The 144,179-nt window shown below is 47.2% G+C and overlaps 1 protein-coding gene and 2 long non-coding RNA genes across 5 annotated transcripts; 1 reads left to right on the top strand and 2 right to left on the bottom strand.

The window, feature by feature from the left end:
- Positions 1 to 64,090: 64,090 nt before the first annotated feature.
- Positions 64,091 to 82,996, bottom strand: LOC138915312 (uncharacterized). The gene is made up of 2 exons (XR_011421114.1): positions 82,856 to 82,996; positions 64,091 to 66,258 (listed from the first exon to the last, which is right to left on the bottom strand). It is a non-coding gene; the product is annotated as an uncharacterized lncRNA (long non-coding RNA).
- Positions 82,997 to 103,777: 20,781 nt separating this feature from the next.
- TBX3 (T-box transcription factor 3) lies at positions 103,778 to 117,162 on the bottom strand. 2 transcript variants are annotated; one of them, XM_023647101.2, is made up of 8 exons: positions 116,246 to 117,162; positions 114,338 to 114,605; positions 113,347 to 113,406; positions 112,942 to 113,088; positions 110,890 to 110,966; positions 109,613 to 109,770; positions 107,564 to 108,240; positions 103,778 to 105,867 (listed from the first exon to the last, which is right to left on the bottom strand). In XM_023647101.2, the coding sequence occupies exons 1-8, from the start codon at positions 116,632 to 116,634 to the stop codon at positions 105,406 to 105,408; spliced, it is 2,238 nt and encodes a 745-aa protein (XP_023502869.1). In that variant the 5' UTR covers positions 116,635 to 117,162; the 3' UTR covers positions 103,778 to 105,405. The 2 variants fall into 2 exon arrangements, with proteins under 2 accessions (XP_023502869.1, XP_023502870.1); XM_023647102.2 differs by lacking the exon at positions 113,347 to 113,406.
- Positions 117,163 to 117,257: 95 nt separating this feature from the next.
- On the top strand, positions 117,258 to 142,556 carry LOC111774643 (uncharacterized). 2 transcript variants are annotated; one of them, XR_011441364.1, is made up of 4 exons: positions 117,258 to 117,392; positions 132,466 to 132,653; positions 139,567 to 139,803; positions 141,007 to 142,556. It is a non-coding gene; the product is annotated as an uncharacterized lncRNA (long non-coding RNA). The 2 variants fall into 2 exon arrangements; XR_002809715.2 differs by lacking the exon at positions 141,007 to 142,556 and having other exon boundaries at positions 139,567 to 139,970.
- The last annotated feature ends 1,623 nt before the right edge of the window (positions 142,557 to 144,179 follow it).

Raw genomic sequence — 144,179 nt, 5'->3', positions numbered from 1 at the left:
AGATCTGAGTTGGAAAGATTCAAATGGCTGGAGGTGACTTGATGGCTAGGGTTGGAATCTTCTGGAAGCTCCTTTACTCATATATCTGGTGCCCGGATTGGGACATCTTGGAGGCTGGCTGCAGCTGGGACTGTCAACAGGGCACCTTCTTGGCCCCTTCATGACTTCCTCCCAACGTGGTGGCCTCAGAGATCCAAGCAGAAGGGTTCCAGGCACCAGAGCTGAGGCTGTGTCATCTTTTATGTCCCAGTCTTGGAAGTCAAACAGCATCATTTCTGCCCCATGTCATTGGTAGAGACAGTTACAAGCCTGCCCAGATTCAAGAGAAGAGAAACGAGACTCTTGACAGAGAGTGCAAGGTCACACTGGAGAAGAAGTTGGAGGATGGAAGAAATTGTTGTGGCAGCCTTTGGAAAGTAGAATCTGTCACACAGTAAAACCTGGTAGTGATACATCTTGTTCTGCTCAACAAATGCTTCTGAGGGGTGATGAATAAGCATGCGGATGAATAAGACCCAGTCCTTGAACTTGAGGAATTCCCAAGGCAAATGTGGGAGATGGATATGTAAATAAAAACCATACTGTACAGACTTCTACAACATGCATCACATTAGGCTATAAAGTCCCCAGGAAGCAATCCATATTGCCTGGGAGGTGGATGGGGGCTGGGGCTCTGGGGGATGTGCAGGAGTTCACCAATTAGGCAAGGACAGAAAGAGCATTAGAAGGAAGAAGATGATCAAACAGTGGATGTTCAGACAGGAGAGGAGATTGAAGATGAGTTTGGAGAGGCAGGCTGAGCCTGGGGAAAGGGTTCTAAATGAAGGCGGGGCAGTTTGACTCAACTGTATGGGTAACGGGAAACCACTGGGGGATTAAGTGCGGCGATCAGATACATGTTATGGAAGGAACACTTGGAGGGCTACCGTGGTGGATGGATTGACAGTCGGCAGGGATATACTAAAAGCCTAGAAGCTAGTAGGGAGGTGTATATGGGAGTCCAAGTGGGAGGTGATCAGCATGCAGATTGGGGCCAAGGATGGAGAGAATGGGGGACGGAGTTAAGAATGTCTGGGTAATATGTTCAACAGCCATCCCCAAGAACGGGGAGGAACTAAGGGGAAAGAGAATGTTCCATGCCTGGGCAGCTGAGTACCCCTGAGAGTCAGCTCTCAACCCTGACTGTGCGCTCAAGTCCTCTGGGGGAGCTTTTCCCAGATGGAATGGCTTGAGCTTCACACCAAATCAGCCCAACCAAAACCTTCGGATTGGGCACCCGGCACTGACGCTTTTTAAAGGCTCCCCAGCAGATTCTCACGTGCAGTTGAGGTCAGACACCACTGGAATAAATGACACATTTTGAGAGTACAGGTTTGGGCACAGCAAAGAAAGAGAGAGAGGATTTTGGTTTGGGACGTGTTGGGTTCCTGAGAACAAGAGTTTGAATCCTTGTCCAGGAGCCATAAGAAAGTTTAATAAAAGTTGGTTCATCCATAAAAAATGATTAAATCGCTTCTCCCATAGCTGTGTTACAAAGGGAATGCACTGTGCTTGAAAGCCACAGAGAATATTTATTATAGTCCTAACCATCCAGGCACAGTGCTGTGAGCTTTATCGCATTCCCCACCATGGCTGTTAATATCATGCCCATTTCACAGAGGAGGAAACTGAGGCTCAGAAAGACTAAGTCACTAGCCCCAGGTTACACAGGGAGCAGGTAAGTGGCGGAGCCCAGAGTCCAACGCAGGCAGTCTGATGTCACAGGTAGAGCACCGGGTCCCTGCGCAAAGAACTCGCCTTTAGCAAGTTTTCATGCTTGCATATCATTAGCGCTGTTAAAATTACTGCCCACGTTAAACCCAGTCCTGTAATTTCCGTCCCCTCCACGTTGTCACGACTCCCACCACACACCCGCCCGACCACCACTTTTGTCTTTTCACTCACATGGTCCTCCAGGCCCAAAGGCCTCTGAGAATTGAACAGAGCGTCCATGGCATTCATAAAACAAAACCAAATGCTTCCCTCCGCCCTTTTCCCTGAGTATCTGTCAAAGCCAGCAGAGAAATAAAAACCAGAATCTCCAAACAATGCACTTCCCCACAGATAATAAATAAAATCTCCAAAGAGGGGGGAAAAAAGAGAAAGAAGGTTCTACAAAGGCGGGGGGGCTCGGGTGCACCGGCACACGGTGTGCATTGGGCTAAACAGCTACCAGCCCACGGCGAGTAAGGAATCAATTGAGATAAAAAATGGACGTCCGCATGACACATGCTGTGTGCATGGAAGTGTGTGGACACCGGCAGGGAATGCGATCCTCATCAGTCCTTCTTGCTCTTTTGCACACAAATAAATACACATGTTGCCTCGTGTGCAGCAGACGCTCAATAAATTCCTCAGCAATGCATCAAAGTGCCAATATTCACTTGTGAATTTTCCAAGTAAACATGTCTGTGGGCAATCATGGCTTCCCTCTCACACCCATGGAATCAGCATGAATTTTTAAAAAGCTTTTGTACGTATCGCACACATTCAGTTAAGCTTTCCTACGCATTGCATGTGGAGAAAGGGCAAGAAAATCATACCCAGGGTGGCAACCATGGACATCTCTGGAGAAAAGGAGGAGAAGGGGAGAGCGTTGACTTTCACTTTCTATTTCTTAGATTTGTATACTGAGCACATTCTGCTCACGGGCCTGTATCAATGTTTTTCATCGAAAGAAATTATTTTTCTAGTGATCCTTCAAGACTTTTATGAAATTAATCAAGTCATGGTGGGAAATGAAAAAGAATAAAAATACTTTGAAATGTGCTGTTGAACATCCAAGAGAAGGTGGGTTGGCTCCTCTCCGTGGTGACTGATCAAATATTTAAGTTTCCCTGCTGTCTGGTCCCCTCACAATCACGATTTTTGACGTCCTCAGAGTGTGGATGACCACTAAGAAGAGTTTCTCTGAACTCTGTGTATGAGCTTCATGACGGCTTCTGGCTGATGGAAGCTACAAACACATATCCAAATGTGTGGATGTACCATCAGCTTGGGTGAGAGGGGTCTGCGCTGACTACCAGTCCTTGGAGGGTGCCATCTGTCCCTTCTCCAGCCACACCCTTCTTATGGGTTGTGGAGACCTCTGGGCCATGGGGCTGGCCCCCCCATGACCACTGCCCTCTTCAAAGTTGGCACCTACTGAAGCCCACGTTGGGCACATACTTTCCTGGTCACGTGTCCTGAGTGGGGGATGCACATGTCGAATGTGCTATAAGATCTTCAAGATGAAATCTCCCTGAAACATCCCCTCTGCTCCTTCTACAGTTTGGGGATGAGGCTGGATTTTGTTTTCTGGTGAAGAGGGGTTTATAGGTGGTCATTTTCTGAACTGAGTTCTTTCTTCTTGAGTGACACAGTCCTGGAACTTGGCTCAGAGATGTGTGGGTTTGTGTATGCTCAGTGGTAGGTGGCTGGGGAGCAGCTTTTCCCCCGTGAATCTCAAGGGATCTAAGCCTCTCTGAGGTGTTGTGTGGTCACTGTGAAAGGTGGGAGTCAAGATCCCAGGAACGAGGACCATTCCACAAGCTGAGCCTCAAGACCCCAGACCTGCCTTGCCAGAGGCCTCCTGGGTATCTCCATGTGGTCCACACTCAGTTATCTCAAATTCAACACATTCCAAATTGAACTGGTTTTCTTCTCTCCAAATACGGATTTCTCCTCGGCTCCTCATCTTAGCAGATGGCTGCTCCATTCACGGAATCTTCCAGACCAGAAGCGGGACGTCAAGTCCCTTCCTTCACCACCAGACCCATAACAACCACAGAAGCATGGAACCACCATTGGCTGAGCACCTGCTTTGCGTTTCACATAGAGTATCACCTGCACTTCTCATATATCCGTGAGGTCAGAGTGACTATCATCCTAACCGTACAGATAAGGAATCGGGCTCAGAGAGATGGCGGAGCTTTCTGAGGACACACTCTGACAAAACTTAGTTTCCAACCTGGTCTATCAAACTTTTCCCTTCTATCCTGGAGGCCCTTCCTTCCCAGCAAAGCTCTTCAAAGGCATCCACTCGGTGTTCAGAAAAGACGGGTTGGATTGAACTGAACTGACCTTCTGGAGCACATCCTGCACTGCGTCTCCACCCCGTCCGGTTGGAAACTGTTGCGGACACGAGGTCCTCCTTGGAAAGGAAGGGGAGCCGGCTGAGAGTGGGGAGAGAATGGATGAAGAGACTTCAAAGGGAAGGCAAACGATTACTGGGAAATCTGTTTATAAAGCCTGTGAGTGATGGTGAGGGGGCGGCTCTGAAGAGCTCTGGGAGGATGGGGGGACGGGGTCCAAGAATCCATCACCAATCCTTTCTCATCAGCTGGCCAAATCCTGTGCCCTTTGAAAGTCGCCTCATCCCCTCAGCTGGGCAGCCAGCACCTGACCGCTGCCCAGTCCCCAGCAGGGCTGACCATCGTATGGCTTGAAGGTCGCCTGGGTCTGCCTCCCAGAGGTCTGAGAATCATAGTGTGCAGGCGTAATTAGAAGGAGTATCAACGGACACTTTTGTAGAGCTTACGACGTGCCAGGCACAATTCTGAGTTCTGTAGAATTTTTTAATTCTTGTGACAACCTCATGAGGAAGTTACTCTGATTAGCTCCGTTTTATAGGTGAAGAAACTGAGGCACAGAGGGGCGAGCTTGTCTAAGGCCCTATAGCTAGGAAGAGGGAGAGCTGGGACTTTAACTCGGGAGTGTGGCTCCAGAGGCAACCCTCTGAACACCTACGCTCTATGCCTCCCTAGCAGAGAAGTTCTGGGTCATGAGTTCAAGCCCCGGTGCCCCGGCACCCCGCAACGGGGTGACTTCTGCAAGCCACTCCCTCTCTGAGGGATGCAGACAGCGATCCTGACCGCTTCAAAGAGCTGCCATGACGTTTCTGAGGTATCCACACAAAGGCAAGGAGAACTTCAGGTTAGCTATGTGATTCTCTCTCCCAAACAGTGGGAACCTCTTTCCCCGCGTCCAAAATTCCAGACAGGGTTGGAAGGGCTGGGAGGGGAAGCTGATGCTTCCCTGCTTGTCTGCCACAGGGTTTCATGAGCAGCAAAGAACATGGTGTACGTATGTAGCAGCATTTTTTATTTGCATCTTGAAATATTTCAGGCACACAAAAGGGGAGAGAATACTATAATAAACAGCTGTGTATTCAACACCCAGCTTAAGAAATAAAATCTTTCAGATACTGTTTCTCCTAAGAAACTCCCCCTCATTGCATTCCTTCCCCTCCCCCTCCAAGGATAACTACCATCCTGATTTTATCATTCATATCTGTGTCTTCACACTTTTACTATGTATGTCTATATGTGTCCTAAAATGATATACGGTATTATGTAACATATGAAAATGTTCCACATATTTTAAAACTTCACATGAATAGTATCAGACTGTCCACATCCTTGTGCAAATTTTGCCCAACATTATGTTTTCGAGGTTGATCTGTACTGATACGCGCATTTCTAGTTGGTTATTTTTAACTACTGTAGAGCATTCCACGGAATGAATGCCCCTCAGCTTACTCGTTCATTCTCCTGTGGTGGAGCATGTTGGTAGTTTCCAGGTTTTTAACATCGCAAACAATGCTGCAATGAATACTCTCATGCATGGCTCGCTGTGCACATGTGTGAGAGTTTCTCCGGAGACCACAGCAGGTGCTGGATTGCTGGGTTGAAATGTGCGTGCATCTCAGAGCCAGTTGGCTAATGCTCTTTTGCTCTCCAAAACAGTTGTACCACTTTATCCTGCCGTAAACAGTGGCTGGGTGGTCTCATGGCTCCACAGCCTTGTCAACCCTTGGTTTTTTCATATGGCAACAATTACAATCGAGAAGCATTATTATTAGGAACGCCGTTTGATCTCTTTGGATGGCCAAGGCGTTCTGTGTGTTGACAGCTGAGCCCGACAGGTGGTCTGAAGTCTTTCCCAAAAGCAAGTCTACCAGAAGCCCAATCTTCTCTTCTCTTCCAGGAAGCCTTCCATGATCCCTCAAAATCTGGACCAGGAGCCCTTTCACTGCTCTGCCACAGAGCACCACATGGTGTACCCAGGGCAAAACGGAAATTGCCTGTTCATTTTTTCTCCTGACTCAACCAACCATCATAAAATTAGGAACTGTCATTCACATTTTAGACCTGGAGCCAAACCCAGAACCTGCACATGGGAGGTGCTCACTGGATTTTATTGAACCGTTAGCTGAATCAATGTTCAGCCTTGTCATCTAGTGCCTGATGCATAGTAGGGGGTCCCTGCATTTTGCTGAATGAATGAATGAACAGGCAAAACAGCCAAATTAAATAGGAGAGAAAATACCTCTAGTTCTAAGGAAGAATTTTCTATTTAATCATTCATGTATTCATTTTTTTTTAGAAAGATTATCCCTGAGCTAATATCTGCTGCCAATCCTCCTATTTTTGCTGAGGAAGATTGGCCTTGAGCTAACATCTGTGCCCACCTTCTTCTATTTTTATATATGGGACGCCTGCCACAGCATGGCTTGATAAGTGATGTGTAGGTCCACACCTGGGATCTGAACCAGTGGACTTAATTGCTGTACCACCAGGTGGGCCCCTATGTATTCATTTTCTTAAAAAGCATTTATTGACTAGCTATTATGAGCCAGGCCCATAGTCCCCATCATTAAGCACCTCATGGTGTGTTATTCTTCAGTGTGACAGATGCTGTGACAGAGGTGAGCCCAGAGAAGGGAGATGGAACCCTGCTGGGAATGGGAGGCGTGAAGTCATCCCAGTGGAGGTGGTACACCCTGAGGGCCCCCCTTCCCTCCTCCTCTCCCACAGTCTCCTAAAAACTCCTCCCCACTATTCCCCCAAATGGCTAAGAGGTCAGATTCAGTTGCTAGATTCATGTCTCCTTTACCTTCAATTTTCCCCAAATCAAGTCAAAAGGTCAGCGTAGTTGAGGTGTGAGCTGAAGGGCTTTTGAATTTGGTCCAGGGAGGTCGATGAAGAGGTTCGCTTCTTTCTTTGTCTATTACTCAAGTGAAAAAAAGAAGGGGGGATTGGGGCTGGCCTTGCTGACAGCGAGGACAGGGGCTGGAAGCAGAAGGGGAGAAAATATCCTGAAAGAGACAAAAGCATGCTCCATGAGACCCTGGTTTTGGGATCCAGGGCACAGCATCTTAGAAGCTCACACCTAGGGATCTGCCAGGCAGGCCTGCAAACACACCTTCCAGCTCAGGCATGCCCATAAACCACTCAGCCAGCACTCGCCGGCTTTCCTGTGATGGCCCCATGATGTATTTACCCAAAGAGAAGAAGTGAAAGGTAGCTGTGGGCAAGAAGCCATAAATCCATCCCAATGTTCAGATGATGTCATCCCAAACTCTCTGCACAGTGCTCCATGGCTTATGAAGTCACCACACCAGCAGACGTCTCCTGGGCTGGTGGGGTGGGCAGCTCCAAAGTTACTTGACCTAATTCACTGAGGGCTTTGCCTTTCACTTTGGGGACAGGAGTTAGTAAGACTTCTCTTTTTTCCCTTGAAGGGAGTCTACCCACCTCCTTGACTCACCTTCTTCTGAGATTTCGGAAGTGAGAACAGCGGAGCTTTGCAAATAACAAGGAAAGTGGACCTGCTTGGAGAGCTAAGTGGCTGCTCCATGATCTCAATGAGCTGGATCCACGCTGGTCCATGTAGAGTTCAAAAAGCAGCCATTCTCTCAATATCGACGTTCTCCTTGGATCTTAAATATCCAGGGCGAAGATTTCTACCTGTTCTGTCCACCTGCTGTGTCCCCAGCACCTGACACATAGGATCCACTCAAGAAATATCTATTGAATGAATGAACCATTGGTTTCAGCTTTCGATGAACTTCACTGCTAACTGAAAATATTGACCAACTGAGATTTTTAAAATTTTGTTAAACTGAAGTAGTCATTCTTAAACCTGGAAGAGAGGAGCACAAATAGATCAACCTTTCCGGAGGGAAAATTCAAAACTTGCTTCAAAAAGCCTTGGACCCCAGTGACTCCACTGCTAGGAATTCATCCCAAAGAAATAACCAGAACTCGGCACTGATATTTAGGTGCAAGATGGTCACTGCAATGTTATTTATGATGGAAGGAAATTGGAAGTAACCCAAGCATTCAGCAATAGAAAACCGGTTGACTGGATTATGTCACCATATATAATGTTTTAGAAAACTATCACTAAGAGTGAATGTGCATAGTCTGTTTGTAAATAGGGTTGGGTGGGTTATAAAGCAGTATGCATTGTATGATCCCAATTTTGTTAGAAAAAAATATGTACATATATGGCTGTACACTAATAAGCTTACAGAGGCTATCTATGGTTGGTGGAATTAGATTATTTAAATTTCTTTCATTGTTTTATTTTATTCTGCAGTTTTCTACAATGAGCGTAACTCAATTGAACAATAAATGTCATGAAGAAATTTAGGGTGAGGGGCTGTAATACCTCGAAGGAAAGGTACGTGACCTGCATAGAAGGGGCACCTATAAAACACGTGTCTTGTTTTAAAGATACAGTCCCTTACCCCACAGCTCGCTCAATCATCCTCATCAAACGTAGATGTTGGTTACCTACCCACAGGTATTTCTATCTGCTACACTGAGCTGTCCCTTTCTGGACCTGAATTCCCTTCCATGGGGATCATGACATTTTAGAAGACCTCAAGCTTTTCCAAGTCAGTCTCTCAGTGAGTTACAGGGTGTAATAGTCAGCTGCTACTGCAAGAATGCTGCGTAACAAATGCTCCCAGAATTCAATGGCTTAAACAACAAACAGTTACCTCTTGCTCAAGACTCTGTGAGTTGACTGCAGTTCTGCTGACCCAGACTGGGTTCAGCTGGGAGGGCTCCAGGTGAAGACAGGGGTTGGTTGGGATCAAGTCTGGTTGATCATCTCTCTCATTCTTCGTGGGCTGGTGGCTACTCAGGACACATCCTTAACATGGCAAATGGAAGGCACATAGAGCCAAGCATTTACACTTCTATTCACATGACGTCCACTAACGTTTTATCGGCCAAAGTAAGTTACATGGTAAGACTAACGTAGTGGGGCAGGGAAAAATACTCCACCGCTTCCAGGGGGAAGTTCTGCAAACTCACATGGCAAAGGGTGTGGACATAGTGTAGCGAGGTTACGAAACACTACAAACAACAACGCAATCCATCACATGTGGGAAGGCCAGTGTCTGGCCACTGCCAACTCTCCCTTCTCCTTGTTTACGTCAAAGATCATAAAACTGTGGAGAAATCAGATTCCATTTTGGGTTGCACAGACTTGATTGTATGCACTCGATTGGGTTGTGCGCTGTTCCTGCGTGATGTCTCTTAATGGCTCATGTGTCTATTTCTTGCCTCTCCCGTGAGGTTGCAGATGAAAGACACAAATGGTACTTTACGTCTTTATAGACTCAGCATCATGCGGTAGGTCCCAGAGCTGACAAACTCACATTTGGACTGTGTGGTGGTTTGCAGAGCGCCAACCTGGTTAAGTTGGAACTATGTTTCCAAGAGTCCCCATAGTGTTTGGTCCAGATTATAATTGGCCCAAAGTGGGATTTGCGGCGAGAGCAGAAGGGCAAAATGAAGACTGGCCGTTGTCCTCAGAGGGTCATCTTGGTTAGATGTGGTGACAAAAGCAGAAGCGTCAGCACTCTCCTCTGTTCTGTTTCCAGTTCTGCTTCCCAGTTGCTGACCAGCAACGGTGCCAGGCTTCCCAGCAGGTGTTCAGAGCGGGACTCACAGAGGCCATGGCCCTACAGCCGCAGAGCCTCCCACAAACCCACCTCCCCACCACAGTCCACCCCCGCCCCCAAGCTTCCCTTTAATAGTCCCATGGCGGCGGCTGGGTGTGTGTGGTTTCTCAGATTGTCTGGTTGGCGATTCCTTCTAGGATCCTCTAGCTTCCCCCCACACCTCCTGTTCCTCAGCTCTGCCTACACTTACCTATTAACACACCCCTTATCCCAGACCTCACCGCAGTTCAGCTTCTCAGATTGGACCCCGACTGGTACAGACCATCTTAAGTGAGAGGCATTTCAGGTAGCAGCTAAAGGGGCATATTTGTTCTCTTATAAATTATGTGTGCCTCACTTTCCTTGTACGTACAAGGGGGCTCTCTAACTCATGGCATGGTTGCGAGAATGAAATGAATTAATCAATGTTAATGAATTGATATACACGGCTAGCACAGTTTACTGCTGGTCCTTATTTCCTACGCTGCCTCTCTAATACCTTTACAGAGAAGGCAAAAGGAATTTCTCCCTCTCCAGGGTGTATGTATGCCCTTCATTTTCAAGCTGCCCGGCTTCCAAAAGTCATTCTGGCTGGTATTCAACTTGTCAGACACCGTGAGTGAAAAGAAAGCTCGGTTGAAAAACAATGCACGTTATATTTCGACCTGTCCGTTGAGAGCTTCTAAAATAATTTTGCTTTCGTCATCACACTCAGTTTCCTGATTCATCCCAGGAGAGAGGAGGGTCAGGAATGGTGATGCCATTTCACAGATGAAGAAACTGATGTGACAGGTTCCAGGTGACAAGACTGCTTAATAACAGGAAGTAACTCCGCGAATTCTCAGGCCAGGTCCAGGGGTTTGTACGCTACACCAAAATGATATAATATCTTCAATGTTTGAGGCCAGGCTGTGTGCCAGTGACTGTGGTAAGGCTTTTCCTTTGTTCTTCCCAGGTGCCCTGCAAGTTAGACATTATCATCCATTTTTTAAATGAGGAAACGAAGGTATCGGGATGTTTAGTAACGGGCCCGATGTCATACACTTGTCTCCGAAGAGAGATTCTGTGGATACAAGTATCCACCACGAAGCTACGTGGTAACAATACTGGGAGAGGGATGGCTGACTGAAGCCCCAAGCCGGGCCAGATCTGAAGCCATCGATTGACTATAAGATCTGCAGACACAGCCACATCCGCACATCTCTTGTAAATCCAGCAGATTAAATTATTGGTCCCCATGTTTAAATGGTCCCCTGAGGTCGTACACACATCCACACCTTTGCTGAGGCCTCACAGTGGGTGGGGTGTGCTTGCTGTGGGGGCATGGCCATGTGACTTGTTTTTTGGGGTTTTTTTCTTTCCTTCTTTATTTTTTTGAGGAAGATTAGCCCTGAGCTAACTACTGCCAATCCTCCTCCTTTTTTTTTTTTTTTTCCTGAGGAAGACTGCCCCTGAGCTAACATCCATGCCCATCTTCCTCTACTTTATGTGTGGGATGCCTACCACAGCATGGCTTGCCAAGTGGTGCCATGTCCGCACCCAGGATTCCAACTGGCAAACCCCGGGCTTCCTAAGCAGAGCGTGCACACTGAACCGCTGTGCCACCAGGCCGGCCCCCGTGTGACTTGTTTTGACCAATGGGATGTTAGTAGATGGGATGCCTCCTATCCTATCCAAAGGCTTGAAATGCGCTTGCACAGTTGGCCTGCCTCGGTTGCACTCTTGTGCTCCACGGCGGAAAGAAGGTGCTCGAGGTAGCGAGCGCTCTTTCAGCCTTGGCTCCGGAATGAGACACGTGGAGTCGATCACATGTCCTGGATGGTCCGCGGAAACCAGGCCTGGACTCAACCTGGAGCCTGATGTCCTGCTTAACCCAGCTGAGTTGCAGCGGTCCCACCGACCTGTGAGCTTGAGAATGAATGGTGGTTGTCTTAAGCCCCTGAGTTTTGGGGTGGGTTTGCTATGCTGCATTATTGTGGCCAGAGCTGACTAACAGGCTAAGATGCCCTGACTGTGTCGGGGGGAAATTTGCTAAAGAACGTGCCTGAGAAGCTCCTGTCTCAGTACCGATGCACGTTGTGTGTGCTCCCGTGCACATGAGCCTGGAAGTCTATAGATCGCATGTTATCGGTGGCTTTCTGTGGGGAGGGGATTTCCAGGAACTTTCATTGTGTAAATTACACATAGTTGTAATGTTCTATTTTTTAAACCAAAAAACATATAGTACTTTCGTAATTACACAATAAAGATTGGGTTCCTTTATAAGACTTAATACATTCTGGTCAGGAATGGCTCTGTCAACAGGAAGTGACTTTCTCTTGAGTGAACAGACAAACATTTCCTTAGGAGGGCTGTTCCCTCCGCTACCCAGATTCCTCTGGCCATGTGACGGGAGCAAGTTCCCTGAAAGCACCGAGATGAAAGATGGGAAAAAACAAACAAGAGACGGTTTCTCCAGAACAGTGGGTCTCAACCGGGGATGGCTGTATTCCCCCCAGGGAATACTAAGCAATGTCTGGAGACATTTTTGGTTGTCCCCACTGGGGGAGGTGGTGGGAGGATGCTCCTGGCATCTAGTGGGGAGAGCCCAGGGATGCTGCTAAACTCCTACAGTGCACAGGCGAGCCCCCCAGTCCCCAAAAAGAATCATGCAGCCCCCAAATGTCAACAGTGCTCAGTGTTGAGAAATACTGATTTAAAGGCTGTCCGGGAAGCCCTCTCTGGTCCCAAATCTATGATAGGCACACCCGACAGGACCCCAGCTTGGTGCATCCGGGGTTAACCTGGAGCTTGTTCAATATGAATAATATGCAGAACCTGGGCATCCCAAACTTCGGGCCTGGAAAGTGAGCAAGGTGTGGGTGTAGGGAGCTAGACCAGGCTCCAGAAAGGGCTGGTGCCCAAGACAGAGCATGTGGTGGGTTCATGATGTGAGAACATCTGTGCCAAAATTGCTTCTAGGATAAAATTAGACCTCCAGTCACAGAGCAGTATGCATACTGTGAGCCGACTTTTGTGAAAATGAAAGAAATAAAATATTTTTCTCTTTTGTATATATACATATATGTGTGCGTGTATGTGTATGTATTTATATACACACATATACACATTATATACATACATATATACCATATATCATGTATATGTATAGTATATATCATATATATTTCTAGAAAAAGGTCTGGAAGTATATACACTATGCTATGAGTAAAGTAGTTGGGAAAAACAGGTATAGAAAACAGATAAATTTCAGTTTTTCACTTTGCATTTATCACTGTCTCAGATTTTTTTTTACGGCACCCATGCATTAGCATTATAATATTTTATAAAAAGAAAATAATAATTAAAAATGTGTAACAGAATAAGTATATTTAAACATATACTGTTGTTATAAACATAGAAATACCACTCACAATGGTGTAATGGGCAGTGGTTGAACTTTTATAAGTTTAAAAAAAAATTATATTCCATAAAATTTATGCATTTTAAGAGTACAATTCAATACTATTTTAGCAAATTTGCAGAGTTGTGCAAGCTTCGCTACAGTCCAATTTTAGAACGTTTTCATTGCTCCAAAAAGGGGCCCTTGAACTGATTTGCAGCCACTGGCCCTTCTGACCCCAGCCCCAGGACAACTCTAATCTGCTTTCCACTCTTACGCATTTGCCTTTGCTAGACGTGGCATATATATGGAGCCAAACACTATGGGGTCTTCTGCTGCTGGCTTCTTTCACTTAGCGTGAGGTTTTGGAGATTCATCCGTGTTGTAGCACGCATCGATGCCCTGGTCTTTTTTATTGCCAAGTGGGATTCCATTGTCTAAATATACCACATTTATGTATCCTTTCACCAGTTGATGGACATTTGGGTTGTTTTCACTTTGGGGCTCTAGTTTATGTTTTTTAATATGTTTTAAAAATATATTTATAATTACACCTCGAAAAACACCAGTATTTTCCTGTATACACATACAGCCCAAAATATAACAATTCCTTTAAATACGTAAATGCTGCGGATAATATTCTCTGTCTATCTATCTGATGTCCCCACATTCTCAGCAAAGTCTCAAGAGTTTAGAACTCTTTAATGTGGAAGCCATGAAGTTATTTTGTTAAAAGGACTAAAAGCAGAATACACTAGATACACGTGTGCTATATATTATAGTAGATAATATTCATTAAAAGCTTATCTTATGCTGAGAAACTATTAAAGTGCTTGATGAGTATTCGTTCCTTTTAGTCTCTTGACTGTCCTTCGAGGAGGATAATGTTATTACCCTTATTTTACAGATGAGGAAACTGAGGAGCAAGCAGGTAACATGATTAAGCCCCCAAGGGTACATAGTTAGGAAATAGAAGGATTTGAAGCCAGGAGTCTGGGTCTGACCCGCAGCCCCCTAACCACTATGCATGCACTGAATTTTTTCCATCAGTATAAATTACCTTGCTTATTACAGTCTGTATACTCCTTGGCTTTAAAGCATCCTCGCCGACATAATCCGAGCATTGCATTTCCCTGCTAATGTGCTACAGCTGGAGCTTTTTGATCGCCTACCCAGTATGAAGTCTGAGACCTCGGGCTTTGGGGTCCTGCCACTTAGTGGCGTGGTGCACCCTTGAGCAGGTGCTCAACCTCTCCAAGCCTTGGTCTTCTCATCTGTGAGACAGGGATAGCCCACCTCATAGGATTGCTCTAGTAGTAAATGAGATGAACATGGATGCCTCATGCACAAAAAGCATTGACTAGTGTAAACTGGTGTCATTTTTGCTCTGCTTGTGTCTTGCCTCTATTTACCACTCATGTTCACATCAGCTGTTAATATTGATACCTAGCACGCGTGGCTGCTTTTACACAAATCCACATTTATATTTACACATCGAGAGGCATTCGCTTGGAATCATGAAGTAAATAGGAGGGCAGCAGGGGCAGGCTCCGATCTGCACAATCTTTCGGAGGAGAACAGAGAAAACTCTTTGCTCAGGGCATGTACACGCAGACCCCAGATGCACAGGCCGCCTTTGCTCACCAGCCCCCCCAACCCCAGCATCCCGCCATCCCCCTCTCTTCCAGCATTCCAAACTGCAGAGCTGACCCTGTCTCTCTTGATGATTTAAGTTTTGGAGAAGGACCGAGAAGGATTTGTTTTGACATTTAAAGGCAATCCAGGTAATGAATGGCAGGGGCAGCGTCCACCTCCCGTCCATATATCTGCGCAACAGTATCTATTTTTGACGTAGCTGACACGCCATTTCCTTTGGCAGCGCAAGCGGGCCTCGTCTTTAAATTAAACTCGTCTCTGACCCCTCCGATCTGCAGCTCGTTCAGGGGCAGACGCTGGCGAGGGGAGCAAGAGACCCGGGGCAGACCTGTTGGCGGTCAGTGATGTATGGTGCAAGGGGCCCGTGCGCCGTGAGCTGGAACCGAGTGCCTCTCTAACGCATTAACTAATGACAGAGGATGTCCCCAAACCTTCTAATCACCTTTAATGCACACATTTAGAAGCCAACTTTAAAGCAGTCAAGATAAACAGGTCAGACAAACAGACAAAAGAAAACAAAATAAAATCATATCCTTGTCTCGAGGGGGCTGGTTTGGGGTTGGGAGGGGGCGATGCATTTGATGAATAATTAACTCCAGCAAAGAGACTGCCAGGCTTCCGTGAGCATCTTTGTCTCCATAACTAGCTGATCCCTGAACCCAGTGCCCAGAGGTTCCAGAATTCTGTCCCACAGGCTGACTTGGCAGAGCAGAGAGAAAGCCCGGCTTTGCCACGTTATTAGCCGGGGGACAAGTCTCTTTCCTTTTCCAAGGCTCAATTTGCTCATCTGTAAAAAGTCCTCCACGGCCTTTGAAAAGTTATTGTGGAGTCTAAATGCACAGAAAGAGACAGAAGGCTAGAAAGAGAGAGAGATGGAGAGACAGAGAGAAGAAGAAGAAGAAGGAGGGGGAGGAGGAGAGAGAGAATATATACGTGCAAGCGATTTATAAGCTGTTGCAATGTACTTTCCAAATGTTGCAGTTATTACATAATGATGAGGAGATATTCGAGGCCTATGATGGAAAAAATAATAACAGTAAAAGGAGGTCTTTAGCTGGCCTGCCTTCTAAGCCATCTGAACATTTCTCTCCATGCTCTGCCATCATTCTCTCCAATCCTTTTCCCCTGAGGTCTTGCATCTTTGATCTTTTACTTAAAAAAAAAATTTTAAAGACAGCCAGGGGTCTCAGAGCCTGTGTGATCCCTTCTGATTTAAACCTTAAATAAAACAAAGACCTCCTGGAGAATACCATTGCCAGGTTGCCTTCTCTGATATTTGGGCAAATTTTCTTTCTGTCAAAGCAAAGAAAAGTGGGGTGGGTGAGTGTGTTGTGGGGGCTGGAGGAGCCCACTCTCACACACATGCACACCCAGCCTTCATCCACTAGCCAAGAATTCTCCTGACATGGCGCTTGGGTGGAAAATGATTACAGTTTTCGCCAGGCCAGAGTCACCTTGGGGCCTGGCACTGGCTCCTGTGGGATGATGGAAGACGTGTGCCAAGAGCCAGAGAGAGAAATGATGAGGAACCTCTTTCCAGAAAGCTACTATCTACCCAAGGCTTTCTCTCCGGTGGCAGCTGCTATAACTGTGCCCCTGGGAGACGGAGTCTGGGAAAGAGTCTCCAAGCCTGACCTACTGCCAGCCAGAGTCCTGTGTCTCCGTGTCCTCAAACCCACTGTGATCAATGCCCCAGAAACACAGCATGTTTTGGTCCCTGCATAGAAAAAGACTAAGGGTCTGAAGTGGTCCATGCTCTGTTGGTGGATGACCCCCTTTCTCATGATGTCTCCTAATATCTCACGGAATTAGATATCCAGGAAACTTACTTTGGGAAAACACTATTTCCATGTCAAGCTTTGTCCTTGCCCCCTCTCTGCCCATCTTATTACTAATCATGACCTGGAAGATAGCCCTGTTTAGAGAGGACATCAAACTGGAAAGGATACCTCAAATTTGGATGGTCTTAATCTAAAATTCTAAATATTGCTAGACAAAACATTGAGCTTATTTTTATTTTTTAATCTGATGCCAAAATATAGGATAGAGAAGTGGCTTCACCACAGTTGATGTGACCGTGACTTGGGGGTTTGGGTTACTGAAACCCAGGAACGACAAATGATGTCAAAATAACTTGGGGGATACAATCCAAATGTCCGTTAGTTGATGAACAGATAAACTAAATCTGGTCTATCCGCAAACAGAATATTATTCAGCCATGAAAAGGAATGAAGTGCTGATACATGCTACAACAGGGATGAGAAACCAGTCATAAAAGACCACAAATTATATGATTCATTCATATAAAAGGTCCAGGACAGGGAAATCTATAGAGACGGAAAGTAGGTTAGTGGTTGATTAGGACTGGGAGGGGCCAAGGAGAGGGATGATAGCTAAGGAGTACAGTAGTTCTTTTTGAGATGATGAAAATATTAAAAAAAATTAACTGGGATGATAGCTGTATATAGCTGTAAATATACTAAAACCCACTGAATTGTACACTTTAAATAGACGAGTTGTATGGTATGTGAATTACACCTCAATAAAGCTGTTAAAAAAAGTGACACAGCAGTGCGCTAGGCTTCATTCACAGGACAGCAGCTGAGCCAAGGTCCCGTTTGATTGGAACCACCCCTCGGATTCGTGTCTGCGGCTCCACTGTTGCTGAAGGACGGGGAATACCAAGACAGAGGGGTTCTGGAGCTCAAGGCACACGGATGAAGTAGTCTGTGGCTGTCAGTCCTGGGACAGAAGACTGCAGCCCACAAATATGTAGAGAGTTGTGTTGTTGAAGAAAAAAAAAAAATCTCATTTTGTATAATTGATGAAGGTCCCCTGGGAATTGATGTGGGCGCATCTTGGTAGAGATTTTAAAGCTAGAGTTCTTTAAAATATATATATACATATAGGAGGGGCTGCCTGTGAGAGCGAGAGCACCCTGTCAAGGCACTATTCAAGAACCAAGTGGGGACATCTGTCTGGGTTGTTAAGAGGGATTCTTGTACTAAGAGGAGAATTGGGAATAGAAGCCTGCCAAGGACGTGTCCAATTCTTAAGCGCCTATGATTCCGGGAAGACTAGATCCCAGGTTCATTAGAATCCTGCTAAAGCAACGTCTGCTTTGGAAAAAAACTCAGGATGAGGTGGGCCAAGAAGCTTGACTTGAGGACCATTTTATAAGGCTTCTGGAGGTACCGTCCTTGGGTATCTGTGATGATTCTGAGGGCCATCCTCAGGAGACAATATCATATAGTGAATTTGAGCATAGCTTTGGAGTCAGAGAGACGCAAGTTCGAATCCTGACCCTGCTACTTATTTGCTGTAGAAGGTTGGGGCAAGTTACTTTGTTTCTCAGTTTTCTCATCTACAATATCAGAGTGATACATATACATCATAGGCTTATTAAAGCATTAAAATGACAGCTCTTGTTGACATCCTAAATTCTCTTATCTGCAAAGACAAAATCAACGTGGTAAAACCTTCATGTAAAACATAAACGTTAAAAACTAGAAGCAAACGGGGGGCTGGCCCCGTGGCCGAGTGGTTAAGTTCGCGCGCTCCACTGCAGGCGGCCCAGTGTTTCGTTGGTTCAAATCCTGGGCGCGGACATGGCACTGCTCATCAGACCACGCTGAGGCAGCGTCCCACATACCACAACTAGAAGAACCCACAACGAAGAATATACAACTATGTACCGGGGGGCTTTGGGGAGAAAAAGGAAATAATAAAAAAAAAAATCTTAAAAAAAAAAAAAAAACTAGAAGCAAACGTCCTAAAATCTCACCTCCCAGAGACACATGCTCCTTCCCCTTTATACTGTGATATATTTTCCATATTTGCTTCAATAAGAGTTTATTGTTTTTGTCAGGAAAAAAAGTACAGTAAACTTGAGACATTATTAAAGCTTGACCCTATCCTTACTGAATTCTGAGAGCTCTCTTACGAGGCACCTTCACCTCCAACATCCTTTGCTAAAACATAGGCTGTGGGGGCCAGCCCCGTGGCCAAGTGGTTGGGTTCACGTGCTCCCCTTCGGTGGCCCAGGATTTCACTGGTTCGGATCCTGAGCACGGACATAGCACTACTCATCAGGCCATGTTGAATCAGTGTCCCACATGCCACAGCTAGAAGTACCCACAACTAAAATATACAACTATGTACTGGAGGGATTTGGGGAGAAAAAAAAAAAAAAGAAGATTGGCAACAGTTGTTAGCTCAGGTGCCAATCTTTAAGAACAACAACAAAAAAAAACATAGACTGTAGTACTAAGACTTAGGTGCTAGGAAAACTCAGATTTGGGATCTAGTCTCCATCCTCCTGCAGCACCTGCATCCCCATCATTGTCATTACCACCATCATCATATCACCTCCACTATAACCTCTGTTACGCCGACCATGATCATACCCACTGTGACTAACACCACGATGCAATTATCATCACCACCACTAACAGCATCCTCGCCGTCGCCCCCCGTACCAATGCCACCATTGCCACCATAATTACCACATCCCACCATCAACATCACCACAACTACCGCTTCCACCGTTACCATCATCACCACTATCATCCTTGCTACCACCACCATTACTACCCCATCACCACCACCACCAAAATCACTGCTACTACCACTTCCACCATCACCACCACCATAATTGTCACCACCACCACCATCACCGCCGCCATGAGCAATTATGAAGTGCCCTCAGGCAAGTCCCGTCAGCTCTCTAGATTCTTTGCTTGCATCTTAGGCTTGTTTGCCTATTTTTAATTAGCCCTCTACTTGACCCCGTAAAGAGTTTTAACAGTCTTTCCTTATTTCATTCCTACCAAGGACCCAGTGGACTTATGGGCATTCAGTTCCGGGTGTCAGCAGCTGAATATGCACTAAATTTTTCATTTGTATTAAAATTCTCTGTAGTCCGTAACTTGGGAACTTCTCTGTTAAAAAGTTTTCCCTCTCAGGTTCTGAGTTTCTAAGACCAGTTTTCTTGGAAGATTGAACCACACAAATGCACTCAAGAAAGGATGGGAGAGAAGCCAGCACCACAAAGATGGTTTCCCGAGCCCAGCGCTTGGGCAGCTCAGTCTTATAAGCAAAGTCCTCCCCCAAAGAATCTGGGCCGGCTTTGATTTTTCTGGACTCCATCCTTGACCTGTTGCCTCATAGCGGAGCGTGTTTCTGAGAGACGCGATCAAGACATTCCACTGAGTTATACTACATCCAAATATCAGACGATGCCTTTGAACCCCTCCGACAAACCACAAACTTAGGAACCGACATTGACACGACACTCAGCGGATTGAAAACACTGGTCAGCGGAAGAAGGGGAGGGTGTGGGCAAAGGCTCTTTGATTAAATGTGTTTCTTTCTCTTTGTTCTCTAATGGGGTCTCAAGGTACCGCCTAGCAACTTCGAAGTTCACGGGCTTGCTTTCTGAAGAGAGTCTCTATCAGGGTCCCTCAGAAGTTTCCAGCCAAGAGCAATATGAGAGACGTGTTATTGGTTTGAATCACCAAGCGTTGCAATGGCTAAACAAACAAGAAAAGGAAGGCATAGAGGAGAAACGTCTCCTGAGAAAGAAAGGGACGTGAAGGCAATCTAAGGATTCGCAGTCAAAACATCTCGTGCTCCAAAGAATCGGCCTTATCTTTGCACAGACTCTCTTCGCAGGACTGACTGTCTAACTTCCATGCCACATTTTTAGTCCCTCCACACTGGTTTTAGTTTTTGCCAAGATGGATGTCGGGTCCGAATTAAAACCAGAGTCATTTATCTCTGCCAGAGCATTTTCTTCTTCTCCACGACGGAGAGTTATGAAGATAGGTGCCTTTTAATCGGAATGTGCCCCTTCCAAAGTTATCAGGCCCCTGTGGTTTGCTGATAACCAAAGAGACTCAACCTCAGAGGGGCAGAAGCCCCTTGAGGATAAATGAGGAGACCATTAAAAAGAAGACATATGGCTTTGCAGCCAAGGGGGAGAGAAGGAAGCGGTGTTCTGATGCAGCGTGATTCTGTTTGCTAGTAAAAGGGGCTTTCAAAAGGTTGCGCTCCCCAATTTTCCAAATCTTCGCTCAACCGCCTTTATTTGTACCTGTTCTTTAGGCCTAATCTTGGGGGAAAATATCAGAATTCCAGGTACCTTTTCAGTTAAGGAAAAAAAGCTAGAAGGAAACCCTGCCATTTGTAACAACGTGAATGGACCTTGAGGGCATTATGCTGAGTGAAATAAGTCAGACAGAGAAAGACGAATACTGTATGATCTCACTTATATGTGGAATCTAAAAAAAAATCCGGACTCACAGATACAGAGAACAGATTAGTGGTTGCCAGAGGTGGGAGTGGCGGGTGGGGGAAATGGGTGAAAGGAGTCAAAAGGGGAAACTTCCAGTCGCCAGATAAATAAATCCTGGGGCTGTCATGTACAGTAGGGTGACTAAGATTAACAATACTATATTGTATATTTGAAAGTTGCTAAGGGAGTAGATCTTAAAAGTTCTCATCACAGGAAAAGAACCCTGTTGACTATGCGAGGTGACAGATGTCAACTCAACTTAAAGTGGTGATCATTTTGCAATATATACATGTATCAAATCGTTATATTGTATGCCTAAAACTAACACCATGTTACACGTCCATTATATCTCAATTCAAAGGGAAATATATTACAAACTGGAAAAACAATATGTTAAAACAAAAGCTAGGAAGCAATTTCGAGCCTGTGACTAATTTCTTCCTCTCCCCTCTGCTCACAGAGGACATGGATTCTCTCTGAAGCCAGAGTCTGACTCTGAAACCTTGTCGGTAGGAGACCCAGCCTCTGCCCAGAGAGTCTACACTGATTGGAGGAATAGGATAAACAGCAGAGGATATTTCTGTCCTCTGAGGTGAAGCAAGGTGTGCATTTTATCGAGGGACACAGGACAAGGCTCTTATGAATGGCGATCAGCAAACCCACATGGTGGGGACCTAGAAAGGATCCGACTCATGGAATCCATTACTGTGCACCGCCCACCTCTCAGCTCCTAGGAGCCCTGGGATGTGTAGCTGCTTTTTGGAGTCCAAGACCCGGAGCATCATCTGGGTCTGCCTCATGTATGCTGCTTGCTGTTTCATATTAATTACTAATAATTACAGACTACTGCGGTTACAGGCGCTCTGATATTCGGCAACACGTTAGGGTGTCCATGTTATTAAATGCCTTCGACATGAGGGAAACAAAAGCCAAGGGGGCCTCATCAGAAGCCAAGTGAAGCAGAGTGAGGAAATCCATGAGTGGCATGTCACTCAGTGATGAATCTGACTCACCAGAAATGGAAAAATAATTAAGAACAAAAAAACACATTATTTTGAGCAAAGTTTGTCTTTTCCCGCCCTTATGCCCAGAGACTTTCTCTCATGGTTAAAGCTACTAGCTGTTTCACAGAATATTAAGGTTCTCAGGATTTGGAGGATGGAGAACCCGTCCCAGCAAGGATTCTGGAAGCTTCGGGCCACGGCCCTGGATGGAGACGAACCGACTCCGGTGGAGCTGGTACTGGCTGGACAGATGTATCGTTACTGCCCTCTAGTGGCCAAAGCTTGGCTGAACTTTAAAAGAGATTTTTCGCTCTGAGCTGGGTGTTGAGTGCTTTTGAAAAGCTATTTTGTAACTTGTCTGTTGCCTTGGTGCTGCGGGAATGGCTTTCCCCTCCACGACTCTGGTTCTTTCATTGTCCGCTGTTTCGGATCCTTTTGGGGGAGAGGCTGAGTGTGAGCTAAGTGACAATTTTTGAAAATGGCAAATTGCAATTTTTCTGAGAACATCTTTTCACCTCCAAAGTAGACCATTCTTCGCCTGCACAATTTCCTCTTGACTGCTTATATCCGAAAGCAACATCTTCATTTTATAAATGTCTTTTATTGCCCACGTTTCTTGGGCAAAATCACTTTTTGTCTTCATGCTAGTTGTGTGCCTTGCAAAGGCTCTAAAAATCAAGCAATTCCCTTTGATTTGGAAATTCCACTTCCGGAAATTTTAGGTAATCGCTATGGATCTGAGCAAGACTGAGGAGAAGCTATTTGTTGAAGGATTCTTCATAGCAAAGAGAAAAAACTTACAAACCCCCTACATGTCCGATGAGACAGAATTTGATAAATTATAGTTCAACCAACTGCTGAAGTGAGATGTTATGATTAAGAATGATAGGTTTGGGGCCGGCCCTGTGGCCGAGTGGTTAAGTTTGTGCCCTCAGCTTCGGCCACCCAGGGTTCGCTGGTTCGGATCCTGGGCACAGAGCTACACAGCACTCATCAAGCCACTCTGTGGTGGCGTCCCACATAGAAGAGCTAGAAGGACTTACAACTAGGATATACAACTATGTCCTGGGGCTTTGGGGAGAAACAAAAAAGAAGATTGGCAACAGATGTTAGGTCAGGGCCAATCTTCCTCACCAAAAAAAAAAAAGGAAAAGAATGACATATTATAGTTCAGAAGATCCTTTTTGCTAACAGATAGGGACACTAAGTTCTGGAGGAGGTGACTTTTTTTGCATCTCACACAAAACGTGGGTGATGGTTTTGTGGATGTTCACTTTGGGATGTCGTTGAGCTGCACGTTTTCTAAATGTCTGTAGATTGCGTAATTTTAAAAGATTTTTTTTTTTAAAGCAGACATCCTAACCCCTAATTTAACACTCTTTCTCCGACACTATTCTGCTCCCAGCAAGAAAGGTTGAAGTACGAAAGAGGAAGATGTGGAATCGTGGCCTCTTGTAACTCGATTTAAAAATTGCATTCAGAACATGATGAGAATAGATTTGCTTACAAATGACTTTCTCTTTGGTGAGTCGGAAGACAGCGTGAAACGCCCCTCAACAGAAATCCACAACTTGTTAGAGACGTGGAAACAATACATTTAAAATGCTTGGCTCCCTGGAGATCGGAGGGTCTCCGTGAATCTCACAAACTCATATTTCCTTATGGCCATAAGAACTGTGACTTGCCAGATCTTTTGCTTTAAAAAAAAAAAAAACCATAGAATATTTAGAGAAACACAGTTTGCCTAAATGTCAGAGGTAACTTACAACTCTTCTCCTCTCTATTTCCTTGTCGGAAGCAGAGAAAGGATGAGCCCGTTTTGAGTCACACTGAATAAGTATTTATTTTGTGTCCATCATCTTGAGACAATAGTGAAAAACAGCTCAGCCCCAGACATCAGGGTGCCCTGGATCTGGCCGGGAGGAAATTTTCCATCTATGAAAAAAAAAATAGAGACCAACATAAGACAAGTGAATGCACTGTGATACGTGAAACACAATCAAGTACGAGAAACTTTGTCAGACTGATATGGATATATGTCCATATCATATATAAAGACAAGTGAGTTGAATCTCTACAGCTTAGTTTCCCTCTCTATAAAATGGGAGCAATATTAGTACCTGCCAATGTAAAAAATTAAATAAGAAAATACAGGGGCCGGTCTCGTGGCTGAGTGGTTAAGTTCATGCAGCCCGGATTTCGCCGGTTCCGATCCTGGACACAGACCCAGCACTGCTCATCAGGCCATGCTGAGGCAGCGTCCCACACAGCACAACCAGAAGGACCTGCAACTAGAATACACACAACTATGTCCGGGGGGGCTTTGGGGAGAAGAAGAAGAAGGAAAAAGAAGACTGGCAACAGATGTTAGCACAGATACCCATCTTTAAAACAAAAAAAAAAAACAGTTTAAAAGAAAATGCACATTGCTAGAACGTTAAATGCTCAAATCTGTTCATAGAATACTAATTATTATCATTAGTGAATATCTTTGAGCCTGGCCAACCAGAGAGCTCGAGGGGAACTGCTCAATCTGTGCATCAGGTCAGGTGTGCCCGTGCTAACTTTGGGAAATGGCTTCTCCAGCTGAGAAATAACCAAGATGCCTGAGAAATCCTTTCCACAACCTTTGCCAGTTTCTCTCAGTAGATGGCGCCCTTGAGACCTTCGCCCACAGGGAGTCTTTTTTTTTTTTTTTTTTCCCATCCCTGGGGAAAAGAACTGGTTTTTGTGCCAAGTACAAGTTTGGAGGACAAGATATCCAATTCCTAAAGATCTTAATTTCCTAACCCTGTCAGCACAGAATGTATTGCTTAAGAAACGCGGCCACGAATAAGTGAGCGGGAGGCAGGAAGCTCTGCTCTGCCTTGTCAAATGTCAGGCCACTTGGGGGTCTTAGTCATCTTCTCTACTTCCCTTTGCAAGGCTGTGCAGTCTTGAAGAGGACACACAGGCCCTGGTGCCTGGAGATCTGGCTTTGAATCCTGGCTCTGACTCCAGCTTGCTGTGTGACCGCAGATCTCGCTTGCCCCCACGTATCAAACAGAGAGAGAACGCCAGAAAAGCTCAAACCTTGGATGGCGAAACGAAAGCTGCTGTTGAAGGACTTACGCTTTTCTCAGCACTTTATCTGTGTTATCACTTTTAATCTTACACAACCCTATGATACTATTAGTATTGTTAGCGACCTCAGGTCATAGATGAGGAAACTGAGGCACGGTGCAATTACTTGCCCGGGGTCACACTTCTAAATAAATGACAGAGCCAACCTTTGACCCAGGCAGTGTGGCTCCACAGCTCACGCTCCTAGCTGCTGTTCTGTTCCACCTTCCTATCTGTGAGATTGGAACATTCACCACTCTATCCCCAGCCTGGATCTAGGACCTGGTACAGAGTAGGTCAGTGAGAAGAATACAAAAACTTGGATATCCATCACTTAAGAGTGTGAGAAAATTAGATTTTCATCTAGATAACAGCATCTTAAAGAATATTGGGGCTGGTTGAATCTTTAGGAGTCAGTTTATCTAGATGCCTAATTTTCAAATGGGGAAATTGCCACCCTGTAGGGGTTTTAAAAAATAGCTATAGATTATTTGATACTAGCTCATAGAGAAATGGGGTCAGTGTTCCCTCCCCTTGCATCTGGGCTGACTTCAGTGACTTGCTTAAAACCCATGGAATATGGTGGAAGTGAGGCTGTGTGGTTTTTTTGAGGCTGGGTCATAAAAGTAGAAGCAGCTCCCACCTTATTTGCTGGAACATTCTTCCTTGGACCCTGAGCTGCCATATCAGAAGCACAGCTTCCCTAAGACTCCTGTGCTGGTCAGATCACGTGGAGATGCTCTGGTTGCAACCAGCTGGGCGGGTGACAGCCAGCCAGCCACGCGAGTGAGCCATTTTGGATGTCCAACCTAATTGTACCATCCCATGCCTGAGCTTTGATCAACGTCTGACTGCAACCACATGAGGGACCCCAAGCCAGAAGCACCCAAATGAGCCTTTCCTGTTTCCCAGCCCACAGAACCGAGAGCAACATAAAATGGTTTGCTTTAAGCCACGAAGTGCCAGGCTACTTTGTTACACACCAGTAGTAACTACAACACACCCAGGGAGGGGAGGGGACTAGCCCAAGACATCCTCGGAAGTGGCAAGACCAGGGCTAGAACCCAGCTCTCCTGACCCTCAGCCAGCGTTCTCCCATGCCAAGCTGAGCCTGTTTCCCAAGCCATCTGGAGATGCTTCCCCAGGAATTATTCCAATCAGGAGGGGAGGTGACAAACTCTCTAACAGACTTCTGTGCACGACGCCAGGGAACACAGAAGAAAAGTCACACGCCAGGGAGAAGAGACAAATGGCCCATGCAGAAGAATTCCAAATAACTTATGCAGATACTCTGCCGACAAGGCAGTGGAACAAAGCTCCCATCCCTTAGGTGTGGCCTGGGCAGAGTGACTTTCTTCCAAAGACGACAGTGTGGACGGGGGAACAAAGACTAACTTTACAGTGGAGAAACTGACAAATAGTACCTCGGCCCATGGGAGGTCACGCAGGGACCCTTGAGAGGAGGTGACGTCAGTGGTACTTCCTCTCTGTGGTCTTCCTCCCCAGAACCCATCACCCCAGTTAATCGTGAGAGAAACGTCAGCAAAATCTCGAAGGAGGCACCTGATCAGAACTCCTCAAAGCTGTCAAGGTCATCAAAAACAAGGAAAGTCTGAGAAGGTGTCACAGCCAAGAGGAGCCGAAGGAGACGTGACAACTAAATGTCTTGTGGTGTCCTGGATGGGATCTTGGGACCCAAAGGGACATTATGTAAAAGCTAAAGGAAGCTGAGTAAAGTCTGGCCTTTAGTCAAGAAGATTGGATCAGTATTGGTTCACTGGCTGTGGCAAATGTGCAGAGTCATGAAAGATCTTAACAGGAGAAGCAGGGTGTGGGGGATAAGGGAGCTCTCCGAGCTCTCCGCGACGTTTCTATATCTCAAAGTATTCTAGACACAAAGTTTATCAAAGAGAAATGCATGTGTCGGGCTGGCTCCTGGCTGTGTGAGGGGGCCCTCCTTACGTCTCCACAGGGCGCCCACCTCGTCCGCGTCTCCACAGGGCGCCCACCTCGTCCGCGTCTCCACAGGGCGCCCACCTCGTCCTCGTCTCTATAGGGTGCCCACCTCGTCTGCGTCTCCATAGGGTGACCACTTTGCTCATATCTATTTGGCTTACCCTTGTCCTTCCAAGCCCTCCACCATAGGGTGTGGCCCTTCTCTGCCAAGGCATGAGAGAGCACAAGATCACAGGGCACCCCAGCCCTGCCGCTTACTGGCTCTAAGCTCTTGGGTGCATCGCCCAGCCTCTCCTGGTCTGTAAAATGCAGAAACCTCTCTCCCACACTCAATTTATTGGTTTAAACAAACCAACGGGGTAAAGAATTTTGAAGAGCACCAAAGAACTTTGTTTCTATAACAAGGATGATTGACATAAAGCATTTTTAAATATGCAGTTTCCTAATGTGTACGCTCATTTAGGTAATTTGACATAAATTCGTGGTGCGGTCCTATACATACTTTGCATGCATGTGTGTATTTTGCCTTCTTTTCGTTTTTTATCCAGGAATCTGGCCAACTTGTACCCCATTACTGTGTGACCTTGAATAAGTTAATCAGGCTCTCTGAGCCTTATTTTCTCACCTGTGTGATGGAAATCTAAACGTCCATTGAAATACTTAATTCAAATCTACCTTGGTAATTGCCTCACTGGTTAATAAGATGATTAAATGAGGTGATCTATGCAATTTGCTAAGTACACAGTCTGATGGATGGCAAGCACTCAATAGATGGTTCTTGTGGTGATAAAAACAATACTACTACCAATAATAATTACCAATGTTTGGGGCAGTTACTGTGTATCAGGCACATTGTAAACGCTTCATCTTTATTAACTCACGTCATCTTCCCAATAAATCTGAGAGATGAGAAGTATTATGATCTCCATTTAACAGGTAAGGAAACAGGATCAGAGAGGTTAAGACACCTGCTTAAGGTCACACAGCCAGGAAGCAGCAGCAGTGATGTGAGTGCCTAGCCCAGTGCCTGGCACCTAGGTGCTCAACCACAGCCAGCCTCCTTCTCCTCCGTCGATTCTGTTCAAACCTCCCAGGCCCCTGCGTGCCTGGAGGTGGCCTTGGAGTTTACCTTTGAATGCCAACTCCTAGCTGTGTGGCCTTAGGCCAGTTACTGAACCTCTCTATGTCTGGAAAATGGGCAGTATACTGAAGTATAATGAAGCGTTTACAACGTGCCTGATACACAGTAACTGCCCCAAACATTGGTAATTATTATTAGTAGTAGTATTGTTAGTACCTACCTCAGAGAGTGTTACCAGATTTTAAAGAGTCACGGATGGAAGGGGAGGTCACTCAGCACAGTGCCTGGCACCCAGTTCGTTCTCCAAAATGTAAAGGATGACGATGACGATGACGACGGTGATGGTTTTATGCTGCTCACCTTCTCGGCCCATGGAAAGCCATCGACTCCAGCCGTCAGAGGGCCGCAGTAGTTTGTCTCAGAAATCAAAGCTCCTTCAACTGAAACACTTCATTTCAACGTTTGCCCACACCGACTGAAAACGCTGCTGACTGTCTTTTCACGTCCTGTTTAGTCTGTCCTGGGAAGCTGGATGGCCGCTCGGCTGGGGTGGCTTAGAAGGGAATCAAGAAATGGAGATGAGAGCTGCGTGTGTATAAACACACCCATTCACGTGTATACACACACACTCATGTGAATGCTCTCTCACACACAACAAATGGTACTGTCAACATTTGTCTAAAGTGTGAGTCTGCTTAAAAGAGCTTTTACGCCCTAGTTCAATGGTCTATCCATTTAACGTTCCTCACTAAAGTTTGAGATAGACATCAAAATTGGGGTGTTTTTCTTTTCTTTTAAAAATATATCTTTATTACATTTATTTCCTGATTAAAAGATTGACATGTGCTCATTTCAAAAAGTTATAACACACAGAAATACATCACGTAGAGAGAAGCGTGAGTGTCTCAAAACCCCCGACTTCGCCAGCCCACCCCCTCAAAATCCCCACAGCGGGCAGTCTGTGGCATGTTCCAGAGAAGATGTGTGTAACGGCAGACAGAAGATGGGGGAGATTTAGACCAGACGGATGTGAATGAGGTAAAATGTTGAGACTGAATATCAGGGCCTCTTCTGTGCAATTTCAGAAAAAATTGATCCCTGCCAACATGGAGCTTATGTTCTAGTAAGAGAGAGAGCGACATTAAATAAAGAATTCTGTATATATATAAATATATAAAAATTACACATACAGTTATATATAATATGTAACATATATAATATATGTATTATATATAACTATATGTATAACATATATTATTTTTATTTTTGAAGAAGGTTAGCCCTGAGCTAACTGCTGCCAGTCCTCCTCTTTTTGCTGAGGAAGACTGGCCCTGAGCTAACATCCATGCCCATCTTCCTCTGCTTTATATGTGGGACGCCTACCACACCATGGCGTGCCAAGCAGTGCCATGTCTGCACCCGGGATCCAAGAAGCGGAACGTGCGAACTTAACTGCTGTGCCACCGGGCCAGCCCCCTATGTATTATATTTGACAATATGTATAATATAGAACAATAAAAACGTATATACACACAGTAGGTCGCAATCCAGGCTGTTTGCCTCCAGGGGACCATCAGCAATGTCTGGAGACCTTTTGATTGTCGCAGCTGAAGGGAGAGGGAGGTCGTCCTGGCATCTAGTGAGGAGAGGCCAGCGATGCTGCACAGCATCTTAAATGCTCAGGACAGTCCTCACCTCAAAGAATTATCCAGCCCAAAGTGTCAGATAGTCCCAGGTACACAGAGCTAGGAGACTATGTCACTGAAAGCTGTGTTTCTTATGAGGACACTTTCGAAAAGATAAAGCCACAAATCTTAGTGGTTGACTCAACAGAGACTATTTCTTGCTCATATGAATTCCGATAATTAATTCATTGACGAGTTAATCCTCTGATGAATTATTAAGAGCAGATCTCACAGAAGAGGGATTGGAACCTCTCGGCTTTGCCCTCCACCCCAAGATTAAGCAGTGGTGTAAACTCCAATGGTTAGGTTTGAGGCCCCGGAACGGGAACAAACACAGGCATTGAGATCGCCTTGGTTCATGTCCCCAAACTGAGGTGGCTCCTTTTTTTTTTTTTTTTGCTTGGGAAGATTCGCCCTGAGATAACATCTTTTCCCAATCTTCCTCTCTTTTTTTTTTTCCTCCCCAAAGTCCCAGTACATAGTTGTGTGCAGTTATAAGTCCTTCTAGTTCTTCTTTGTGAGCCACCGCCACTGCATGGCTACTGACAGACGAGTGGTGTGGTTCTGTGCTGAGGATCTGAACCCTGGCTGCCGATGCCAAGCCTGTCGAACTTTAAGCGCTGGGCCCTCAGAGCTGGTTCAGGAGGTGGCTTTTCCTAATCAATGCCGCACATCGGAACCACCCAGGGAGCAATTTCAAATGCATGGGTCTGGGATCCCACCCAAGATTCTCTGAGGAGGAAGCCCCTATGAATGCGCTGTCTCAGTCTGGGTTTCTTGGAAAGTGCAGGCTGAAACAAAGATGCAGTAGACCCTGCAGCAAAGGTAGGTTGGCTGGTTATCTCAGCAAGCAAATGAGGGAGTGGGCGAGCAAAACGGAGAAGGGAGAAAAGTCAACAAAAAGTGTGTCAATAAGCTACTCACCCAGGGGGCACTGTTGACTCGATCCCTCTGGGGGCCTTGGGGAATTGTGGAGAATTTTCCTCCTGGAGGACAGGAAACCTGGGCGGTGTGTACCTACTCCCGTCCTCCACTGGGTGAGGCTTGTCCTCCTGGCGTTCACTTCCTGCGGCTCCTGGCTTCTTGGAGAAAGCAAAGCAGAAAACACGGCAGTGCGCGCTTGAGATGGGAAACGGACGAGAGCTGTTCCCACAGCCAGGCTTCAATCGGATGAACTAAGGGGTGGCCGAGCCCTACACGCATTTCCTTTGGAAATTAACAGCCTCTCAAGCTCTTAGCTTCTTCCCGTGCCCGTCAGAAGGGCCGTCTCACTGTAGACGGTGGTGCTTGAAGACTCCCGGATTCAAAGACAATCAGATCTGGAGCCGGCCACTTCCTTAACTTTCTCACTTACAAGATAAGGACCAGAATAGCACCCACCTTGTAGGGCTATTGGGAGAATCAAATGGGATACTGCATCTGAAGTGCCCAGTACTGTGCCTGGCACAGAGTGGGAACCCAATAAGAGGTGGCCATTGTCATCGATATAGTACTATGTATTACAATTGTTATTATAATAGAGTCGCAGGTCCAATGCTGTACTGATGGGGACAAGCCTCCTAAAAGTGGCTGAACTTGTAGTCTCTGGTGTCTCCTGATTTAAGCTGAAGGAATTTCAATTTTCAAAATAAAGTGTTGGATTATCATTTGGATAAATTTTTTATTCTGGAATAATTTCAGATGTGCTAGAACAGTTGCAAAGATCGTATAGAGTTCTGGCCTGCTCTTCACCCGGTTTCTCCTAAGGTTAGCATCGTCCATTACTGCAGAACGTTTATCGAAACTAAGAAAGGAACAGCGGTCCGGTCCTGGTAATTACACTACAGACTTTATTCCCATTTCACCAGTCGTCATGCTAACGCCCTTTTTCTGTTCCAAGATCCAAACCAGGATATCATGTGGCATTTAAGGATTCCTTAAATATTTTGACATCTCTTGGTAGAGCTTACAAGTTCGCAGTTATACCAAGCATCTGACAAATCCTCATTTCTGCTCCACCAAAGATGGTGAAACAAGAGGCATTGTTTATAAGAGTGAACAACTGGAAACAATATAATGATTCAACAGTGAACGACTCGGTTTGTAAATACAGTCCCTCCACATTATGGCATATTACACAGTCGTTTAAAATGGTGTTGAGAAAGCATGTTCATTGATATGGAAAGAATTAATAATATATTATTGTATGGATAAAAGAGATTACAAGACAGCGTTACAGCATGATTTCAGGTTTTTTGTTCTTTTTTACAAATGTGCGTAAAAAAGTGGGGCAGGAAATTTACCAAAACTTTAACTGTGTCACACTTGCTATTACAAAGTTACAAGTGATTTTATTTTGTGCTCTTTTCTTGGCTCTTTTTTTAAAATATATATATCCATGGCATAAACACCCTGCCTACTGTTTTAAACTTTAAAGAGAGAAGTGAAATTGCACAGCAAGCTGGAGATGATATGAAGATGATAAGGGCTGTGGCCCGGGTCTCTCTGTGTAAGATCAGCTCGTTGTTCCCAAGCAGTTACGTTACAAGCTATATAAAAAGCTTCCATTAAAAAACATTCTTTAAAAAAGATGTAAGAAACTGTTTAAAATGGAAGCAGAATCTCCAAGCTCTTGACTATTCAACAATTGCTTTCAAATCTGCCTTCTGGGAGGTTTGAAGGGAGAGCAAGGGGGAGGTGAGAGACAAAGGGGATTGTCCAGACACAGAGCTGAGACGTGCTGAGGAAATGGGGTGGAATCTGAGAGACGCTCAAGGAGAGAATGCTGAGCAGAACTCCTGCCTTGGGGAAAAATATCTGTCTCCCCAACAACACCCCATCTAAACCATAATTCATGTCCCAAAAGGCAGTTCTAATGGTTCGCTCCCCTTTCCTGTCTAGTATCGTAGGTCCCACTGTTTGCACAATCAAATGCTGAACCTTCATTCAGAGAGTTTACCAAACACTCGGGATGGCAACTTAAGAGGAGCCGAGACATAAATGCTTAATGGGGTTTTCTTTTTATTATTTATAACTTGCTCAGTAGTTCTCTGAAGTGATTAACAAGAAGTCCTGGCATCTATCTATGAAGATAAAATGTCTTTATATTTCTGCATCCAAAATAAACAGCAGTCTTTTCTCTCACTGGGAAGGCAAGAAATGAAAGGCATTTCTGTCTTTAAAAAATCACCTTTTCTTTGAGGAATGGGATATGGGAATTGAGGGGAAGGAGAATTGGGCAATAGAAAGAAAGAAGGAAAACTAAAGATAAGTTTTTCTTGCAGAGATAACCAAAGATGTTTTCTTTATAGCTCTAAAAGACCTGGGACTCCTGATTCTTCTCCAGGAAGAAATTCTCTCTCTGTCTCGCTGTCTCTGTTTCTGTCTCTGTCTCTCTGTTAGTTCTCTCCAGAGGCAGATAAAGTTATGCCTTGAAGGATCACGGGATTTTCTGTGCTATTAAGTGGGAACAGCTATATGAATTTCAATATATGAATTACATTTCTCTATGCTCCAACCAGGGTCTAAGAATCTTCCAATAACACTCTTATATTTTTGAATGGTTGTCAAAATTTCTTTCAAAGCTGAGGAAATCTTTCTTTGAATGAAATTTCTCAAACAAGACCAATATGTGTCATTGTTAAAACAAGAGCTGTTGACATACTAGGCAGCAATGAAAAAGAGCAAGCTATCACTATACCAAACAACCTAGATGGAGCTCAAGGGAATTATGCTGAGTGAAAAAGCTAATCTCCAAAGTTTACATAGTGCATGATTCCGTTTCTGTAACATTCTGAAATGACGAAATTATGGAGATTCGTGGTTGCTGGGGATTAGGGAGGGAGGGGCGGGGTGGCTGTAGCTGTTACAGGGTAGCCCGAGGGGTCCTGGGGATGAATATTCTGTCTCTTGACTGTGGTGGTCACAGAAATCTACACGTGACAAAATTGCTAGAAACAAATACACACAGTCCTACAAATGGGTGCATGTGAAAGTGGTGACTTTTGGTTAATGTCAGTGCATTACATCAAAGTCAATCTCTTGGTCATGATATGGTACTCTGGTTGTGTAAGATGTTATCATTGGGGGAAACTGGGTGAAGGGTGTATGGGATTTCTCTGTATTTTCTTGCAATTATGTGTAAATTACAATGACCTCAAAACATGTTTATAAAAACAGAAGTGCTTTAGGATTTGGATGGAGAGCCCTGCCTCACCACCCCCTTTCCTCCTGGAGTGGGCGCCACAGAGCAATGAAAACAACTCAGGTCAACTCCAAGGCCTGCATTTGGCAATGATGAGCTCACGTCAGGAGATGGTACGTGACTTGCTCATGGACATACAGTAAGTGAGTAGCTGCCTCACCCCACACCTCCAGATTTTCGACCTAAGGCTCTTTCTCCTAAATCCAAGAGATTTGGCTCTCACTAAGTATTTGCCAAGAAGATCAACTTAGCTAAATGTATAGAAGCACTTAAAGTCATTAATACTATTGGCTAATGAAGTCTTATAAAACCCGGTGGGGAAGATAATACCATTATCCCCATTTACTGGGACATGAGGAAACTAGGACACAGAGAGGTTAAGTAATCTGCCCGTGGGTATCACCAGTAAGCTTCTCTCCTGGCACTGGAACCCACATCAGCTGGCCCAGGAAGGTCCCCAAGCGTGGCCTGAGCCCAATTCCCACAAGGCTCTGTATGTGTGCTTGTGTGTGTTGTGTGTGTATGTACACATGTTTGTGTGTCTTTCAGAAGTCAAGCCCACATGTTTGCTAAGGCCATGGAAACAATGACATTTGGCTTTAAAACTCAGCAACTGTCCCAACGCTGAGTGTTTCTCCTTCCCCCCTCCATTGGAAGAATTTAATTTGCTCAGGAATCTCCTCTTTTGCCCCTGGGGAAGCACAGAGTGACAGAACCTTGGCAGCTCTTACTGAAGGCTCCAGTTACTTGGCCCAGCTCAGCTTGACACCGCAAAGTGGGGGGCAGAGAAACCCCACAAGTCAGGTAGCTCAGACTTCCAGTGCTGGCCTCATGCAAACACCTCGGTGACGATGCTCCTGGCCCTGCCATTTATTCCTGTTCCTGCTTATGCCTTTTAGAGATGCTTAATTAGCTTTTCATTCCATCTCCATTTAGCCATCCATCAATGTTTCTGTCACTTTTACTGCCTTTCCTTGTGCTTAGAATTTTTACTTAACTGTCCATCCTGAATGCACCCATGCCTCCCCATCAGAATCAGTTATTTCATAATTACATAATCCACATCCATCAAAGGACTTCCTACTGTTCTTAACGCGGCGGCTTTTTGAGGACTTTAAGAAGACCTTGAATTTTCTATTGTCTCATGAAGGTCTTGCTTGGGTTAGGATTACAAGAATCAGAGGTCAGGAGAAAAAAAGCATGCCACACACGTATTCCCACATGTAGTGTATGTTTTTCCAAAAATAAAATCATGTATTTTTATAGACTGGCGTTTTCATTTAATAAATTGTGGGTATTTTTCAACAGCATTTTGATGGCTACTGTACTGAGTGGAATAGTGTTCTCCAAAGACTCATGTCCACCCAGAACCTGAATGTCACATTATTCGGAAATAAGGTCTTTGCAGCTGTAATCAAGTTACAATGGGGTCGTATTGAATTAGGGCGGAGCCCCACACCAATACCTGATGTTCTTATAAGAAAGACCTTTGCACGCAGAGACACAGAGACATTGAGGGAAGAAAGCCTTGTGAAGACAGAGGAAGAGCTGAGTAATACACCTCCACAGCTGCCACAGCTGGAGAGATTATTACAAGTCAAGTGTAACTTTAAGTAAGTGAAGCTATCAATCAATTGTGATTGTAGATAGGATTAGCTACACACTGCTCCTGTGCCAAATTTCTTAAGGATTCTTGTGGGTTCCTGACCAGCCCAGAAAAACCGGTTAAAAGAGTGATCTTGATGCAAGCATAGAAGCAGAGATTGCCACATCAGCTCATGTCATTCGACAGGCAATGGGCAGAGGCAAATTCATACAGTCATGATTGCCTTGCAAATGTCTGAACTGATACAGACGAGTGTGCAAACCTGCCACGGCGTCCAATAACCAAGTGAAAAGATGGTCGCCATCACTAACCATCAGGGAAATGCAAATCAAAATCAAAATGGGATAGCCCCTCACACCTGCTAGAAGGGCCATCATCCAAAAGACAAGAAATAGCCAGTGTTGGTGAGGATGTGGGGAAAAAGGAGTGACATCTGTGAAAGGTAAAGAGGAGAGACAGTACTGGGCAGGACAAGGCTTCCCCTGTGATGTGGATCTGACATCCACGAAGGGAAGGATGAGAGGAAGCAAAAGCAGGAGGAGAGCCTCAGAGACAGCAATGCAGATCCCATGAGGCCTTGGCCAACCCAGTGGGGAGCTCCAGAACAAAGAATGCCCATTAGAGAATGCTTGCAGTGGGCAGAAACGACCGGGCCCTAGGACCCCCACCACGCTCCTTCACTGGCGGAGGGCTCCCTGGCTAGAGTGTGTCCTCAGCTCAAAAGTTCTTGCAGACCCCAGGGGGGAGCAGGTGGAGACTGTCAGCTAACCGCATTCCTTGCACATGAGCAGCTAGTTCTTTCGGGAAAGTCAAGAACCCCCATGGTTACTCCATGTTTGTTGGGTATTTGTCCTCATTAGATTAGAATTAGAATACCATCTAATTCTTAAGACAGGCCTGCAAGGCAAGTTAAGAAACTGAGGCACAGGAGAATGAATTTGTTAGTTGTCTTGCCCAAGATGGGACAGCCAGTGGCAAAGCCAGAATTCAGGCCCGGCCATGAGCCCAGTCCAACTCCGGTACCTGACTCTTCATCTCCACACTACGCTGATCTATGGTCTATGGATTGTTATCCGCATAGACAATCCAGAGAAACAGCCACCAAACTCTGATGGTGGCATCTCAGGGTAGAGGTGAGGATACATTCCATGTGACAGATTTCGATCGAATTTATATGTTGTATGACAAGAGTTATTAATTTTGTAATAATAAAACAAATGATAAAGTGGTTTTTGAAAAGACTGAGAAGTCGGAGCTTGGAAACCTGCCTGTGGGGGCGGGGGCGGAGGGGGGGCCGGTGCTGTCAGGTGGGACGGGGAGAGGGAAGAGAACCGTTTGTCATTTGTTGAGACCACTGTGGGTTCTTGGGGACCAAGGTCGATGGAAGGTGAGCAGGTAAGACAGTTATCATCCACTTTCTATTCCATTTCTGCCACTAAGTGCTTTGAGCAAAGTTGGGGTTATGGACGGAATTGTGTCCCCTCCCCAAATTCATATGTTCACGTCCTAACCCCCAGTAACTCAGAATGTGACTGTATTTGGAGACAGAATCTTTAAACAGGTAATTAAGTTAAAATGAGGTCACTTGGGTGGGCCCTAATCTGACCGGTATCCTTATAAGAAGAAAAGTATAAGACACAAACCCACAGAGAGAAGACGCTGTGTATGGGGAAAACACTGTTTTCCCTTTTTCTCACTCTACTAGCATACTCACAACACTGCTGGCACCAGATGTGTGGGTTTTGATCCCCACGCTAAGCAACTCTCGGCAACACCACCTGGGTGTCCTACAATTCAATTCAATTCTGGCACTAACTAGACTCAGGGCAGACCCCTCAGGTTAAGGGCTCAGTCCCACAAGACGCCCCGTCACCCCACTTCAGATGTCAATTGCAAGTAGTCGGTCCCAGGTTACTCACAACTTCTGTCCCACTTGGCTACAAATCAGAGGTTTTCATAAATGCCTGCTTGGACTCCATCATCTGCTAGGACAACTTATTGACCTCAGGAAAACATTTACTTACGTATACCAGTTTATTATATAATAAAGGATGTGGTAAAGGATACAGATGAACAGCCAGATGAAGAGAGGCATAGGACGAGGTCTGGAAGCGTCCTAAGCATAGAAGTTTCTTTCCCTGTGGAGTTGAAGCGTGCCACCTCACCAAACGTGAGCAGAACCACTCAGATGAGACTAGCTGAATGACAGATCTATGAGAATAAAGGATTGTTGTATTTACCTCTCAGGGGGAGCAGAGTATGCCACCCCACAGTGTGCCACTTGGGCATGTTGATGGTTTTGAATTCGAGTTACTTGAGAAACAGCCAGTGCAAGAAGGATGCTCTGACGCTCCTTTGTCCCCATGAAGGCAGGAAATAAATCTCCCCTGGGGAGGCTACCCTCCATGTACCAAGAGCGTAGGAGGCACCATTAGCACCAGAAATAGAGAATTTAAGGTCAAGAAGGCCGTACAGATAAACCTTGTTACTTCTACACTAATTTACTACCCCAAGCTCAAACTTCTTTGTCTTATCAATTCTTCATAAACTTATTGTTTCTTCATCTAAAAGGTATAAAAGCTGTCTGCTTTGATCACCTCTGAGCCTTACATCTTTTGGGGCTCCCGTATATACAAAGTTAAATATGTTTTTCTCCTGTTAATGTATCTTATGTCAGTTTAATGATTAGACCAGCCAAAGGACCTAGAAGGAAAGAAGGGAAAAGTTTCCAACCCCTAGAGTTTTGGTGCCCAGCACAGGCCTCTTCCCTGGCTGGACATTCCTGCTCCAGGACTGCGGCAGCTGAGAGATCCCGGGGCCTCTGATGGAGCTGGCAGCAGGTAAGGATTCTTACTGCATCCATCTCGCAGATCTCCGCCTGTGGGATCTGGTGGAAGCGAGAGCGGCGAGAGTCCTTTTCTTTTTCTAAACTTAGATTAGCAGGAGAAAGCATCTGTGTGAACTAGCTGTTTAGGTATAATGAGTCTGGTAAAGATTTGTTATGAGCACTCCTGTTTTCTGTTGATCCTTTTCCTCCCGAGATGGCCATTGTTTTCTTTTCTCTCTCTCCTTTGTTATCGAGAGGAAAACCATAGGGCAGAACTCAGGCCTAGGTCTCATGCGTCTGCTGCTCAAGCCGGCCTCACAGATGGTTCTTACCAGACCAGTGTCTGTTTAGACAAACTTAGCTGTGAGTCTCCTGTGTGAAAACTGGAGGAGGTTTTCCTTTCATCTTGTTTTACGTCCTGAAAGCTTGGCTTTGTGACCAGCGAGAATATTCTCTTTGATCTCCACCATCCGGAAGGTGCGTGTACCCGTGCGCATCTGGTGGCCAGTCAAATAGGCTGGGATTCCAAGACATGAAGTCACAAGCAGTAGTCTCTGGGTCTGACCATGCCAGCTCTCGGGGGGAGAGTTTGTCATGAGGGGTCCCAGTCCATGAGAGGCCTTTGTCGTCTCAGCATTCCTTGTCTTGCTAGTGCTCATTCCAGTAGGGCCTGTGACCGGAGGCATCTCACATTCTTGTGGGAAACTGGAGACCCCGTTTCCACTACCCTATCCTCACTGCCTGTGACAACACAGGTCGCTGCTTTCTTAGGCTCACTCTAGGAGGGAACTTTCTCGATCTTGTGAAGCCTGAATCTTTGGCATTCTCTTTGGGATGCCTCTTCTGTCCTTGGTTAAGCCATAAAGAGGCTTATTGATTCGAGTCACTGTGGAGACTAATATAAGATCCTACTCGTCAATGGCCAGATGATAGATCCTTTGAATTGGCTCTCTTTGAAAAAAAAAATTTGTTTTGGCAAGCTCTCATCCTAAGCAGTTGTCTTATTGGCACCTATGGAAAAGACCAAATTAAAAGGTGGATACAGGGGCCAGCCCAGTGGCATGGTGGTTAAGTTCTCGCACTCTGCTTCAGTGGCCTGGGGCTTGCGGATTCAGATCCCGGGCACAGACCTACACACCACTCATTAAGGATGCTGTGGTGGAGTCCCACATACAAGATAGAGGAAGATTGGCACAGATGTTAGCTAATCAACAATCTTCCTCAAGCAAAAAGAGGAAGATTAGCAACGGATGTTAGCTCAGCAACAATTTTCCTCACCGAAAAGAAAAAAAAAGGTAGATACAAAGGACTCCAATGGCGAGCCTTAGGGACTCCCTTAACAAGAAGAAGGAACAGAAATTAGACTTAAAACAAAAGCTAAAGTCCATGGGCCCGGCCCCGTGGCCGAGTGGTTAAATTTTCACAGTCCACTTCAGTGGTCCAGGGTTTCACTGGTTCGGATCCTGGGTGTGGACATGGCACCGCTCATCAGGCCACGCTGAGGCAGCATCCCACATGCCACAACTAGAAGGACCCACAACTAAAAACATACAACTATGTACCGGGGGCTTTGGGGAGAAGAAGCAGAAGAAGAAAAAGAAGATTGGCAACAGATGTTAGCTCAGGTGACAATCTTTAAAAAAAATTGAAGTCCACATGCAGTATAAATCCTGTTCCCTACAAGATTGACAGAAAGCACTCTGGCCTGACCTCCAGGCCCAGGGGAAACAGGCTCCTTATAGAAATGCTGAGCGTCAGGAAGCAAATTGAGCAGAAGCACCCGGGACAGGTGGCAAGGCTCGCTTGGCTGTCCCTGATGACTCCTCCTACCTTCCAGGGCTCTGTGCTCAGGCCCTGCCAGCTTTGGGCCCTCCTATGCAATGCCCTTTGCCAATGTCTCCTGGACCCCCACTGCAAAGAATTCATGTCCCCTGGAGAGCAGCCGATCTTTCAAATTATAAAGCCCTTTTCCCTGCACTTTCAGAAGATCCCACCAAATTTAAAGCGGAGTTAAAAAGATTCATGGCCATTCACGACCCCACTCACAGGACCTGAATTGGCTGCTAAGGGGCATTCTTTCCACCCGTGATGATACTGTACTTATCAGAAAAGCCAGGCAGCCATGGGGAGAACGCACCTCCCCGCCCCGAGGAAACAGATGGTCAGAAATTCTCACAGATCCTCCTGCAAATGACCAGAAATTGGCTCAGCTGGAGGCCGATGTTCAGGGGCTGGCAGGAGCAACAGCAGAGCCTTTCCCTCCTGAGACGGACTGGTCTAAGGTCCAACTGTGGACCCAGAAAGAAGGACAGCACCCAGAGGCCTCTGTGGAACGCCTTACAGACTTTTCAAAGGCATTCTGTGCTAAGCCCCAAAGCTCCTGAACATAGAAATCTTTTGATTTCTGCCTTAGTGGGGAATTTTCTCCCCGATACAGAGGCAAGTTCAGAACAGCATGCTTGGGTGGGCCCGCCGACCTCCAAGTGTTATCGTGGAAGCAGCTACCCAGTTCTTTGAAAATAGCTTGCAGGAATGCAGGAAAAGTAAAAATCAACAATTCTTGCTCTACAGCTTGAACCTTTAGAGAAACTAAAGTAACTCAGAGCAGCTCAGAGTCCACTCGGAGCCCTTCCTCTCTCTTCCAGGCATTTGCAGACGTTGTCAAAGAAACAGGACGCTGGAAGAATAATTGTCCTGCACTTAAGAGAAAGCAAAGTTTAAAAAACAGTCGCCCTAGGTCCCAGCAACCCCAAAGGGTCCATTTTTCTCCTCCTGTGGGACAAGTCTCCATCAATGGATGGGGTCAAGTGGTTCCCAGTCACACCCCAGGCCCGTCATTAGACTCAAAATAGAGGATCAGGAACAAGATTTTTTTAATTGACGCTGGTGCGACTTTCTCTACCATCTCTTCAGGGATTTACCTGTACCTGTCACCTCTGATTCTATTCAAGCCATTGGAGTCTCTTGGCAGCCTATTTCATGGCTCACATCACAGTCCACCCCAATCCGTGGGCCCTCTTAACATCCATCATGACTTCCTAGTTTCCAGCTGCTCACCAGCAAACCTTTTGGGGAGAGATTGGTTATGTAAATTTAATGCCACTATAAAATGTAACAAGAAGGGCAAGAGTTTTCTTTCCCTGCCATCAGGCCAAACCCCAAATTTCCTACTTTTCCTTACTGGAAACTCATCTTGATTTAAATTCCTCTGAAGAGGATGAATCTTTAAAAGATGTCCCAATTAGTCTCTGGGCCACGCACGCAAATGAAGTTGGGTTGTTTCTGAGTGCAGAGCCCTTGTGCATTACTTGGGAAAAGAAATTGTCCAAGTTTCCATCCGTGGCCTGATGCTCTGTCACCAGGGCCACAGAGCGAGGACCTGAACCTGTAATGGACTCTCTTCCAGCGGGATGGACTCGTCTTTATTTCCTCACCCTGCAACACTCCAACCTTGCCAGAAAAGAAAGAAGGTAAATTTGACTCAGACGGGAACCACATCTACCGAGATGTGGTTTTTTTGTACAAGACCTCAGAGCTGTAAACTCTTTTGTAATTCCTTGCCGCCCCAAAGTCCTTCATCCACCTGCTGTTCTTACTTCAGTTCCTGCCGATGCAACCTGGTTTACGGGAATTGACCTCTGCTCCACTTTCTCTTCAATTCCATTGCATTCCAACTTGCAATTTTCTTTTCTGTTTTCATTTAGAGGGAGACAATTAACATGGACTCACATATCTCATGGATGTTAGGAGTTTCCCTCAATATTTTCCCAACTCCCTAAAGCCTATTTAGATTCTGTAGCCTTTTCTCAAGGCTCTACATTTGTTCAGTATGTTGATGACCTTCTGCTCTGAAATCAAACTAAGCGGGGAGCTCTTATAACCTCACTCATATTCCTAAAGGCACTGGCTGGACAAGGCCTGAATCTTCCCCATCTACACTTCAATGGGTGCAAACAACTGTTACCTACTTAGGACATGAGATAGCTTAGGGCATTCAAAAGCTCACCCCAAAATGCCTTGAGCCAATTTTGTCCATCCCTCTCCCCCGGACACAAAAACAGTTAAGTAAATATCCAGGGGCAGCTGGCTACTGCCACCCACGGATTCCTAATTTTGCTGCTCTTGCTGAACGTCTGTATGTCCTCCTCCTGGATACCACCCCATTTTCTGGCCTTCAGGCGCGTTAACCTCCTTTGAACCTTTAAAATTAGTATTGTTCACGCCCCCTGCTCTTGGCTGACCTGATGTTGGCAACCTTTTTGTCTATACTGCCATGAAGATAGTGGGATTGCTGCAGGCTTTCTAGGACAAGCTTTGCCTCCCAGATGCATGCTATAGCATATTTCTCATGCCAGTTAGACCCTGTGGCATCAGGTATGTCCCCATGCTTATGTGCGGTAGCCACAGCTGCCACCTTGACTGGCAACGCCAGTATTCTCATGTTAGGCTCCCCATCCATCTCTATGGTCCCCAAGCAGTGTCTGCCCTCTTCCAAGTTCACAGATTGCAGCACCTCTCTGCACGGCGACAGACCAGCTATGAACACGCCCTTTGGACTAACCCCTTCATCACTTACATCATTGTAACACTTTGAATCCAGCTACGTTACTCCCCTGCCTGATGATGGAGAGCCCCACTCTGTCCACATGATTGCCCTGCAACTACAGAAATGGTCTCAAAGACACAAGAGGACCTCCTAGACGCCCCCTCAGACAACCCAGACTTACTTCTACTTTGTGATGGCTCCTATAAACAAAATTTCTGGGGAAATGTAATATGAATTAAGACATAGCTTCCTCACATGAAACCCTTGAAGCATACTCTTTGCCCACTGCATGACATCCCAAGGTGCTGGACTCATCGCTCTTCCTGGAGCTCGCACATTAGCAGAGGGAAGAGCTGCCACTATTCACGCAGACTCCAGATACGCTCTTGGAGTCTGCCATGCTGTTGGCACATTTGGAAATCCCATGGATTCTGGACTTTTATGGGCCCTCCTATTGCTAATGGGTATATAATTGCTCTCTATTACAAGCCATTCACCTCCCCTCTCAAATTGTCATTGTTCATTGTTCAACTCATACTAAGGAGACTGATGCTTTATCTTTAGGAAATGATGGAGCTGACCAGGCTGCTAAATATGCAGCCACAAAAGGACCTCCCATGCTTTCTCCACCGACTTTTTAAACCTGCCTTATCCTCGACTGATATCAACTATCAGCCAAATGCCCCCAAATCGGAAAAAGACAAATGGATGCAAAAGGCGCCGAACACTTATCAGACGGATTATACATCCAGGCAAATGGACTTCCTGTGGCCCCCCCCCTTTTTTATTTTTTTTGACTTTTTGGCTGGCACTTATCTCCCATCCCAAATGGGACACATGTGCAGATGGGGGATAGTTAAGGAACTAAGAGACCATCGGTTCTGCCCCGGCATCCATGCTATGTCTGACCAAGTTGTTTCCCAGTGCACCACCTGTAAATCTCACCAAATTTCTGGGCGAAATCAACATACCCCAGGACGTCCTCCCAGGCCCGCACTGCCCTTTGCCTCACTCCAGATGGACTTTATAGACTTGCCCCCAGCTTTAGGCTCTTCTCACTGTTTGGTTATCGTCCGCATGGTTAGTGGATGGACGGGATGCTATCCAACCAGATGTGTCAATACCACAACAGTGGTTAAAAAATTAATAACTGAGATTATTCCACATTTTGGCACTCTTTTATGGATTGAACAAGACCAAGGAACTCACTTTCCAGCAGAGAGAAACCACTTGCTTGCAAAGACTCTGGGGTACTCATGAAAATTCCATGCCCTGTATCATCCTCAATCATCGGGGCAAGTGGAACATAAAAATTTAGACATGGAAAGGACTTGAGGAAAGATCTGTCAAGAAACTGGACTTAAGTGGCCAGGAGCATTACCCTGCTTTTATGAAGATCTGGAATATCCCAAATATGAGACACCCATTGACCCCTTTTGGAATAGATTTTGGACATCCAATGCCTACTGGCATCTCTAAATCTTCTGTTCCTAGGTTAAGTGAACATTGTGGGAACTTAACTGAATAGTTTGATGCTATGACCAACTCTCTACAAGAACTAACTAATATACTTGAAGCATATCACCAACAGGTAAAAGGAGCAGGGCCCTCACTCACTGACCAGCCTTGCCATCCCATTTGACCAGGAGACAGGGTGCACACCAAGGTCTTTCGATGAAAACACAAGCTGTCCCCTCACTGGAAGGGACCTTATGAGGTACTGTTGACCACCCACACTCACGTCAAAATAAAAGGAAGATCCTTCTGGATTCAGGTGAGCCTCGCCAAAACAGACCCAGGTCATCACTCCCAAGAGAACTGGAAGACAATCCCTACAGGTGACCTTAAAGCAAGAATTTCCAGGGCCAAGCTCTAGAAGCAGGCATTACATGAAGTAGACAAACTTTCCCAGGTCACAGATCAAGAAACTTCCTTTCACGAATTCCTCCCCACTTTTAAAACTACCTCTACACACACACACACACCAAAATAACCCAAAAACCAAAAACCAACCACCTTTTATTATTAGTGAACATTTTTCCCCCCCACATTTATTAACCATTTGTTAGAAGGTGGACCGGAGAGCTCTTGTTTCAATCCACCCTACTTCCCCTCTGAATTTTCAGTCTGGGCTCTCTTTCAACCTGTGTCGTGTTCTTATTAACTCCTACTTTTCCAACAAGTCAGGTCCAGACCAAATGCCCCCTTATGGCAGTTTACCAAACCCTGGCCATGTCAACTAATCAATCTGACTGCTGATTATGTTGACGTCTAAATAGTGTAAAAGAACCTGAACTAGCTTTGCCCCTAACAATGCGATCGCCTGGTGGACTAAGCAGGGAAGATGGATGAGCAGGAGGGGATGGTATCCATGACTAGAAAAACACTGCTTTGCCTCTTCTTCTGCTGAGTTATTTGGGCCCCAGAAAACCTCTGTAGAAGCTCAAGGACTGTCCCTTGCCCAAATAAAGACAGGAAGTGAGAATTTTTCCCTTTTTCTTGAAGATAGACCTGCCACTCGACCTTTCTTGGGTGACGTACAAGGACAATATTGCAATGAAAACCTGTCGTTTGATTCCATAGAAGGCATCTTCAAATCTGTCAAGGAGATTATAAATGACTCTAGCACTGCTTTCTACAGCACAAATGTTTGCCAAAACACCAAATGTTTTGGATGGTTCACAGGTCACCCTTGTATGACTTGGGATATCTCAGCTGCTCCCCTGATTAGGTTGCCCAATATCCCAAACTATATATGGGCGGACAAAAATCTGGACTATGTTGGCCAGGTGACCAAACCAAGCTTTAGATCTGCCAACGGCAGCCTGCAGGGCTCCTAAATCAGATATTTTGCAACCTGTTCTGCTCTTACAAACTAACAGGAGTACATGTAAACATAGAGATGTATGGCTACTGACATTACTAGTAGCAAAGGTCTTGGAATGTTCCAGATCTGAGAAGTTACAGATTCCACTCTGACCTTATCTTTGAATCACTCTGATCTTTTTGTCTTATGTGGCAGCAAGATATATGAAGGATTTTCATCTAAATGGTCAGGATGATGCTGACTTAGATACCTGACTCCTTCTGTCATCAGATGCTCCACTTAAATGCCAGCCAAATTACAAACATGGGTTCCTTTGTTCATTGAGCTGTGCTGTATAAACATATTGAATGAGAAGTCATAGAAAACCCACTTGCGTGTTACCACTGCAAGTTCTTTTCAGTGTCGAGGACCTTATTCCCAAGCTTTGGAACTTGTGAATTGGAAATGGCAATCTTAAGTCTTTCCACCGTAACAGAATAAGAGTTCCACACTGCTATGTGGAGTCTGGAACCACTCCAGTCCGAAGTGAACAGCTTGGCCTCTGTGGTACGTCAAAATCGTCATTCCCTGGATACACTGACTGTCCAGCAAGGAGAAGCTTGATGGAAAGCACTGCTTCTGTGTAAATCAAACAGGATAAATAGTGTCTAACTTACGTCTCTTAAAAGAGAGGATCAACACTTTTCATCAGATACATGAAGGACATCGTTCTACTGGGCTGGTCTATTCCCAGGATGGGGAGACTGGTCGAATGGGTTGTGGGGAAACGTGCTTCAACTCGTCCTTCTCTGTTCATTCACCCTCATTCTCATCTACGTTCTTTTCTCCCTTTGCAGAATCTTACTGCTCAGCCACTAACCCGATCCTGCTCTCCACGACCACCAGCTCAGCTTTCAATATGTGAAACTTCCAGCGAGGTTTCAGAGGATGGAACTGATGGGGTTCAGGGTAGGCTGCCCCAAAATATACCACTTTGGCACATGGATTATTTTGAATTAGAGTTACTTGAGAAACAGCCAGTACAAAAATGACACTCTGACGCTCCTTTGTCCTCCTGAAAGCAGGAAATAAATCTCCCATGTGAAAGATACTCTCCCTGTACCAGGAAGGTAGAAAGCATCCTTATCACCAGAAATAGGGAATTTGGGGCTGAGAAGGTTTGTATAAACTAACCTTATTTCTTCTTCACTAATTTATTACTCCAAGCCCAAACTTCTCTGTCTTGTTAATTCTTCATAAATTTATTGTTTCTTTGTCTAAAACATATAAAAGCTGGCTGTTTTGGTTATTTCTTTGAGCATTATATGTTTGGGGCTCCCGTACATACACAATTAAATATATTTTTCTCCTGTTAATATATCTTAAGTCAATTTAACTATTAGATTGGCCAAAGAACCTAGAAGGGAAGATGGGAAAGGTTTTCTTATTTCATTTAAGTATCACAATGAGCCTTTTCAAAAAGCTGCTTATTTATCTCTGCTTTAAAGATGTAGAAAACTGAGTGTAAGGGAAGATTAAGTAAATTTCTCAAGAAATTTACTAGAAAGTGACACATTATAGATTTGAAAACAGGCAACGTTCTCGGAAGCCTGTAAAAACTTTTCTAATTTAGTAAAATAACAGATCCATAAGGCTAAAAAACTAGAAAGAATGCCAGAGCGCCACGATGAAAAAGACAAAAAGAGGCAGCCACCTCCCCACCTCTCCCATCCCTCTTCTTGTCTCCCAGGGCAACAACCTTCAAAACTCTTAGCTGCCTTTTCATCAGATTTCTAAAGTGGTTAGCAAGCACTATCTCAGGCTAAACAGGCAGAAATTCAAAGGACGTATAGTGAGCCATAATTGTGAGTCTGAAATTTACCTGAATTTGGATGGATTTGACTGTCGGCTCCATAAGGAAAGGGATATTTGCCTTTTTGTTAATTACTATATTTTCAGTGCTTATGTGCCTGCCTCAGAGTAGACACTCATTAAACATGCACTGTGTGCATGTGTGAAATAAATTTCCCCGAAACATGCCTTTTTGAAACACTAAATCTGACTTGAAAAAATTCTTTCTTACAGAAATATCCAACCGTTTCTATAATACTGGTGTTTAAGCACACATAGTACATACCAGGCACCATAAATAATATAGCAACTAACAGACTCAGTCTGGTAAAATTGAGTCTCTATTCGTTGAATGCTCTATTTTACGTGTTAAACTTGTTGAACTCAGTATCAAGTTATTCTCATCTACTCCTTCCAACAATTCCTCCAGGTAGGAAGGCCTATCCTCTCCCCCTTTTTCCTTCTGATGAGAAAATCGTGACTCTGAGAGATTGTCCCTCTGCAGTTAGCAGCAGAGGCTCAGCCCAGGTATTTTGAGACCAGACAAGCGACTGGGCTCATTCAGACCTTTGCTCAGATGTCAGAGCACGTATGAAGCCACTCTCAAGGCAACACTCATCATTGTTTTTTTTCCCACATTTGAACTCATGCTAATCTATCCTCAGTACAACCTGACGGAATTAGCACATGGACACCCACTAGACATCTACTGAAGTGTTAGATGCTGTGCGGAAATTCACAGGTAAGTAATATATGACCTGTCCTCTCAAGAAACTCACACATGAACAGTGGACCTGAGAGATCCAAAGTCAAATTTACCAGATGCTACACGGACACGGTCGATGTGGAGGGAGAGTGAATGTTGCTTGGTTTTTATGAGCACCATCACTGGGGTCAGACAGCTCTGTGACCTTGGGTGAGAAACTCAACATCTCTGAACCCCAGGAAATGGGGTTATTAATAATGCATGACCCCACGGGTCACTGAGCAGGTTACGTGACCCATTAGAGGATGCATGTGACATGCTTAGCACACACCAGCCATTACAAGCTTCCAGTAACTGGTATTAGAAGTAGTTTTGGGAATGAAGCCCTCTTTTTTTTCCTCCCAGCAAATCTCCTATGTAAATATTAGATTGAACTCTATATAAACTTGCCAGTTTTGTGGGTTAAAACCAGTCAAATGTCAGTGTGATAGTGTGATATAATATGAAATATATATTTGGTCTTCTCCCTGGTTCCTAACACAAAGCTCTTGAAACTCTTGTAATTTCATGAGTGATAAGGATGAGAGGAGCATCTTTTGTTGTGCACAAGTCCCTTCCAACCATACCTGAGTTTATGTTAGGGAGATGACTGGTGGCTGAAATCCCCTGACAGCTTCAGGATGGAGGCTGGGTGCCAGAGAAGCCAACCATGTGATAAGAGGGCTGGAACTTTCAGCCCCAGCCCTGAGCTCCAAGGAGGGGAGAGGGCTGGGGAGTGACTTAATCATCGATGGCCAATGATGTGATCAACCAAGGAGGGGAGAGGGCTGCGGAGTGACTTAATCATCGATGGCCAATGATTTGATCAACCACGTCTCTGTAATAGAACCTCCTTAAAACCCTGAATGACGGAGTTGAGAGAGATTCCGGCTGGTGAATACATCCAAGTCCTGGGAGGGTGACAACCCAGCTGCACCAGGACAGATGCTCCCGCACTCAGCTCTCTTCTGGACTTCGCTCTATAGCCCTCTTTATCTGGTGTTCATTTGTTTCCTTTAGAATATCCCTTATAATAAACTAGGAATAGTAGAGTGTTTCCTTGAGTTCTGTGAGCCTTTATAGCAAATTATCCAACCTGAGGAGGGAGTCCTTGGAACCCCCAATTTGCAGCCAGGTCAGTCAGAAGTGTGGGTAACCAGGGCACCCCCTCCTTGTGATTGATGTCGCAAGTGGGGGCAGCCTCGTGGGACTGAGCCGTTAACCTGTGAGGTCTGTGCTAACTCCAGGTTCTTAGTGTCAGAGTTGAATTAAATTGTAGGACTTCCAGTTGGTGTCCTCAGAGAACTTCTTGGTGTGGGAAACCCACGCATTTGGTGCCAGAAGCGTTGTGAGTAAAGAAACAGTTTTTCCTGTTAGCCGTTTCATATGGTTCAAGCTAATCAGGTTATTTAAAAATTGGGAGGAATTGGTAGAAGAGTCAATAAACGAGCAGGGAATGCCCTTGAAACCCAGGAAAATCCAGGTGCCTCGATTGGCTGCGATAATTTTGCTAAATGTCCCCCGGGCTGTCCCTTCCCTGCCCTGGAAACCGCCTCGCGCACGGTTGGCCGGTGCCTACAGTAAAACTTCCAGAAGAGAAATCCAGTAGCCGTAAGAATGTCACAATTTGGTTTTATGTGGTAGTAACTAACCCCTGGCCAATCATGGAGTTTGGCAGTCAGCATACTCAACAACTGATAAAAAAAAAAATCACATAGAAACTTCTGTGCGAGTTCATCGTACAGCACTTGTCACTTGCGAGGGCCACCGCTGATCGAGCAGGGAGACTGAATTTTTTAAAGAAAGTGTTAGGACGAGACGGTTTTCTAACCGACCTGCTTAGGCCAAAGGGTAGCTGCAGGGGTACCCAGGACAGAGAATAAGAAAAGAAGCCAGATGCTATTTACTAAAACTTTTACATAAAGATACATAAGGATCTGTTGTTTTGCTCTGGCTCACTGTGTGATCTGGAAGAATTTATTCTCCTGGCCTTTGTTTTCTTTTCTACACAAGGGAGCTAAAAGGAAAATAGCTACCACAAAGGGCCGCTGTGAGGATTAACTGAGATCGTGTGTGTAAATTACACGGCAAATAGGAAGCGCTCAATAACTGGGAGCTAATGTTATCATGTATCCAGTATCTTATGTGTTACCATGCACCGAGCCAAAAACTTTATATATATTTGCCAGTTTATCCCTGCAGCAACTCTGTGAAGTAAACATATTTATATCCACCCTACTTGAAGAAACTGCATTCAGAAAAATTAAGCCACCTGTCTGGTATCTCACCATGGTGAAGAGTTGCAGCCAGAATTTGAATCATAAAGGAGGGTTTCGATAATTTGGAGGGCTACTATCAATTGCCACTGACTTAGCTGTCTCTTTAAATCCTAGTGACAATTCAGCAACACTTGACAACTATTTGTCATGCCCGAACTCACTGCCAGATTTGCAGCCAGGTGAATACAATACGATTTCATGTTCCGCTGTTAGACCATTCAGAGATTTGTGACTAAAACTTTAAAAAAGAAAAAGAAAGGCAGCATCTAAATGAGAAGAAGTGTGAAGGATGCCTCAACTTATTTCCACAGCCTGAGCTGCGTGAGAAGCCTTCCAGAACATTCTGGTATGGGAGAGCCTGGTGTTCCCTGCCACCCACCTGCTCTCTCTGGACAGGCAAGAACAACTCTCCAGGCTGGTGGAGAGACTTGCAAGTCTTAGTTCACTTTTATAGGGCATGTTTCACAGGAGTTTTCTTGACCCAAGTGGGGTTGTCCCTTATGTGGGTGTGCAGACCAAGGCAGTGGGCAGTCATTAAGGGAGGCAGCACTGCCCAGCGCAGGCACTAGACCAAATGGAGACACACAAGCTAATTCTCCTGCCTCACCGCCCCTCCCCCCCCAATTCTTGCACCTGCAAAATTATGACCCAGAAACAACCAACTCTTTAGTTGGGAGGAACCACCCACACACTGAAACAGCTTCTCACGCTTAGGGCTGGCCAGCTGCTACCTACTCCACCCTGAGCCCCATGCAGAGAAACAGACCAGCTGACTCCGGACTTCCTCTTAGCTGTCTGATCCCAAGATACTCTCCTCGTGGCATGAGGAAGAAAGACCATGTCCTTCACCACCCAAAGATATCATGCTGCCACTTCCAGTATTCGGGGGTTTTTTTCAATGCATATTGTAATAAAGTCATTTTTTTTTTGAAGATTGGACATTCTGATTTTTGCAAAGATAGCATCTCCATTTCTGGTTGTTAAAGCATTATACTCATTCTCACTAATGACTGTAAAATATAAATTAAATAATAAGATGCCATTTGGGATTCTGTGATATTAACAGCAAGCGCATTATTTATCCTACAGTGCCAGGCATTGTTCTAAGTACTCTACTCTGAAAAAAACGACTTCTTTAACCTGTACAACAACTCTATGATTTGGATTCTGCTATTACTCCAATTTACTGATGAGAAAACTGAGGCAATGGCGATGCATCTAATAAATGACAGAGCCGGATTTCAACCTAAGAAATCTGCCCCCAGACGGCACGCTCTCAACTAGGATCCAGACCACCTCTCAGATGGGTAAAGAGCGTTGGGAAGGGTTTAGGGAGACAGGCCCTCATCAATGCCAATGAGAGTTCAAGGTGATATGCATTTTTTTTAGGGCAATTTGGCAGAATCTATAAAAATTTTAAGGATTCATTTCTTTGACCTAGCAACTTTGCTTTTAATGTCCATCATGTAGAAACCCTCAAGAGCTTAATGTTTTCAGGACCTTTTTTGTCTTCGTGTAGTCTTTTTAAGGAAAGGCTATCTTTCGTGGGGAAGGAAATTGCACTAAATTTTTGTGTCTGGTGTCAGACAGGGTTCAATTTCATTCTTTTGCATGTGAATATCCAGTTTTCCCAATGCCGTTTACTGAAGAGACCATCCGTTCCTCATTGTGTATTCTTGGCTCCCTTTTAGAGATCAGTTGACCATATATATATTGGTTTAATTCTGGGCTCTCTATTCTGTTCCGTCAGTTTATACATCTGTCTTTATTCCAGTACCATACTGTTTTAATCACTGTGGCTTTGCAGTATACTTTGAAATCAAGAAGTGTGATGCATTCAGCCTTGTTCCTTCTCAAGATCACTTTAACTGTTCTGGATCTTTTGTAGTTCCACATGAATTTCAGGATTGTTTTTTCTATTTCCGCGAAAAATGCCATTGGAATTTCAATGGGTATACCATTAAATTCGTAGGTGGCTTTGGGTAGTATGGACATTTTAACAATGTTAAGTCCCCCAATCCATTAATGTTGGATATCTTTCCATTTACTTGTGTCTTCTTTAATTTCTTTCATAGATATTTTGTAGTTTTCAGTGTACAATCTTCCACTCCCTTGGTTAAATTTACGCCTAAGTGTTTCATTATTTTTCATGCTATTGTCCATGGGAGTGTTTTCTTAATTTCCTTTTCATATAGTTCGTTGTTAGCGTATAGAAACACAACTGATTCCTGTATGTTGATTTTGTATTCTGCTATTTTACTGAATTTGTTAATTAGTTCCAACAGTATTTTTGTGTGTGGAGTCTTTAGGGTTTTGCACACATAAGATCATGTCCTCTGCAAACACAGATAATTTTACTTTTTCTTTCTGATTTGAATGCCTTTTATTTCCTTTTCCTGTCTAACTCAATAGCAAATAGTAATAAGAACTCAACCAAAAAATCGGCAAAGTATTTGAATAGACAATTCTCCAAAGAAGATATACGAATGGCAAATATTTATACGAAAAAGTACTCAACATCACTAATTATCAGGGAAATGCAAATCACAACCACAATGAGATGTTACTTCACACCTGTTAGGATGGCTTTTTTTTTCTTAAGATATCAAGCGTTGGTGAGGATGTGAATAAGAGAGAACCCCGGTACCCTGTGGGAAGGAATGTAAATTGGCTCAGCCATTATGGAAAACAGTATGAAGGTTTCTCAAAAAATTAAAAATAGAAATACCATATGATCCAGCTATCCCACTTTTGGGTATTTATCCAAAGGAATTGAAATCAGGATCTCAAAGAGATACTTGTGCTCCCATGTTCACTGCAGTGTTGTTCACAATAGCCAAGAGATGGAGACTACCTAAATGTCCATCAACAGATGAATGGACAAAATACATACAGTGGAATGTGATTCAGCCTTAAAAAAGAAAGAAAAGAAATGCCACCACTCGTAGCGACATGGGTGAACCTAGAGGACGTTATGCTAAGTGAAATAAGCCAGACACAGAAGGACAAACACTGTATGATTCCACTTATATGAGGAATCTAAAATAGTCAAACTCACAGAAGCAGAGAGTAGAATGGTGGTTGCCAGGGGCTGGGGAGAGGGGGAAATGGTAAGGTGATGGTCAGAGCGCACACAGTTTCAATTATGCAAGATAAGTTCTGAGATCTAACGTACAACATGGTGACTACAGCTAACAATACGGCATTGCACACTTAAAATTTGCTAAAAAGGTAGACCTTAACTTAAATGTTCTTACCACACATCATCATAATAATAAGGAAGGGGGCAGGAGAAAACTTTGGGAAGTGATGGATGTGTCTATGGCCTTGACGGTGGTGATGGTTTCATGAGTATATGTTTATCCCCAAACTCATTGACTTGTACACATTAAATATATACAGCTTTTTACATGTCAATCATGCCTCAATAAAGTAGTTTTAAAAATAAGTAAATAAATAAATGCACAACGTTAAAAAAAGTGAGGAGGAGAGAAAACTATTACTGATTGAAAGAGACTTCCTTTAGACATCGACTACATACCACATGTGGTCATTTTGTAGCTTCTGATTCAAATAAATGATCTATAAAAAGACATTTTAGAGAACAGTATTGACCATGGTTTGAGTATTAACTGAGAGTCCACGCAGAGCACCCGGAGCTGTCATACATGGCTGGTGGAAATGCAACATGGTTCATCCACTTTGGAAAACAGTTTTCCAACATTTTCCACCATACAAACCAGCAATTTCTGGGCATTTACCCAAGAGAAATGAAAACCACGTTCACTTGAAAACCTGTACGTGAATGTTTATAGTAGCTTTATTCATAATTGCCAAAAGGGAAACTATTCAAGTGTTTCTCAACAGATAAATGGATTAATGATGCATTCTCGCTATGGAATATTACTCAGAAATAAAAAGGAACAAATTGCTGGTATATTCAACCCGTGGATGAATCACAAAGCAGAATGCCACATGAAAGAAGCCACATTCAAGAGGTCACATGCTTTATAATTCCAGCTACTATACGAAATCCTGGAAAAGACATAACTATAAGGACGGGAATAGAGCAGCGGTTGCCTGGAGCTGGGGGGCGAGGGGAGGGCTTGGCTACAAAGGGACGTGAGGGATGCTGAAAGCCGATGGACATGCTCTGTACCTTCCTTGCAGTGGAGGTGACATGACTTCATGCTGTCGTCCAAGCTTGCAGAACTGTACACTGAACAGAATGAGTTTTACTAAACAGAAATTATACTTGAATAAAAAAATGGCATTAAGGAATTACTGTTAATTTTGTTAGGGTGCTAACAATACTGCGGTTAGAGATATATACAGAATGTTTTTGGGAAATGATAAGATGTCTGGATTTACCTTGAAAATACTCCAAAGAAAAAGGAGGGAGAAATAAATAAAACAAGCATGGCAAATATTGGTAATTGTTGAAGCAGGAGTTCATGATGCTAGTCTTTCCACTTTTGTGTATGCTTAAAAATGATCATAATAAAAAGGTAAAAAGAAATACAGAAGAAAGAAAAAGTGTGGAGGACTCTGTAGTCACTCCGCCTGGCTTCACAACTTAACATATGTTAAACTTGGACACAGAATTTCCCTCCGTTTCAATTTTCTCATTACTAAGTTGTAAGTAATATTATTTGTCTTCTCTGATTTTACTATGACCAACCAAATTAGCACAGGTGAAATATTTAGGTAACTGAGACACTGAAAACCCTCAATAAATAAAAGTCATAATGATTATTCACAATCTGGCATATCTGATAGACTTGGGGTAGGGAAGGCAGGCAAGAGAATTCCGATTTGCAGGGGGAAAAAAGGGTTCCTTTGCGCGAGGGAGAAGGCTGACATGTCTACCACAGGGCTGTGTGTTGGGAGGGGAGGGGGAGTCAGTCACGAATATGACATGCAGTGGGGCTTACGCTTTCTGTAACTCAGCCTCCCTCCACCCCCAGAAGGAGATAGCCCTGGTAAAAACAAGAGACACTTGTCACTGGTAGCCCAAGTCACTCTGCTGGGTGGCAAATCTGAAATAATTAAGTGACTGGGATCAAAGTGTCTCTGCTGCGGAATGCCATCTAAGAGAAGATAAGACCAGAAGGCATTTCCCCAAGCCTCGACTTGTCAGTACTCCTGGCAGTAAGGGAAAGAAACCCAATACAAATTAGCTTGGGCAAAAGTGGGAACGACTAGCTCGTGTGGCTGGAAAGGTTGAAGCAGGAGCTAGTGTCCAACAGTGGATCCAGGCATTCAACTGATGCCATGAGGATCTCTCTCCTTCCCTTTCAGCTTAGCCTCTCGCTGGGGGTCAGCTCATCATTGTCATCTAGGGATGTGTCTTCCATGTGGGGAAGGAGAGGTAAGCATGGGTATAGGCAGCCCCAGTTTGACATCCTCTCAATTCGCAACCACAGAGTCAATGGAAGTCTCCTACCTCCTGGTGTCTGTAGAAAATCCCAGGGAATAGTGCGAATTGGCCCGGTTGGGTCATGTGTCCACTCCTTGAGCCAATCACTGTAGTCAGTGGATGGGCCACTGTGATTAAGTCAGCCTGGGTTCTGGGAACTCTTGCTGTGCTTGGCCACCATTAGAATCACAGGGATGGGGCAGGACCACAGGACAGGGTTGTTACAGGGGTACAAACAAGAGAGAAGTGAGTGAGTGGATTAGGAGGAGAAGATCAGGCAGTCACTCCATACTGTGCAAACACCTGTGACTCTTACTTAAAAGCTCTTTTTTATTATGAATGCTGAAGTGCTCAGCCCGTGCAAAAAGCAAGCCAGAATGTGTGGGCGAGACAGAACAGCCAGTGAATTGATGCCTCTGGAAGCAGGCCTCAATCAATGATGGGAGGGAGTTATGGATCATGTCCCAGCTTCCTTGCTCCTTACTTGGGATAACTCCAAGGTGTGTATTCTACACTGTTTCTGAGTCTTCCAGTGGGATCGAGCCCCTGCTGCCCACGGGGCAGCTGACATGATCACACTCCATCTGTTGGCCTCCCTCTCTGTCTTACTTTCTCACTCTCCTACTGGTGTTTCCTGGGATCCCCTCCCAAATATGCTTGTCTATTTGAATCCCTGTCTTAGGGTCTGTTTCTGAGGAAATCCAAATTATGAAGGTTCACAAACATGTGGGGCCAAGAAAGACTTGGGATACACATCTGAGCATTTCCAAGGAAGTTTTTGAAAGTCAAGCAGATGGAGTTAAGAACGCTGAGATTATGAAGGATAGGAAGGAGAAAGGAGGGAGAGACGGAGGCCAGAAGGGATGGAGTGAGGGAGAGAAGAAAGGAAGGGAGGGAGGGGGGAAGGAAGGAAGCAAAAAGAAGACTAGATAAACAAGTAAAGAGTCCATTGCTTGATAATAAAAAGCACACCATATGTGTGTATTGAATAAATGAATGAATTAATAAATAAATGAATAAATAAGTTAAAGGTTCCTTCATTTTATCTTTGTAAGGGACAAAACCCTGCTCTTCTCTGAACATTTTAATACCAACAAACAATTTAGAAGAGATGCTAAGGAAAGTTATATCAATTCTTCGTCATGAAAGCGTTTCTTGGAATTTCATTTTTCTCCTCTGTGAGATGGTAACAAAATGGCGGTCAATAACAACAATCATGCCTCCACCTTCCCCAAGGGCACTTGAGAGGATCAAATGTGATGATGTTTTGCATAAAAAACAGACTCCTCTAATGGGAATTTTTGTTAGTGATGATTACGAGAACAGAGCTATGTCGCTATGATGACATGACCAATGTCACTGAAATTTCCCAATTGTACTGTAACAATGAGATGTGCCTGCCCAGTGTCCACCATATAATAGAGGCTCAATTAATGATGAGCCAGTAAGCGGGTGACATCAACAGGTGGTTCTGATCTCATTCATGTCTTTTATTGCCCAATAATTTAACCCCCACTCAAGGGATCACCAAACACACTCCCTGTCCTATTAAAAATGTTAATACCCATCCACTTTTCTCTTAAATTTCTCCTTTCAAGTTTGCAATGTGGCTTGCCTTTAGGATTCATGAAGATAAATTCCTGCTTTCACACAAATCTATTATTATGTACCCCGCATGCATACACTTTTCTTCTTTGATAGGTACTTGGGAGAGGTGATTGAAGAATAACATTGCCGAGGGTCATGGAGAAAAATATAAGGTTGCAGGTATTCGGTGGAAGCTTCTGGGCATAGTCATGGGTAAACGTCATTCCTAGGCAGTGAACGCAGGCAGACCGATGGTGTAAATGTTTATTTTAAGGGGGGAGTCATTTATTTTTCAGGCACAAAGTTTATACAGCTTGAGAGAATTATTTGAAAGGAAATGAAACTCATAGCATATGATGCTTATGGGCCTCGTCCGCCTCCCTCCTCTCTGCCCAGCTATGAAAGTGAGAAATTGACCCCCTTCCTTTCCCGGCCCCTCACACCCCCAGGTCTCACCATCACTAGCTCGACGAGAGACATGTGCAAGGGTGGCTGCTGTTGGAAACAGCTCCACATCGTAGCCTCAGTGGTCCCCGATGAAGAATAAACTTAAGAGAGTTTTGCGGATGTAGTGAAGTGGGTCCTTGAAGGAAGGAATCTGGAGACGTGACTGAGAATACAAGATAGGGGCTTCTAAGACAGAAAGTCTAGCCTGGACTGTGTCACCCATCTGTAATGTGACCCTGGGCCTCAGTTTCTCCACGTATGCATAAGTTGGTGGACTCACTCTTCCTCAAGGTCCCCTCCGACTCTAATATGATGCTTTAGGAAACATCGTACTGCACATATTTACTCACAGCTCTGCCTGGCAAGTCCTTCGAGAGTCTTGTATTCTTCTCTGGGTTCTACTTTCTCTCGAATTCTTTTTTCCAGCTATGATTCCTTTATCCATTCATTCAAAAAGTCACGTTGAATGCCAATCTTATAAGCCAGGCAATGCAGTGGGCCCTGGAATATAGCAGTCAACAAGATAAAGAACTTTCTCGAGTGGGGTTTCCATTCTAGTGGGAAAGGCGGAGAGTATCCAAGTAAGTCAGTAAATAATAAGATCATACCAGATCGTTGTTCATGTCAGGTCAGTCCAGGTTCAAATCCCATCCATCACCAACTAGTTGTATGACCTTAAACAAGTCACTTCACTGCTCTGATCTGTACTTTTCTGTGTAGAAAGAGGAGATGACAATAATAATGATAATCATTCCTTCATCTACCAAAGGCTATTGGGAAGATTATCATGGTAGGTCCGCATAAAGGTTTTCTTTCTTCTCTCTCTTTCACCTATTCCTACTCACAATGTTTCTTTTCATTTTGATGAGTACATTTTTAAAACTTTACGATATTTTGAAATATAATTGGTTTCCTTCTTACGTGTTTTACGAATTGAAAAACGTTATTCTGAAACAGGAGCTGGGCTTCCCCACACTGCCAAAGGGGTCACAGCGGTCACTGGAAATGTCCCGGGCTTGGCCGGTCCAGAACTTTGTGATGGCAGCTTGTCACTTGTTACAGCTGCTTGAGATTTCGCCAGCCTTAAAAATCCGTCATTCAAATTAGTGAGAATAATGGCTTCTTGACGTGTCCGTTTCTCTGGCAGCGTCTGTCTCTGGCTGCTTCTCCCAGATTTCTGACTTTATTTTTTTGCTATGATCTCTTTGGGCTTGTCTACACAGCCCTAAAACACACACCCCATTGCCCCTTGGCTTCCTTTTTTCCTTTTTTTTTTTTTAAACTGTGGTAAAGTATATATCACGTAAAATTTACCATCATAACAGTTGTTACGTGCACAGTTTGACAGTATTATCTACATTCACATCGTTGTGTGGCATCACCACCATCCACCCACAGAACTCTTTTCATGTTATCAAACTCAAACTCTGTGCCCGTTAGACAAGAACTCTATCCCCCAGCTCCTGACAACCACATTCTACTTTCTGTCCCTATGAATTTGACTACTCTAGGGACCTCATATAAGTGGAATCATATAAGATTTGTCCTTCTGGGTCTGGCTTATTTTACTTAGTATAATGTCCTCAAGGTTCATCCACGTTGTAGCCTGTGTCAGAATTTCCTTCCTTTTTAGTGGCTGAATAATATTCCATTGTGTGTGTATATCACATTTTGTTTATTCATTCATCCATTGCTGGACACTTGGCTTACTTCCATCTTTTGGGTACTGTGAATAGTGCTGCTATGAACATGGGTGTGCAGATATCAAGTCCTTGCTTTTTAATTCTTTTGAGCATATACTCAGCAGTGGAATTACTGGATCAAATCTAACTCTATTTAGCATTTTGAGGAATTGCCATCCTGTTCTCCACAGCAGCTGCATTCTTTTACATTCCCACCAGCAATGCTCAAGGGTTCCAATTTCTCTCCAGCTTGCCTAACACTTGTCATCTTCTGTGTTTGTGAGAGTAACCATCCTAAGAGGTGTGAGCTGGTGTCTCATTGTGGTTTTGATTTGCATTTCCCTGATCTTCTCATGTCCCATGGCTTCCTTTTTTCCACTCAATAGTAACCCCCTTTACTGGATCATGGGGACAGTTAGACTGGGGACAAGCAGGCTGGGTTCAACTCTATCACTTGCCAACCAGCGTGCCATTGGTCAGATCACTGCCCCTCTCTAAGCCTCCACGTTCCTGGCGAAAAAACAGAGCTGAAAATACATCAGTAGACAGAATAAGAGAGACTTTTGAGAACAGGCTCTGAACCAGGCTGTCCTTTGATTCCTGGGAGCACAATAAGGGGCTGTGTGACCCTGGGCAGGTCTGTTTAACTCTCCCAGCTTTAGCGTGCCCATCTAGAAATGAGGGTGACAATAGTAGCATTTACTCCATAGAGTCTGGGGGGAGGATTAAATTAATCACTGCAGTAAAGAGTTTAGGAGACTGATGGACAGAGGGTAAGTGCTCAACCTATGTTATTACAATCTCCTATAGTGCCATCGTGAGAATTACGGTTAGTCTCTGTACATTGGCAAATATGTTAAAGAGTTGAAAAGCTGCTAACTGTTGTTATTAACAACTGGTTCTTTTCCCTTGTCCAATAGATGTGGTATAATCACACAACTATGGTGTATGTGGTATGGTTCTCAATTAAACCACCACAACTGGAAACTAACTATGTCTTCCACCTCAGCCTTCTTTAAACCTGATATAGGGGCTGGCCCAGTGGCGCAGCAGTTAAGTGCGCACGCACGTTCTAGTTCGGTGGCCCGGGGTTCACTGGTTCAGATCCCGGATGCAGACATGGCACCGCTTGGCAAGCCTTGCTGTGGTAGGCGTCCCACATATAAAGTAGAGGAAGATGGGCATGGATATGAGCTCAGGGCCAGTCTTCCTCAGCAAAAAGAAGAGGATTGGCACCAGATGTTAGCTCAGGGCTAATCTTCCTCAAAAAATAAATAAATAAACCTGATATATTTTTGAGAGGTTTTCCTTCTCTGTTCATTTTACATTTTCTTTTATTATTTTAATTGCAAGAAAAGCACGTTTGTTGTAGGAGAAATAGAAAATTCAGATATGCAGTTAGAAAAAATGGACCCTCGTAATCCCACATCCAGAGATAAACACTATTAATATTTAGATCTATTGCCTTGTAGACACGCATGCATGCAAGTATGCATACAATTTTTTATAATAATACTAAATATACCATCTTCTAACTAAATTTTTCACTTAAAATATTACAGCTGTCTTCCCAGGTCCATAATACAAGTCTACAACATTGTTTTCAGTGCCAGTATAATATTCCTTGTAAATGTACTATAATATTTCAACTCATCCCCTCGTGCTGGACATGTAGGTTATTTCCATCCTGCACATTTTAGATCACCCGTGAGTGGAATCATTCCTTTACTCAGTGGTGTCTTCATACTGCTTTTGAGTGATTCCAGAAGGTCAGACAGATTTGCAGAGCCCCTGCGTGGATGGTAAACACTGAATGAATTAAGACTTTGGGCTGTGGTCCCACGAAGGGCTCCCTGGTGGCAGTTTGGAAAGGTTTCCCCCACTCTCTGAGCTCATTGTCATCTTAAAAATGGGAGGTCATAAAGAGGTCATGCGAAGGCATGAGATGATAATACCTGTAGGGGCCTGTTGACTTCCAAAGAAAAGAGAAGGGATCATTATTGACTGATAACCTACCATTTCACGGCAATTCCCAGGGTGCGGAGGTACACCTCTGGTTCAACGCCCCCTGATATTTAATATAATGAAGAGTCTATGGCCCCCTGAGGTTGCGTCACACAGGAAGAAAGCAAACATGTGCAAAACAAGAAGATTTTCTTTTTCTCACGGAATCACTCCCCCATTTTCCTCTTGTTGTCTGCTAGGCACTTGGTGCCAGAAAAATTTCCCACCTCCTTGCCCCAGTAAGGGTAGAAATGATGTAGGGGCCCCTGAGTAACCCTTCTTCCACCCCAAAACACACTCCCACCCACTTCCCACACAGCAGCCTGAGGGTAAATGAAGCATCAATCCACATTGGGCAAATGATGAGTGGAGTTAATATCCATCACACGCGTAATGCCCTCGATGCCTTACATGTAACATCTTCTTGGGTGCCCACAAAAATCCCAAGAGGAAAATATTCCCATCTTACCAAAAAGGAGACAGAGGCTCAGAGTCCCAATACTCCACAGCTAGTAAATGGGGAGCAGGTTTTTAACCCCAAGTCCTCCCGATCCTGGGGCTCCAACTACAACATTACACTGCCCCTCCAAACCGTGGCTTTGATCATGAAAGAAGCGACAATGCCTCGTCACACGCAGTAGAGGCCAATGGGACATCTTCTAGAGTCTTTAAAGAATGTTAACCTCTCCTTTCAATCACACAGGATTGCTGTGTGTCACATTGAAAAGGCCAACTACATAACCACAGATAGACACGTGCAACATATATATACAAATGTGTCTACATACATATACACTTACACATCTATGTAAACTATATTTAGTTTCTGACCTGATTCTTCATGTACACGTATCTATGCATGTGTATACATTCATGTGTAGATTCAGAACAGTGGTTACCTATTCTTCACATAGATACATACACACACACAAATATATGTATGAAGAATCAGGTAAAAAGCTAAATACTTTGTATGTATATGCAAATGTACATATGAATCAGGTCAGAATCTAAATACAGTTACTATTCTCCCTCGTATCGGAGCTCAGTGACTTACCCCTGAGATTCCAATAAGAATTATTGGAAATTTTGACCATTTCATACTCCAAATTCTCCAGTTTGTTGCAATTTTTTCTAAAAATAATCCTACTTAAATACAAAATAAACCCCTATATTTTTGAAAGCGTTTGGGTGTCAGAGATAGCTCAGGCCAAGTTAGATATTCGTGGCTCCTGTTCAGTGAAATGTGAGTGAACCAGAGTTTGGGGAAATTTAAGGATGGATTCCCATGCAGCCGTTATAATAAATGTTTCCAGAATGCCTACCCACCGAAAGCAGAATTTATAAGACGTCGTGAGCATGCTCGTGGAAATGCGTGCTGACTAGTGTTTGGGAGGCCTTGCCTGGGCCAAGGCTGGGGCAGAGAGGCCACTAGTCTCCAGGGCACATGCAGATAATACTTCTCCCCACGGTAGCTGCCTCATTTCACAGTGATCAATCAGAAGGAGGCATTCCCGCCAGATCGCCAGTGCTCTGAAGGCAACTCAGTGCAGGACTGGACCACAAGACAGCTGGCCTTTATACAGGTTACAACAGGAATATCCGTTTACGTGGAGGGGCTTGGACTTAATTTCTTATGGCCTCAGAGGAGAGGACTAAAACCAAGGTGTGGGAGCCGCTGGGAGGCTGATTTCAAGTATGGCGCCTCTCTCCTCTTCTTCAGCCTTTTTGATGATGTAAATCTTTCTAGCCCCTCTCAACCTCGAGTGTTACTCCCTTCCAGTGACTGTCAAAACCTAAACGCCAAAAGTGGGGAGAGGAAGAAAGCCTGGACCAAAATGTCCCCTGAGGTTGTGAATGCAATGCATTTGTAATTTTTCTCTGTCATACTCTATTGCACACTATTTCTGATTTTCATGTCGTCTACCTCTCCTGCACCCACCAGAATAGATAAGATTAAAAAGATTGTCCTTTCTAAGAACGGGTGAGGTTCTAGGGCAACTGGAACTCCCACATGTTTCCTTGGGAATATAAGTGGATGCTATCATTTTGAAAAGCTGTTTGGCAGTATCGAATAAAGTTGAAATATGTATGTTCCTATGACCCAGAAATTCCACTCCCCAATGTATACTCTCCCCCAAAATGAGTGCTTATGTGTGCTTATGTACACCAAAGGACACACACAAGAACATTACAGCAGATTTATTTGCCATAACCCTAGAGTGGAAATAAACCAAATGCCCACTAAGAACAGAATGCATAAATAAATTGCTGTATACTCATGAGATAGAATAGTATACAGGCATGAAAAAGAACAAACAGCTAGATGCAACAAACATGGACGGATTCACAGACAACGTGACAGAAGGAAACCAGACACAAAAGAAAACATACTGTGTGGTTCCATTTATATGAAATTCAAAAATAGGCAAAATGACCTACGGGGATAGAAGTCAGAATAGTGGTTACCTTTGTGGGGAGAGAATCGATTGGGTATACGGCAGCTTACCGGGGTGCTGAGGTTGATGGTAGTGATGCAGGTGTGTACGCATGAAAAAGTCATCAAGCTGCACATTTAATATTTGTGCCTTTTATTGTGTATAAGTTATACTTCAACATAAAGAAAAAGAAAATGAAATATGTGTGGCTTAGTATGTGATAGGGACGTATGTTACTGAGTGAAGGACGTACTAAGAGAAAATTAGGGAGGGAACACTTTCCAGCTGGACCCAGCATCCCGAGCACAGATGGAGATATGATTCTCCCTCGTGAAGTTCAGTGACAGCCCCACACTCCGGTTCTGATGAGACCAGTGGGAAATACTGACCCTTCCACGGCCCCGGGTCCCCCGCCTGCCGCCCCCTTGTCTGAGAGCAGACATTCCGGGCACTTCCGCTGGAACTCGACAAACCGTCTCCTCCTGCCACAGGACGCTCCGCCGGAGAGGTCTTCCTGGTCTCTCTGTGGAAGGTTAATTGCTGGTCCCCTGGCAATAATTACACCCACGGTCGGAACATGAAGGAAAGCAACAAATTTCAACATCACCAGGTGGAGAGGGCAGGAGGGATCACAAAACCTTCCGAAACGAAGTTCTGGCCCCTGCAATTTATGGCGCAACGACTGTCTCAGGGAGAGAGGAGGTGACACAGACACCAAAGACCTCCACGGCCAGTCATTTCTGCTCAACTCAAGGTCATGGTCCCCAAGAAATCTGTCTGTTGTCTGACTCAAGACTCCTCCATTCTCGGGGGGACTCCCCACCCCTGGAGATGACTCCAGCCTCCTCACACACTTCTGGGGACCTCAGGGATGGCGGCTGAGGACAGTTCCAGCTTCTCCCCTTCTCTGCCAGCTGCTGGAGAAAAAAAATCTCCACTAGTATTATTATTAATATTAAGAGTAGTGTTTAATATACGTCAAAATTTGCTTCGAAATAATCTGGATGGGAGTTAATCTTGATGGAGTTATAGATAATAACAAGATTGGCCATGAGTTAATAATTTTTGACTGGTGGGTACATGGAGTTTCATACAACAGGTCCCTCTACTTTTGTATCTGTTTGAAATTTTCCCTATTAACAACTTCTTAAAAAATGTTTTTGGGGGGCTGGCCATTGGCATAGTGGTTAAATTCATGTGCTCCTCTTCAGCGGCCCGGGTTCACTGGCTTGGATCCCGGATGCGGACCTACACACCACTCATCAAGCCACGCTGTGGCTGCTTCCCACATACGAAATAGAGGAAGATGGGCACAGATGTTAGTTCAGAGATAATCTTCTTCACCAAAAAAAAAAAAAGTTTCGGGTTCCCTAGATTTCTAAAATATGATAAACAATTTACTAAGCAGAAGAAATAAAATCGAAAGCAAGAATTAAATGAAGGCCTTTAAAAGGCATTTCAGGCTTCAAAGGGGCAAAGAAAAATGGCAAATTCATAACAGCTAAAGCATGAGTTGCCTCTGGAAACTTTCTGGCGGTGGTGGGTGGGAGCCAATGACGCAGCCATATTTATTTTCACCCATCCTGGGTCCTGAGCAATTGTGTGCTTCCTGCCTTACTCTCCAAGATGGAGGGATGGGAAGGAAAGCAGATGAGAAGATTGGAGTGCAGGTTCTGGAGTGCCATGGTCTGGAGACTTCCCTGGTCAACAACTTGGTTATGCACACGGGGTGTTCGCAAGGGAATGGGGTCTCCTGACCCATAGCTAGAGGCACACTCGTTGCTTTCATTGTCATGGCAGACTGTGAAGGGCCTGGGCTTTTAAATCAGGCAGATCATGGTTGGCATCCCAATTCTTCCCTTGGGTGCTGTGTGATCTCGGGCACGTCACCGAGGCTCTCTGAGTCTGTTTCCTCATCTGTCAAAGGAAAATAAGGACAGACTTGAACTCCAAGGATTATTGCGAGGGTTCAGTATGCCCCACTTTTTCAAAGTTCCTTGTGTTACATTACATCTATAAAGTATCTCCAGCATGCACTGTTTCAGGGGGTCTTAATGGGTTTCAGATTGTTCAGAAACTTCTTGGAACCATATGCAAAATTATACATGTGGGAGGCAGGGGAGAGGGGGAAAGCGTCTCTATGGAAAAGGTCTCTAAATTCTCCAGGTGTTGAATGACCCTCAAAACGTCAAAAACCATTGCTCTGCATCAGCGCTGTCCAATATCACTTCCTGCAATGACGAAATGTTCTATAGCCGAGCCGCCGAATACTGTAGCCACTAGCCGCGTGTGTCGATTGAGACCAGAGAAAATGAAAGTTTCATTATATTTAACATCAAATAAAAGTGCAGCTTTAGGCGATCTCATTTTAAGTTCCCAACTGCCCTATAAGAGAGGGTGGGCACACTCAGGCTCAGAAGAAACGAGCAACACGCCCTGGATCACTCAGCTGAGGGTGAAAGAGCAGGAACTGGAGTCCAGACTTGCTGATATAGTCTTAGATTCTCTCCGCTACGTTCTAGAGGCCTCAACACCCAGTTTGTTACTGGACAGCCCCTGGCCGGCATAGGCACATTGGCATTGGGGCTGAGTCAAGGTGAAGCACGGGGATACGGATTAAAAGATGCATCCATCTCACCTGTGGGCTGGTGGGGAAGCATGACAACTATCCGGGAAGAGCTTTGTCTTGGGTTGGGCTTTCCCAGAAGCAGATCCTAAGACAAGGATGTGAGGATAAGCGTCGTATTTGGGAGGCGACCTCAGGAAGCATTTGTAGGGAATGAGGAGGCGAAGGAGGGAAGGAAATGGACCCAGTACAGGGTGTGTCAAGGAGCAGGTGTTCAGTTTGGGTGTTTGAGGTTGAATCCTGACCGGGACCCCTAAGAGATGGTGTGGAACGTACATCAGAGCTGGCTGCCTGCAAGAGGAGGAAGCTGGGGTATTTATGCTCCAACTCTCATCTGTCATTAGCTGGGGGCTCCTCTCAGGAAAGCCAGCTCCCCAGGTCTTGAAGCTTGAGTACAGGCTGAGCAAGTCAGAGAAAGCCCTCAGATGGAAAGTCCTTGTGAGTAGGAAGTCCCCAGCAAGCAGAGATCAGAGAGTGCCAAGGGGATATGATGAGGAACCAACAGCATCTACTACTAACGTCAGGATCAAAGGGCAGCCAATGAGAGGACCTGGATGCCTAAACATGGCCAAGAACTTATAGAGAAGAGGACATTATTTGTGACATAGTTAACATTTGAAATTACATTCCCTTTATTTCAAATAGTCCCTCCTTCAGAAATACTCACACAGGCACACGATGATGTGGCAGCGTTGTTTACAACCAGTGAAAAAAATGGAAAAAACCTCAGTGTCCATCCACCGGGGATTTGCAAAATAAATTGTGGCATAGCCATATGACGAAACACTCAGTACGGGTTTCAGGGCATTGTTATATAAAGATATCCACGATACAGTGTTAAATCAAAAAAGGCAAGTTGGGAGAGAATAGGGTTAACATTCTCTGATGTTTTCTATCTTAGAAAACATATATAAAAGATGAGGAAGACTACTGACAGCGGTTTCCTCCAGGCAGTGGATTGTAGGGTAGAGATTAAAGAAAACTTTTACTTTCTTCTCTATGTATTTTTGCCTTTGCATTTTTACAACCAGCCTATATTATTTTTATGATAAAATCAAGGCAAAATTATATACATATGTTTATTATATATTTTAATTTATTTATTATATATATTTTAAATTATATATATACATATGTAATAAAAGTTCAACCTCCTGGCAAGGCATGGTGGCAGCTGCACAGATACTAGGAAAGGACGGCTTCAAGGATTAGCTGGATTTGGCCAAGAGATGACCAGGGCTCCCCCACATCTATATGCTCAGCCAATGGCAGGGATCCATGGGCACATCCCGCCAACGCTGGGCGACCACTTATCCCAAGCAGATGGAACAAATCCTTGTGTTGCCAGGTCACCAGAGTTCAAAGGGTCCCCGGGATGGCCAGCTGCTTGCTGCTCCCTGATCTTAGTTGTCCTTTCTCTTTGTTTGACAAGTATTTACTGAGCATCTACTATCTGCCAGGCCCTGATTTAGGAACTAGGGTTATCAAGGGGAACAAGACAAGCATGCCTGCCCTCAGGGCACTTCCTTCTAAAACAAGAAGAAGACATCAATTGATGTGTTAGATGCTATAAAAGAGAAGAGCAGGGAGCTATGAGGATGCATTATAAGGTGACCGGTTCTGTGAAACATGGAGAAAATAACCTCTCTTCCATGTGAGCTTTTTCCATATTTTTTTTTAGAACAAAACAAATTTTGTAAACAGAATAAGCTCAAAAGGTCTAAATGAAATAAATTTCAGCGAGCCCCCCGGGCTGATAGAGATACGCTAGCTAGCTATCCAAAGTAGAACAACCCTGGCTTTGTTTCCAACCCCCTCTCTGTGACTCAGCCAAAATCCTGCACTGGAAGGGTGTGCTCCACCCTTTCCTCTTGGTTTTTCATCCAAATCCACCAAGCATTTGGAATTTTCCTTCTTTGCGGAAAAAAATCTTAGAAGACCAACCTTGGGAGGGTCCTCTCTTCCAATGCAGGCTTTACCTCAACAAAACAATGTAATAACACTAGATTATTCATAACAAGTACTTGAATGCCTCCAGAGACGGGGAGCTCATCATCTTGCAAGGAAGTCCATTCTCAGTTCTTGAGGATCTAATAGTTAGAAGGCTCTTTCTCCTTCTGTTTGCTTAGCTTTCACCTAGTCCTATCGTCTGCTACAGAGGAAAAGTCTGTATCCCTTCAAAGTAAGTTACTCTCTCTCACCCAGCTCTTAATTTTTAGAGCTTTACAGTGTGAGCACTTGCAGGAGGGGTGGTTGGAAGGTCAGGGTGTCCTTTGTGGGCCCTACTAATCATGGCCCTGGGGCTCAAACAATTAAACCTTTGGTGCCAGGCGCCCCTCAAGTCTCAGCCTTTAGCCATGTTTTCTACATTGGCTTGTTTCTTGGCTCTATGGACTTAGTATTTTCCACTGAGTCACACTGTAAACCTTTGTGCTGAGAGGACAACTACCTCCATCACTAAGAGGCAGTGTGGGGTTGGGTTTAAAAGCACTCATGCTTGAGCTGCTCTGCCTGGGTTTGATCCCTGGAAGTCCCACTAGCCAGCTGTGTGACACTAAGGCAAGTTGCTTACCCTCTCTGAGCAACAGTCCCCTCATCTGTAAAAGAGGAATAACAATACGATCTACATTATAGGGGTTTTTTTTTTTTTTTTAAGATTTTATTTTTTCCTTTTTCTCCCCAAAGCCCCCCCAGTACATAGTTGTGTATTCTTCGTTGTGGGTTCTTCTAGTTGTGGCATGTGGGACGCTGCCTCAGCGTGGTCTGACGAGCAGTGCCATGTCCGCGCCCAGGATTCGAACCAACGGAACACTGGGCCGCCTGCAGCGGAGCGCGCGAACTTAACCACTCGGCCACGGGGCCAGCCCCTACATTATAGGGTTTTTGTGAGGATTAAAGGAGACAAAACGCAATGAAGTGCCCTGAAGGTAGTGCCTGGTACCAAGCGACGGCTCAGGAGAAATGGGCTGCTATTATAATTACCCATTTATTAAGCACTTATTGCATACTAGGAACTCTCCATATATCATTTGTCATTTTTCATCTTCTCCACAAAGTAGGTATTATTTATTCCTGTTTTGCAAATAGAGAACACATATGCAAGGCTTGCATATATATCTGCTCTTTCTTAAGCACTTATCAGATGAGGTAATTTGTATTTTCCCCAAAGGGCCATAGTAATATTTCTGGTCCCACATTCTCTTCCAGAACCTTGGCTTTCCCCCACCAAGACAGAGAGCTATTTCCCCACCCTTTGAGCCTCAGCAGGCCTTTGTGACTGATCCAACGAACTGAATTTCGCAGAAGAGATGCTGTGTGGCTTTTGAGACTAGGTCATAAAAGATGAGATGGCTTCCACTTGGGCTTTCTCTCTCCTGGGACACTCACCCTTAAAACCTAGCCACCAGGTTGTAAGGAAGCCCCAGCCACACAGAGAGGTCACGTGCAGGCGTTTCGGCCAATGGCCTCAGCTGAGGCACCAGCCAACAGTCAGCACCAACCACCAGACAAATGAATGAGTGAAACACCTGATGATCCCGGCGCCCAGCCTTAGAGCCACCCCAAGTGATGCTGAGTGGGGCGGAGACGAGCTGTCTCCACCAAGCCCTAATATATTGCATATTGTGAGCAAAATAAATGCTGTTGCCGTTTCAAGGCAGTAAGTTTTAAAGTGGTTTGCCCCAAAGCTATAAATACCTGCAACACGAGGTATCAAAGAACTTGGCAAAGATATTATCTAATTTAATCTTTAAACAGCAGCTATGCAATGTAAGTATCCCTGTGATATAGAAGTAGAAGTCGGACTTGAAGAAGTAAGACGACGTGGCGACAGTCACAGGGCAGGTGAGCGGAGAAGCCAGAATTCCTACCCAGGTCTCCCCGGCTGCAGAACCCACAGGCTTTCAATGCAGACACCTACCCGAGATGAGGCAGGGAAGAACCCAAATTATTTAGCAGCCACCCGAGCTAGGGCACCTAAAAAAAGAGTTCCCAAAGCCCATTAAGCAGACTTAGACATTTCACTTTATTAAGACTTCTTTTCCCAAATAAGAATCCAGCATCTTGGAGCATCTCGCAAAGTGTCCCTCCACAAGGGGACTCGTTCTTGTCCTGCCTCCCTCTGCTGTATTCCTTGGAGAGGTCCAAGATTGTGGGAATGAGATGCGTTAAGTGTGGGAAGATGTTTGTTTGGAAGCCGAAGGTTTGATGGGAATTCCTTCCTCCCTGGGGACGGATGGTTGGCTTACACCGAGCTGCTGATATGTATCCTGATTTAACCTAGATTGAGGTTTATGATGGGAAAATTCAGAGCATACCTTCCGATTCGCCCTCCTCCATTGAACCCTGACCACAACCCCCAACACCACCAAGAAACAGCCTCACGAGATAAAGTATTAGTCAAGAATTCACTACCGATTACTGAAAACCTAACACACACCACAGTTTAATTTGATCATATCAATCTTGTGTAGCCTGTACCATTATGTGCCCAATTTATGGGTGCACAAACTGAGACAGTAAGTGGTTTGACCCAGGTCAAAGAGCTAGGAAGTAGAAGAGGTGGGATTTGAACCTGGGTCCGTCTGATTCAGAAGATGCTGCTCTTTATAACTGCAAGGTCGACGCCCTATAGATGGGAAAGAAGACAAACCAGGTGGAGGAAATCGTGTGAGAAAAGGCAGGAAGACGTAAAGTCAAGGATCATCTGACTTCTGACTTTACAAATCTATAGAATAAAAAACACGACAACGATGATGATGATGACGTAAAATGCACTGATTATAAAGTGACCATTTTCCCCTGGGAGGAATCCAAGAAGAGTTTATAAAGAGGATGCTCTTGAGTCTTGAAGACTGTCTGAGTCAGCTCAGGCTGGTGTAACAAAACACCATGGCCTGCAGGGGCTCAAACAACACACATTTATTTCTTGCAATGCTGGAGGCTGAAAAGTCCAAGATGAAGGTGTCGGCTGATTCAGAGAGGTGAGGGTTCTCTTCCTGGCTTGGAAAGTGCTGCCTTCTTGCTGTGTCTTCCTTCATATGGCCTCTCCTGGGTGTGTGTGCATGGAGAGAGATCTCTCTGTCTTCCTCTTCTTATAAGAGCACAATCCCATCATGACAGTCCCACTTTCGTGAACTTAACTCAACCTAATTACCTTCAAATACCATCACATTGGGTATTAGGGCCTCAAAACATGAATTTGCTGGGCGTAGGGCACATTCAACCCATCACAAAGACCATGTCAAATGCCACCATATAGGAAGCCATAAGGATCAGTATTATTATATGGGTGGCCATAACTAATAATATGATTTCTATATGCACATTGGTGAGGTCCCTTTTGGTTATAAATGACAGAATCTCAACAAACTAGCTTAAGAAAAAAGTAGGATTCACTGGTTCACATACTGGGAAGAGAAAAAGTGGACACAGAGATTCAAACGATATTAGCTGGTCTCAACTCAACTCTCCTTACCTCTCTTCTCTCTGCACTGGCCTCATACCCATGCAGTTTGTCCTTCCAGGGCACAGCAAGGACCCAGGCAGCTTCCGGCTGACATCACCCCGGCTCTCCAGAGCTAAGAGGAAGATGCTTTCCACCAGCATTTAGAGACACAGCGCCAAGAAAGGATCTGATTGGTTAGGCTTGGGTTTTATGGCTCTCCCTGAACCAATCACTGAGGCCAGGATATGGGAAGCTGTGATTGGCCAGATCTGGGTCACATGTCCCACTCTTAGCTCACCACACAGGACCAGTCAAAGGCCTCCCTCGTAAAGCTGAGGAATGAGTTGATGTTTGTGACTTAGAAGAGTGCTTGGCAAAAATTCAGCACTCAGCTAATGTTACTCATCAGTTTATCTCTTTTACAACATCTCAGGAGATCTCATGCTCCTTGGCTGCTGAGACTTGACCTCATAGACCTCTGGCATTAACAAAACAGCCCCTTGCCTAGCACCATCATATTTGCTGCCTCGCAGGAACGCTGTGAAATGTTGTATTTTTCCCCCATTTTAGAGATGAGGAAACTGTGAGCCTCAGCATCTGGTTCAGAGCCAAGAGCAGTGGTTGCAAATCAATGAATTACTTTGGAAAGAATGCCCTTGACCGAGGAGGAAACAGAGTCCCAGAGAAGGAAGGGAGCTGCTCACGTCTTGTCGGGATCAGAGCCGGACCTGAATCCAGGAGCCTGATTCTCGGTCCCGAGCTCTTGGATATGAAGCTCTAATTTACTGACTGCTTCTTACATGCCAGCCCCTGGGAGGGGCCCCTTTTCCTGGATTACTCATTTCATCCCCGTTTTCACATAAGCCTCTGAGAGGTCAAGAGACTTCCTCAAGGTCATAGAACTAGCAAGTGGCCGAGGTGGGATCACGACTGAGGACGGTCAGATGCTGGAGCCTGTTCTCTGAATCTGTACCCTACTACCTGGGGCTCAGATTAAATTTACCAAAAGGTTTCAGGGATGTTGCTTTGCGTCAAGTCGGAAGAAGTACGGGGTTCACTTGAGCACCAGCAAGAACTGGAATGGAATTTGAGTTTGCGACTAGCGAGCCACGTGACCTTGGGTTAACCTCTCTGAGCCCCAGCTTCTTCTCTAGGGCACGGGGATAGTTGCCACGTTGCAAGGATTGGATTGACCGTGTATGTAACTCTCAGTGGAGGGTTGGAAATATCTAGATAATGACAGTTATATTGCTAGTGTTCTTGTGGCCTAAAGGGTGTGAATTCCACTGCAGCTAGCCGGTGCCAAGGGACCGACCCTGTAAGCAATAGAAGAGCATCGCCACCAGGGGGCAGCAGAGCTCCAGCAGAAGCCGCCGGCCTCCCACCTCCTTCCCAATTCTGACCACGCCCCTTTGGGAAGCTCAATAATCTAATGGGCCTTGCATTTACCTGGTGTGATCGCAGAAGGAAATTCCAGGTGCATCTTGCTTAATCAAAGCCAATTGTTTAAGAACTCCCAACTTCTAGAATTAGATAAAGCTGGCTGTGTGACTTTGGATAAGTCATTAACCTGCTAAGCCTCAGTCTCATCTTTAAAATAGGGATAATAATGGTATCTTCCCCATGATACTGTTGTGAAAATTAAATGAAATAATGTCAAGTAAACCACTTCGGGCAGAGTAAATATCCAAAAAGAACAAATAGTCATTAAAAACAGTTAAGCACAGACTATAGTTAATAATACTGTATTTATATTTGAAAGTTGCTAAGAGCATAGATCTTAAAAGTTCTGACTACAAGAAAAAACATTGTAACTATGTGAGATGATTGATGTTTACTAACCTTATTGCTATATACATATATTGAATCATTCTGCTGTACACCTAAGACGAATACAATGTTATATGTTCAGTTCTATCTCAGTAAAACTCAGTAAAAAATTATATCGATGAAAATTTTTTAAAAAATTGAGCACTCAGTGCAGAATTTGATTAAAAAAATTTAAAACTTAAGAAATAGTACTTGTTTATACCAAAGAACTTATTAGGAGATAGAAGCAAAGGCTTATGCATAAAGATGTTCACTGTGGTGATGTTTATAATAATGGCGAAATTGGAAAAATGAAAAGTCCAACAATAGGGGAAAACCAATCAAAGGGAATTGGTTAAGTAAACTGAAGAATATTCATAACCTTTAAGCGTGGCATGGCCTTGACACTGACATGAAGAGAGAGTAACAATATATTATTGAATAAAAAGTAATCGTTACAAGCCAACAAGTGTAGTACAATGCTGTGCATGCAAAATTATGTGTGTGTGCACATGCACGTGAATTCTTAAAGAGTTGTGGAGGAAATTTATCAGATATAAACGTTGGTTACTTTTGGTTCATGGGATGAGGATGTCACTTTCACGTTTTATTTTGAAAAAAGAAAATTCAACAAAATGATGAGGCAACCTAAAGCATGGGACAAAATATTTGCCAACCCTATATCTGATACGGGGCTAATATCCAAAATATATAAAGTACTCATACAACTCAATAGCCAAAAAAAACAAATAATCCAATTTAAAAATGGGCAGAGGACCTGAATAGACATTTTTCCAAAGAAGATATATAAGTGGCCAGCAGGTATATGAAAAGGTGCTCAACATCACTAATCATCAGGGAAATGTAAATCAAAACCACAGCGAGGTATCGCTTCACACGTGTCAGACTGGCCATTATCAAAAAGCCAAGTGGTACCAAGTGTTGGTGAGGATGTGGAGAAAAGGGAGATGTTGCACACTGTTGGTGGGAATGGAAATTGGCACAGCCACGATGGAAAACAGCACTGGGCTTCTTCAAAGAATTAAAAATAGAACTGCCATGTGATCCAGCTATCCCACTTCTGGGTGTAAATCTGAAGGAAATGGAATCACTGAGTGGAATAGATATCTACCCCCATGTTCACTGCAGCATTATTCTCAATAGACAAGATATGGAAACAACCTCAGTGTCCATTAAAAGATGAATGGATAAAGAATATGTGGCATTTACGTGCAATGGAACATTATTCAGCCATAGAAAAGGAGGAAATCCTTCCTATTTACAACAACATGGATGGAGCTTGAGGGCATCTTGCTAAGTGAAATAACTCATGCAGAGAAAGACAAATACTGTATGATCTTTATATGTGGAATCTGAAAACATCAAGCTTGTAGAAACAGAGAGTAGAGTGGTGGTTGCCAGAGGCTGGGGGGAGGGGGTGGGGTAAATGGGGAGATGTTGGTCAAAGTTGTAAACTTTCAGTTATAAAATGAATAAGTTCTGGAAACCTAATGGACAGCATGGAGACTATGGTTAATAATACTGTGTTATACACTTGAAAGTTGCTAAGAGAGTAGATCCTAAATATTCTCACCACACACACACACAACACACACACACAGATGCACACACAAATGTAGTTGTATGAGTTGATGGAGGTGTTAACTAACCTTAATGTTGTGATCATTTTGCGATATACACGTGTGTCAAGTCAGCACCTCGTGCGCCTTAAGCTTCCACAATGTTGTATGTCAATTACATCTCAACACAGCTGGAAAAAAATTCAAATTTGACCGAGAGGTTGCAGGTGTAGTACACTGAATGCCCCTATTTCCTCCAGCCAGATTCAGCATTGCTGATGTTCTGCCACATGTACACTCTATCTATAACTATGCCTTATACGTACATCGATATCCATGCCTCCATCCGTCTATATACATGTCCTGATTGTTGCTTTTGTGGCACCATGTGAAGTAAGCTGTAGACCTCAGGATGCTTTACTCCCTAGTTCTTCAGCAGGCATCTCCTAAAAGCAAGGACGTTTCTTAGATAATCACAGGACAGCAATTTTGATTGTCTAACACACCATCTACGTGCAAATTTCGCCGATAGCACGTACACTCACACATACACGCAAACACGTACGTACATACACAGATACATATATGGATTTCTAACTGGTGATAATTTTTCTTTCCCTTTTTATACTTTTTAGAATTCTGATTTCTTTTTCTTCCTCAGTTAGAGAAAATCATCTTCACAATCAGAAAGGACCATAAAGTGGTTTCCTTTTGGGGAAAATAATAAAATGCAACTAGGAGACTTGATGAGTACTCTGTTGTTGGGAAAAGTGGGAGCCCAACGGTGATCGTCAGGCCTTGCTCTTGGCCCCACCCCACTGCCTGGGAGGGCCAGGCCTCTCCCTTTCTGGAGCTGCCTGGGGTGGGGGCAGGGGGTAGTGAGTGACCTCAGCTGGGAAAATTCTTCCTGGCTGAGTCACCTGAGAAGCCCAAATGCCAACCCAGCCTCACTCAGATAGGCATCAAAGACAGGGGACCGCTCTGTGCCTGCCCTCCTTCCATCTCAGCATGCCTGCTTCAGCCGGCAGGCAGCTCCGTGGAAAGGCCCCGGGGCAACTTGAGATTATGAACTAGAAGTCTTCTCTCTCTTTCTCTTTTTTTCCCTTTATAATGTGCCCTTTTGGAGAGACTGAGATAGGATATAGAAGAGAACTCCTGGCATCTCCGATTCTTACCCAGGAGACCAATAGCAGGGGTTCCAGACCACTTTAGAGGATGGTGTGTTAAATATACACATACCGTACCTCCCAGCAATTGCCCTCCTGGGGTTGTTCCCTACAGAAACTTAGGTGCACGTGCACCAGGAGACAGCCAGGAATGTTGTCCACACATCACGTGCCTGAAGCTCCAAACTAGAGACCGCCCCAAGCCCACCAGCAGTGGAATGGAGTGATGGCACCATAATGACACGAGGAGCTGCCCAGCAGTGAAAACGGATGGCAGACGGCCACCCGCAAGAGCACGGGCGAATCTCACAACAGCGTGTTGAGGGAAAGAAGCCAGACTCAAGACCCTCCTAGAGCGTGGTTCCATTTACATAAAGTTCAAAAGCAAAAGAGGCAATATTAAACTATATTGCTTAGGGATTCTGACATAGGGGTTAAAACTATTTTAAAAAGCAAGAAAATGATTATCCCAAAAGCCAGGAGAGTGGTTTCTTGTAGGACGAGGAAGGGGTACTCAGGGAGATTTGGGGGCCTGTGTTCTGCACACCGCCCACACTGATGTCTACTTTATAAGTATTGCTTAAACTGTGTGTATCCTACGCAGTTATGTTTCACAAGACAAACACAGAAACAAAACACGTGTTATCAAATAAAAGACCTACAGCATCCTATGGATGATGGTCCTTGCAACACCACAGGAAGAGAGATTAACAGACGGGCCTTCACACCAACTGCCCAGCTCTAAGAGACAGATCTTAAGAGTTCAGGTTAATTCAGTCAACCACCATGGAGAATGCACTGTGTTCCAGACCTCTTGCCAAGTGCTGAAGCTCCATGAATGAGGAAGACACGAATTCCGTCCTCGAGGAGCTTAAAATCTAGAGAGGACAACAGGCAGGCACCACAGCGTCACAGGATGATACTACCCTAGGGCTGCCTCAAAGGGCTGGAGCGCTTCCTTGAAGAAGTACCCGAATGAGAACAGAAGGCCAAGTCAGATTAATCTGGGGGAGAGAGAAAACAGAGCATGTTCCAGCAGTGAGCCTAGAATGTACAAAGCCCCAGGGCCAGGTCCATGCCAGGGAGGGCAAACCATTTGATGAGGCTGGACCGTGAAGTGTGGGCTGCAGTGGAGGAGTGAGGTCAGAGAGGAGACTGCAGAAGGCGGGGTCCAGAACAGGAGGGGCCTAAAAGCAATGTTAAGAAGTTAATGCCAAGGTACTGGGGAGCCATTGAAAGATCTATAGCAAGGGGTGTCAGACTGGTTTAGAAGGAGAAAGAAGGAGCATATTAAAGGTTGTTAGGGTGATTCAGACGAGAGATGACAGAGGCCTGGTCTAAGGCCCCTGAACTAGACACAGAGGTAGGGGACACAAAAAAGCAAACGAAGCCAGTTCTGAACATAATTCTGATTCAGTAGGGGAGGCAGGCTGAGAATTCACACATTTACAGACTCTTGGGTGGGGCTCTACTGCTGGTCCGAGGACCACACTTTGAGAAGCAACAAGGTTCTACAGGACCCTGGGCCAGGCTGTTTCTGATTATCCTGAAGACGGGTGTCCTGAATAGAAATAAATTAAGTCCTAACACCATTCACCCCTTGGTTGCATCCTTTACCAGCTGGCGGCCTTGGTTAAGACTCGCTACCACGTTCAGCCTCAAGGGACGAAACAGAACAAGCTGTCAGGTTGCTTGGAAGGGTAAGCGAGGCCGTCAGAACTTGACCAACGGGGGCTCTGACTTTTGTTTCCTCTGCTCTAGATGTCCAATCCCCAGGGCTTCTCGGAGCCCCAGGCGCTGCACCGGGGTTGACAGATTCCTTATCAGCCAGAGCCAAACAACTCGGGAAACACATATCATCAAATTGACCTCAAAGATGTAAAATGAACTCCTCTGGGATTGTGACTGCTGGGGGATTCTCTGAGCGCTGTTGTCCTCTGTGGGTGCAGGTGTATTTACACAGAGTCTCTGGGTTTATTAGAGTCGGCTCTGAGTTTGGGGTCACGCGGCCCCTCTGCCTTGGCCACTGGGCTCTTAGGGGCTCCCCAGGGCACTAGGTGGCCCAGTTGTGCTGACCGTGGAGGAGAGGACTGGGCAGGAGGGGGAAAAGAAGGAAGGGATGTGCTGAGAACCTTTCCCCAAGGATTTAAAAAAAAAAAATTTATTGGCTTTGACCTTCTTTTCATCTTAAAAAGAGAAAGAATACACATTTGATGAAAGAGATAAGGACAATTGCCGTCATTTATGGAGACCCTATTAAAGTGCTTTGTTTTGCATTCCTTATCTTTTTATCATTCCAAATCCTTATGGTGAGGTCCCAGCTGTGGAAGCTCAGAGGATGACCTTGCTTGCCCAAGGTCACACAGCTAGTGAGCAACGGAGCCCCAGCATGAGTGGGGTTCCCCCCATCGCAGAGCAGGGGCAGGCATCCTTCATTCATGGCCCGAAAACTCCTGAGAGGCACGGAAGAAAAATGAGCCCTAGCCGGGGACCACCCCTGGTGACATTTTGCTATATTTTTTCCCATGTCTTTGTGTAGGTAGTTTTAAAAAATTAATTTGGGAGCATACTGTGTATTCAGCCTTATTGAATATTATTGTGTATTTTTTGTGTTATAAAAATAGCTCATACTTGGTGTCTTGTTTTCAATTCAAAGAAGACACAAATACACGCAGGTGACAGAGAAAACTCAACAGGTATTCACAGCAGCGCTGTGCCAGGCCCTGCACCTGGCTTTGAATCAAAGATGTGTCAGGAAGATGACCATCACAGAGCCCCAGCATTTGAGGCCTTCCCTCAGTCAAGCTAAGACAGGGAGAGGTCAGACAAGGTCACCACATGACCTTAAGCCAAGAGAGATGGAGTAAGTGTGGAAAGGATAAAAATAAAACCAACATGCTCTGCCATATTATAGGGAAGTGGGACCCCATCGGGGCATCCAGAGTTTCTGGAGAAGTTCAAAAGGGAGTAGGGTCTTGACAAGAATGAGAGAAACTCGAACCAGCTCAAGAGTCAGTCAATTATTGGTACATTCCAGCCAAGAATATTCGGATTGCACACCGTCCTGGGCAATGCCGAAGGATTTCAGCGGTTCTTATAACTTGTGAAGGAGGATTCCCGCCCCCTAACACCACCAGGGAACCTTTGGCAATGTCTAGACAAGTTTCTGGTTGTCACAAGTGGGGATGAGGGAATGTTACCACTGGCACCTAGTAGGTGGAGACCAGAGACACTGCTGAATATCCTAAAACACACAGGACTGTCCTTACAACAAAGAATTATCCGGTCCAGAATTATCAGAATATTTGATATTCAAGATAATTCACCTGATTTTTAAAAAAATCCCTTTAAACACGTGCACAACCGTTACTCCTAGGGCAGTGGAATATGAGAGGACTAAAGACGGCCTGGGTGAGGGGTGGACTTAACTTTTTTTTAACAAGAAATGTACTACTTTTGCAGTTAAAGAATATAATTTGAAACGTGCCCAAATAGGGGGAAAATATTTAAATGGCAAAACAAAACAAAATACATTACAAATAAAATACAAAGCCAAAATAAAGTTAATTAACCTCTAAAGATTATTTACTTATTAAACAAAAGGCTTTCGGCCACAGCTAAAGAAGGTCAATCCTTGAATAATTCAGGGACACACACATTAACTTTAATGGCGGCTTGTAACTTATTTCCAAGAAAAAAATGGAGCTATACTTCTGTGGTTTTTCTCCACCAGGCGCTGAATCCATGGTTCATTCATTCAAGTTTTGGTCATGGCGAAGTTGACTGCATTGCCATTTAAGAAAAACTCTAGAGGTTCTCATTGGATGTGTACGTGGTGGTGTAGAGGAGACGTGCGCATCCGTGTTTCCCAAGTAAACTGCTTCTAGGTGGTTCTGAAGTTGTAGTTGCGCACTGCACAGCAGCCATTAATGCACGTGAACCACCAGGGACCTTCTCCTTAAGGCTTCCCAGCCTCTCCGGATCTTGAGCCCGTGCCAACACCTCAGAAGCCTGTGAAGCACCCCAGTGCCTGAATTCCTCGTTATCCACAAACAGCCTGGGACATGTTTACTTCAGAACCAGCAAAAGATGAACAGGTCTTTCCTGAAAGTCTTGATTTCCAGCAGCAGATTTTAAATACAGGACCGTTTAGGGGTTGGGGGGTGGGGGGTGCGGATCACAGAAGATTGAGGACCAGAAGTTGGAACTCATCCGGCATGTGGCAAGTTCTGGGTGTGCATCCCAGCTCCACCACTTAGGTGACCTTGAGGATGTTACTTACCCTCTCTGAACCTCGGTATCTTTCTCTATTCAAAAGGATCTATTACCTATCAGCCCTGGCAGGCTGTTGTGTATGTAGAGAGAGACAAAAGAAGTTGGAAAGTTCTGGAATATGCCCAGTACCTGCTCTTAGAAGAGGTGATCACCTTCCACCTGCTTTGCCTCCTGGGCAGGCCATTCAGACTTCTCAGGGGCTCCTTCATCTCAGCCAGAATACTGGGAACACCCAAAATAGAGCTGGTTGAGGCTTGTCTTCATTAGCACAGCTTACTGGCTTTGGAGGTTCAGGATGGCTAGAGGATTCTTGGATTCTATCTTGATTCTGTTTTTAAAAGGCTTGGCGAGGGGCAAGGTTGGCTATCTGGAGCCCTCTCGTTGTGTGAGCACACAGTGGAAACCAGAAAACAACCCAAACCAGACAGCCGATGTCAGCGCCCAGAAAAGGTGTGTCCAGGGAGAAATGGAGGAAAACAAAGACAGTGGACCTGCAGCATTTCCCAAGAGACCCCCAGTCCTGAGGGGCAGAGCCCACGGAGAGGCTAAGGGGTCCCAGAATCCCAAACAGGATGTTATTTCTCATGGAAGGAAAGGTGCCGATGAACAGCCAGGCTTTCTTCAAGCCTGGCCTCTGGGAGAGCACCTTTTGGCCCCCTTTAGAGTGTGACTTCTCAATGGCCCGTCCAGCTCCACCACCACCACTCCCAGCAGAGAGAGTTCCTCCCCTTCCAGAATGGAATCGGAGGTCAGTATTGTTGTGTGGGTCCGCGGTGTTTCGGAAATTGTCAAAGAAGAGAGAGAGAGAGTTTCTAGACTGCAAATCTCTCACTGGATGGCCATGTCACCCACCCTCCCTAACAACCAAAATAATGAACGGTAATAATACATTTATTGTGAGTGGTAACTACGTGCAACACACTGGGCTTTCAAGATAGCTAATCACTTACTCTTCATCAAAACTTCTGACCTGGAGAGTGTCATCTTCAATCTAGAGATGAGGAAAAGTGGATTTGCTCCTGGAGATGCTGGGAAGCCGTTGTAGGGGATGAAAGAGAGGAGGGGTCAGAGGAGAAGGGAAAGCAGGAATGGAGAATCTGGGTGATGGATTTGGATGTGGGGTGCTGGGTGGAGGGAGGGGGAGGGGACCACAGTCCAGGGCCGGGTAGATCTCATCCTGTTGGTGCTGGGCAGCCCCTCTGGGAAGATTTAGAGATGAAGAAGCTGAAGTTCAAGCTCCAAGGTAAACGTGTCGCCCGAGGTCATAAAACCGTCAGAGGGAGCAGGAGAGTCTTGACCTTGGGGCAATAATCTAACCCAACTAGACAATTCAATAGCTAACTTTACTAATCTCAAGAGGCCTTTTGGAGTCAGGAACCACAGAAATAAACGCAGGTACTGTAGCCCTTCTGATCTCCATGCAAACAAATGGGATTAACACATCAAAAGCTTAATTCTTTTTGCTGTGAGTAGGCCTGCCCCTGAGGTGGAAGGCGGGTCAGATGAAAGATCAGGGGTTTGGAAATTGTTAACTCACTCGCTTCAGCTGTGAAACGTCTCTGTGCCTCAGTGTTCCCACCTGTAAAATGAGGGTAAAAATAATAACACCTACCTCGTCAACTTGTCGTGAGGATGAAATTAAAGTAACGTTCACATTTACTGAGCCGTTAGGAGGTGCCCAACTCTGCTGCAAGCCCATTTCTTCCATTAACTCAATTCCCACGACAACCCGTGCCTTAAATGAGTTATTGTCTCAGGGAGTGGACGATTGCGTAACAATTGAAATGACGGATGTGAAATCTCTCCAGCAACATGGGAAACGCATTGAGTCATGACAGTAAAAGATAATAAGTGAATTTCAAAATCTTCTCGATTCTAGGCCAGTGACCGTTCAAATTCCTGAACGCGAGGACAGGAAGAAAAAGTGGAGAAGCGAACCCCCAATGTTTGTTGAAATTGTTTGTGGTCCGATATGCCTTTGGTGCTGTGTTGTACTTGTTTTGGCAAGAAATGAAATATATATATATATAATATTTATCAATAAATATATATATCAGAGCCTCTGATAGGGTTTCAGAACACACAGACACACACATGTAGATACAGCTATTTAATTACGTATATATGTTTGTTTCTCACACCCTTTTCAGCTGCTTTTATCAGTTTGCACTTTGAGCAAAACTTCGCCAGGAGGCAAATTCTGTGGGCCAAGGCTGCTGGAAGGGCCTCATCCCGCAATTTTGTGAATCATGGAGCCTTCAGAGACCCCTGGAAGTCTTGTCATTCTCCTCCTAGAAAAATGCACAAACCCAGAATCCAGAAGGCTGGTGTCCCCCAATTCCTGGGAACTCACGGATCTCCCCACAACCCATTCGTTGAGCCCCTGGGGTTCACAGGTTAGGAGACTGTGCTTTCATTTAAGAATCCATTCCTTTCTCCTCGCCCCCTGTAAGTATTTATTGAGCATCTACTATGTGCCAGACAGACAGTGCAAGTGCAGGGAACCTGAGAGTGAGATATGAGCATGTCACCGAAGGCATTTATGCATTGTTATTTCCCTCGTTTACCTCCCTTCGAATCTATTTTTGGGCTCCTCTTGTGAAAATAGCCATAGAGATCGAAGAACTACTAACATGTAGGGGAGATGCTGCTGATTATAAAGGATTTCTCACCTATTCTCTGATGGGAGTCTGTGCCACCCCCCCCCCAAGCAGATATCACTATTATCTTTGCTTAACAAAAAGGAACTTAAAACTTAGAGAAAGTGGAATGAAGGACAGGATTATCTGTAAGTGGAGGAGACAAAATTCTGAATGCAGGGGCTGGGCTTTTGACTGCACAGGTCACATGAGAACTTATCGCGAATGGATAAGGCCACAGATTGAATTCAGACTCCAGCAGGCGCTGTGTGACCTTAGATGGGTTACTTTAACTCTCTGAGCCTGGGTTTCCTTATGAAAATGAGTAATAGGAATGACATTGGCTTGTTAATAAAAATAACAAACCGAAAGGAAGAGTAATAATATGTGTCAGCACTAGCACGTGGTACAATTGTCATCCCCATTACAAAATGTTAATGACAAGGACTCTGGCACAATCCAGGACGTAGGCGAGGTGCGCAAGATAGGGTAGCAAAAAGAAAAGTGGGGGTGGGGAATCTCACTTCTTTGACTCTTTTTTTTTCATCGGTAGGGAAAGTTTGGGCTAAATCTTTGACAATTTCTCCTCCAGGCCCAGACCTAAAGCCCCATGGTCATAAGAGGTTTTTAATGAGTGGAATCGCTCTTTTGATGGACCCAGGTGTCATTTTGCATATCTAAGACAGAGCTAGTCTAGTCACTGGGTGCCATACATACCTTTCCTAAGAGGACTCAAGGTGGGCTCAGGCGGGGGGGGGGGGGGGGGGGGTGGGGGGGGGGTGTTTGCCAAATTAAAATGAATAAGTGTTCAGTCAACAAAACACAACTTTAAGGCAACTTACCAAAAGCTCGACTCATTTAGCTACATAAAATTGTGTTTATTATGTAACGTAGGTGCATTTTAAAATGTGGGGTTGAAGCCCTCCCCCAAACTCAGAAGACTAAGAAGGTCTTTGTCCAAAGTTATGAGAATTGTTGAAACTGGTTGCTAGGCAGGGGGGCATGCACTACATTTGGATGTGTCCCAGATTTTTCAAAACATATATTTTAAAAGGCCCTTTTCCCCTAAATTCCCTTTCTTCACAAATTCATCCCTCTAAAAGACCTTTGGCTTAGCAGAGTTGGAAGTATCTTCTGAGTCCATTCCTCGGATCACTGGACCTCGAGGTGGTCTGAGATCTCCGGAGACAAGAAGAAGAATGAATAAACAAATGTTTGTTTTCGCCTCTCGTAAAATTCCTGAAGGCACGAGGCAGTGAATGAATAAATTAGTAGATCTTTGGCTGGGCTGCTGGCTCCAGCTGGCTCCCATCTCTGTTTTTCTAAGACTCCAGTGCTGTTGTCCCCCATCAGTTACAAAGCCATCCCACCCTTGTTTTCAAAGAGAGGTGGTTGCATTTCAATGTCGACGCAGCGTCTCCCTCCCCAGGCTGGAAGCCCCGACCCAGAGGCGTCTCCTGTCCTCGCAAAGACGAGAGATCATTAGCCCTAATTAAGTCCTTCCCAGCAGGCAGCTGGGGTGGTGAGGAAATTCTCCACTCCTTCCTGCCTTACTAGGAAGCAAGAAAGGGGACAAGTCTTTTGGGACAGCCCCTTCTGGGCTGGAATGAGTGTGAATTTGTGAAGGCCAGGTTGGTGAAATGTATCAGAAACCTTAAAAATATGCTGATCTTGTCTCCTGCCCTTCCCGCAGGATTCTTGGAATTTATCCTGGGGGAACCTACCAGATGGGAGTGCTAAGGTGACCATTACAAGGGTTTAAAAAGCAAAAAATTGCAAATTAGACTGCAACTGAAAGATCTATTCATGCAGATATAGTGGCGAAATAGCCATAAAATGCCGCATTTTGCCAGACTTTGCAAGCATTGAAATGATGGAGAGGGAGGGGCGTTGTGGGTATGGACTTGAAAAAATGTTCTCAGTATTCTAAAGAAATAAATTCAATTACAAAGCAATAGTATTTGACTAAAAATAAAGTACACCAGGCTTGTCCCAAGCACTTTTCTTTTTGAGGAAGATTAGCCCTGAGCTAACATCTGCTGCTAATCCTCCTCTTTTTGCTGACGAAGACTGGCCCTGACCTAACATCCGTGCCCATCTTCCTCCACTTTATATGTGGGACACCTGCCACAGCATGGCTTGATGAGCAGTGCCATGTCCGCACCCGGGATTCGAACCAGCGAACCCCGAGCTGTCAAAGCAGAAGGTGTAAACTGAATGGCTGCGCCACTGGGCCGGCCCCCTAAGCACCTTTTGGTGCATTATTTTATTAAATCTTCCTTTATTTTTAGATTTTTTTAACAAAGAAGTGAGCCCTAATGCCATTGAATGAAAGTTCTTGGGAAGGGAGTCAGAAAGAGTTCTGGTTTTGCTTTGAACCTTGTCTGCTGCTTTTAGATTTCTCCCCAAAAGATATCTCCTGGAGTCCCTCTTGTGTCTCTCTGTCGAGTTGGCCACTCCCTGCGGCTCTCGCGTCAACCTGTTTATTGTCTTTGTTGCACTTATCACAAGCTGTATTTATCAAGTGCGTTTTTTACTTGATCTCTTACTCTCCCTGCCCCCTCTGGAATGTGAGCACTCACCTTGATCATCTAGTTCATGGCCGCTAGTCCAAGGCAACCGTAAGGTAACCGTAAGGTGTAAAGTGATGAAGAATTTATTAACTATTATAGGATGAATAAATAAGTGCATGAATATATGAATGACTGGCTGTATGAGTGAATGAATGAATGAGGTAGTGAAGGAGGAGTGTGTGAGTAAATGAATGAGTGAGTAGGTGGGCGAGTGAGTGACAGTTGACCTTAGTGGGAGGGACTTTTCTTGGTGCATGACTCAGCGATGTTGGACTCTCCTGAAAGTGCTCACCATGTACGGTGATGGCCGGAAGATGTGAGACAACTGGGCATCCCAAGATTCCGGAGGCCCCACCCCAGACCCCCCTGACCTTTCAGCCGACCCTGCTCAAGGCTCAAGTAACGTCGACAGAAGCGCATCTCTGCTCCCAGGGAAGGACAGCCCCGTGTTCATTTTCTCATGAGTGTTGTGCACACACAATTTCCTTTTGCCTTCACAACAACCCTTTGGGACCAGTATTCGCATCCCTGTTTGAACGGATGAGGAAACTGAGACCCCGCAGAGGGGAAAGTGTTTTACTCCAGATCCCAGAACAAACAAATGGGCTCTGGACCTGGCCATTTTCACCACCTTTATCTCGTCTGATTCTCACAACAAGAGTCGCAATTTCCAACCATATTTGGAAGGAGGTCCGGGAGGGACAATGAGGAGCCGAGAAAGAAAATCCCCAGAGAAGGAACCGTGGGAGGAGACTTCAGCAATCACAGTCTATTAAGGCCTCAGCACAGGATTGCCTGAATGGAAAATGAAGGAATGAATGAATGAGTGGGACATAATGCAGGGGCTCATGTGTTAGGCCTGGATTCAAACTCTGTCTTTCTCACTTCTCTATTGTGTGATCCTAGGCAAATGACTTGAATTTGTCTGAGCCTCAGTTTCTCTATCTGAAGAATGGGAGCAAAGGAGTTGCCGAGACAATGAAACACTACAATGCCCCATAGTGCTTAGCACGAGATCTGGCACATGGTAATGTCCAGAGACTTCAGGGTCTGTCTGAAGGGGTTGTCATCTGAGACCCACAGCAGCTCCCTGCAGTCAACAAAAGTGAGTTATTTTTATTTTTGTTGTCCTATTTAATTTGGAGGCTGGCTACGGAAGATGACCTTGTGTAGAGAGCTCTGGAATCAGGGGACTGTGGATTCAAATCTCATTTGCCGGGACCAGCTGTGTGACCATGGGGATGTCACATAACTTTTCCAAGCCCGTTTCTCATCTACAAAGTGGGGATGACTCCTGACAGAAAGCAGCCGTGTTTACAGGGGAAGATGTCCAAAGGACTCGGCACCAAGTTGGCCACAGAAACAGAAGCTTCTGTGAGACCCTCAGTACAGCTAAGAGTAGCCCAAGAGCTTTGCCAAAATGTGGATTGCAAATGTGGCATAATTGCTAAGGACGGTGATGATGCTAGTAAATGGTTGATAATAGACAGAACTGGATGTCTCCAGGATGGCCTTTCCAGAACCTAATTTTTAGGAGGCATGAAGGAACATGATAGATCAGAATGGCAGCCGGTGGTGCCAGGGTTGGGGGTGGGCAGGCACCACGGTCCTCATCTCTGAGTCCCTGGAGCTCAACCCACCTGAAATTAAACCTGAATTAACCAGTTGTCTAATGATAGCATCTCTTAGTTGAGCTCCTAGGGTGCCAACACTGGACTCAAGGTTAGTGGATCTAGCCAGCATGATTCTTCACGCAAATCCTGGAAGACAGAACGTGACAAAGCTGATGCTATGCATCCTAATAATAAAAAAAAAAAAAACACGACCAACTGCTTGCTAGATGCCAGTTGCTGTTCAAGTCACTTTAGATGTGTTAAAACATTAAATCCATAGATATGGTTGTATTATAGTCTCCACTTTACATGTGAAAACGCTGAGCTCAGAGAGGATAAGTAACTGGTTCAAGGATGCACAGCTAGAAAGCTACAAAGCTGAGTTTTTCTTTTTCTTTTTTTCCTTTTTCTCCCCAAAGCCCCCCGGTACATAGTTGTGTATTCTTCGTTGTGGGTCCTTCTAGTTGTGGCATGTGGGACGCTGCCTCAGCATGGTTTGATGAGCAGTGCCATGTCCCCGCCCAGGATTCAAACGAATGAAACACTGGGCTGCCTGCAGCGGAGTTCGCGAAGTTAACCACTCGGACACGGGGCCAGCCCCTAAAAGCTGAGTTTTTGAATGCAGACCCTCTGACAGAATCTATATACTCTAGGCCAATGTTTCTCAAACTTTTTGTTATTATACTGCTTAAGGAGACTTTTTAGACATTTTTTCCTAATGGCCCCGCCCTGTGAAATTTTAATATCACAGATATTTTGATAGTAAACACTGTATGTTTGTTTATGTGCTGTATGTACATCTGTGCTTTATACATGAATAGAGTAAGATTCTTGCCCCCAGCCCCACCCCACATCAATCTTCACCCTGTTGAGCATGTATATCCCAACCTGTCTCCCTTGGCCAGGAGCTCACTGCCTTCACAGATGTTGTGCTGTTAGGCTGGTTTGAGGGGACTGGGGGGATATTGTGGCTTCCCGTCCCCCTAAAAAAACACAGACCATGGTTACCTAAAGATCCCATCTTGAATAGCAAACTAAACCATTTCTGTTCAGAAAACGGAATTTGTCCTTAACGCCAGCCATTTATCATTTCTGAGTCTGTTCCTTGGCCGAAACGCCTCCTGTCTTGAGATTTCAAAGCAGAGGAGGAGAAGCTTCCCCAAACAAAGTGGGCATTTTTTAAAAAGACTGAATAGTGTGGATGCTTCTGGATTCCCCATCCACATCTTGCACCGGAATCCTTCAGGAGCCCCGGGGTGGAGTGTGTGAGCTCCCACCCGACATCCACTGGGCCTTTCCTTACTCCCTGAAGCCTCAGGGGTCTGTCTGGAGTGGTCCTCAAGAGCCTCCCCCAGGCGTCCACAGGGCCCACTTGAGCCTCCCCAGCCTGGACAACAGCACTGCATCCTTACCCCATTTCCGCCCAGCCAGCGCTCTCTTCTGACTCTCAGACAAGGGACCCAAGACAAGGTCCTTATTGCAGGGCCCCGACCCTGTAATGTCAGCTTTTGTGGCCTTCCCAGTGTCAGCAGGATCTGCCCCCACCCCTGCTCCCGGGCACTTCCTCCCCCATCCCATTAACTGATGTCAGTCCCAGAAAGCAGGAGATTGTTCTCTGGGGACCGCCTGGCGGTAGAACTCGAAGTCCCAGCCTGGGAGAGAGAGGGTGTGAAGTCAAGAAAACACCCATCACCCGAAGACCGGAAACTCCTTAAACCTCCTGCCCAAGACGCCCCCATCTGCGGGCGCCGATCCCGACATTCAACAACAAAGCCGATCCCGGCATTCTTGATGAGGGAGGGGACATCTGTGGTCCCATCTGAGCTCGTAAAACGAATCCTGCCACGGAAAGGAAATGGGACGGGGGTGTTTTTGAAGTTGAGAGGAAAGAGCAGATGATGGTTATGGGGTTCCTTGGCTATAAATATGTGCCTTCTTTCTCTTCTCAGAAGTCTTGTGGCCTTCAGCCAAATAAACATGGTAGCTCCATTGGTGAGACGAGAATTTGGTCTAAACATGAGGAATCTTCTAGAAGAAGAAGCTAACTGAAGTGAGCAAGACGTTTGGCTTGAATCTCACTGTGGTACTGTTGCCAAAGGCCTTGAGAATTCCACTGGTCCAATGTCCCCATTTCACAGAGATGCAAATGGAGGATCCAAAGAAAAGAAGAGACTCGCCTGAAGCTCCCTCCCACTGCTCATCACCTGGGACGCTCTGGACTCCTAATGTGCAACATCTGCTTCCACAACAGGTTTCTTCTGCCCGAAGCTTTCCACTGCATGTCACATTATCTATGAAGAACAAACAGGGAATTCTGTTCCAAGGTGGCACGCAGGCACGCAGAGTAGAGTAATGGCTCTGAAATTTTAAGCCACTTCTTAACCCTAGGAGTTTGGGCAATTGGTCTAACTTTTCAAATGTTTTTGTCTTCCCACTTAGAAAAGAGAATGGCTAAACCTCCCTCACAGGGTCATTGGGAAGATTAAGAATGGCATTGTATAAGTATACCCAACACCTAGTGTATTCGTTTGTTAGGGTGCGGTGGCAAAGTGCCACAGATCGGGTGGTTTCAACAGCAGAAATTTATTGTCTCGTAGCTTTGGAGGCTGGAAGTCCAAGATCAAGGAGGCGGCAGGGTTGGTTTCTTCCGAGGCCTCGCTCCTTGGCTTGTAGACGGCCGCCTTCCCCCTGCGTCTTCACCTGGCCTTTCCTGTGTGTGTGTCTGCATTCCAACCTCCTCTTCTTATGAGGACACCGGTCATATTGGAGTAGGGCTTACCCTAATGACCTTATTTAACTTAGTCACATCTTTAAGCACCATCTCGAAATATAGTCCCATTCTGAGGTACTGGAGGTTAAGTCTTCAACATATGAATTTTGGGGGAACACGATTCAGCCTACAACACCTAGAAATACCCACAATTCAACTATTCTTGTGATACCCCCGAATCACATTAACATAAAGCTATCTTTCAGAGATGTGATCATGCTTTTGGAAAGTTATCAGAATAGATCTAATTCCTCCTCAAAATATGGATTCTTCTCCAGCAAGGATTGACCAACTATGGCCTGTGGGCCAAACGCAGCCTGCTGTCTATTTTCCTACGGCCTGTGAGCTGAGAATGATCCTTATATTTTTTTTTAATGATTAGAAAGAGTTAAAAGAAGAATATTTCTTGACATGTAAAAAGCATATGAAATTTAAATTTTAGCATCTATAAATAAAATTCTGTTGGGACACTGGCATGCCTCTTCAATCGCGTACTACCCGCAGCTGCTTTTGCAACAGCAGAATTGGGTAGTTGCGTTGCAGACTGAGTAATCCATGAAGTCTAAAGTATTTACTATCTGGACTTTGGCAGAGAAAGTCTGCAGGTCCCTGATTTAGACAATTACCAATTTAATCACTCATTTAAAATCACCGTTTAAGTTGGAGAATCACTCACTTAAAATTCAGATCCTCAGCATCCATATGAAGATTTTCTGACTCTAGAATTTGGGTGGGGCCCTGGAAGCTGCATATTTAATGGGCAACATCATCCCTGCAGAATGAACGGACCCATAATACCACTGAAGTCAGATGTGTCCATCAGAAATCCAATTTACGAACCCATGAGGAACCCTGCAGTTGCCAAGGAAATCAGTTTCTCTAGTCCCCTGACCAAGGCACCTTCTTCTCAATGCAGAGGTGAAATCTATTCGGCAAGTTGAATGAATGTAGTTGTCCAGTAACTACACACTCAGAGCGTGAAATCAGGTGCATGAGTTTAAAAGTCCCATGGCTCACGGGACCTTGGAGATATCCTCTAAGTCCAAGCAAAGGAGTTCTCCTGAAGCGTATTTCAATATAATTGGTTTCCTTTGAAATCCTATGTATTTTATTTTATTCATTTAAAACATTCATCTGAGAAGGGGTCCTTCAGCGTCACAAATCTATCAAATGGATTTAAGGCTCAAAAAAGGTTAAGAACTTCCAGTGGGTTAACAATGAGCTCCATGAATATAGAGTCTGGTCATCACTGTACCCACCAGAAACAGAGCAAAGCAGAGTAAACACTCCATACAGTAATGCGCCATATAACGATGTTTTAGTCAATGATGGACTGCATATACGTTGGTGGCTCCATAAGATTAGTACCATATAACCTGGGTGTGGCATAGCCCATACCATCTAGGTCTGTGTGAGTACACTCTGTGATGTTTGCACGACGATGAAATTGCCTAATGATGCATTTCTCGGAACGTATTGTCATCGTTAAGCAAAGCATGACTGTAAATACTTATTGAATAAATAAATGATTCGAATCCCACCTTTCTGTAGCTATGGGAATGCCATCTTTTTGGCTGCAGCCCAACTCTCCTTCTCCATTTTTGAGCTGGGCAAACATTTGATTTCTCAGTTTCCTTTAAGAGATCTGTATTCCTCCAGGAGGCATCCATGGGATAGATTGCTCTTCTCTTTTCCTGAGAATCTGCTGGCTGCCTTATGATTTATCCCTTAGACGTGTCTCTGCTCAACACCTGGTTAACCCCAATTTCTCATTCATATCCCAGCCCTAATGACACTTCTTGAGGAAGACTTCCCACACCATCCTAAAATGTCCAAGTTATTCTTGGATTTCTAAGGGATATATTTGACTCCAGCGGGATTGTGAGTCTGTCCAAGTTACTTACCTGGAATCCTATTCTGTCCTTTCAGAGAAGTTCTCACAATATGTAAGTTTATATTCTTTTGTGTGCTTTCTTGCTTAAGGACTGTCTCCTCCCACAGACTGTAAACTCCATGAGGGCAGAGATGTGTCTGCTTTGGGCATCTCTGTATTCCTAACACTTAGCATGATGCTGGCACAGAAGAGGGGTTCAGTAGATGTTGTCGGATGGATGGATGGATATCAATGATACAGGAAATGAAGAAGTGGAAGTGCTCAGTTTTTGGCAGGGGGGAGCAGGCATAATGGATTCAGGTTGAATATACTGCCTTTAAGGTGTGATTGAAATGTCAATCTAGAGACACCTAGTAGGTCCATGGGCATGGAGTTCAGAAGAAAGATGTGCCCAGAGAAGGACGAATTTTTAAATTACCAACATGTTGATGATTCGGGAGCCGTGGGAGAAAGGAGAACATGTATACTGAGAAGAGGAGAGGGCTGATGATGGAAATTAAGAGGCTGTACCACATCAGGGATGGGCAAAGAGGAAGAACCCACAAATGCCCTGATAGGAAGATGCCCAGAGATGCAGGAGGAGAACCAGAGGGCCGTGGAGGTCATGGGAGCCGAGGAAAGAAAGAGGCTTCTAGGAGGCATGCTCACCAGGGTCAACAGAGGCCAGGAGAACCAAAGAAGATCAGGCCATGACCTTGAGAAGTTTTGGCCCAGTGTTGGACGTGACAGCAGTAGACTCACTGACACGAGATTTAGTTTGCTCCCTCCACAGTCTCCTTCTTGGAACATACTTAGTCTGGCTTCATCTTGGAACACTGACTTTTAAACTTTTGGGGAGAAGGGCATGGCTATCTGTTACTTTGAGAATTTGATGAAAACCACGAATCATCTCCCTAGAAAAATGCACATCTACGCAACATCAGCAAACTCTGCATCTGCTTTCGGGGGATCATGGATCCACCGAAGTTAGAACGCAGGGAAGAAACTTAATCCCAATATCAAGGCTGGGTTTAATGCCTTCTTCCTGTTCTTTCTGAAGCCCCTTTGACTCAAAAAGTAGGAAATATTTGTTTTCTTTTTTTCACTCCTAAACACGACTTATTAACGAGATTATGAGTACCCTGCACAGATTATCGATAGCTCCAGATGGTTTTGTCATTCTTTCGAATCGCTTGGGGAGCTTTTAAAAAATACTGAGGCCATGGCCCGTCCCTCAAATCTGATTCACCCAGTCTGAGTGGAGCCCAGGTCTTGGAGTCCTTTAAAAGCTCCCCGGGTGAGTCCAACGGGCAGTTGCGCTGAGAACGGCTGCTCCAAAGGGAAGTTGACACGGACACTAAGTGATTGGAGCTCGTACACCTGTTTGACTTTTATCATTGCTGCAAATGTTTCTATTCACTCTCAACGTTTTTTACTCCTTTTTGCTTGCCGAGCTGGCCTTGTTTTTCCTGAACGCTGAGTTCTCTGGCCCCGAAATGGCTGTGGGTCCTGACATGAAGCCTTGACCCTCTGGCTGTCCATTTCCTTATCTCCAACCGCGAGTAGGCTGCCAGCCCCCTGCCGCCCTGACCGGCGTGTGCAGCAACAATAAATAAGGAAGAACAGAGGCAAGAAGCTTATGTACCCAGGGCTCCTGCTTCTACTTGATGTCATTGGACACCAGTTTGCTTTCCTCCAGAGCCTGTTTCTTTTGAACTAGGCTACTGCAGTCTATAAAACTTTAATGCATGGATTTCCCATTGTTTGGGTGTCCGTGGGGCACCAGCCTTCCTGTTTCACCGTGGTGTGCCGACCGGGAAAGAAACTGGCTGGGAGGTCTAGGGGTAGCTGCCTTGTTTCTGGAAATGCATATGATGGCGTTTTTAGCAGATGGTATCTCAGACCCCATGGATGATGATAATAGCGCGTGTGCGTCAAAGTGACCGTGTGTCAATGCCAGGTTATACACTGCGTCTATATTATCTCCCAACAACCCTGTTCAGCAAGGATCATTATCAGCCCTGTTTTAAGAGGCGGGAAGTGAAGGTTCCAGGAGCTTAAGCTTTTCCCAGGGTCACATAGCTGTGAGTAAACTGGAAGCAGGGGTGTGTGGTGGAGGGACAGAGAACAGAAATATCTGACTCCAAAATTCACTCTCTTTTTCTGACAAATTAAAGAAGATTTATTTTCAGGTTTTTAAAAAAGTCTCCTCTATTTGCTTAATTTTCTTTTTTATCGCCTGCACACACACACACACACACACACGCACACACCAATCCTCCTTTGATGTTTCATATGTTGGGAGCATTTTCACAGAGTAGGATTGTGAGGGGTTGAGTGTGCCTCCTGAATGGGGTTTTTATGGAAACACAAAGGTTATTGACCTCAAACACAAATTGGCTTGGCCCTCCAGAGTCAGCCCGGCTGCCTCTCTCTCGCCAGAGTTTTGTTCTTGCCCTCTCTCCTTAGCTACCGGGCCTTGTTCACCAGGGACAAAACAAACAGGCGCTGTCAGAGGAGAATTACCTCTTCAACAGCACAATGAGAAGTAGGAGTGGAAACAATCCCTCCAATAATTCAGACTCGGATGTTAAAACACTCACAACGCAACCCCAACGTTTACCTAAATTATCTGAGTAATTGCCTCCATTTTCAGCTTGGATTTGGGTTCCATGAATCCTGGGGCTTCAAAATGATAAATAAAGAGACTCTCATTTAGGCCAAAGCTGAGAGGGAGGCAAAGCATCATTATGGAAGGGACACAGAAGGGGGAGCCCCGGGCTTCGTGATTAAGTCACGGACCGGATGTGGAAACTTGGGCACGTCGATTCTGTTCTCCAAGCCTCAGGTTCCTCCCTTGGCCCTCAGAGGGACAGCTGTTATCTGGAAAATGAAGGAAGGAAGGGAGGAAGGAAGGGAGGGAGGAAGGGAGGGAGGAAGGAAGGGAGGGAGGGAGGAAGGGAGGAAGGAAGGAAGGGAGGCAGGAAGAGAGAGAGAGAAAAAGAGAAAAGAACTGTCTAGCCTCTTTTGTGTGCGCTGAATTGCTACAAGCATTAGGAAGGCACGAACTCGAACTTCTGTCTCCTCTATTCAGCGCAAAGAAAAGGAAATCACAAAAAAAGTCATTCAGGGAAAGCCTCAGCTTTTGTTCGCAGTTTTAGGCGTTCTGCTTTGACTTCACTGAGAGCAGAGTCTAAAACAAAGCTGATTTCACCCTGCGCCCCCTTTCCCTTGACTCCCACAGTCTGTTATTTTTAAACTTTGGTGGAGTCGTCTTAAACTGAAACGGCCTACGGTTTGCAGCCAGTGCCTTTTCTCCCAGATCCCGTGCTCCTGCTCTGGGGAGGCGACTGTCTGTGCACAAACGGCTATTTTACTGAGGATCTTCTAAGCGCTGGATGTCATCCCGTGCTGCACCTCATTTCCGTTCCAAAGCAACTTTTAAATTATTATTATTAGTTTATTTACCCCATTTGGAGTGCAGCCTTGAAGTGACTGGGCCCCTGGTCTCCATTTTTTTTGTTCCCTGTCAATGTGACAGAAACTGGATTCCAGGCTTTCCTGGGATTTGTATCACAGTTTTTCTCCATTTTGAAAAACGGGTATAGTAGCCACCCCGTCCTTTAGACACGGGGTCAGTAAACTTTTTCTGCAAAAGACCAGAGAATCAATATTTCTGAATCGACAGGTTGTGCAGTGTCTGTCGAAACAACTCACTCTGGCATTGCAGAGAGAAAGCAGCCATGGATGAAAACGTAAATGATGGACGTGGCCAGATTCCAATAAAACTTTTATTTATGAACACTAAAATTTGAATATCAGGTCCCTTTCACATGTCATTAAGCGTTCTTCTTTTGATGTTTTTCCCCAACCACCTAAAAACATAAAAACCCTTCCTACCTTACGGGCCGTATGAAAACAGGTGGCAGGCTGGTCTTGGCTCGTGGGCCGCAGGTTGCTGACACTGCCGACTCCTGCTTTCTAGACCACGGAAGTCTTGATGGATGTCAGAGGAAGCCTGGAGTGACAAGCAGAAGAGGTCCCAATTGCCCTAATAGTTTCAAGCAGATGAAACTCAGCTAAAAACGGCTTTGAGGGCGGCCTTGATCACAGGCACGCCCTTGATCATCGTACAAGAAGACTGCACGGATCGCCCAGGTTTCTAAGGCCTCCTACCAACAGTGAATAGGACCAACCAGGTGTCTGCTCCCCGGGTACCTACATCTCTTAGTGCAGACAAATACTAAATATCTTATTATACAATTCGTTATCCAGTTGCATTTCTTTTGTTCTCCATGGAAGAGGTCTTAGGGGCTCTGAGAACCTGCAACTGGAGGGACCTAATCCGGTCTAGGAGTCAGGAAAGGCTGTATGGAGGAAGTGGCGTTGACATCCGTGTTGAAATGAAACCAAGGAGAGATCGAGAAGGCATTCAGGCTAGGGTGGTGGTTCCTAACCAGAGGCGCTATTACCCCCCGCCATCCCACTCAGCAGTGTCTGCAAACATTTTTGATTGTCACAACTGGAGGAGGAGGATGCTACTGGCATCTAGTGGTAAAGTCCAGAGATGTTACTAAACATCCTACAACACACAGGACAGCCCCCCCACCACAGAGAAGCATCCAACTCAAAATGTCAACAGTGCCAAGACTGGGAAACTTTGGGCTGAGGGAACAGCATATGCAAAGACCTTGAGTTGGGTGGAAGCAGTATGATGACTTGGCCAACACAGCGTGATATATAGGGCGAGGTGAGGCTGGAGAGACAGGCGGAGATAGATCCAGCAGGCTTCTGGAGGTTGCGGTAGGATTAGACTTGATGCTACGGGCCAGGCCATGGGAGTCATTGCAAGATGAAGCTGACAAGGGTCACGGGTCGGTCCTGCGGCGGTATGACCCATGGACTGGAGGGGAGGCACGCAGGAGTGCATCTGGGGAGCCCCATAAGAACAGGATTACCACAGGTGAGAAAGGATGGTAGCTGCAGCTGCGACTGGCATAATCATTTGGAACTGCTGACACCTAGCTGGAAGACCAGTCACTTCTCATCCATCTTGGAGTCTTGTAAACCCGTAGCCAGAATCCCGGCTCAACAAATGTTGGTTGAATGAAATTGGTGGAGATTGTGTGGTTGAGGTGAGGAAGCAGTATTCCAGAACACGGAAGAAGAAAGAGAAGCCAGCTAAATAAACTCTGTTTTCGTTGGAGTTTAGTCACGTGATTCCAAAAGGCGAAAGCATTAGGAAATATTTATGAGGCAGGTGCTTTGCAAGTGTAAGTTACCTGTAGGTATCATTATTCCAGTTTTACTTTATGAAGAATTGGGACCCAGAAACATTAAGCCCCCTGGCCAAAAGACACCCCAGGCAGTAAATGACAAAGCCAGAATTCCAGACCCTCTTTTACGGCCTCTGAATTCTAGCTCTTTCCTCCGACACCTTGCTCCCTGTATATCTTACTTTCAGGGGATGGCCGTGAAGCTTGGTTCCCTGGAATGCAAATCTCATGAGAACAGAGACCGTGTCTCAGCCAAGGTCATTTGCTGAATGAATGAATGAACGAATGAATGATGAATGAGTGAATGGAGTGACCCTCAGCCTCCCAGAAATCCTGGAAAAGCCCCACGCACTTCTCCATCGTACCAGCAGATGGCGGCAAAGGAACGGCCAAGCAAAGGCGGGCGCGGAAGGTTGGCGTTAAGCTGCTTTTATTCCTGCATCCTCCCTTCCGTGAGCTCACAGAACAGGTAGCTTGAAATTCCCCCCCCCCCCCCCCCCCCGGGAGGAACCAAGAGATAGTCCTGATTGACTTCCTGTTTGAGCTCTCTCATCTCAAGTGTCTACTCCAACTCAGAGACCAGGAAGTATCAAGAAATAGGGGGAAGCAATGCCAGGAGGACTTTCACGTCAAATGAAACCTGCGCAGAAATGGCTTGTTCATCGAGAAAGAGAGGGGGGGGGGGGAAAGCGCCATGTGTGCAGCTCCCTGAGGCTGTCGGCAAACACTGGTCTCACCATGGACGCTTTTCTTGGGATGTGCCTGGGAGAAAGTCTGCAGTAAGCAGAGGTTGATGGGGAATTTGTAGATTTGGGGCCGAGATGGGGGGGAGGGGTGGGGAGAAGTGGGGAACCTCAGCTTGCATCATTTTGTTTCAAATCCATCTTGCTTTGGCGCCAGGAAGAAAATCATCCCTTAAGTGGCCAAGTACTGACCAAAAGGGATTTATTTAGTCAGGACTCAGGGTGATGAGGGGGCTTCTCCGGGGTCCTATTTTATCGGAGGGGAGGAAAGAGAAAGCGTCCGTCTCCCCTTGAACATTCTGCAACGTCGAAGACGTTTCTTTAAGGGCTCGTGAATCTTCATGTGCTGTTGATGTGTTGGCCTGAATAAAAAATGAAAGAAATGAAAGGGGTATGGAGAGCTCGGACAGTACCAATATCCTCTCACTAAACCCCACTACCCCCCATGCCAGGTAATGCACCCCGAAGCTGCGCGATCCAAGACGCAAAGGCCTCCTGACTTTATCCCAGCCGCCGGGCAGAAAGAGCCTTGCGTCTTGGGCGCAGAGAAGGGTCCCTACTCCCTACCCAAGCCATTTGTTGTTTCGCCCCTGCCCAGCCTGCAGCCAGACCCGGGCCTTGGCTCTCTAGGTGCGTGAGGCCTTCAGGTGCCCAGACTTCGGGAAGCTAGCTGCGCTGTCACATAACCAGGCACCCCTTCTCCTATGCCCTCTGCCCTCCTTCTCCTGCTTCTCAGGAGAATTTCTCTCCCCACTAGCCAAGTCCTCGACTCCCAGCTGAGGTCAAAGAGTTGAGCTCAGGAGGCAGGAAGAATTAAATTTGCTCAGGTTCCTGGAAGCTGGGCAGGTCGAACCGGCAAAGAACAAACGGTCCTTGTGCCGGCGGAGTCCCCACCTGCAGTCCCCGGCTGGCCTTCGCGCCCGGGCAGATGGAGCACAGCGAATGCTAGGGACGCAGGGGAGGATCCGAGGCCGGTGCAGGAACACCTGAGGCACCCAGAGCCCGAGGTTCGCTCTGCGACCCCGCGGGAGAGAGACACTCCGGAGTTAGGGTGGTCCCCTGCGCGCCCTGGCGCACGAAGGCGCCGCTGTAATTCCCTCTCCCTCGCGTCCCAGACCCTGACCGGAACGCCGGATCTGCTTCAGCGCCCCGCTGCAGGCATTTTTAAATGGATGGGGTTTTGTCCCCAGTCCACCTCTCGCCTCATCTCCCTGGGAACAAAGGCCCCAAACCTGCAGTCTTCGCCCCGATGTCTCTTTCGGGGCACCGGGGAGAGAGGGCTGGGGCACGGGACGCCGAAATGGAAACCGCACTTTCACAGGGCACGACAGATGTCCGGAGAAATGACAAAGTTCTCTAATGAAAAGCGCGTGACACGTACCCCAACATCCGGAACACGCCCGTACATTTCTCTACATCCGGGACACGTGCACTGCAGGTACGTACACCTCCACCTGAATTAGGAATAGCAACTAAAGTGGATTCTGCAGCTCACTTCGGTTCAAATTCTGGCTCCACTTTCTCGGGTGATCTTGGGTAAGTGACTTAACGGTTCTGTGCCTCAGTTTCTTCCTTTGTAAAACAGGCATAATAACCGTGCACACCTGACAGGGTTAATGGTGAGGATTAAAGGAGACGACTTTTGTGGGGGGGGGCTTATCCCAGTGCCTGGCACGTGCACGTGCCCCTTCTATGCACGCTACTTTATTATTGTCGTTCCGTGTACTTTGAGCGCCGACATCTGCAACGTATACATCTTGATTACACGCATCTTGATTATAAAACAACCAAATGCTTGTACATCCGGAAGTGTCTTGCGCATGAACTTCTAAATACAAATCAGAAGAGACGTCTACAGATGGAGCACGCACAAGCACACGCACACACACGGACCTAGTCGAACACCTGTAGTTCCCGGCCCCAGAGCGCAAACACCTGGAGAGCTCCCTATAGGTACCAGAGCCCCAGCTATGGATCTAAGAGCCCAGGTTTCGGCTCGAGGCCTCGCATCCACCACGCAAAAGCCACTCTCTTGGCTGGTTGCCGTGAGCTCAAATTTGGAAACCAGCGAGGCAGAAAGCGCGCGGACTCGAAGCGTTTCAAGCCTCTTGCAGCGCCCGAAGGCGGCTGCCTCTCTGCTGGCTTAGGGGGAAAGGTTAGAACAAGGGGTTTCCTTCTTGGGCAGAATTTTTTTAAGGGCCTACGCGCCTGGAGCTCTCCCCGCAAAGAAAGGGTGGGTTCCAGGACAGCGCAGATCCAGAGTGAGGCTCTACACAGACGCACGCCCGCGTGCACACACCCCGCTCCTTCGGGGTTGCCGGGACCCGGGAGGAGGGAGCGCAGGGTCGTGACCCCTGCCTCTGCCGGAGCGCGCCCTTCGGCCCCTGCAATTAGCGCCGGGAGGTCAGCAGGAACCCGGACGCCTTTACCCGCGGCTCAAAGCACAGCAAAAGGCGACCCCACCCCCTCCCCCTCCGCCGGTCTCAGACGCCAGTGTTGGAGCCGACCTTCTCAAGGGGCGGGGGCCAGAGGGCCCAGGCCGGCACCCGCATTTGTCACCTTAAATCTACAAATCACGAAGTCGCTGGGCCCTGCAGGCTGCGGTAGCTGACCCCAGCCGGGGCCCTTAGGGGCTGCTGCTCCCACGAGTTGTGGCCTTTGTCCTTGTGGACTCGGCCAGTGTAAAAACAGAAAAATTCCAGAATTGCAAAGTAAGAAAGAGAAAGAGCACCCAGGCACGAGGAAGCTGCGTCCAGGCTAGAATATGAGTTGCTTATATGGGGGGGGGGGGTCTTCTCTCCCTTCATCTACCCATCCTGAACTCAGGTTATCCCCTTGCTGGCAGGGTCGGGGAACTGCTGGCGATTTCTACACGGAGCAGCAAGGTACTTGGCGAGAAAATTATGAGAGAGGGTCGCCCCCTCGCTGAATTTCCTTAGGCTCTGTGGAAACCCAGAGGCGGGAAGGACTGGTTTTCTCATCTGAGGCCCATACAGGAGTGAAAGTGATACCCAGGAAAGAGACGACGGCTGCTTCTTCCGATCCTGGGGAGGGAGGAGGAGGGGAGCGCAGGCTGGGGGTGGCGCGGAGGAGAAGGGGCAAAGGTGAAGCGCCCAAGTTCCGCAGCCTGAGAGACGCGGGGGTGCCGAGCAAGCGGCGGCGACCAGGGCGCATTTGTGGTCCAGACAGATAGGTGGCACTCGAAGCCCGGAAAAAAGGCGAAGGCGCCGGCCCCGAGTGGCCTCTGCGGCGGCGGCCGCCACCATAAAGCCCGCGGCGAGATTGCGACCGGCGCCAGGTGAGTAATCGGCTACGAAATCCAGAGAGATTGCGAGCGGTTCACCCCCCGTCCATCAGCGCCACAAGAGTTACTCATTAACGTCACTATATACAAATAAGATACACGGGAGATTAAAAAAAGAAGAAGAAGAAAGGCAAGCTTTGGGAGCGACTGGACACACGTCTGAGCACTGTCCGAGAATTTGGGGGGTGGTGTGGGGAGGGGAGGAGGTGAGCAAATCTGGACTGAGAAAGAGAAGCATTCCTTCCCTCTCTGAGGCCGAGGCTGTTTGTTCCCCTGCTCGAGAGAGCGCCTCTGGGCACAAACAGCCGACTACCACCTTCCAGGGGCGCAGGCACCGCGCGGAATCGTTGGGCCAAGAACTGGCCCCAGTGGCAGAAGCCGCTACGCCTAGGGCGCGCCCCCTGGAAATCTCTGGGCCCTCGGGGGAGCTAGCGCCCCAAAGGTCCCCAGGCCCTCCAAGCACCCTCTCTGACCCTGGCTGTTTTCCTTCTTACCCCCGGAGACTGCGCAGGAGGGGCTGTGGGTCTCCCCAAGTGCCTGGCTGGAGATGGAAGGGGCTTTGCCCCCTCTCCAAAAGGTCTCGACCTCAATCCCCTTCCAAGTACAGGACGGGGGGTGGACTGGGGTGGGGGGCGCTCTTCCACGCCGGCCATTCAAGAGGCCCGAAGGTGACAGGGACTTGGGGCCGGGCTGGCGGGCTCCAGGGAAGGGGGAGGGAGGCAGCCGCCGGGCAGGCTCCGGCTGGGTCCTCGCGTCATGGCCCCCAGGGCAAGAAAAGGCCTAGAGAATCTTCCCGTGTGTCTCCCCACTTCCCCCGCCCCCCCCATATACACACCTCCGAGGCGAGGCTGGGGGTGGGGAGGCGAGGAGACCAAAAGACTGTCATGGCCTGACCATTTTTTATTGAATGTTTCAAAGACAAATTGAACTTCAAAAGGCAACTCCCGAAACAGCCTGGAGGCTGGTTGGAAGGGAGACCTGGAGGAGAGTATCGGCCTCCTGGGTGACTTTTCCCTTGGAGGGGGTCAAATGTGTGCCCTGGAATTACCTTTCTTTTGCTGGGAAGCCTTCCCTCCCCCCTCGCGTGATGCAGCTCAGTTTGCGCGGAGCTGGCCGCGCTTCGCACGCACGACTCGGGATGGGGCCTCGTCGGGGTGACTTGGGTCAGCCTGGTCCAATCTGAGACACCAGGGACCACAGGGGGACGTTCAGTTTCGTCCTCTCCTGCAACCTGGAGGGCGGCTGCCTTGCCAAGCCGGCTCTGGTCTCCAGGAAAGTCGGCTGGCTTTTTTTGCACACTGGTGCAAGGAGAAATTTTTCACTTGAATTTCCCCGATCGACGCGAAAAGGAAGAGCGAGCCTAAAACGAAACGTTCACGGTCCTCGAGACTATTTTTGGTCGGATTCGTGTGGGAAATACTGACTTGGGGAGCGGAGCACTCTTTTTCCATTAAAACTTAAGTATCTGAAATTGCCATTCTATCCAATTCTAATCAGGCCCCCTTCCGGCTCTCGTTTTACTCCCTAATTTAAAGGAAAAGTAATTTCAGATTGAAGCGGCTCCCCGCGCCCGTGAGAGGACTTTTGTTTTTAGCTTTGTAACTTGAGTGACATCTCATTTTGCTTCAGTGGGGGCGGTCTTACTGACTTAAAGGCGAAGGGAAGGGGGTAGAGGAAGCAAGAAAAAAATCTCTCCACTTTCAGGAAAGTTCCCTAAAGCAAGCACTTAACACGAGGTCCAAAGACATTTCAATAAAAATTTATTGAAATTTCAATGATATTTTAAAGGGGGGGGGGAATACAGAAAAACCAAAGAACTCATCAACAATTATAACACAAAGTATACCCTCTTGAATTTTTGACTTTCAGCCGTCTCTCAGCGCCTGACTTTTGAACTGTGGCTCTCTCTATAGGCACCAATTCAAAACACCATCAATATTGAAGACAGTAGTCAATTCCACTTCACTTTGAAGAAATAAGAGACTAGTAAATACAAATACGAAAGAAAAATTAGAAAGTCAAACCACGGCCTCGGCACGCCCCCCCCCCTCCCCGCCCCCCCCAAGCAATCTCAGAAGCACTTAGGGTGTTAGAGTTGAAAGAATTTAAGGTGGGGTTGAGAAGTGGAACCATCTTGCCAATTTTGGGTAAAATGCGCACTAACTACTTTCCCCCACTCTTGGACATTAAAAAAGGAAAAAAAAAATTTGTAGACAACTCTTTTGAAAGTGTGTTGGTGCAGAAAGTGTGTTTTCTAGTTTTCAAAGCGATCCTGTGACCTTGAAATAAAACTGACTCAAGAAAAACAAGAACACGAAACTTGACAGCTGCGATGCTATTTACAAAGAGCTATGTACAATGTCAATAAATTAAAGTTTAATTTTCCGAGCATTCATATTCCACCTATTTACAAGAGTTATCAAATAATTACATAAATACTTTGTCTAATAGTCTCGCTTCTTCTTTATTATTTTTTTTAAAACCTTGTTATTGCATATACGTACAGGAAAGAGAAAGGACTGGCAAAGAGGGACGTGAATCCTGCTACATAGCTTAGATAAAATAAATTCATTTTTTTGTGTTTTCCCCATCCTTTCCCTTTAAATCCTTCCCCTTGGGCTTGCCGATTTGAGGGTAGAGAATGGGAAAAGGGAATGGGGGCATGTTCTCTCTAAAAGCAAGCATTCAAAATAAAAACCACGAATACATTACTGTGGAGCATGCAAGAAGAGACCTATAGTGGCTCTTAAAACATCACAAGAATATTAAAAAGACACAGATTTCCTTAATAGAGACTAAACAAGGATGGCAGCTCCCCGCCCCGGAACACTGCTGCTCAGTAATTTATTTAGAACTGATAGGCAAGTCACTAGAAAGTTTTAATCTTCACAAACAGAATCATGTTAATGTATTAATTTGTCCCCGGTATATATTTTTTTTAAATTTTATTTGTTTTTGTTTCCACTTGACACGGTGAAGGAAAAAAATATATAAATCTGCCCTGGGGGGGGAGCCTTTGCACACCTCCCCTCCTGGTGGGCCTGGCTAGGGTTTTCTTTCTTCTTCCCACAGCAAGCAGACCAGCCTCCCTGGAGGGTCCTGGACAGAAATGCATTAACTCCCACCCCCAAGAGCTCAGCGCAACAGACGTTTCTGAGCCCCAGAATCTGAGCCAGATCCCGGATATATAAAACCACGCCAAGACAGGGCCTGTTTCTAGCACGTTCTCTCGAGGGAGTCCGGCACCCCTTCCTAGACAGGACCGCACAAAGGAGGGCTGCACTGCCCACCGCACGCCCGTGGTTTAGTTTACATCCAACAAAGTGCACTGCAGACTGGACTGGAATGAAGAGACTTTTCTGGGGAGGGGCTTATGGGGAGGCGCTGCGGGACCGGTCCGGCTTGGCTTCCAAGCCGCTGACCAACCGCTGGATACTCTGCAGTTCGCTGGTGGCCGCCTCTTTCTCCGGGCAGAGTTTGGGCGACAAGGACACGGAGCTGGAGGAGAGCGTGGAGGAGCGGCTGTTGAGTTCCGAGCCCGAGTCCACGGCCACCGAGGCCGGGCTGGCGGCCAGGGCGGCGGCCTTGCCGTCCAGGGGCCCCGCGGCCACGGCCATGGAGGGCAGGGCGGTGGTGAGCAGGCTGCTGCTGTCGGGGACCGGCATGGGGATGGAGTAGGGGCTGTAGCGCAGCCGCGGGCGCATGCTGTTCAGGTTGAGGAACGGGTGTCGGTGCACGGAGCTGGAGGCCGCTGCAGACGAGGCGGCCGCTGCGGCGGCCATGTACGTGTAGGGGTAAGGGAACAGGCTTCCGAAAGGCGACATGGCCAGGCCCTGGGGAAGGAAGAGAAAGGCAGGCAGCGAGTCAGCCCAGCCGAGGAGGGCTGAGCGTGGACAGCAGCCAAGCTCCTCCATCCCCACCCACTCCCCCCCTGGAACTTGGGCAAGTCATTCATCTCTCCCCCTGGGGTGGGAGTTGGGGAGGACACTCAGGCTTCTTTCTCTGGGTCCAAATCTTAGCTGTGTCACCCAAGGCCAGGATACTTCACTCTCCCGGCTTTCTTATTTCTTATATGAAAGAACCAGGGAAATATTAAATAATTTATATACTGCTTGGGGACTTTGTGGATATTAAATGAGCTAATGCCTGCAATGTGCTACACAGGACACCTGGCCAATGGGACTATCAGAAACTCTCCCATGAGGATCAGTTGTTGCACCTGTTAAATGGGGCTAAGGAGTCAGCCAACCCAACAAAGGGAGCTGAGTGGAAACCAGAGGGCGTAACTATTGTGCATACACTTTTTGTCATTCTTGTTTCCACCCCCCATCACCCTCCCACTCCAATCCTGGAGGCTTCTCAAACGAAAAAAAATCCAGGGAAGTTGTGAAGCGAAAGGAAGCTGGTGGGGGGAGCAGAAGGGGTGCTGTTACAAATAGACAAAAAAAATCACCTAGCCTGGTATACTGGTGTTACAGGTGGAGAAACTGAGGCAGGCCCAGGATGCAGGAAGTCACTCAGCTAGCAAGCGGCAGAAGCAGAATTTAAAATCCAGGGACTCTGGCCTGGGCCACTTCTCTCTTGTTCCCTGCCTTGGGTACCGTTAGTACTTGTCTGCCCAGGCAGCCCCTCGCCCACCTACGGCGGGTCTCCAGGAGGGGGTAGCAGAGGAGACAGGAGGAATTGAGAAAGGCCAGACGCCAATGCTTTTCTCAGTTCCTTCCTCCCCCCAGAGGGGGAGGCCAACCCTGCCTCTTGGCTCAGGGAAGGGAGACGAATGTGCTCAGACAAAACATCAGGCAAGGGTGTGCAGAAAACCCCCTAGAACCTTCTCCTGGGGTTCAGAGCGTTTCCAGCGGCCTGAGACTTCTCCCCAGCCGCCTCGCGCCCCAGCACAGCTGTCTGAACCATACACAGGCCGCCAGGGCCTGCCACAGCTCCAGCCTGGCCCTCTCCTCTGACATTTCCCACGGGTGCACACACCATTAACCCTTTGGGGAACGGGCTGGGCTGCTTGGGGTGGGGGGAGGGGAGAAGCTGGAAGACTCAAGACTCAGTTCCCACCCAGGGAGTCACTTCCTCTCCGCAGGCCTCAGTCTCCCCTTTGTCTAATTCTTGCGGGAAGGTTGGCCATGAGACATTTAAGAGACATTTCAACTCTGAAGCTAAAATCACAGACCCTTGAAAAGGCCCTGGAGTCAGAGGGCCTGGGGTAGAATCTCAGCTCCACCACTTACCAGCTGTGTGACCTTGGATAAGTTACTCAACATCTCGGGGCCTCTGCCCCTTCATCTACAAAGTGGAGGTGATCCTAGTTCCACGGAAGTCAGAACAGATCAAGTACTTAGAATAGAGTCTGTATCAGTCTTACTACCCACCTACTCTGCTAGAAACAGCTTTTAACTTACAACAAATATTATTATTATTATTTAAAGCTATTCGGCAAGGGGGCCTGGGCGAGGGTCCGGTATCAACGGGCGGAGAAACTAGAGCGAGGAGGGGCTGGAGAGGAGGCAGGAGGATAAATACCTGCGAGGCCAGGACGTGCTGCTGGAGGTGGAAGGGCAGGGCGGCCGCCGACGCCCCCGACAGTCCCTGCGCCGCGGCGGCCGAGGCCATGGCCGTGGAGTCCAGGCCCGAGACGCCGGTGGAGGCCCCGGACACGGTGGCCAGCAGGGGCCCCATGCCGGCGGCCATGCTGGAGAAGGCGCCCCCCATGGCGAACTGGCCGGGGTGCAGGAAGAGCGGGTGGCCGTTGAAGAACTGCTGGCCCGCCAGCCCCGGGGCGAAGCCGAGGCCGGGCAGGGGGCCCTGGCCCAGGTGCGCGGCGGCCGCGTCCGTCTGCACGGTGAGCGGCGCGAAGGCGTCCTTGCCGGCCAGCGCGCGCGCCTCCTCGGCCTTGGCGGTGGCCGCGCCCTCGCGGCCCGGGCTGCGGCGCTCCTCGGCGCCCAGGCCGCGGGTGCTGGACGAGATGGTGGCCGGGCTGTGGCGCGAGTCGGGCGACGCCTTGCCCAGCCGCCCGCTGTCCCGGGGCCGGCCGCCGGGCTCGGCCGCGAAGAGGTGCGCCTTGACCGCGGGGCTGCCCTTGTCGCGGCTCGGCTCCTCCGACGTGGTGGTGGAGATCTTGGCCGCGTCGCAGGCCTCGGGGCCGGGCTCCTCTTTGCTCTCGGCCTCGGCGTCGCTCTCCCCCTCGCTGGGACACAGATCTACCGCAGGAGGGGAACAGAAGCCAGGCGGAAGGGCGTCAGCTCCAGGCCGGGCCAGTGGAACTCCAGGTCCCCAGGGAGAATCCTAGCTCGGCCACTGACTAACTGTGTAACCCCCCGGGGAAGCCCCTTAACCTCTCTGTGCCTCAGTTTTCTCATCTGCAAAATGGGAGTGAGGATACCTGAACAAATTTGCTGGAGGGACTCCACTTGCCAAGGATGAATTTAAAGTATTTGGATAAGGGCTGACTCCCTCGCCCCACCCCTCCCCCAAATCGTAGCTCTTTTTGATATAATGAGTTTCAATACTTTCTACAAACATCCACTGAGCTCCCACCGTACAAAGCCTGTACTGGCCTTTTCCCATTTGATTGCAAATTTACTTTTTTAAAATAAAAACTCACACTGAAACTGACTGTGGGAACACCTTCCAGTCACTAGGAGTCTTTGTTCAGTGTGACAGATCAGCACTTTCCAGGTTTGTTTGCAGAGACCCTGACATCTGAATTGGTGGTGGCAGAAAGCAACACCCCTCCCCTACACACACACCCCCAACCCTGTTTGCCGCCCCCCCCCCCCACACCCCTGCAGACAGAGATGGGTAATGGGCAGCCCGCTCAGGGCCCCAAGACAATCAGATTTTCTTTGGCTTTCACCATCACACCCTCTGTGGGTGTCCTCCCAGAAAAAAAAGAAAAAGGGATCTCATTTTATGTTTAAAGCTTAAACGGATTGATGACATAAAGGACTTTTCATTTTATTTCACTTAAAGAACAGGTTTCTTCCCGTTCAGAAAGAGTATGTCTTTCCAGATAAATAGTTCTTGCTCTTTAAACACAGGAAACCAGGGATTTGAACCATCTCCTTCCCTCCCACACCCCTACCCTCCCCAACTCTGATCCCCGGGGCTCCTCTCCGCTCACAGACCTAATTGTGGCTCTATTGCTGGGTGTTTTCTCGGCCACCTTCCCTGCTCCAGGTGGCAGAGAAACCCTGGCCTCCTTTTAACCTAGAGTTCAAAGATGGCCAAGAGTCAGCAGTTGCTTGTTGGAGAGAATGGGGGTGAGGAAGAGAGAGAGGAATGTTCCAGGCGGGTTGCAAAGCTACCCCCACCCAAAGGGAATATACAAGCAGACACTAGCCCCTCCTCCAGCCAAATCAAGGTTTGGGCTGAGGGACCCTGAGTTCTCCTTTATGCTAGTTTAGGGAAGAAGATAGACTGATCACCTTTTTTGAACTTTGGCTCCTGTTTACACACTTCTAGAAGGGTCTGCAGCTTTCGAAGGGCAAGTGCCCTGGTGGGTGCCCCCACCCGCAACTCTTCCAGGCCTCCAAGACCCAGAGTGGAGAAATCAGAGGTGAGCAGGCTTACCTTTGAGGTTCGATGTCCCTACAGTGGACACAGCTGGAGACGAGGACTGAGCGAAGCAGTTGAAGGCTGCCTGTTCGCTGGAGGACTCGTCGGAGGTGCCGTTTTCCTTTCTGTGCCTGTCATCGAACACCCTCATGGACTGCAGGGTGAGCTGTTTTCTGTGGCAGAAGCCCACACCCAAGCGTTACAGAACGGAACATGCATTTCCCTCCTTTGTCTGCCTCACCCTCTCCAAAGAGACAGACACGCACCTCACCCTGCCTGCCGCCCACGGACAACACTCATTCTCTGCAATCTGCTTGTCCCTGGGGCAGCCACACAGACCCAAGCATTGTTCTAGACCCTCAAACTGGGCTGAAGAGTGTGGCCCAGGGCAGGAGGGAGGAGGAAGGAGCCCTTGGTTGCAGTTATTCAAGATCCAGGTTTGATTAGGGAAAGGGCACTGGCTTGGGCTGTGAAACCTTGTTTAAAAGCAAAAAAGTGAGAGGGGAGGCTAGAGCTGGCCAGAGACAGCTGAACAGCCAGCCTTACGGAGGGAGGGGAACTGGGGACCCCAACCGACGGACGCAGACAGCCTCTAACGCCCTACTGATTGCTAAGATTGGGAGGAAGTGGTCCTTTCATGGTGCATTTTCCTAAAATCGTTTCACCAACACATTAATCGGAGTAAAAAATCTATTTAGATGTTAGAAATTATTTTTTAATGCCCCTCCTCCCCAAGGGGATAGGTTAAAAATTTGGGCTGATTTTCTGGATTTTAGAAATTCTTTGAAAGTGAGCGGGGGAGGGGAGAGCTTCTTTCATATACTATCCAGCTGTCTGCTTAATGCAAAATGATCCGTGTACCCATGAACGAGGGAGGCATAGATGTCTCAAGGGGCCTCAGTTCTGTCTGATGGTATTTGCAAGACAAAGTTGCACAAATTCCAAAGCATTTTGTGAATGGTTTAGTCCTTTCCTGGGACCTGCCCGAGATGAACTTAAATTAATTAGGAATTAATAAGCATCTGTATATAATCTGTTATCCCTGATGCTTTTCTTCCAGAGACAATATGGTGTGGCCTAGTTAATTTCTTTTAAGGTACCACGTAGGAGGCAGAAGTACAGGGTACTGAAATCAGCAAGCACTTGGCCCAGGGGCAGTAAATTATTTTCTACCCTCCCCCCTCTTCTCAACATAAGTGCCTGCATTTTCCTTCTAACAGTTGAGACTTGGGACCTAGAAAAGTGATTTTCTCAATTATCCGAGAAGTAACTGAATAACCGTGCCGGCTCACCTTTTTTCTCTCCTGCCATTCCCAGTGTCCCGGAAACCTTTTGCAAAAGGGTTGTTGTCTATTTTTAACTGAGTTATCTAAAGGAAGAGACATAAGCAAGAAAGAGACATTGGCCTCATTTTCTAGAATGATTTGGGGTGTTTCTCCCAACTCAACCATCTTCGAGAAATTTGATTGCCAACATGAGAAGTCATTTGGATGTGCCAGGTTAAAGAGAAAGGGAGAAAAGACAATAGCAGAAGTTTGGTGGGGAGGGTTGATTTTTCTCCCAAACTGTCCCATGGCTTCATCTCCCATAGAAGGCCAAACCAGGGATTCCAGGCTGAAATTATCCCACCTGGGAAATGCCACATTCTCCTCTTTGGGCAGCCGACAGTTTGGGCTTAGAAATGGCAAAGTTGTCAAAGTTTCCAAAGGGGACGACCTGCAGATCTTAAAATGATGCTTTCATTTTGATTTTCTTATACAGTGCAATTAATCATAAAATATATTATGGTATATTTCCTGCCCACACACACACACACACACACACACACAGCATACACTCCAAACTTTTCTGTGAATCTAATAAAATGATTTATGGGGTTTTGCTACTCTTGTGCCAGGCCAGGTTTGATTTTTCTGGTGGGTGGGGAGGGGGGTGTTTGAGGAATTACAGTATGGACAATTACAGATTTAAAGGGACCGAATGACCACTGGAAACATTTGTTCTCATTTATGTGCTCTGCCCTGCCATTAGGTGGAAAAGGCCCGTGGCTTCTTCGTCCGATCAAAAATGCTACATTTCATTATTACATTAACAATTTAGACTCACAGGATTCTGGATCTAGAGGGAGCGTGCATTTTACACACTGTGGAAAAATGTCCCAATACATCATCTTTCAAATCCCTTTCCTTTAGGGGGAAAAACGATATATAGAGAGTCCCCTAGAGGTAGAAAAAGGACCCCTGGCTGGATTCTTGTTCTTAGAATAAATTCCTGTATGCGAGATGGCAGGGAGAGGAGAGGAGATCATGATATCTTAGTCTCCAGACCAGGGAAAGATACCTGGAACACCCCCATTAGGCAGCCATAGAGGACCCCCCCATAGTGATAGCAAATTCAAAGAGCAGGGTGGCGTCCGGTGAGCTGGACTCTCCCTGAGGTCCAGAGTTTAGAAGTTGAAGGGCAAGAGTCCTCAGTTGCCCCCTGCTACCCCCATAACTGCCTGCCACCAGCCAAGCTGGGGACTGGTGAATCTGCAGTAAGGTTCATTTTCTCTGTGTCTCTCTGTGCACAAGCCCATGACCTTCAGGCCACCATAACTTTACATACCAGGTGCTGCCTGCTCTTCCATTTGGGGGTATTCCAAATCCTGGGCCTCAGGCCCAAGGAAGAAAAAAAAAAATCTTCAAATGAAGTAGTGACTTTGGTCACCTCATCTCAAAAGCCTCAGACAACTCGATTAGCGTGACCTGTGATCAGAGTAGGTCTTTCCAACCACATACACATACACACACACACACACACACACACACACACACACACACACACCCCATAAAAAACACAGCAGCATAAAAGGTAATAAAAACCAGACCAGCTACTCGGGATTTCTGGCTAGGAGAGAACAGCTAGTCTCCAATGGGATTCTCCTCCCAGGATCCGGAATGGTTTTTGCCTTAAATTTTTCACTGGTTCTTTCGAACCTGATTTCTTGACCCTTCTTCCTGAAGAGGAAGAGGATGAACCTTGAAACAAACAGAAGAAAGCCCGGGGTAGGGGTTGGTGGGGGACAGCTGGTAGCATCAGCTTCTCATTGGCAAAGTTAGTTTGGCATTTTTTCACTCCACACTGGATTTCTAGCCGGTCAAGTTTTTTTTTTTTCTCCTGCCTCCGCGATGTGCCAGCCAGAGTCCCCTTCTCCAAAGCTTCACTAAAGGTCACATCAGAAAAGAAAATTCAGACTCAGACTCTCATCCTAATTCTCGGGTAATTTTCTCATCCTCACCCAAAGCAGCTTAAAGAGGAAGAAAAAAAATATCACCATGAAAAAGGAAAGTGCCGTTGGTTACCTTATCGTTTTGGTATGCTGTCACAGCGATGAATTCGGTTTCGGGGAACAAGTACGTCCGAAATGTACTATAAGGAAGTTTCAAGATGTCATTGGCTCTCACAATGTGGAACCGGGGCTGATATTTGTGCATGGAGTTCAATATGGTCTGCAGGGGCAGGGAGGGGAGACACACATCAAAAAAGGATTTAGCAGGACAAAAGGATCTTAGGACCCCTGCCAGGCTGACATCTACCCCACCGAAGGGTACCAGCTTGTACCAAGCCCACCTCCTCGCAGTACCTCTTTGGGTACATTGCGCTCCACACATGTTATCTTCTGGACAATCCAAATTGCTCCTCAATTTCCAAAGGGTCCCCCCACCCTCACCATCTAAGGTTCATTCGTACCTTGAACCCTAGCCTACCTGAGTACCAAAACTATAATTCCCCTGCCACGTTGCGTGATCTCTTGGAAAGGCCAAAGTCTTAAAAGATAGAGAAAAACATGCATTTTAATTTACAAAATGATTCAGTCCTTTAAGCGCTCACTAATTGACGAGCCCAATCCACTTAAAGCCTTGAAAGGCTGAACTCTAGAGAGGAATATTTATGCCTTAATCAAATCAAGGGCTTCAAATGCAATTCCTGCCCGCTGAAGATATTTCTGCGCCATCCACGTCTTCCTGGGCCTAATCTTTCTGCTTATTCCTCGCTTATCACTCTGTTTATTTTATTGAAATGTCGGGGAAGGGTGGGGGCTCCGGGCAAAAGGTCCTTTGCTTGACTTTTCCAAGCAGTCCAGGTCTTCTGAAACTTTCTAAGCATGCTCTCCCTGAATCCATAGCTACACTCCCAACACACACACAATTTTTATACCGGAGATCTAAATCTCATTTCTAGTAAACATGACTTTCACCTAAGCCCGATTCGTTTTTAGCAAAAGAAAAAATATCTTTCAAAAGATGTCTTGGCACCCTTTCACCACCATGGTCAAGGTTTCGAACCTTAAAATTCTCCCAAGAAATAATATGGTTGATTTCAAAACAGAAGTATATTCTCTTAAAACAACTCCTTTACGAACACATAACTTTCATGTTGATTTTATATCTTAATGATGGGTTTTTAACTTCACCATCAGGTCAGGCATTAACCAAGATGTGGAATTGCCCTGGAACAGGAGCCGGCAAGTTTCCTAGCCCTCCTTTCTTTTAGAACGCCAGGCCTTCCATTATCCGGAAAGAAACACCCCAGAACCCTCTCTCCGCTCTGCTGCAGATCGAACAAGTTTACCACGCTTAACAACAGAGAGCAAAGGAGATTTCTGAGCAGAAACTCAGGATTTTACATGGAAGGGGGAAGCACTGCCTTTGCGAGTAAAGAAAGAGAAAATTTTACCGAAGGAGCAATGAAACTTACAAATCCGTGTTTGTCCGAAATGTTGTTGGTGAGTTTCAGTTTGTGGAAAGTGACGACTTTGGACATCCACTGCTCCCCGGTAGCCGGGCTGTCCGGGTGAATATACATTCTCTTTGGCATTTCAGGATCTGCCTTACCCGCCACCATCCACCGAGAATTGTGAAATTTATATCGACAGTCATCAGCAGCTATAATGTCCATCAACAAAATATATTTGGCCTTTTTATCCAGCCCAGAACATCTTACTTTAAACGGAGGGAACATTCGCCTACAATAGGAGAGAAGAGAAAAGAAAAAGGGAAAATAAATCTCTCAGAATCTTGGATCTGATTCTCTATTTATCCCACAATATTTAACTCCAATCTCAAACTTCCTATTGTGATTGATGAGTTTACATGTTTCAGAGTAGGGCGACGGGATGCAAAATTGTTTTCTTCCACAACAGAAGTATTAAATATGCTCAATTTCTCTATCTTTCAGTGCCCCAAGATTCAAAACAAGTGAGTGGTGGCACTCCATTTCTCTACATTGTCTAATAATTTCCTTGTAATTCTTCCTCTGGCATGACTTTATAGATTGCCCTCTTTATAGAGAAATTCTTGCTTATACCTTTCCCTGTGGGTGTCTAGTTCTATATAGTTTGGGGTAGGCTTTTAGTAAAGCGCAGTCAGTCAGGGCTAGAATTTTTCACCACCCATTGATGAGAAAATGGTAAACTTATCAAGGAAATAAACATCAAGATGCACCCCTCCCTCCTCGGAACAGCAATCCCGCTGCTGGCGAAATGAAACTGGACTTCGGTGAGCTCTCAAAACGAATTTTGTAGACTGGGGTGGACTCCCAGGCCTGATAGCCAATCTGTGTAGCACGCTGCTCACTACATTCCCCCTAACGCTCAGGCCAGTCCAAAGCTGCAAGATTGTGCCACCAAACTGCTGTTTATTTCTCAGCAGTGTTGGCATTCTGTGCTCTTGACTTTAAGGGAAGCACTCCACTGTGAAACTGACAAATATCTTCTGGGTTTGAGCATTTTATGCCCAACTTGGGCCTCATTTGGCTTGGAAAGACCCCATTAAGCTGAAGCCATCAAGAGAGGGATTTCATTTTTATTCTTTCAACTTTACGCCTTGATAGACTTCAACGCCATAAAAAAAAAAATCAGTGATTTTAAGTGACAGGCAAGTTTCAGTCAGGCAAGGATCTCTAAACGTAATGTAAAATACGGTTGATAATATTCACATATAAAAAAAGCAGCGTGTGTCTCCCCACTGGCTCCTTGGGTCTGCAAACATAATCTTCATTATCCAAAACTGCCTGCTGAACTCTCCCTCAGATTACAGACACGTGAAGCGGTGTGGACAAATGTACCAGAATGCCCTTCCATTTCTCTCTGACCCTGGCAGGGCTAGGCTCAGGCCCCTCCGAACCCAGAGGATGGGCTGGAGGGCAGAAAGGGCAAGGGGAGCTATTGTCCGGCCTCCCACCACCACACAAACAAAAAGGGCTTCAAGTTTTCCTCTCTGAGCACAAAATGAAACAGACAAAAGCAGCACACCAACAAAGACCTAAGGATGTTCCAGAAAGGTTTGAACAGTAAACTTCCTGCAGTGGAGTGGTTTTCTTTCTTCCTGCAGAGATGTCTGTGCTCCACTGAGAAATTCTAACTATGCTGTAGGAAATCCAGGATGCAGCCCTAGGTAGGAAAAACCGCCAGCCGCAGGCAGCCAGGTAAGCTGAAATTCCCTGCCACGGGGGCCAAGCCCAGGAGTCTCTGTACACTGTTGCAGCGAAACTAAGTTTTCCTCCAAGCAGAAAAGACTGGCAAGCCGGCCGTTCTGGGAGGGGAGAGATAAAGGGAGGGAAAAAACCTTCCAGGAGCTCGGGGGAGGGGGCCCGCGGCTTGCTTACCTTCCCGACTTGGTAATGACCATCTCGGTACCCCTCTTGTGGAACTGATCCCAAAGTTCTTTGGCCTCCAGGTGCACCTTGGGGTCATCCTCCACCTCCTCTTCGGGCTCCATGGTTTTCAGAGGCCTCAGATGCGCCTGGGGCCCCAGAGACGAGAAAGGGATGCCGGTCTCGGCTGCCCCCACCAATTGATCCATGATCGGCTTGGCCAGGGCGCCGGGCAGCGAGAGCGCCGCCGCGCCGTTGGGAGGCAGCGTCAGCGCGGGGAGGAAGGGCGGCTGGTGACCCAGCACCGCGCTCATGGCGAAGTCCGGCGCCCGGTGAGGTAGGAACGGATGGTAGGCCATGCTTGTCCCAGGAATGACCGGATCTCTCATGGAGAGACTCATCCACTCCAGGCGGGGCGCTGGGCTCCAGCCGGGGACAAGTCCGCAGCTGCTGTTTTGTTTTTGTTTTTCAACAGCAGCACATAGTTAAAAAAAAAAAAAAAGCAAAAAAAAAAAAAGGAGAAAGGAAAAAAAAATCACAGCTAAATCACCTCAAAGGGAGGGGGGCAAAGTGTCTTTTGGGGAGGAGAATGCCGCTTTTAAAGAGGGCAAGGCGAGAAATCAGGAGACATAGTCGCTTGGGTGACTGTCCTTGTGCCTTGCGTGTTTAAAAAGCCGCTCCTGGAAGTCGGTTTCAGAGGCGAGAGGAGCGAGCAGGGTCTCGGCTCGCGCCCGAGCTCTGCCGCTTAACTCGAAATAGACACTGCAGCCCTCGGTCCCGGGAACCGCTCCCCAGCCCCCAGCTCTTTGTTGCAAATGCGGACGCTTCTCCTAGGAGACTTTTCCCCTCTTCTTCTGCTTCTTCCCCGCCCCTATCTCCCTTCCTCTCCCTCTTTCTCGCAGGAGGCGTCTGCAGTTGCGCTAGACTCGGCTTTCACAGCGAGCGAGCGAGGGAGCGAGCGGAAAAAGTCTCTCTCCTTGAAAAAAAAAAAATCTCTGATTGAAGCCCTGTGCTACCAGCGCTATCAAAACTTGAACTGCGAACTGGCTTCCGTTCGCCCTCCTCCTCCTTCCTCCGCTCCGAGCCTCCGGAGGGTGTCTGCGTTTCAATCCGAATCTTGCCTGCTCTTCTCCCGCGCCTGTCTTCCTTGTCCTAAAACGTGAGCGAATTCGCTTCCTAAATCTGCGTCCAGACGCGCAGGGCAGGGAGGATTTAGGGGGGAAAAATGGAAAGGAGGGAGAGAGAGAGAGAGAGAGACACGGAGCGGGAGAGGGAGCGCGAGGAGAGGGAGGGAGCGAGAGAAAGCGAGCAAGAGCTCCTCGCCACCCTCCTCCGCCTCTAGAATTCCCCGGGCGTCTGCTCGGCGGCTCTAGAAGGTCGGGCTCTGCTGTGGGCTGCGGGGAGCCGGAGGCCTCTTGATTGGCTCTTTGACGCTTTCGGACCAATTGTGTTGCTGCATAGGCGTGGTTTTCACAGGTCGAGTGCTGGGGGATAGAGCCGAGTTATAAAAAGAAGGTGTCGGAAACTGTAACGTCGCAGCGCCGCATCGGTACTACTGCCTGTCCTGTGAATATGTCAACATGATCAGAGGGAGGGCGGGGAGCCACTGGGGAGCGCGCGCGCACAGAGTCGCCTCTAGGTGGCTTATCGAGAGCTCGCCGCAGCCCCAGAGCTCGCTCGCTCTTGCTCAGCCCACGTCTGAAATGCCTCAGTCATCCAGCCCGGGATCGAGGGCGGAGGCAGGGCCAGGGAGGAAAGGGGAGGGAGGAGGCAGAGAGCGAGCCGGGCGAGGAAGGCGGAGAGCGCGCCGGGCGCCGGACAGGGGCGCTCGCCTCTCGCGCGCTCGGCTCGCCTCTCCGGCCGGCGGCCGTTTCTATCTCCCGCTCACCCTCTTACCCCGGCCCCGGGCGAGCCAGGCGGACGGCCGAGCCTCCCGCGAGCTGCCATTTGGCCGCTGGGCGCAACAAAAGCCAACAGCCGCGGAGAGGCGAGCGCCGAGCGAGACTCCAGCCTTGCGCGCTCTGCAGCCCCACGTGGAGCCCAGCTCCGCTCGGCCGCCGCTGAAGGGCTCCCGAGCTCGGGTGTCTCTCGGGCCGGTCTCCCCTGCCTCTGGGCTCGCGGCTTCACGAGCACACGGATGCGGCCAGATTTGAGCACAGGCGTGAAGGGCTCCAGCCCCACCGTGCCCCACCCGAAACCTTGCGCGGAGACCCAAACACCCCCAGCACATCTGTTGACGAACACGCGCCAGCACACTGGGACCCAGCCACCCGCAGACAAACACGTACTCGCAAACACGTACACAGCCTGCGCGGCTGGCCATGTCTGCGCTTATGCGGGGAGGCGGACTGGGGATTTTTTGAATTGCCTTTACTAGCCCTTTTAGATCTTGTTTTCCATCTGGATTTGGGCTCCCTGTATTCCACCTAAACGTGTGTTTGAGTGTAGAGGGGAGAACGGAGATCTGGACAAAGTGAGCGCAGCGAGGGGCTAGGTTCCGGGCCTGTCCCCGCCAAGCCGCAGCCGTCACCTCGCTGGCCTGCTCGGTGCGGAGCTGCTGGTAGCGGGTGGGCGAGCTGGTAGGGGGAGGTGCGGCAGCCTTCTATCTTCTCCAGGCATCGCACTTATCTCTCGGTGCCTCAGTTCTTTCTCCACCCGGGGACTTATCTCGCCAGAAGTCGGGGATGAATTTGCAAAACAAACCGTGAAACGCCCCCACCCCAGAGGCGAGGTGACTAGTTCCAGTTCAGGTAGGGTGGGGGCCTCAGCGAGGGTGAAGGGGAGGGTGGCAACCCGATCTTACCGATCACACCAGTCGCCAAATTGAAAGCTGTGACAGCAGGCCCCTGTCCAGGTCAGAGGATCCCCCAGACTCCCCATTTCTCGCTTCCAGGGGTCAATGCTTTGGGCTGTCTCTGCTTAGATGGAGGGAAATCTTGGGGTGAATGTTCTCTTACCCTTCCTGAGGTGAGAGCTTCTTCCAGTGGAAAGGGAATGGAGAAAGGGGTGATTTCGGGGCCTAGGGGGTTAAGAAACCCAAGGCTTGGGATGTGGGTCCGTCTTTGTGTGTAGACCGCACAGTCCTTTCTTATGTTCTGACCTGTGTACCTCCTAAACCCCCAGCTCCCAGGCTCCGAAGTGGGAGCAAGTGGAGGGTGGAAAAGCAGTTCCATTGTGGGCCAACCGCGCGGAGATAGGGGCGGAACTTTTGAGGCGACAAGCTTTTCCAGCCTCGCATTTTTGACGCACATGGTTAAGAGCGCTTGGCGCCAGCGCTGAGAATGCCCTGAAGTCACCAGAGAAAAGAGTGGGTCTGCGAATTCAGTCTGGCTCTCCATCTCGCTCCTTTCTTTTCCTCTCGGCCTGTCTTTCTGTGGCGTCTTCTCGATCTCTCTCTGCCGGTGGTTACAAAGAGAGAAATAGGGAGAGAAAGGAAAGAGGCGGCGGGGCCCCACGGTGTTGCCTCACAACGCCTCCTCCCGCGTGCCTTGTGGCGCGATCCTGAAGGTTGCGAGGAGCCAGGCCTTCCCCTCCTCACACCGACCACTGAGGTCACTGCAGGGTTTCTCGAGTCTCCGGAGGCAAAAACTCCCCCCCCCCTCCCCCACACTGCTCGCCGCCTGAGCCTGGAGCTGCTCCGCTGCGCTTTCAGGAGCGGCCCCAAACCCGGCGACCTGGTTTTGCCTGCAGTCGCCGCCAGTCTCTGCCACGCCGCTCCGAGTGGAAGCGAAGTAATTCTGTAACCACAGTGTGACTGACCCCCTCCTCACCCACTCGGTGCCCCAAGCATCCAGACGCGCTGGAGAGAGACGTTTTACTCGCGCCTCTGCATTGTGCCCTCCCTTTTGTTTAGGACACGGAAGGGAGGCTCGCTGATTTTACTGTACTTGTAAATACGTCCACTCGCCTTTGGCCCCACCGTGGACTGAGCGTGATTTCTGCCCCTCACACTGCCCCCTCGTCCCTATGCGCCTATTTTTGCCCGTAGTTCTGACTTAACCCTGGGGTCACCCCAGTTGCCACTCTTGACCCTCACTCCTACTCCAGCGCGCAAGGAGGCGGGGGAGAGGAAAGTTTGCGGGGTTCTGAATCGAAAATGTCGACATCTTGCTAATGGTCTGCAAACTTCCGCCAATTACGACTGACCTCCCAGACTCGGCCCCAGGAGACTCGTATTATGCAGGGAGGCCGCGGTAACTTGGGATCAAAAGCGGAAAGGTGCGAACTCCTCTTTGTCTCTGCTAGGCCGCCGCGCCCCCCTCCCGGTGGGTGATAAACCCACTCTGGCGCCGGCCGTGCGCTGGGTGATTAATTTGCGAACAAACAAAAGCGGCCTGGTGGCCACTGCATGCGAGTTAAACATTGGCTAGCGTGTTCTGAAGACTTGTGCCAGGCCTGGCCGCCGCGGGAACCCACAAGGCTTGCGCGCTCCAGGCCAGGGCTTTAGTCTCCAGCCGCGGGCTCTACACGGTCTTTTTTTTTTTTTTTTCCTCTTCGCAGATCCCCTCTATCTTCTCTCTCCCCGCTTCTCGCTGTACAAAAGACAGGCAGGAAACAGCGGATGAGCCTGCCCCTGGGCAGAGTCCGACAGACGCTGCTTTACGCGCGGGAGAAGGATCCACATTTGGGATTCGAGAGGACTCAGGGAACTTCTGGTATCCCCCAATTATTCCTCAGCGAGTTTTCACTTAATTCTAGGCTTGATTTTTTTAAAATAATAACTCACCCCACCCCCCCGCCGCCTCTGCATATCTGTAATGCCTGCAGCGTTTAAGGCGAAGGAGTAGTGTGTGTGTGGATGTTGAAGTGGGAAGGGGGCAGAGGAGCCTCAGAATAAATTTCGTATGTACACAAACCGCACACACACGGACACAAATGCAAAACCGGATCACCTATCCTCGGCTCAGGCCAGGATGGGCAGAGAAGCCAGCCTTGCGAAAGAATGGCCCAGGAAGCCTTTGCTGGACCCGGCTTATCCCTCTGGCACCGCCTGCCTCCAACTATAAAGGGGACCAACCGACCCTTTGGTGACCGAATGGTGTTTATCTGAAGTTTACTAAAAAGGGAGGAGGAGGGGGAAAGAAGGGTGGGTAGGCGGGGTCGTTTACTTTGGCAAGTTTGCTGTAAATATTCTCCTCGGCTTGTGTGAGGTCTGGCGGGGGACTGTTACACGCTCACTCCCACCTAAACTTTCACCCCCGTTAGCTGCGCAGCTTTTTTCAGTCGGAGGTGTCGCTAAATTGGGAACTCTGTTGACATAAGGACATCCGTGTTTCTCCAGGGTCTGAGGCCTAATTAAGAAGTTTCCTACAGGGGTCGGTCAACACGTAAACTTACCCCTCCCCGGGAGGGTTTTCTGATGGCCCGGCGGTGGAGAGATGGCTCCCTGTTTCTGCCCGATGCCCCCGCGCACTGGTACCCGCTCCTTTGATATTGACAAGCGTTGAAACTGACGAGGTGCCCGCCTTGGGCTCCTAGCCTCCTTGGTGCTCATTTGCCCCAACGGGGGGACAGATCCCAGGGAAGCAGCTCCCTCAGGGGTGCCTAGCTTAGAGTGCGTGCTTCCTCCCGGAAATCGCCTCCAGCGCCCCCTCCCCACATTAGCGCTCTCGTGCCACCCGGAACCCTGAAGCTCCCGCTCGCAGCTCTGAACCCAACGAGGACTTCTGCGCAGACCTGGGAGGCTCGATTGTCCTCTTGGAGCCTCGGATTCAACCCCCTCTACTCACCCCCGCCAGAAAAAAAAAAAAAAAAAAGCTTGCTTTAAGCTCAGGTCAGAAGGCTGCGGGGTCAGCCTGTTTGAGGGAGAGTGAGCTTCTCCATCCTTCCTCATCCAGGGGCACGGCATCTTGGTTGGACCAGACAGGGCACGCACCTTGTTTCTTTTTCTCCCCCTCTCCTTCTTTTGGTCTCCCTGTCTCACTGTTCGTCTCCTTTCAGGATTCTGTGACTGTGGATCAGTGATCTTTCTCCTGTGTTCTTCTGTCTCCTCTCCCTCACCTCTCTGTGGTTCTTAGTTTCTATTTCTCCTTCCTGTCTGTCTCTATCCCGCAGCCTTTCACTCTTCTCGTTCTTTCTGGTTTTGATTTACTCTCCTTTCTCCTCTTTCTCCCACTTCTCCCCTTTTATTTCCTCTGGCTTCCTCTCTGAATGCTCTCCTGCCTTTCTGGATTTCTGGATTGCTTCTGTATTTCCCCCTCTCTCCCTCCCTCATCTTTTCCAGTAACTATGACAGGCTGGAGATACCTTTTCTTGGGGTCCAAGTCAACACCTGGCCCTCACACCCTAAGCTGGGAAGATCGGGTGTCCTGATAGATAGAAAAGGCTTGGGCCCATTAGTGTAGGTTGGAAGTCTTGTTTGGTATCCCGAAAGTCACCCTTTTCCCTAGAGCTGGCCGTCACCCCAGCTCCAATGCTCTGGTCTCTCTCTCTCTCTCTGTCTGTCTCTTCTTTCCAAGGCAGGAGCCCAAGGTGAAAACATCAAAAGCCTCAGCTCCTAGCCTCTGTCTTGCCCCAGGAGCAGAGCGCTTTCCTGTAAGGCACATTTCCCTGTCCTCTGACAGCCCTCTAAATTATTGATCAGGGCGATTCAGTGCAAGAGTCTGAAGTGTGTGTGAGATGGAGAAGATTGTCCAAGTTGTCTAGCTGGGGGAAGCAGTATTTTTAGTAAGAGGCTCACTTTGGCGCCAGTTGATTTCTGCTGCTTCTAGAGAATCATTCGTTATACACTTAATCCACGCTTATCATACCTCTTTTTAATGTAAATATGTTTTTGGCAGAGGCAAAATGAAAAGATTTCACCCCCTGCATTATTCTTATTAGCATCTACCTTTCATCAAAGCTGATCGCCCTGCAAAATGGCAAATTTGTACATGGCTAGTGATTTAGGCAAGTTGGAAGGGAAACAAGAAAAAGGAGGATGAAGGAAGTGTGTGTGTGTGTCTGGGGAGGGTGCCTTTTATACATCTGTGAAGGGTTTTTTCCTCTCTTTCAGGAAAAGGAACTAATTGTGGTTTCCTAATTTCAAACCAATCTACATCTTCAATGCTCTCTTTGTGTGTTTTAAACAATTACTTAAAAAAAAAGAAAGATAATGAGATGGACGTTTCTTAGTTCAGCAGAAATGAATTCACGAGGACGAGGCCGGGGAATTTTCCCTCTCATCTTATCTGACCCAGAATCAGCAAGACACAGGCTGGAGCTGAGCTGGCCCCAGGCACATTGACCACCCAACACCTTTCTTTCTTCAACATCCTCTTTCCAGATTTGCAGTCAGACAGGTAAGGGTGTAAATGGCCCCTCAGTGATTTATGCCATGAATTTGGCTCATGGGGAGAGGAGACTAGGGGACAGAATACTTAAAAAGGTGGAGGAAAAATAAAACGATATACTCTGCAATTCTCCACTGCAGATGGAGGGTGTCATTCAAACAGGAGACCTTACTTCCTTGGTTTCCCGCTCTGCTTCTTGTCATCATGACTGGTGTTGTTAGGTGCCAGGGGCCGAGGCAGTGGGGTCTCGCCCTGTGAGAGCAGATGGGGCAGCGAACAGGGAGCTCTGTAAGTGAGAGGGCATGGCAAATTAAATGGCCGCTACTGTCAGGAAGGTTGACAGCACAAAGAAAGATCGGCTCCTCCAAATCTGCTGAACGAATGTCCCCTCGAAGCCACAGACACGTTTCCTCAATTTGAGCGCAATATCCATTACTATTTCCCTTACTGGGTTTCAATTAAAGAGGGTGAGAGCAGAGAAGGGAGGCAGGACATAAATGAAAGGGAGTGGTGGGCACAGAAGTTGTGTGTGTCTTTTCCTCTCTTTTCTTTCCAGTTTCTTCTTGTGCCCTCAGGGCTGCTCCTTGCCAGCCATCTCGTCTGCCTGTGTTCCCAAAGGTCAGGTTTTCATGTCTCCCAAACCCAGCAGGATGAGGAGATAACCCGCACAGAGATTCTTTCCTATGGAGCAGAGCTCTCTTCGAGATTCGAGGGGTGTGAGCATTTGAAGGGTCCACGTTTTACTGTCATACTGAAAACTGATCAAATCCCTTCTCCCTTGCACAATCCTATGGAAAATAGAATCTTTTGTGGTTCCAGGGCCCAAGGTGGTGGGTGGTGATGTCACCTGCTTCTCTGGCATGACTGGCAGGGAGGGGATTGGAAAACCTGCTGCCAAGGCCAAGATGTGGGTCTTGGATTCAGGATCCTGACTCCAGGCCTCGCCTGTTGCTGAGCAGCTGCCCTATCGGCCAGGCAGACTCTCTGGCCAAACTCACTTCTCACAATTTGGAACCCAGCACCAGTGTGTCCACCCCCTCCACCTTCTGTGTTCACTGACCCTGTGCCACTGCCACTCGGATAACTAGGCCGCACCTCTGTGTCAGTCTTAATTATCTGACAATCTGGGTCGCCTCCTCCTCCATGTCAGCAAGAGAAACGAGGCCTCAACAATGTGACTTTAAGTCGGAGATGCCTTGCTCCCAACCCAATCATGCCTGCCCACAATAATACATCACAAATCCGGCATAAGTCTTATAGAATATCAGGCGAGTGGTCCGCGGGGCTGGAGAAACTGTTTTCTATGTCCCATCCTGAGCTAAAGGCTTGCGTGGAAGTCGTGGCCCTGGAAAGCCCGGACGCCTTTAGAAGTTTCCCGCTTGGGGTTTGCATACATGAGGGCTGGAGAAGTTTCTCTTTCCTTTCTTTTTAAGCTTTTATTTATCTTTTAGAGGAAGAGAGAGGGAGGCAGAGACACACACACATACGTAGAAAGAGAGAATGTTTGAGATTAGAGCGCTTTTCCTAAGAATTGCTTTTGCTGGCTCCCTGGCCTCAGTTCATTTCATCTCCAAGCCAAATATTAAAAATCCTTCTGGCAGGCGGGCGGACAGGCGGGCAGAGAGGAGCGGCCTTCCCGATCTAGGAACCTGCCCTTAACTTTCCTCGCAATGCTCTTTCCTCCTTTCTCTTGGAAAGGAAAAATTGGGGCCTCAGGAAGACAGCACAGCCCAGGGCGCCCCACAAGGTCCTTTCGGCGATGGTTTCCGCCCCAGGAGGGCTTCACCTACCGCCGCCCCCCTTACCCCGGTTCCAAACACGGAAGATGGATGCCTCGCCTCGGTGCGGCTCCAGGCCTCGCCCAGCGCGCAACCGGAGAAGACGCTTGCTGCCTCGGGTTACACTCGCGCTCTGGGTAGTGGGGCAGGGGCTCGGATCTTGCCCCAAACGCCACTGCACCGGCCCGCGGCGGAGCAACGGGGTCTTGGACGAGCTGGCGTGCCCTGCCCCCCGGTTGCAACAAGGTCCCGCCAGGCCGCGGGCGCTGGCTCCCTGCGCCGGTTACCTGCCTTCCTTCTGCAGCTACCGGGGCGGGGCGAGGCGGGCTCCCCGGATGGGAACGGAAAAAGCGCGGCCGGCCCAGTCCCCGGAGCTCAGGTCCTTTTCTCTTAGAGAACTAAAAGTAAGATTACAGGGATCCAGTTAGGAGACCCTCACCTACCCGCCCCCCCCCCCCATCCCATTTGTCTTTTTGCAGCATTGATTCTTACCTCCCCCTCTGCCCCTTTGCAAAGACAAATTGGGAGGTGGACACTAAAGACCTTAAGTGGCGGGGAAGAGGAGGGTTACCAAAAATAAGACAGAAATGTAGCACTCTGTCTCTCAAAGGGATGGAAAAGCAGTCGCACGGAGATAGCCTCCTGGGAGTAAAAAAGAGCCCGAGGGGAACCAAGCTGAGGCCAGAGAATCTCCGTGCGCACAGAGAGGGTGGGGTGGAGGGCGCGTTCTCCTCTCCCACCGCTGGGGTGTGTTTTTACACGTCTTCTTAGCAGCAAGTTCTATAAACAGGGAGTTTGAGGCTGTCTCTGGCTTGAGTGTAGACACCTCTCTTTCTCGCTTGCCCCCCTACAAGCCAAAGCGCAGGGGCAAGGGGCGGGGGTAGGGGGTAGAGGGACGCTCCCTCCCCCATCTGACTTGCAGGGGACATTTGCGTTTGAAATAGCTCCTCTTGTCTTCGGTCAGTAAAATATGAGTTCCCCACGAGTCTGAGTCTGGTCTTCTGGTACCTTACGCAGGGTTTGGGTAGTGTGGGGAGGAGGGCCGCTCTAATTACCTCTCAGCAGAGTGGGGGTGGGAGGGGGATTCTGTCTTCTCGGCCCAACCCTGCTGGGGTGCCGGGGCGCCTTATTAAACCCAGACGCTCCGTCCAGGAGTTGGGGCCATGCGGAAAAGATTTACAATTAAGCCAATTGGGGCCGAATACAGCCATGCAGAGTTTGCAGGTGTAAATAATGCCTTTTTTCCCCCTTTCCAAGCGACTTCATTTCAACGCCCCCTTCCCTCCCCTCCACCTCTCCGCCCCCCCAGGACTCTGCTCCTTTTGAAAGAAGAAGGGGGAGAGAGGACAGTGCGGCAGAGTTAGGATTTTTCTATTAGACAAGTTAAAATATGATGTTGCACTCACTTTTATGTTCGTGTATTAATGCCGTGAATAGCCAGGGCAGGCTCCTCTGTTTCATTTCTCCGTCTAGAATTCATGAATTGTTGGAGTCAGTGGAAGGCCTTTGAGTGTGGGTTGTGAATTCCTTTTTTTTTTTTCTTTCAAGGATGGAACAGATTTCTATATAAGAGGGATATTGGGGTTGAATTATTATAAAGATTTTTAGTTGTAGAGATTGAAGGGGCAAAAGACTTTTTCCCTTTAGTTGGGCCATCAGAAGGGAGCCCCAAGCTGAATCTGGGCAAGAGGTGGGCCTGGCTTTCTGAGAGCAGAGCCCGACCATTTCTAGAGCTTCCATTTACATTTTCCTCAGTCTTGGAGAGCTTGCTGAGCCGCGCATGGGTCCAACTTTAACGCTATATTCCATTGTATTATTGAAATGTAATAGAATATGCATGTGTGTTTCTAAAATGTTCTATGTGGTACAAGTGTGTACATATGGACATTCCAAGCAGCCCCAAACATGAAATTAAATCTCAGATTAAAAAATGCATTGCAATCACACCCCACGGGCAGACTCCCATTTGATCAATATAGACAGAGTTAAATTTGTTTTGCAGCTACACAGTTACTCCTTTTCTCTCGGAGCAATAAAGTTTGTCTGTTACAAATTACCAGGGAATTGGAGAATATGCCCCCGCTCCCAATTGTTGCTCGGTGTTTTTAGTCTCGCACTACCCCACTCAATAATATATGTAATATGTGTGTACACAGGCACTTTTCCAAAAAAAATTAGCGATAACATTCGGAGTTATAAAGAGTGGTCTTTTTCTCCCTCTGCGTTTAGGATTCCGTGCGCGCTGGGGTGCCACTCCGGGGACCCCATCCCGGGGGATTGACACACACGGGGATCCTGGGAGAGGAAGTGTTCCAGCCCGGGTTGCAGGCAAGGGCAGGGAGTCAAGGCGCCTGACTGGAGCTAGGCTAAGGTCCTAGGTGTAGAATTAGGAAGGCAAGACTTAACATGCCCGCAGGAAGGGAGAGCAAGCGTCACCCAGCCTGCAAGGAGCCCCCGAGCCGCCACAGGAAAGTTTCCAGGCAGTGGTGGCGCAAACCCTATTTTGTTTTCTTTTCCTTTTTCTTTTTTTCCTCCTTTAAACAATTCTCTGTGCAGTGCATATGTTGGGCATTAATAAAAGGGGGAGGGGGGTCTTGAACGCTGGGTGAACCCGAATCCGCCTTAAGCAGTGGGGGGAATACGTGGGGGACGCGTTGGAGACACAGTGCCCTAATTTCGGGGGCCGGAGGGCGGCCAGGGAGGCACCACTTCCCGCTTGGATACCTCCGCACCTCCCTTCTGGACGGGCTGGCCAGGAACCTCTGCGGAAGGTGCTCTTGCCGTCTCGCCGCTGGATGGCGCTCGGGGGAGACGTGGCTGGCCCACCGTCGTCTTCCGTGTGGCCAGCACGGCCTCAGCGAATTTCCGCTGACGCTCGGGGTAGGAACCTCAGTTTTGAGCGTCCGCAGTGGCAGTTCCAGATGCACCAGGAGGTCAGAGCTGTTCCTGGAGGCTGGGGCGGGAGAGGAGCACCCACAGTTCGCCAGATCTGGAAGTGGGACCAAGAGAGGCTGGACGAGCAAGAACAGGGATGTCCCCAGAAGAGAGTTAGGGGACAACCAGCACCTCATTTCTTAGGCGCCAGGGCACTAGCTCTTCTTTCCCGGGAAAGGGGTGTGTGTCTGTGTGTGGAGGGGAGAGTGGTCTGGAAAGGAGGATAGCCAGATAAGTGTGGGATGCGAAAAGGGTACATGGATTGCCCAGTCCAGGTATGCTGGTGAAAATCAGAGTGGCTGCCCTTACTAGCCTGAATTGCTCCCCTGGAAGTGGGAGTCTCAGGGCTGAGGCGCAGTCGGATGTCACGGCCTTCTAACGCCCCTTGGACACTGGGCACTGCACACTGACAGATGCACCTGAGTCCTCATCTGGAGGTGTCTCTGTGAGGACACTTAAGACCTCAGACTGGCTGTTCCGTAGCCAAAAGAGGAGCTGTGGGCTACAATATTGGGAAAAATAAATTCACTCAACACTTATTGAGCGCTTACTGCATACTAGGCACTGCATTAGACTTGTCAAAAGTTACTTAATCAGCTGGAAAGGGGGAAAAATCAACGATGAGCAAAGAAGTGAATGGGCTCCATGGTCTGGGTGGGAGTGTTTATTCTTAGTTCACTATTCTGTAAGCTCCTGGAGGCATGGGACCCGTCAGATCGCCACCTCTGATCACAGTGCCTGGCAATCCATAGGTGCTCAAAGAATAATCCTTCAATACAGGAATGAAAGTCGGTGAAGAAAGGGAGAGAAGGAGACTAAAGGGGAGTCTCCATGCATTTCAAAAGCAAATGATGGCTTAAAATAAAAAAGCGTCAAACTTCTTAGCTGCTCCCCGAACGGATTCTGTTATGTAAAGCAAGACAGTGAAAAGACAGGTGTGGGACGGAAAGTTTGGTTTAATGGATAGAAACGTCCACGGGGGTCATTCCAAGAATATTGACTGAGGGGCTTCTCCGTCCGGATACTCTGCTAAGCCCTGGAGACACGTGGGCGAAGAGATGGGTCCTCACCGACTTGATGTAAGCATTATGGTCTTCAGCTTTGTTCACTGCGGTGAAAACAGTGATATACACCCCACTTTACAGACGAGGAAAATTGAGGCCCAGGAAGGGCGATATGAGAGAGGGCTAAAGTTCAAGGTCTCAGGGCAGGAAGGCCAGACTTGAGGCTCAGTGGTTCTCGCTGCCAAGAGGCAGCGCCCTTGAAATCCCGAGCGCTTCTGACGCTGCCCGCGAGCGGGGCGCCGGTGTAAGCGGGAGCCAGAGTCTACACCGCCAAGGTCCCGCAAATGACTTCCCCAGGTCTGCGCGCCCCAGCTTCGAGCTGGGGGCTGTGGTGAAGTATTGACCTCTAGACTCTCCCATCCGTTTCTTCCATTCAGCGCCTACCCCTTGCCTAGGACTGGGCAGTACTGCCGCTCTTCGTAGACCGGGAAACTAGACCAGATAGGTAGGGAGTCTCGCCCAAGGTCGCAGGGCTATAAAGTGACAGCAAAGAAGCCTCTACACATTCCCACACACTACCCCCCCCCCCCGGGTTTTATGCTTCTGTGCAGACCCCTTCCCTCATCAGTACCCCAGTGCCCCGCGCAGTCTGGCACATGTAGTGTGTTCATCAAATGTTTGTTGATTGAATAAACTAATTCTTGTTTGTTTTAAAAATAGAACAGAACTAAAAAATGAATCCATGATCGAATAAAGGGGAGTGGGGTGAGAAGCTCGTTTTCCCGACGCGCTGCGTGAGGGTGGGACCGGCTTGGGTCACCCGCGCGTCCTCGCACAGTGGCCAAGCCACCTCCCTTTCCACCAGTTTTACAAAGACGGCTGTGATTTCCTTCCCTCTATATTTTTGTCCTAGACTTCGTTCGGTTGATCGATGGAGACACGCTGACCCACCGTGAGGTCAATACAATCGATGCGGTCCTCGAGGAGCGCTGGGCAATCCCCTCGCTGGTGCGCGCTGGGTTCCACCCAGCAGGTGTCGGGACACAGGGTTTCCCGTTCCCCGCGGTCGTTCCTACTGCAAGGAGGATGGGGGTAGGTGGGCGGGAATGAGTCTCCAGCCCCATCTGGTGAGCCTCTGGGTACCCCAGGCCGGGAGAGTGCGCTCCACTCCCACCCAGCCCGCCGAGCGCCGGCGAAGCTCCCTAGGAGATTTCATTCTGGACCCTCTCGGCCCTTGAATCCAACACCCGGATCGCTGCCTGGCTGATCCGTCCTCCTTAGCTCTTCGTCCCGCCTGCGAAATGGGTTTGTTATGAAATGCTGTTTATTGGGGAGAACATTTGTGAAATTCTGGCGAGGATGATAATATTCTAAGAGCTTTTCCCCACATCAGCTCGTCAAATACAGCAATCCGAAGAGGCCTTCTCAGCGCTCCCCATTTTCCAGGAGAGAAAACTGAGTCACGCAGAGAGGTACAGACGTGCCTGAGGTCCCACAGCTGGCTAGTCTCTCGTGGAGCTGAGGCTTAACCTTGGGATTGTCTAACCCACTGTCTGGCTTAACGACAAGGCAGAAGGTGCACAGAGGCGATCTGTTTCCTTGACTTCTTTGCCCTTTTGGGAAGAAAGCCCTTCTAACCCTTTCCCAAATCTGGAAACTGCCTTGGTCCCGTACTGCCTTCTTTCTGGAAGAAAATGCAATTGATGGGTGGGGGGGCGGTAGTTGCGAGTCTGACAAACCTTCTTAAACTCTGGAAATCAGAGCTTTCAAGGCTTTTTTTTTTTTTGGACGAAGGAAGGAGGGGGACGTGTGTGGAGAATCAATATGGTCCAGACAGCCCTTCACAAAGGGGCTCCAGGCGGGCGCCGAGGCCGCAAGGCCCCCGCCCCACCGCCCGCGGCGAATTAATTGGGCCCTGAAAGAAGGGGCGACGTAGCTTCCAGTTAATTAGTCAAGAAATGAATCAAGTCCCAGCGGCCTGGCAAAGGCCCCTGGGGCGCGGGTTTTGTGCAAGCCAAATTGGTCGGTGGGGCGCTCCCCTTGGGCCGGGTGGGGCGCGGCGGGGAACACGGCTTGGGCGCCTCCGGCCGTCCTGCGCCCGGCGCCTTGCGCCCCAGCGGGCTCGCGCGCTCCCCGGGCTCCAGCTTCGTCGTCTCTTTCCCTTTTTCTGTCTCTCTCCTCTCACTTTTCTTTCCCCTTTTCGGTCTTGGCCGTTGCCCGCTCTCCGATTCTCTTTGGCTCTCAGAACTTCACTCGTATTTCCCACCCGCCGGCGCCCCCCACCTCCCGGCCCCTTCCCCCGTCTCTCCCCAAGCTCTCTGCCCGGAGACGTCTCTCTCTAAAGCCCCCTCGTCCGCTTAGCAGGGTCTAGGGCTGGGTGGTTCGGCGACGGCGCTGGGGTTGTGGAGAAGCTCTGACTTAGGGAGACAGGGTAGAAATGAGCACTGACTTTGGAGCCCTGAGGCTTGCTGTCTGTTCCTGGGTGCACGACCCTTCACCCTTGGGTCCCCTGGGATCCGGGCTCCCGATGGCGCTTAGAAGATTCCTCTGAGAGAACGCATGATTTTGAAAGGGGTTGGTCACCGGTGACCTGTGTCTCCATACGGTGGGGACTTAAAGGCAGACCCGCGTGAGCAATTATTGGGTGGCTGATGTGTGCCGGCCTTACATTCCTCCTCCAGCCTCTCCTTCAGTCACTCTGAGTCAACGCAGGCAGCAAAGATCCAGGTGTTTTCATCAAAAGCAGCTCTGTGGGAGAAAAGGGAGGGGAGGCACAACTCATAAACCCAAGTATTTCAAGGTCTTTCTGTACCACGTGCCAGTCCACTTCCCTGAGCTAAACGGATGGAACTCGGAGCTCAGAGAAGTGGAGGGATTTTCCTGGAGTCACACAGCAAAGAGGCAGCGAGGCTGAGGGTTCCACTCCCTAACCAGGCATTCGGCGCTGGCCCCTGGGGCCCGTGAGGACGTCAGAGCATCATTTGTTCTCCTGGCCTGGCCTGGCCTGGAATGTTTATGAGCCGGAGAGGACCACTGGAATGGCCTTGCCTCCTCTAGCTTGGCGTTAAGGCTAGAATGTCTCTCGGACCCGGTATTTTTCTCCCGTCTTTCTTTCTGTCTCTCTAGCTCTGTCTTTGCTTTGGTCTCTCCTGCACCGATCTTTCCCTCTCTCTCTCCCCAAATGCACATGTCGCAATTTGAAAGTGTCGCAAGTTGAAATCAGAATCTCTCCCACTTTCTTCCAGTTCTCCAGGTAGCTGCCTACATCTCGCGGCTTGGAGCTGCGTAGACGTCCATCTGCCCCCAACCGCCAGGATCCGAGCTGCAGAGGCAAACTCCATTCGATCGCACGCCCTCCCTGCTCCGCTGACCGCCCAGCCCCTCCCCAAGCCGCATCCATGAGGTCCTGGTAGAGACTCCAGCGGACGATTGGGTGAGTGCATGCGTTCCAAACAGCAGCCCGGAACCGCGTTTCTCCTTTCTTCCTTTGCCCGCTTGACCGACTTTGGCTACGCTCAAGGCCCCGAGGTGCCTGCGCCGCGCTTGGCTTCGCTTCCCGCCTCTCTCAGGAGGCCCGGGACTGTGGTTTCCGCTCGCCACATCTCCTCCTGGCGCGCACGCAAGAGCTTGCCTGGAGCCGACTGCTTTGGGCCTCAGTTTCCCCCTTCCTTTCGCATCAGAGACGCGACACACGAAACGGTTCTGGGAGGACGAATGGCGAATGGATTGCTTGGTGACGGCCCCGAAGTACCTCTTTGTGAAGTGGGGTCCAGATTGGAGCATGGCCGCCTGACTCCCAGATCCGTAACTTCCCCTGTTCATCCCTCTCCGCCGACTTCTCCCCACCTCCACGCGTACCATCCGGAGATGAAACACTGGCGCTGTCTCGCTTCCCACACTGGGAACGGAGCCCACCACCCTCCATGATCTCAGTCTCTCCTCAGCGCGACCCACAGCCTGCTGGGGCTCCTTTGGCAGCGTGGGTGTGCCCAGCTGTGGGTAGGTAAAGACAAGCCAGGTTCTAGTCAGCAGGTGCACGCTTGGGTGTGGGCAGGGCTGGTTCCTCGGGGGGGCTGTCTGCTCCCTTGTGATTGCTGCTGGCCTGGGTACATTTGAAGACTCGCAGGTGGTGCCTTCCAGCAAACTGTTGGCATGCCCGCCACTGAGCTTTAGGAGAAGGCCTGTTAGAGCCTGGGAACGGCACATGAGTCCACAAACCCTTCCCCGCCTCAGCTCCCTCCTCTGAAAAATGGGCAAAACAGGTCCTGCCACGGAGGACAATGGCAAAGAGTCAATGAGATCAACCCTGGCACACAGTAGTGCTCATGAAGCAGTAGCCGTTTGGGCCCCTAACTTCTCTGCACTTACTCTCTCTCTCTCCATAGATGTATGTGCATATACGTATATATTTACTAAATTATATATATTAAATATTAAATTATATATATTTATATATGGTTACTAAATATATATTTACTAAAAGTATATGCCATATGTATTTACAGAAAGTATATATATTTACATATATATTTAGTAAATTATATATATTATATATTATATAATTGAATATATTCATTATAAATTAAATTAAATATATAATATATGATTAAATATATATGAAATTATACATATTTACTGAATATATATATTTACTAAAAGTATATGCTTAGTATATACCATATATATTTACTGAAAGTACATATATACTTACTAAAAATCTCTATATATATTTCGGAAAGTATAGACCCAGTATATGATGTATACATTTAGAGTATGCGTCAGAGTGCATACGTCTATTTTTCTCTTAGATGACCACCTGGCATATATGAAGTCCTCTCCATTAGTATTACTCTCTCGCCCCATTGTGTTCTCAGCTCAGCCTGAAGCCACAGTTCTCGTCCTCTCCCCAGGTTGATCCTGCAATGAGACCCTCCCTCCAGCTTCCCACTCGAGGCATACAGCCCCTGTGGGCCCCTTTCCTCAATCCCAGGACCTCAGGATGGCAAGTGATCCCACAGATGCAGTGCTCCCTTCCTCCCCTGGCACTGGCGTCAGGGTCCAGCTGGCTTAGAGACCAGGTGTCCTGACTCCAAATCCAGTGCCTTTTCCACCTCGGCCCACCTGACTCTCCCCCCGGTCTTCTCCATCTCCTGATGTGAGGGGAAAAGCTTCTCAGACCTATTGAGGAAAAGGAACTTGTGGAGAATGGAGGAACGTTGCTGGGGGCCTGGGTGTCTGTGGGCAGAGCCCCCAGCAGTGATGAGCTCTGCCAGTGAGGAGGGGGCTGCATGGGACCAAGCTGGGAGGAATGTCAGGGTCCTGGGTAGGACCCGCTGTGGCAGCTGCCCAGTTCCTAGTCCGCAGCAGAAGCCAGCATCCCCTTCCCCAGTCCTCGGGGACACTGTAAAATTGGGGTAGAGCTGTGACCTGAGCAGCCTGAGAGCTGGGTGGAGGAGACAGGAGGATGGAGAAACAGGGAGACAGACAGACAGACACTGAAGAAGCGACAGAGACCCTTACGCACTCAGAGACTGGGAGAGGCACAGATGAAAGAGAAAGATGCTTGCAGAGACTGAGTGAGGCAGAGAGAGAGAAACAGACAAACAACTAGAGGCCCAGATGAGAGACAACAGAGGAAAAGGGGGAAATAAGGAAGGAGCATGGAAAAGGAATGCCCAAACGAGACAGAAGCAAGCTCAGGGAGGCTTGGGGCAGGCCAGCCACACCCCCTGGCCGCCCCCCTGATGTATTACTTAACATGGCCCGAAGATTATCCAGCACAGTATAAATGCCTCCATTAAATCACGATTGAGCTGTGCCAACCGACTAATTCCCAATTCCCGAAGAAGCCTCCAGCCCTCAGGGAATATGGTTTTCGAAACCATATAAAGCATCAGATACCAGCAACTTAGGAGATAAGTTATCATTCATTAGGGGTTTCCAGGGGCCCCCGACAAGGCCTTTGGGGTGGAGGTGGGGGAGTGTGTGGCCGAGAGCTTGCAAGTTGGTGCGGAAAAAGGCAGGCCGTTCCTCGGTTTGCCGTTGGCTTGGCCTAGAAGGCTCTCTCTTCTCCCAGGGCACAGCCGCTCAAACCCACGAGGACGGTTTGGCTGGTAGGATCCAGTTCACCAGGAAGAGGGAACATTTCCCCAGGGTCCTCCAGATTCCCAGAGTGCATTTGGAGAGATGGAGAGGGGCTGTGTCAGTTCCCAGAGCCTCCCTCTGGCTGGGGTGGGGTGGGGTGGGGGAGCAGCCCCTGGAACTCCTGAGAACGCAGATCTGTGTTCAACCACAGGAGGCTGGTGAGAAATGAGGAGGGTCTGATTCTAGAGAGAAGCCTGGGTCAGGTGAAGTTCCCCCCTCCCCAACTCATCACTCGACTAGTTCAAATAAATCGCACATCATCTTCCCTCCCCCTCGGCCTCCTCCCTTATCTCCCAGTCTGCCAAGAAAAGTATTTTAAAAGGACATTTTAATGGTAGCAAATAAAAGGATTTCTTTTCCTTTTTTCTTTCTTTTTTTGTTGTTGCAAAGGCTTGTGTTTGCTTTGCCTTAGCAAACAGCTGATAGAGTTTGCTTTAAAGAAGCGCTTAAAAAAAAAAAATGGACCCACAGGGCAGGCCCAGCGTGAACCCGGAGCATGCATGTTCTGTGGCCGTGTGTGTGTGCTCAGGCGTCCTGAGCCGGCTTGCAGTAATAAATGGAACCTGCTTCAGGTGCAGAAAGCCGGGAGGGGCTTGGGGAGGAATGCGCAGATGGATTTACACCTGTCTCTACAGCTGCCATTGACAGCACTTACAGCCTCCAGAAATGACCCCTGGTGCCGACTTGTCTGGAAGCCATCAGGGTTAGTTTTGAAGCAGGAATCTTCGAGTGGACCAGAGGGCCAGCCGTGCCCCCCACCCCCGCTTCCCTGTTGCTGTCCTCAAGTGCTGCCCAGCAGAGCAGTGTGGCTGCCTCGCCCCCTCTGGTCACCAATCCCTCCCTCCGGGTTTCCTCTGCCAGACAAATATCATCATTGACTTTCAGCTCCCTTTGGTGCCGCCACCTAATGAGGGCCGGGCAGCATGCAGGGTTTGCAGCCAGATCATCACTGTCCCCTCCTCCCCCACCCAGGAGCTGGGTCTGGTCCCAGGAATCTGTGGGATTCCTGACTCCACCCTCCAGCCAGTTTCTGCCCCCTGCCACCGGCCCCGCCCCAGCCCACTGGCCAGACAGTGGAGTGACTGATAATATCCAGATGCCTCTGGAATCTTGCTTCCAGTCCTCTGCACTCGGCCTGGTCTGCAGAAGTGGGGGCAGTGGGCAGACGGCATCCTGCCCTGAAACGTGTTGCCACCTCTCAGAGGCTGATGAAAGCCCCACTCAGCTGGGCCCTTCAGGACGGGGGACCCTGGAGCCAGGACACTCAGAAGGCATGTTTAACACCCATGCTGGGAACTTGGAGTCCCTGACTTTCTCCCCCGCGGCCCCACAGAGGTCTAGGAGGCTGAGAGGGGCCAGATTGCAGGCCACCAGCTGCCAGAGCAGCCACAGGGAGAAGCCCAGCGCTTGGCCTTAAAATGAGCAGGCGCTGGGCAGGTATCTGGCCTCAGCTCCCTTACTGGTAAAACTGGGGAGGGTGGGGGGAGGGCACTGAGAGCACATTCATGTTTTATGTATCTTGGTATCACCTTCCCAATTATTTCCTTAACATATATTTTCATGATAAACTCACTTTTTCAAAACACCAAATTTGTTGAAAATGAAATTTTTAGGTACTGTAAAGGAAACTCTCATCTCACCTGCCAGCAGTGGAAGGAAATTGTAAAAGGATCAGTGATGAACATGAGGCAATGTTGCCCCTCTCTGAGCCGGAGGTTCACTCTCTGATAATGCTGCAAGTCTGCAGAGAGAAAGGTGCTCAAGACGGGTTAGCGCTAACCTGAGACTGGACTTAGAAGGAATGAAGAAAACATTGAAAGGGGAATCGTCTTCATCCTCTGTGATTCAGTCCCATATAAAGCCACCTCCAGCTCCCACACTCCTAACCATTTCGACATTTTGGGCAACGCTGCTCAACACGCTTTCCTACAGCTTTTAATAGGATAGTAGCAAGAAGGATCACGTGTTCAGATCTCAGGTTTCTAGGCTCTGCTCCTCTCCTAGTCTCAGAATCCTGGCTCGGGCCTTTGGCTTCATTCTCTCCATCACCAAGAAAGGCTTCTCTACGTTTTTGGGCCATGGGCCCCTGGGCAATGGGGTGATTGTGGATACCTCCTCAGAATAATCTTAAAAGACATTAGATGACAATTTTAAAGAAAAGCAATATTAAAAATATAAAAGAATAGTAACATCTAGCTTCCTTGTGAGTGCATCAAATAACAAAATCTAGCAAGATCTCTAATTTTGTACCTTTTGAAGTCAGGATGAGCGAAACATTTGGGGACCTCGGTCACGCCTATAATGAGATACGAAGATGCCTGTGATTCTGTTGGTGACCAAGCCACAGCCACTGCCAGTCCTCCTGTGGGTTGTCACTTCTCTTCAAAACGGGAGGAAATACTAATTTCACTGTGAGTTTAGTGAAAACGAAAGTGTGATTGTTTTTTCCCCCATCCAAGTTCACGGGTCCCTAAATTCTATCCACGGACTCGCCCAGCCCTGTAAGAGTCCCTTGGAGGGTGCCAGGGTAAGGACCCCTGAAGTGTAAAGGGAATGAGTTGGGCTCTCCGTCTCTGTGGGACGGAGGAAGATTCTCATGGGAAACAGGCCCAGCTTCGAATGCTGTCGCAATCTGCCCATACCCGATACCGCCGGGGGCCAGGGCAGAGAGGAAAGCCATTATCAACAACATTTTGAGGAATATTTCTCAACGGGCCCAGGAGGGAGTGAGGACTGGCTTGGGGCTGTTTTAGCTCAGAGAGGTGAAGTTTCTCCTGAAAGTGTTTATCAGTACCCTGATCCCAACATACCTGTACTCCACCTCTGGGGTGACATGCTGGGCAGCTCTGGCCCATCTAAAAACTCAGTTTTCCCATCTAGATAAAGGCTCCATCAGCACCACATCTCTGCAGCTCTTTGCCCCAAGGATCCATGGACAAGTCCCTCCTTAGCATTGGGTAATCCCTTCATAAAGATTAAGCCAGGGAGCTGGTGCCTTCCCTGCCTTTCATCAAAACATTTCCTCAAGCACCTGTGCTCAGGGAAGGGAGGTTGCAAATGGCCCCAGGACACTATCACTCACTGCCCTCGGTGAAATACAGCTTAAAGAACTTGGAGCTACTGGGCCAGGCACTTGAAGGTTGGCTTAAGGGATAGCCAGAAATAAGAAAGCTGGAAACCGTCAGAACACCCACAGGTAGATGGGGAGTCGCTTAGAGTCGAACAGGGTGACCTTGGCAGATTCTGGTGTTCCAGAAAAATGAGAACCAAAGCATTTATGGACTAGCTACTCTGTGCACGACCTATGCCCTGTTCTTTCCATTAGCTAAAGGCACCAGTACCAGGTCTAATATTCATTCATTCATTCATTCGCTCATTCATTGAACAAATGTGTACCCAGGGCTTTCTATATGTCTCAGCTCAGGATAGAGCAGCAAACCAAACACATAAAAATGATTGTCCCCAAGGACGTTCTAGTGGGGGAGGGAAGGATGCAGAACAAAATAAGCGGGTAAGATCTAGGGGACCGGCCCGGTGGTGCAGTAGTTAAGCTTGCACGTTCCACTTCTCGGCGGCCTGGGGTTCACCGGTTCGGATCCCGGGTATGGACATGGCACCGCTTGGCACACCATGCTGTGGTAGGCGTCCTACGTATAAAGTAGAGGAAGATGGGCATGGATGTTAGCTCAGGGCCAGCCTTCCTCAGCAAAAAGAGGAGGATTGGCAGTAGTTAGCTCAGGGCTAATCTTCCTCAAAAAAAGAAAAAGGTCTGTTTTTGATGGTGATGAGTGATATGGAAAAAATAAATCAGGAAAGGGAGTTGTGGACAAGGGGATGGTGGGGTTTAGTTTTAAAGGGTGGTCAGAGAAGGCCCCACTGAGAAGGTGACGTTTCAGCCAAGACTTGGGGGAGGTGGTGCTAAGCCACAGGGATGACCAGAGGAAGCAGGAGAGAGGAAGCAGGTACGAGAGAGCCATCCTTACTCGACACCTGCTTTATCCTGGACTCTGAGCTGCGCGCCGTCTGTCCATGGTCTGAATCGTACCAGCAGTACTAAAAGGTAGTTATTATTTTCTTCCTATTTTGTTGCTGGGGAAGGAGAGGCTCAGAGAGGTTAAGTGACTTGCCCAAGGTCGCTCAAAGAGCATAAAGCAGAACCAGAATTTGAACCGTGGACTCAATTTCTCTTTCCTCCACACCAGGCTGCCTCTGACACATTCCTGGGAAGACAGAAGAAAGGAAGGAGAGGGAAGGCGATGGAGGAGTGGCAGAAGAAGACCGAAGAGTACAACTTACCTTTATGAATCATGAATGTGGTCTTACAGCGAGGGAAACTGAGGCCCAGAGAGGAAAAGTAATAGTCCAAGGTCACAAAGAAAAAATCCTCACGTCTGCATGTCTTAGTTCATCAGTGGCTCTTCTTGTCTTGGCATCACTTGGCAAGTCACTCTGGCCCTCTGGGCCTCAGTTTCCTTATCTGTAAAATGGGGCTAATTATATCAACCTCCCACAGTTTTTCAACAGGAGACAGAAGATGACTCAGGAGAGAGACTTCATTCTAATGCTTGGCACAGAGCTGGTGCCCAATAAATATTAGATTTCTTCATTCCTCCTCGGCCTATTTGCTTCCTGGCAGCATTTGGTCCAGAGTAGGGGTGACGTGTCTGCTGATTGTCATGGTCTATGCTAGTGGTCTCCAATTTTTATTTATTTACTTACTTATTTTTTTGCTGAGGAAGATTCACCCTCAACTAACAACTATGCCAATCTTCTCTATTTTTTGGTACGTAGGCCGCCGGCACAGCATGACTGCTAACAGAGCTGTGTAGGTCCATGCCTGGGAACCAAATGTGGGCTGCCAAAGCAGAGTGTACCAAACTTAACCACTAGGCCACTGGGGCTGGTGCCTCCAATTTTTTTTTTTTTAATGAATCATTTCCAACATTAAAAATTGGAGAGAATGGTAGAATGAACTTCCATATAGCCACCACTTTGATTCAACAATGATCAACTCATGGGCAATCTTGTTTCATGAATACCCCCAGTGGATTGTTTGAATGCAAATCCAGGCACTATATTATTTCATTTGTAGACACTTTCATGTGCATCTCCAAAACAGAAGAATGAATTTTTTTGAAAAACACAACTATAATACTCTTATCACACGCACCCCCAACTCAGTGATTGCCTAACCTTACGAAATATCCACTTAGTACTCAGTGTTCCCTGATTGACTCCATTCTTCTTATTTTATTACAGTTGGTTTGTCCCAGTCAGGATGGGGACAAGGTGTCTACACTGTGCATGATCCACCTCCCACTTTTTTTTCCTTGAAAAGAAATTTTCATTGAAAGAATGGAATCACTCTTGCTCTTACCATTTGCATCCCCTAAGTGTCACTTGTTACGTTTCTCTGTCCCCTGTATTTCCTATAAACTAGCTAGATGTTTGACGAGACTCAATGTTGATTCTCTTCGCAAGCCCACTTCTAGACGACAGCATGTACTTCGATCTCAATATCACTTTTCTTTCATCTTGGCTTGGTAGCAGCCACTGAACACCATTTTCTGGATGGATCCAGTATTTCATTAGGGCTTTGCAAAACGGTGATATTTCACTTCTTTCATTTCTTCTTCTTCCAGGTGGAATACTCCCAAATTTCTTTGGAGGACGTCACATCTTTACAAACTAAGAGTTGAGTAGAAACTGCCCAATATCTATATATTTTCACTTTTCTAACATATACCTCTTCTGCTGAATTGACATATGATTTATTATTGAACTGTACTAAAATGGAAATTAAAAAGAAAAGCATTTAAAAATAAATGTACATAGAAGTTCTCTGTCCACTCAGTGGTCGGTCCATGCCTAGTCCAGGGGTGTGCACAACTTCATCAGGGATTCATTTCTTTTCTTTTTTCTTAAGATTTTATTTTTCCTTTTTCTCCCAAATCTCCCCAGTACATAGTTGTGTCTTTTTAGTTGTGGGTCCTTCTAGTGCTATGTGGGACGCCGCCTCAGCCTGGCTTGATGAGCGGTGCCGTGTCCGCACCCAGGATTCGAACCTGTGAAACCCCGGGCCGCTGAAGGGGAGCACGTGGACTTAACCACTGGGCCACAGGGCGGGCCCAGGGATTCATTTCTTAAATCAGTCAGGATGCCTCTTGCAAACAAATGAAAAAGGAGTCTGTGAAGCTGACAACGTTCATCCATCTCATCCCCTCCTTGTCCGCTGATGCTGGGAGAAGGGAAGGAAGGTTCTGCGAAAGCCACGTCCATCTGGGGGGTCCTGTGCCAGGACGGTTTACACACCGGAAGCTGCTTCAGGGCAAGTTGCGCTTTTTGAAAAAATTTTTTTTTCATTTTTCATTTGAGTGTACTCCCTCCCTTGGAGCAAACGGGAGGCAGGTCAATCGCTCAGCAGAGCCTTTAAACAAACCACATTGCCCGCAGGTCTGCGTCGTGAAGGAGTGGATTTACCCTTCACCACTCCGCCTGAGGAGTGTTAACAGCAGAATTAAGGCTGGGGAACCTGGCAGGGGCTTGCTTGCTGCGAGGGAGGTGTGTCTGTGCCTTTTTGCAAGGCATTAATCACTTGTTTATAGAGAGGAAAGGAAGGGGAAAAAAAAAGCAACAGGAGGACCGTGTGGTGTGAGCTGCTGGGTCTTGGGTGCCCTCTTGCCCCCTGCCGCCCGTCCCCCCATTCCACTGGGACCAGACCAGCTGGCGTTTGTCCTGTGTTCCAGAGCAATGTGGGGCGGAGCAGACTCTCAAGAGTGCGAGCAGTGGGGGTCCCTGCAGAGCCGGGCATGGAGTCGCATTGGTGGTGAGGGCAGGGTGTCCCGGGGTGTGCGGATCTGCAGGTCTGAACCACCTCAAAGTGTTTAAAATATAATGTGCTCGTCTTTCTTCTCCCCACCCTGCCACACACACACACTCCTTTTCATACATATGTCTAATCACCAAGCTCACACTCTACACTCATGTTTTGGGGGGAGAAAAGAAAATTATTATTCTCACATAGATATTTATCTGGAGACAGTGGAGCTCAACTTGGAAACCAGACTTGGAGCTCGACCTATTTGTAACTGTTTACTATTTACTACTTGTAACTGTTTACTATTTACTACTAACTATTTGGAATTGTGCAACATACGGCTGTATTACCCATTAATAAAGAGGCAAAGAAGCACATGGGGTTTTTTTTCTGATAAAAAAATTAAATATGCTCATGGTATAAATCTGAAACCCGCAGAAAAGATTAGTCAAAATTCTAACAATAATCACTTTCATTTTTTTCCCTTACGCATCTAGTTAAAATAAAAATACTCTTTTCTTTTGAGTAGGTTAAAGATTTTTATTTTTTAACTTTTTTTCTTTTTCTCCCAAAGCCCCCCGGTACATAGTTGTGTATCTTTAGTTGTGGCTCCTTCCAGTTGTGGCATGTGGGATGCCGCCTCAGCATGGCCTGACGAGTGATGCCATGTCCACACCCAGGATTCGAACTGGCGAAACCCTGGGCAGCCAAAGCAGAACGCGAAAACCCTACCACTCGGCCATGGGGCCGGCCCCTTGAGTAGGTTGTATAAGGACAGGGTGTCAAATCTAAGAGGTACAAAATGGTAGAGTGAAAAGTAATTCTTTCTCTCATTAACTCTCTCACTTCCTTTCCTCATAAGTGGGCATAAATATCAACCTCTATCCTTCTAGTTATATTAACATATATATGTGAATATAAATGTACGTGGATGCACACACATATATGTAGTTTTTACTGATGCATCGCTTTCTTTTATTTTTGAACTATATTATTCATGCCAGAATGTATTATTTTTTACAGAAAAGATTACTTTTTGTTGTGAATTTATATACATGGAATATCTTTTAATAGTTCACATTTAGGGGCCGGCCCCGTAGCCGAGTGGTTAAGTTCGCGTGCTCCGCTATGGCGGCCCGGGGTTTCGCTGGTTCGGATCCTGGGCGCGGACATGGCACTGCTCGTCAGGCCCCGGTGGGGTGGCGTCCCACATGCCACAACTAGAAGGACCTGCAGCTAAGATATACAACTATGTACGGGGGGGATTTGGGGAGAAAAATCAGAAAAAAAAAAGATAAAAAATAGTTCATATTTAATTCAACATTTAAGGAATCATCCTTATTAAAAAGGAGAGACTAAGTTAGACGAAATGGGCATTCCACAGGAGAATGGTGGCACCTGGCAGCTAAGGGTAAATTACAAATATCCGCTATGTAAACAGTAAGTCTGCTGGGCCAGGTGTTACTCAGACACAAGCATTTTTCCTTCGCCTTTATCAATAATAAATGCAGTAGCCCAACAACCGGACCTCAAGACTTTTGCCTACACTGCAAGCAGATCTTGCTAAATGGACAGAAACTGCCAGGCTGAGCAAGCACACTAAGACATTGACATCCTGAAACCCTCAGCAGTTCAGCCATGTGTTTAAGAGCGTTGGCCCCGCGATGGTTCCAGCTGAATCCTTCGTGCTCCTCTCTGGCAAGGAGTGCCACTTTATTGTGCCCAGGATGTTGGATGGGTCTTAAAACGAGCCATCTACAGTCGCTCTGTGGTCAGTTCAGCCTACGACTCTGCTGTCTCAAATCCATTTGCAATGGCTGTAAAAGGCTGTCAGCCGACGCTAGCAGTAAATCTTCCTCTCCCATTCAAAAAGGCTGACAAGGGAGAAGCAGCTTGAGTTTTCACTCCGGCCTTGCAAACTTGCAGTCCTGCTGTGCCGGGCTTGTTTCACACGCTTGAGAACGCGTGCTCCTTTTTCTCTGCCATGGTGGCCCGGTG

Source organism: Equus caballus, chromosome 8 (assembly GCF_041296265.1).
Source record: "Equus caballus isolate H_3958 breed thoroughbred chromosome 8, TB-T2T, whole genome shotgun sequence".
In the NCBI taxonomy this organism is placed as follows: Eukaryota; Metazoa; Chordata; class Mammalia; order Perissodactyla; family Equidae; genus Equus; species Equus caballus.
Note: the sequence above shows the minus strand (reverse complement) of the source record. Positions and strands in the feature narration are given on the sequence as shown.

What these genes read in the sequence shown, in the direction of transcription:
- TBX3 (XM_023647101.2), bottom strand. Translation starts at nt 116,634, where the DNA reads ATGAGTCTCTCCATGAGAGATCCGGTCATTCCTGGGACAAGCATGGCC. An exon ending in AATGGCAGGAGAGAAAAAAG is followed by an intron (nt 109,771 to 110,889) that starts GTGAGCCGGCAC and finishes CTTCTGCCACAG; the next exon opens with AAAACAGCTCACCCTGCAGT. An exon ending in AGGGACATCGAACCTCAAAG is followed by an intron (nt 108,241 to 109,612) that starts GTAAGCCTGCTC and finishes CTCCTGCGGTAG; the next exon opens with ATCTGTGTCCCAGCGAGGGG.